Genomic DNA, 125,932 nt, shown 5'->3' with positions numbered 1-125,932 from the left:
GAACGAAACCCGACACCCGGCGGTCTGTAATTAGACATCGATGTCGCCGATTGACACCGAAGATTAAAGAGGACGTTACCACTGTCATGTTGCTATACATTGCCCTTTATGAAGCTCAATTAGCAACTTGAATGCTAATATAATTTTAAGACGTATGTTGTGTTTGCAAACATGCTAGCTAGATTCATTCACAATAGGTTTTTCACCACACCAGCTAGGAAAGGCTAACCTTGCACTTCAAAAACTGATAGCAAAGTTGCATTTTATTCACATGTGAGGCAATGTAATCAAATGCAAATTTTGAATTGTTTTCTTATGTTTGCTGGTAGAATTGACTTTTAAATTATGATTTTGAATGATAAATATCTAATAATATTCATTTGGATTGGTTTTGGTTTGATTTTGTTTGATATTTTACATTTAATATTTGCTTCGGGTTGGTGTGGTGAAAAATTTTGTTTCACTCGGGGGCAAATTTTGTTTAACTCTCGTGCTTTGAAACCCTCGCAACGCTCAAGATTCCATTTTTCGAACCACTCGCTACGCTTGTGGTTCAATTTTGGAACCTTACGCTAGCTTGGGTATCAATATTAGCACGAGCGGTTAAACAACAACTTTGCCCCCTTGTAAAACAAATAACTATTTTATGGCGCTGTACTTACTTAGATATTTCAGTTCGTTATCAGAATTGGAAGTAATAACTGGAAATGAAATGGTACTATTTTGTCGACGGTTATAGTTTTTTTATTTGCACGCAGTTTTTATGTTTAAATAGGTACTTTCTTGAATCACCTGAAATTAATTTAACAATTAGATATTGTACGTAATTACGCGCAGTTAAGAAGCTGTGATTAGTCTCAACTTAATTGATTCATTTGTGTTACGAAAAATAACTATGTACGTAAATTGTATTTATTGTACTTAATTCGTACACATATAACTACTATCTAAAGCATACGCTAACACACTTTATGCATCTAACTTAAATAGAAATGACTTAGGTAACTGTGGTAACACAATAGAATCAATTAACTTTAGACTAATGGTAACATTCCATTTCTAACCGCAGCTGCACTACCGGTACTGAACGCGTCGCTGTCATTGTCAATTTCCATAGTAAAATTGACAGTATTGCAGCTGTCGTTGGAAATGGAATGTTACCCTAATTATAAGTGCTTAACTATGTACAAACCATACGTCTTAAAAAGCTGGCAGAGACACATCAGGCAGAGAGGCTAGATATTACCATAGCATTTCTATTTCCTTTAACTTACGTGCTAACTAAACATAACTCTTGTTACAACTAGCTAATTTAATCCCTAATTCTTATCTCTCAACGCACGGGCCAAAAATCTACCTCAAAACCTTATCTGTCGATGACTGTGGTCGTGTGAAACGCAAAGTCTGTGGCGAACCGTTGCATTCGCACCCTTTTGTTCGCTCGATAGGCCGGTTCGCCTCATTTGAGTTCCAAGTAGTCCCGATAAGGTTGTGTGAAGGCCTGGGCAGGTTCGGAGGTTCCCACTGTTTTATCTACCTATATGAGATAAGAGGTTACAAAAGAAATTGTGTCTATGGACCGTGCAATCGTGCATGTTGGTTATTAGTTATGCCAAGTCAAATTAAAAGTAGCAAAGTAGTAGTAGTAAAACACTTTATTGTACAAAAATAAAAACAAAACAACAAAAATAACATTCGTCATTAGTACAAAGGCGAACTTATCCCTTTAAGGGATCTCTTCCAGTTAACCTTTTAAAGCGAGGAGTATGTTCACCTAAACTTATAGGTTGCTTCATTTTCGTGCTACGTTTTATTAATTTTTCAGCCGAAATACTTTGCACGAAGGTTTTCGAGTCTAGGAATGGAAAAATATTAGAGTTTACAAAAATATTTAAGTTTACTATTTTTTGTTTTCACCCGACTACCAAAGAAAGGTGGAAACCTAGGTATTATTTTTATAGCAACAAAGGAAAACTCAAAATATCAAAACGTACAACAAACAAAAGGTTTAACAGACCTAAGAAACCTTTCCTACTCATAATTAGGCTACAAAAATAAATTACAGTACAAAGGTGAACTTATCCCTATAAGGGATCTCTTCTAGCAAACCTAATTAGACAGAAAAGTTTGATCATTTCCTGTTCCTAATCTGTTGCCTTTTAAATAAGGGTATTCAGATTACAAATATGTACTCCCGATATAGGTATCAATAAATGGAGTGCGCCTGAAACGTGTTTAAATAATTAGGTACCTACGAGTATATATGCATTGGTATAGTATTTTTTAATATCTGAATAATATTACGACATACCTCAGTGCCTCAAGACGAAAGTCTTTAATCAATGTGTGTTACCAGTGATGACTTACGGCTCCGAAACGTGGTCTTTCACTATCGGCCTCATCTCAAAACTCAAAGTCAGTAGTGTGTTTGTACCGGTTTTGGACCAGAACTTTTCCGCCAGAGGGCGACAGTATGTATGCGTAAGGTAGTGACAATTTAGTTCACCCTACTCCCCGCTAGATGGCGCCACTGTCTATGCGCAACGTTAGTTCCAAAGGTCGCCGCTAGATGGCGCCACTGGTTAGTTCACCCTACTCCCCGCTAGAGGCGCCACTGTCTATGCGCAACGTTAGTTCCGAAAATATCCGCCAGCCCCGCCGGAGGGCGACAGTATGTATGCGCCGCTGGTTAGTTCACTCTACTCCCCGCTAGAGGCGCCACTGTGTATGCGTAACGTTAGTTCCAAAAATCCCCACCAGCCCTGCCTGGGGGCGACAGTATGTATGCGCAAGGTTAGTTCTAAAAATCCCCACCAGCCCTGCCTGGGGGCGACAGTATGTATGCGCAACGTTAGTTCCAAAAATCCCCGCCAGCCCTGCCTGGGGGCGACAGTATGTATGCGCAACGTTAGTTCTAAAAATCCCCACCAGCCCTGCGTGGGGGCGACAGTATGTATGCGCAACGTTAGTTCCAAAAATATCCGCCAGCCCTGCCTGGGGGCGACAGTATGTATGCGCAACGTTAGTTCTAAAAATCCCCACCAGCCCTGCCTGGGGGCGACAGTATGTATGCGCAACGTTAGTTCCAAAAATCCCCACCAGCCCTGCCTGGGGGCGACAGTATGTATACGCAACGTTAGTTCCAAAAATCCCCACCAGCCCTGCCTGGGGGCGACAGTATGTATGCATAGCGTTAGTTCCTAAAATTTCCGCCAGCCCCGCTGGAGGGCGACAGTATGTATGCGCAAGGTTAGTTCTAAAATTCCCCACCAGCCCTGCCTGGGGGCGACAGTATGTATGCGCAAGGTTAGTTCTAAAAATCCCCACCAGCCCTGCCTGGGGGCGACAGTATGTATGCGCAACGTTAGTTCTAAAATTCTCCTGCCAGAGGGCGACAGTATGTATGCGCAACGTTAGTTTCAAAACCATCCGCTATGAAATGAATAGATGTCTCCACTTTGTATGTGAGTTGTTGAATCGCTTAAATGAATAGATATCCCTAGTGGCGCCTTCGTCGGTGGACACCGCTAGTTAGTTCCAAAAATCCCCGCCAGGCCCGCCAGAGGGCGACAGTATGTATGCGCAACGTTAGTTCCAAAAATCCCCACCAGCCCTGCCTGAGGGCGACAGTATGTATGCGCAACGTTAGTTCTAAAATTCTCCTGCCAGAGGGCGACATTATGTATGCGCAACGTTAGTTTCAAAACCATCCGCTATGAAATGAATAGATGTCTCCACTTTGTATGTGAGTTGTTGAATCGCTTAAATGAATAGATATCCCTAGTGGCGCCTTCGTCGGTGGACACCGCTAGTTAATTCCAAAAATCCCCGCCAGGCCCGCCAGAGGGCGACAGTATGTATGCGCAACGTTAGTTCCAAAAATCCCCGCTAGCCCCGCCTGAGGGCGACAGTATGTATGCGCAACGTTAGTTCTAAACTTTCCCCGCCAGAGGGCGACTGTATGTATGCGCAACGTTAGTTCTAAAACCATCCGCTATGATATGTATAGATGAGCAGCCGTCTGAGTATTTCTAAAAAAGTCCGCAGAGTCAGAGGGGGTTCATGGTAAGTTAATTAATCTTGGTCAAGCAAATCTAGTCAGTAGAAAAAGGCGGCAAATTTGAAAAATCGTGGGCTACCAACACTACGTTTGAATAGTTCGAAAATCGTGTGTCATTTATATCTTATCTGTGGAACTGTTTTGTTTACATTTCATCGCTGTTCGATGTACATTCCTGCCTTTTGTTCGTTTCCTAGGGTTACCATACTTTAGTTTGCTTTACATTGCTTCTGACATATCCGGCTTGACAGACTATCGATTCGCTTAACAATATAGATGTCGCTAGTGGCGCCTCGTCAGTGGACACCGCTAGTTAGTTCCAAAAACATCCGCTATGAAATTGCAAAAAGGCCCATCATGTTTGTTTTAAAATATGAGACATATATCGGCGTTTTTTTGTTAATACCACGTCAGTGGCAAACAAGCAGACGACCCCGCCTGGCAGTAAGCAGTCACCGTAGCCTATGAACGCCTGCGAATTCTATAGTTTACACGGATGCACTTTTATTTGCGGTTGGTTTTGTCGCTTGTGCTTATCAAATGTATGGAGTTTGTAGTTTACCAACCGTAAAGGGGTTTTTCTTTTATTATAGCACATTGGTGGCAAATAAGCATACAGTCCGTCTGATGGTAAGTTGTTACCGTAGCCTTTGGACGCCTGCAACTCCAGGGTGGATACAAGCGCGCTGCCGACTGCCCAAAGATTCAATAACTTTGTTTTAAAATATGAGGCTTATATCGGCGTTTTTTTTAATACCACGTCAGTGGCAAACAAGCAGACGACCCCGCCTGGCAGTAAGCAGTCACCGTAGCCCATGGACGCCTGCGAATTCAATAGTTTACACGGATGCACTTTTATTTGCGGTTGGTTTTGTCGCTTGTGCTTATCAAATGTATGGAGTTTGTAGTTTACCAACCGTAAAGGGGTTTTTCTTTTATTATACCACATTGGTGGCAAATAAGCATACAGTCCGTCTGATGGTAAGTTGTTACCGTAGCCTTTGGACGCCTGCAACTCCAGGGTGGATACAAGCGCGCTGCCGACTGCCCAAAGATTCAATAACTTTGTTTTAAAATATGAGGCTTATATCGGCGTTTTTTTTAATACCACGTCAGTGGCAAACAAGCAGACGACCTCGCCTGACAGTAAGCAGTCACCGTAGCCCATGGACGCCTGCGAATTCTATTGTTACCACGGATGCATTTTTATTTGCGGTTGGTTTTGTCGCTTGTGCTTATCAAATGTATGGAGTTTGTAGTTTACCGACCGCAAAAAGATCCAGATTTTTTTTTTTATATACTACGTCGGTGGCAAACAAGCATCCGGCTCACCTGATGGTAAGCAGCCACCGTAGCCTTTGGACGCTTGCAAGTTCAGACTTTTGAAACCTATACATCATCATCATCATCATCATCATTATTATCATTAGACCCTCAGGAAAACCTCGACAGGGGACACCTCCGGCCCCCCTGCTCATGTAGTATTTAGGGTTTCTAGCACACTTATTTACGGTTGATTTTGTCTCTTTTGGTTATCAAATGTAGTTTGTAGTTTGCAGACTGCAAAAAGGCCCAGACTTTTTTTTTTTAATAATACGTCGGTGGCAAACAAGCATCCGGCTCACATGATGGTAAGCAGTCAACGTAGCCTATGGATGCCTGCAACTTTAGAGTTGTTACATGCGCGTTGCCGACTGCAAAAAGGTTCAATAAGTTTTTTTCTTTTTTTATATACCACGTCGGTGGCAAACAAGCACACGGCCCGTCTGGTAGTGAGCAGTCACCGTAGCCTATGGACGCCTGCAATTTCGAGATGTTACATGCGCGTTGCCGATCGTTGAGATGTAGACCGTGACGTTCGAAAACAAAAAGTCGTATGTGACTGTAAACTTCCATTCACCGTAGAATTTGACAGATAGAGAGAGTTTGAATTAAGTATTGTAACCTTAGTCAGATAATGAAGCTTATTTGAAAGATTATTAACTCTAAGTACTAGAAATAAAGTAGATTTTACTAATGCTGTAATTCTGTAATGCGACATGGTCATGAAACTCATGCGATGTTGGGGGTATACTCTTCAATCTTTTCAATCGGAATGGTCAGAGGTCAGAGTTCAGAGGTCAGAAAGTCCGTGAGGGACAGAACATACGCAAAGTGAAGAAATTGAAAACACGTTTTAATATACCTGACAACATATCAAGCATAACCTACGTAACTTGGTCGGGTTATTTGTTACCTAACATAAACCATACTAAATTCACTGTGGGGAATTAAAAAAAAAATGTGAGTGTGTGACAAGGACAAACAATAATAACGCTTTCTCTGCTACTCCTACTGAAAGATTACATAAGACTATCTCGTTTGGTCATTTCCCCCTCCCAGTCCCTCCCCCCACCAGTTCCAATTATAATATCATAAATGAGATCACAATACCTGCAACCTGTAACTGACGCATACGCTTTCTAAAATTAATTAAAAAATCAGAAAATAACAATGGAGTACGTCATTGAACTCGTTGCGAGGCTGTGGTTTAGTAACAAGGGGTTAGGGTACAATTATAAATGTGGAGATAGCGACGAAACAAATATTGCATTCATCTCATCAATCGAGGCGCTGGCACCTGACGTGGACATTTACAAGTGGGAGGCGGCCCGGATCGATCTCAAGAAGCTGATCAAAGAACTTCTGGAGGAGAGGAGCATCCTTCAGTTACACTCGGGATACCATGCGGAGGGGCTTTTGCTGGAGGTGCTAAGAAAACACAACATTAGATCATTCCTCTCCGTGCCTCTTAAACAGAAAACTTTAATCTGGAAAGACGCGGGGGTGTGGTTCGTAGAGGTGACCAACCCGAAAATCATCAAGAGAACTTATGTGTTTTTTGACTTCGAATAAGTGTACGTCTGTGTATGTCTGAAATAAAAAAATGTTTAAAAGTGAATGACTATTTATTTATTTACCAATCATTTAGGTATTTTATAATGTTCCCAATGCGAGTACAAAAAAAATGCAAAAGCTGGTTTTTCAAAATTCGTTGTTAAGGGGCTCCTTGGCGCTAATGACATTCGATCTGAATCCTTTAGTTTTCTAATGTTTTTTAAAGTGAGAACTTCTTTAGCGGCGTTGGGCACTTTCTGAGACAGCGATCACGTGATCGTAACGTTTAGATGGCCACTCAAATAGATGGCAATTAAATCAATAAAGAAAAACTCAATGACATTACATGAAAAAGGTTCTAATCTTGTACGGGTTGAAATACGAGGATCTCACAGTTACATTCAAACTTTATATCACTCAAATATAATTCAATAAAGCTACATCTTGATGAAATCGCTAATAAAAGTGAACTCTAGTAATGGTGAATAAAACTCAAAATATCATGATCAAATATATTTAGATGCGAGATCTGCAAGGTAACTTTACAATTTCTATTCGAATTTTAAAGAATTAACTGTACAAATTTGAATTTTAAACAAGCTCACTGACCAGCAATTTCGGACTAAAGTTTTTCAATAGAAAGGAGGATACATAGTGCTGCCGACATTTTGGCCTAGTCATTGAGTTTTCACTTCTGTCGGCACTCCCGGAGTGCAATCCGTTGTTTTTTTGTAGCTATAATAGCAACGACTTTTAGCAATATAGTATGCCATATTTACTTCAAAGTTCATTGTCTTCGAGATATTCGACATCAAGTTGAACAATTTTAGGCCAATAACCTGGTTTTCTGGCCATAGCTTTTGTGTTAATTATTTTAAAATTGACATTTCTGACCAGTTTTTAGAGACGTCAAAGACAAACCCAAATATGCAGATTTCGTACATGTAAGATCCTTCACAGCAATCCAGCTACGAAAAAAGTGTTATTTTTAGACAATGTTTAAAAAAATCATAAAAAAATTAGTATTCATTAGTTTCAAAATCCGGTAGACAAGAATGGAGATTAAAGATTGAAGAATCGGTAGCCATTTGTCTTATAATTCTATCTGAAGTGTAAATGTAGAAGTAACGGCTCAAACCTTGTCAAATATCGATGAAAACCGCGGGGAGCCCCTTAAGGTGAGGTTGTGTAGAGCAATGTTTCAGAGTTACTAAGCGTGTGTCATCATCGTCGTTAAAAATATATCAAGTTCGATTTCAAACAAAAACAAGACCTAACCTAATCAAAGCAAGTGCTATACCATCTACATATTATGCATAGTAGGTTCTGCCATCTTGTGGGTCCCATTGGAAGTATAAACGTCACATTTACGTCTCGCGCCAAAAATCAGATGGCTCCTATGCTGTATAGTTCATGCATGCTCCCTATTGTCAGTTCAGTACGGTGGCGCTTAAGCAATGTCAATGTGAAAACAAATCCGTTTAAAATTACAAGGAGGGATTTCATATAATCGCTAAGTAGGCGAAAGTGTGTCTGTCTGTCTGTTTGTCTGTTACCTCTTCACGCTTAAGCCGCTGAACCGATTTAGTTGAAATTTGGTATAGAGATAGTTCGAGTCCTGGGGAAAATCAGGGATATCATTCCTGAAGAGAGTGCAAAGGCGGGTGGAATTGAAAGGTTTAATGGCATTGCCTAATAATTGAAGTAAGCAATGAGCATATTGAATGATTGCTATTAGCATTATCCAGGCGCTATACCTACTTTAGCTGCTGTCACTAATTCCACGCAGACGAAGTCGCGGGCAAAAGCTAGTATTTCAATATTTTCGCTAGGATTTTTTGATTGTTTAGTACAAAAATCAACTTTACTTAAATGTAATAAGGTTGACATCTGTTGCGGGGTAGCAGAACTTCTGTGATTGTAGCTCAACTATGCGACGCTACATTGGGCTACTCGTATCTTCAAAAATAAAAATCGTAGATGCAATTTCGACATAATTTCCTTTACTGTAAAGTTCAAATTATTGTAATGGGCTAAGGCTCATAGGATAATCTCTTTCGAAATAAGAAAATATGGTCAATCATCCTTTAGATAGCGTTGCGTTTGTAGTAGTGTGCATGTTGACGACATAGGTTTCCAGACCGCAGGGAAGCATCATATATTTGTTAATGCCTGGAAGATTGAGGCCTGTCTGCCCATGCTGATGCTAGCTCTGAGCTTATTGAATTGCCTTTCTTGGAACTCTTCAACATACTTTCGGTCATTGGTTCATTTGTCTTAGAGTTTGGTAAAATGACATTCGGTGTATATGTTCAGTGGGCATGCTAAGGGTTATATTTGCAAAAACCCAGGTGTTGAGTTTGGTTAATGCTTGAGAGCTCCATGTGCATTTGGCCTGTTTAGTGTCCATATTATGCAGACGCACTGCTTGCCACCATTTGAATATTGTCTTTAGAGCTCTTTGCATTAGGTTGGATATCGTGTGGAAGAAGAAGTTTTGGGTAGAAACGATGTTAGACTAATAATGGACTGACGGATATAGGCTGTCAGTAGTCCTTTTTCCCTGCTTTTGCTATGAAGTTTACCTTGACCCGAGTCCAATTATCTGGTACGATTCACCACGCGAAACTTGCTCTGAATATTATGGTCAGATGCAGATTGCTGTAAAAGCGCCGCTGATTTAAATCAAAAAGTTTGGTCTAAAGATGTTTCTTGCTATATTCCAGTCGATATTGCGTGCCACTGTGGATTCGAGGATTCCTATGGGCGCAAAGCTGTGTTTATTACTGGTTGAGTATGAACCGGGGAAGTGGGTGTCTCTGAGCAAGTTCCTCTTCCGTGTTCATAAATGTGCCATCTAGTGTTTAAGGAGACCGAGATAGTTGGTTGGTGTCTTGGAGAGTATTATGTAAGTTCATGCTCCTTTATGAGTTTGGGCAATATCAGGAGGCACCCCGTACGATTGCCCTGTCTAGACGGAACCACAGTATAAAAAGTAACAGTGAACCGACGCCTTTGATATATGCGTTAATGCAGACACCGCATAAGAACACAGTAGGGTTGTGACAGACTTTAACACAACTGCCCATAAGACAAAGAACATTTCAAATAAGACCCGCTAGCCCTGTAAGTGGTACCGAGCTACTAACAATGGCAATGTATGCAACTCGGGTGCGCGCGGCAACAGAACAAGTCACAACAGAACAGGTCACAACAGAACAGATCATAACAGATCAGGTTAGAACAGAACAGATCACAACAGAACAGCTCTCAACAGAACAGGTTAGAACAGAAAAAGATAGAACAGAACAGAACAAGATAGAACAGAACAGAACAAGATAGAACAGAACAGATCACAACAGAACAGGTTTTGGAATTGATCTGTTTTAATTGTTAACAGAATGGGTATGGTACTACGCGTATCATAGAGCATTGACTGAATATAATAAACAAATATGGGAGGCAAAAATAAGATAATGGAGAAGGTTCCGTCTAGACAGGGCAATCGTACGGGGTGCCTCCTGATATTGCCCAAACTCATAAAGGAGCATGAACTTACATAATACTCTCCAAGACACCAACCAACTATCTCGGTCTCCTTAAACACTAGATGGCACATTTATGAACACGGAAGAGGAACTTGCTCAGAGACACCCACTTCCCCGGTTCATACTCAACCAGTAATAAACACAGCTTTGCGCCCATAGGAATCCTCGAATCCACAGTGGCACGCAATATCGACTGGAATATAGCAAGAAACATCTTTAGACCAAACTTTTTGATTTAAATCAGCGGCGCTTTTACAGCAATCTGCATCTGACCATAATATTCAGAGCAAGTTTCGCGTGGTGAATCGTACCAGATAATTGGACTCGGGTCAAGGTAAACTTCATAGCAAAAGCAGGGAAAAAGGACTACTGACAGCCTATATCCGTCAGTCCATTATTAGTCTAACATCGTTTCTACCCAAAACTTCTTCTTCCACACGATATCCAACCTAATGCAAAGAGCTCTAAAGACAATATTCAAATGGTGGCAAGCAGTGCGTCTGCATAATATGGACACTAAACAGGCCAAATGCACATGGAGCTCTCAAGCATTAACCAAACTCAACACCTGGGTTTTTGCAAATATAACCCTTAGCATGCCCACTGAACATATACACCGAATGTCATTTTACCAAACTCTAAGACAAATGAACCAATGACCGAAAGTATGTTGAAGAGTTCCAAGAAAGGCAATTCAATAAGCTCAGAGCTAGCATCAGCATGGGCAGACAGGCCTCAATCTTCCAGGCATTAACAAATATATGATGCTTCCCTGCGGTCTGGAAACCTATGTCGTCAACATGCACACTACTACAAACGCAACGCTATCTAAAGGATGATTGACCATATTTTCTTATTTCGAAAGAGATTATCCTATGAGCCTTAGCCCATTACAATAATTTGAACTTTACAGTAAAGGAAATTATGTCGAAATTGCATCTACGATTTTTATTTTTGAAGATACGAGTAGCCCAATGTAGCGTCGCATAGTTGAGCTACAATCACAGAAGTTCTGCTACCCCGCAACAGATGTCAACCTTATTACATTTAAGTAAAGTTGATTTTTGTACTAAACAATCAAAAAATCCTAGCGAAAATATTGAAATACTAGCTTTTGCCCGCGACTTCGTCTGCGTGGAATTAGTGACAGCAGCTAAAGTAGGTATAGCGCCTGGATAATGCTAATAGCAATCATTCAATATGCTCATTGCTTACTTCAATTATTAGGCAATGCCATTAAACCTTTCAATTCCACCCGCCTTTGCACTCTCTTCAGGAATGATATCCCTGATTTTCCCCAGGACTCGAACTATCTCTATACCAAATTTCAACTAAATCGGTTCAGCGGCTTAAGCGTGAAGAGGTAACAGACAAAGAGACAGACAGACACACTTTCGCCTACTTAGCGATGATATGAAATCCCTCCTTGTAATTTTAAACGGATTTGTTTTCACATTGACATTGCTTAAGCGCCACCGTACTGAACTGACAATAGGGAGCATGCATGAACTATACAGCATAGGAGCCATCTGATTTTTGGCGCGAGACGTAAATGTGACGTTTATACTTCCAATGGGACCCACAAGATGGCAGAACCTACTATGCATAATATGTAGATGGTATAGCACTTGCTTTGATTAGGTTAGGTCTTGTTTTTGTTTGAAATCGAACTTGATATATTTTTAACGACGATGATGACACACGCTTAGTAACTCTGAAACATTGCTCTACACAACCTCACCTTAAGGGGCTCCCCGCGGTTTTCATCGATATTTGACAAGGTTTGAGCCGTTACTTCTACATTTACACTTCAGATAGAATTATAAGACAAATGGCTACCGATTCTTCAATCTTTAATCTCCATTCTTGTCTACCGGATTTTGAAACTAATGAATACTTATTTTTTTATGATTTTTTTAAACATTGTCTAAAAATAACACTTTTTTCGTAGCTGGATTGCTGTGAAGGATCTTACATGTACGAAATCTGCATATTTGGGTTTGTCTTTGACGTCTCTAAAAACTGGTCAGAGATGTAAATTTTAAAATAATTAACACAAAAGCTATGGCCTGAAAACCAGGTTGTTGACCTAAAATTGTTCAACTTGATGTCGAATATCTCGAAGACAATGAACTTTGAAGTAAATATGGCATACTATATTGCTAAAAGTCGTTGCTATTATAGCTACAAAAAAACAACGGATTGCACTCCGGGAGTGCCGACAGAAGTGAAAACTCAATGACTAGGCCAAAATGTCTGCAGCACTATGTATCCTCCTTTCTATTGAAAAACTTTAGTCCGAAATTGCTGGTCAGTGAGCTTGTTTAAAATTCAAATTTGTACAGTTAATTCTTTAAAATTCGAATAGAAATTGTAAAGTTACCTTGCAGATCTCGCATCTAAATATATTTGATCATGATATTTTGAGTTTTATTCACCATTACTAGAGTTCACTTTTATTAGCGATTTCATCAAGATGTAGCTTTATTGAATTATATTTGAGTGATATAAAGTTTGAATGTAACTGTGAGATCCTCGTATTTCAACCCGTACAAGATTAGAACCTTTTTCATGTAATGTCATTGAGTTTTTCTTTATTGATTTAATTGCCATCTATTTGAGTGGCCATCTAAACGTTACGATCACGTGATCGCTGTCTCAGAAAGTGCCCAACGCCGCTAAAGAAGTTCTCACTTTAAAAACATTAGAAAACTAAAGGATTCAGATCGAATGTCATTAGCGCCAAGGAGCCCCTTAACAACGAATTTTGAAAAACCAGCTTTTGCATTTTTTTTGTACTCGCATTGGGAACATTATAAAATACCTAAATGATTGGTAAATAAATAAATAGTCATTCACTTTTAAACATTTTTTTATTTCAGACATACACAGACGTACACTTATTCGAAGTCAAAAAACACATAAGTTCTCTTGATGATTTTCGGGTTGGTCACCTCTACGAACCACACACCCGCGTCTTTCCAGATTAAAGTTTTCTGTTTAAGAGGCACGGAGAGGAATGATCTAATGTTGTGTTTTCTTAGCACCTCCAGCAAAAGCCCCTCCGCATGGTATCCCGAGCGTAACTGAAGGATGCTCCTCTCCTCCAGAAGTTCTTTGATCAGCTTCTTGAGATTGATCCGGGCCGCCTCCCACTTGTAAATGTCCACGTCAGGTGCCAGCGCCTCGATTGATGAGATGAATGCAATATTTGTTTCGTCGCTATCTCCACATTTATAATTGTACCCTAACCCCTTGTTACTAAACCACAGCCTCGCAACGAGTTCAATGACGTACTCCATTGTTATTTTCTGATTTTTTAATTAATTTTAGAAAGCGTATGCGTCAGTTACAGGTTGCAGGTATTGTGATCTCATTTATGATATTATAATTGGAACTGGTGGGGGGAGGGACTGGGAGGGGGAAATGACCAAACGAGATAGTCTTATGTAATCTTTCAGTAGGAGTAGCAGAGAAAGCGTTATTATTGTTTGTCCTTGTCACACACTCACATTTTTTTTTAATTCCCCACAGTGAATTTAGTATGGTTTATGTTAGGTAACAAATAACCCGACCAAGTTACGTAGGTTATGCTTGATATGTTGTCAGGTATATTAAAACGTGTTTTCAATTTCTTCACTTTGCGTATGTTCTGTCCCTCACGGACTTTCTGACCTCTGAACTCTGACCTCTGACCATTCCGATTGAAAAGATTGAAGAGTATACCCCCAACATCGCATGAGTTTCATGACCATGTCGCATTACAGAATTACAGCATTAGTAAAATCTACTTTATTTCTAGTACTTAGAGTTAATAATCTTTCAAATAAGCTTCATTATCTGACTAAGGTTACAATACTTAATTCAAACTCTCTCTATCTGTCAAATTCTACGGTGAATGGAAGTTAACAGTCACATACGACTTTTTGTTTTCGAACGTCACGGTCTACATCTCAACGATCGGCAACGCGCATGTAACATCTCGAAATTGCAGGCGTCCATAGGCTACGGTGACTGCTCACTACCAGACGGGCCGTGTGCTTGTTTGCCACCGACGTGGTATATAAAAAAAGAAAAAAACTTATTGAACCTTTTTGCAGTCGGCAACGCGCATGTAACAACTCTAAAGTTGCAGGCATCCATAGGCTACGTTGACTGCTTACCATCATGTGAGCCGGATGCTTGTTTGCCACCGACGTATTATTAAAAAAAAAAAATCTGGGCCTTTTTGCAGTCTGCAAACTACAAACTACATTTGATAACCAAAAGAGACAAAATCAACCGTAAATAAGTGTGCTAGAAACCCTAAATACTACATGAGCAGGGGGGCCGGAGGTGTCCCCTGTCGAGGTTTTCCTGAGGGTCTAATGATAATAATGATGATGATGATGATGATGATGTATAGGTTTCAAAAGTCTGAACTTGCAAGCGTCCAAAGGCTACGGTGGCTGCTTACCATCAGGTGAGCCGGATGCTTGTTTGCCACCGACGTAGTATAAAAAAAAAAAAATCTGGATCTTTTTGCGGTCGGTAAACTACAAACTCCATACATTTGATAAGCACAAGCGACAAAACCAACCGCAAATAAAAATGCATCCGTGGTAACAATAGAATTCGCAGGCGTCCATGGGCTACGGTGACTGCTTACTGTCAGGCGAGGTCGTCTGCTTATTTGCCACCGACGTGGTATTAAAAAAAACGCCGATATAAGCCTCATATTTTAAAACAAAGTTATTGAATCTTTGGGCAGTCGGCAGCGCGCTTGTATCCACCCTGGAGTTGCAGGCGTCCAAAGGCTACGGTAACAACTTACCATCAGACGGACTGTATGCTTATTTGCCACCAATGTGGTATAATAAAAGAAAAACCCCTTTACAGTTGGTAAACTACAAACTCCATACATTTGATAAGCACAAGCGACAAAACTAACCGCAAATAAAAGTGCTTCCGTGTAAACTATTGAATTCGCAGGCGTCCATGGGCTACGGTGACTGCTTACTGTCAGGCGAGGTCGTCTGCTTGTTTGCCACTGACGTGGTATTAAAAAAAACGCCGATATAAGCCTCATATTTTAAAACAAAGTTATTGAATCTTTGGGCAGTCGGCAGCGCGCTTGTATCCACCCTGGAGTTGCAGGCGTCCAAAGGCTACGGTAACAACTTACCATCAGACGGACTGTATGCTTATTTGCCACCAATGTGCTATAATAAAAGAAAAACCCCTTTACGGTTGGTAAACTACAAACTCCATACATTTGATAAGCACAAGCGACAAAACCAACCGCAAATAAAAGTGCATCCGTGTAAACTATAGAATTCGCAGGCGTTCATAGGCTACGGTGACTGCTTACTGCCAGGCGGGGTCGTCTGCTTGTTTGCCACTGACGTGGTATTAACAAAAAAACGCCGATATATGTCTCATATTTTAAAACAAACATGATGGGCCTTTTTGCAATTTCATAGCGGATGTTTTTGGAACTAACTAGCGGTGTCCACTGACGAGGCGCCACTAGCGACATCTATATTGTTAAGCGAATCGATAGTCTGTCAAGCCGGATATGTCAGAAGCAATGTAAAGCAAACTAAAGTATGGTAACCCTAGGAAACGAACAAAAGGCAGGAATGTACATCGAACAGCGATGAAATGTAAACAAAACAGTTCCACAGATAAGATATAAATGACACACGATTTTCGAACTATTCAAACGTAGTGTTGGTAGCCCACGATTTTTCAAATTTGCCGCCTTTTTCTACTGACTAGATTTGCTTGACCAAGATTAATTAACTTACCATGAACCCCCTCTGACTCTGCGGACTTTTTTAGAAATACTCAGACGGCTGCTCATCTATACATATCATAGCGGATGGTTTTAGAACTAACGTTGCGCATACATACAGTCGCCCTCTGGCGGGGAAAGTTTAGAACTAACGTTGCGCATACATACTGTCGCCCTCAGGCGGGGCTAGCGGGGATTTTTGGAACTAACGTTGCGCATACATACTGTCGCCCTCTGGCGGGCCTGGCGGGGATTTTTGGAATTAACTAGCGGTGTCCACCGACGAAGGCGCCACTAGGGATATCTATTCATTTAAGCGATTCAACAACTCACATACAAAGTGGAGACATCTATTCATTTCATAGCGGATGGTTTTGAAACTAACGTTGCGCATACATAATGTCGCCCTCTGGCAGGAGAATTTTAGAACTAACGTTGCGCATACATACTGTCGCCCTCAGGCAGGGCTGGTGGGGATTTTTGGAACTAACGTTGCGCATACATACTGTCGCCCTCTGGCGGGCCTGGCGGGGATTTTTGGAACTAACTAGCGGTGTCCACCGACGAAGGCGCCACTAGGGATATCTATTCATTTAAGCGATTCAACAACTCACATACAAAGTGGAGACATCTATTCATTTCATAGCGGATGGTTTTGAAACTAACGTTGCGCATACATACTGTCGCCCTCTGGCAGGAGAATTTTAGAACTAACGTTGCGCATACATACTGTCGCCCCCAGGCAGGGCTGGTGGGGATTTTTGGAACTAACGTTGCGCATACATACTGTCGCCCTCTAGCGGGGGGAATTTTAGAACTAACCTTGCGCATACATACTGTCGCCCTCCAGCGGGGCTGGCGGAAATTTTAGGAACTAACGCTATGCATACATACTGTCGCCCCCGGGCAGGGCTGGTGGGGATTTTTGGAACTAACGTTGCGTATACATACTGTCGCCCCCAGGCAGGGCTGGTGGGGATTTTTGGAACTAACGTTGCGCATACATACTGTCGCCCCCAGGCAGGGCTGGCGGGGATTTTTGGAACTAACGTTGCGCATACATACTGTCGCCCCCAGGCAGGGCTGGCGGGGATTTTTGGAACTAACGTTGCGCATACATACTGTCGCCCCCAGGCAGGGCTGGTGGGGATTTTTAGAACTAACGTTGCGCATACATACTGTCGCCCCCAGGCAGGGCTGGCGGGGATTTTTGGAACTAACGTTGCGCATACATACTGTCGCCCCCAGGCAGGGCTGGTGGGGATTTTTAGAACTAACCTTGCGCATACATACTGTCGCCCCCAGGCAGGGCTGGTGGGGATTTTTGGAACTAACGTTGCGCATACACAGTGGCGCCTCTAGCGGGGAGTAGAGTGAACTAACCAGCGGCGCATACATACTGTCGCCCTCCGGCGGGGCTGGCGGATATTTTCGGAACTAACGTTGCGCATAGACAGTGGCGCCTCTAGCGGGGAGTAGGGTGAACTAACCAGTGGCGCCATCTAGCGGCGACCTTTGGAACTAACGTTGCGCATAGACAGTGGCGCCATCTAGCGGGGAGTAGGGTGAACTAAATTGTCACTACCTTACGCATACATACTGTCGCCCTCTGGCGGAAAAGTTCTGGTCCAAAACCGGTACAAACACACTACTAAAGTCGCTCAACGAGCTATGGAGAGGGCTATGCTCGGAGTTTCTCTACGTGATCGAATCAGAAATGAGGAGATCCGTAGACGAACTAAAGTCACCGACATAGCCCACCGGATTAGCAAGCTGAAGTGGCAATGGGCAGGCCACATTGCACGCAGAGAAGATGGCCGATGGGGTCGAAAAGTGCTCGAGTGGAGACCACGGACTAGCAAGCGCAGCGTAGGACGTCCACCCACAAGATGGACAGACGATCTTGTTAAGGTCGCCGGAAGACGCTGGATGCGGGTCGCTTCCAACCGGCACGTATGGAGGTCCAAGGGGGAGGCCTATGTTCAGCAGTGGACGTCTTATGGCTGAGATGATGATGATGATGATGAATAATATTCATATTAGACATAATAGTAATAGTACATTATGCCTCCAGATATTCATGTTTCGTGCCAAAGTCACTCTATAAATTGATCAAAGTGTCGCGTTGTCATTAGATATTGCATCACGTTTCATTCATCACATCTCAAGTGTGATGTGATGTTATGTTAATAGCCTCCGTGGTCCCGTTGTACCCAACCCCCACCAGGAACGCCGGAAGAAAACAAACAATAATTTCACACTATGACTTACGAGCTGATTATGCGTTCCCGCATTTATTGTACGGGATGTTAGTCTTCGCAATGCGTACAAATTATCCTCAAGAAGCACTTCTGTTATGTAAATGACTCATAAATCGTCTAAAACAATCCCTTTCTAGGTCAAAATTGAAAGAACCTGCGCGTTGTTTTGTCCGAGAGAGTAAATTAATGAAATGGGTATCTTGACCCCTTCGGTGAGTCCGTGACTAGATGCGCTCGCCTTGCCTCGGTATTGAACTTCGAGACCACGTGTTATGACTGGTATTCACTTTTGAAGTGCGCAGTGTTTTAGCATATTGAATGCTGGATTCGGACACAAAGGGACATTATTGATTTTCATTGAAACATTTCTGTTTGTAAGCTGAATTAAAGTAGACAAAAGTGTTCCTTTGTTGGAAATAGCATTGTTTGAGTTTGGTGTGCTTTAGATTCTTCTAAAGTTTAGAATATATGATGTATCTTAGTGTTGAAGTTAGATTTTTTACTTGCATTTGCTCAACCGTTCAGTATTGCCAAAAAATCGTTCATAAATCTCTTTCTTTAAAACCTGTCAAGGCAATTTTAAGCAATCAGACATACTTACCTATCGTCAAAAAATATATTAGACTAGTGTCTGCCCGCAACTTCGTCTGCGTGGTATGATGATGATTGATAAAAATCCCCGGGCCTCAAACTTTTTTTATGTCAAATTTTATCTAAATCGGTTCAGCGGCTGAAGCGTGAAAAGCTGAAAAGAAAAAAAGAGTTAATATATAATTGTATTAATAAAAATAATTAATGCTTGGTAGGGCTTAATTAATAAGTACAAATTAATAGGTTGTCTATTGTTTGACCGAAAATTATATAAAATAATACTCATATGACCGAATTTTATTTGCCCGAATTTCATTTGCCCGAATTGTTTGTTTACCATAAAAATCATGTGACATACTCTTTGTTTACCCGATTATAAGATTCCAGAACGTACGAGTGCCATACGTGTTGTTGTCCATATTATTAATTGTAATAATACTATTTAATAGAATATTTAACCTCACCTAACCCACTTTTCCAGTAGTATTTCTTTTCTGTAAGGGTCGCAATTCAAACCTAACCTAACCCACTTTTCTGATAGCATTTCTTTTCTGTAAGGGTCGCAGTTCAAACCTAACCTAACCTACTTTTCTAGTAGCTTTTATTTTCTGTATGGGTCGCAGTTCAAACCTAACCTAACCCACTTTTCCAGTAGCATTTCTTTTCTGTAAGGGTCGCAGTTCAAACCTAACCTAACCCATTTTTCTAGTAGCATTTGGTTTCTGTAAGGGTCGCAATTCAAACCTAACCTAACCCACTTTTCTGATAGCATTTCTTTTCTGTAAGGGTCGCAGTTCAAACCTAACCTAACCTACTTTTCTAGTAGCTTTTATTTTCTGTATGGGTCGCAGTTCAAACCTAACCTAACCCACTTTTCCAGTAGCATTTCTTTTCTGTAAGGGTCGCAGTTCAAACCCAACCTAACCCACTTTTCCAGTAGCATTACTTTTCTGTAAGGGTCGCAGTTCAAACCTAACCTAACCCATTTTTCTAGTAGCATTTGGTTTCTGTAAAAAAAATATGTTATGGCTAGTGATAATTATGGCATACAATGATGATGACAAATGATATTATTGAAATTGATTTTATGGGAAACAAAGTTTCTGGCACGTGACTAATATAGTAAACAATAAGTATTGCATATGTAATTATGGGAAACAATATAATGGCTGTTGAATATTATGGCAAATGAAATTATGGCAAATGAAATTCTGGCAAGTGGGTGTATACCAAATTAATACATTTACGAGCCCATTTGACGGTAAAATATAATAATTTAATAAAAGCAAGCCTCAAAAAGGTAATTACGGGAAAAAAAGAAAGTCACCTTATCTTTCCTTCAAAGGAAATCCTAGTCCAACTGCCCATTCACAACACAAATCTATTTTTATTGCCTTTTTGTTAGGCAAAGTACAGAGTTGAGGAGGAAGTGCTTACGCAACTTTTATTGCAGAGGATGGCGCCTGTGGAAACAATTCAAAAACTTACTAGTTCCCACAGGCTAACCCAATAATTATTACCCTAACTACATGTTCATTCATAACTTTACTGGCGTCAAGGAAAGGGAACTTTACAGTGCCATAATCATTGACTGACTTAAAAATGACGCAGAGCCTCGACATTTGAATATTTTTGTTGATTTTGTGACTAATCTGAAACGCAGGTAAAGATCGTATCTCTCTAGCCTGAAAAATAATAATATGAATGGTTAAAGGAGAACAGTTATGTATGGGATATGTAGTGGACAGTTAGGTACTTATTTTGTAGCAGATTCAGCAGTTTATCGTTTTTTTTTTCAACTAACCCATCCTAAAGGCCGATTCTGATTGTAATTTCTTGTTTTTACTTAAACGGTTATCGTATATATAACCGTTTTATGACAATAAATACAAATCTGAATCACGCTCCTAGTTGTCTCACGAGCCGTGCTGTGGCAAATTAAGATGTCTATGACTTTTATGAGTAGTTGGCATTGTTCATTATTAATCTTATGGCAATTATTAATTTTGACAACAAATCTTATAGGCATTTCAAATTATTTATTTTACCTATGCATAAGAGAACTCATTTAACTCATTTAAGTCCTGTCTTTTTTTGTATTATGTACTTTTTTTTAGTAGTGCACAATAAAGAATTTTATTATTATTATTAGAACACGCTATTGTCGCTACATATTACGCATTGTCGCGATTAATAAGAATTTTATAAAATCCTATTACAATGTACATATTAAGTACGAGTACCTATACCAGAGTTATATTTTAATTATTGGAGTACCTACTATTACCTACAGTTAGCAGCTATTAGTGTCACATACCTAGGTTTTTGTTCGTCTTTTTTTTCAAAATATCTTTCAATATTATTGTCATTCCCGCAAAAACTTACTGCACCTAAAACATATTAAATTTCCAATCCGATTTGGGTAGCCAAAGTAAACTTCCACCTGGGCGAGTGTCACGGCACCACCGAGCAAACATCGTTGGAAGCCCGAGGTGTCGGCCGCGGCCTAATGGACAGAGTGCTGGGCCAACATCGGCTCTGTAGTGTTTTAAACTGTTTACCCTTCCATAAAGCGAGACCGGACACGCCATCACGGTCCCGAATAACTCAACTAAGTTGGTTTTAGGGTCCCTGGGGTAGCGGGAGCGACAGATTTTGTAGCTGTGGCGCGAAATGGGTTAAGGTCACGTGGCCTAGTTGTATAATAGATTTGTATCGAAACTTTTTTAGTTTAAGTACCTACTAAGTTTTTTTTTTCTAATTTGGGAGAAATTTTTAATTTCCAAACTTAGTAAGTATTCCGCTTTCAATATTACCCCAATACATACATACACCTCACTTTAGCAGGACAATTGTATTTATGACATTATATGTTTTAAATACAAATAGCATGAGGAAAATCCATATGCCAGTGACACCTAGTACCAGGTATCTAGGAATTTGTTTAAGAATGACGCGCGTCAAAATCTATGAGTTTTATGTACAGTCAGCAGCAGAAGTTGCTAAGCGGGCGAGGTGTTCAAAATTACCTTGACACGCTCTTATTCTCTTAACAATAAAGTCGCGTCAAGATCATTTTGAACACCTGGCCCGCTTAGCAACTTCTGCTGCTGACTGTACGTACCGTCTCTGCTGACTTATTTATTTAGGTATATGGGTATATACTAATAATATACCTAAGAACGGTGAGTGATGTTTTGGAGACCTAACCAAGACGACAATCCTACATAGACAAAATATCGAGACGACAGATGTCACGGAAATTCATGTGACTACACATGTCCATACCGTTCTTTAAGTTTAGATTCGCGTTTATTAGCAACGACTGCTATCTTCGCTAAACTCCCTAATATGCCGATCTGCATTAAGTACCTAGGCAGTCCTACACCAAAGGCGCTAAAGGGGCCCATATAGATTATCAGTTCGCCGGACGATATCAGCCTGTCAGTTGTTCGGAGCTGTCAAGTTTTGCATTTAACTAACTGGCTGATATCGTCCGGCGAACTCATAATCAGTGGGCCCCTTAAATAGGTAGTAAACTGTAAAAATCTTCCATATCACTCTACAAACCATGTGCTAATTGCACTTCTACCGCGAACTATTAACGTTTTATTCCTTTATGGCCCTTTCTTTGTATCCTTTGTACTCTAAGTGTCGAATGGCCGATCTTTTGTTTCGTGACAATGCGATTACAAAAACTCTCATAATACCTCATTGTAAATAGAAATTAAAGTTATTTTTATCTGCTTAACAACTTTCCGCTTTTTTCTAATAAATAGTAACAGCAATGAGTCAGGTTGCGAGTTGCGGTCAGGTGTAGTGTGTACGCAACTATTTAAAACAATGTGTTAACAATATCCTATGCTACGTGACGCATCTCCGATAACATGGATTTGCCCGGCGATGCCATCATCTTTCAGAAAACAGAGCGAAACCCTTCCACCGTCTGGTTACGAAAGGTCTTATATTCGTTGGATATTGTTTCGCACGAAAGCCTGTTTGATTTTGGATCGGATTGAGCGAGCAGCTAACAATAGGTAGGTAAAAGTATTTTGCTTTACTTTTAACATTTTGATGTTAACTTTTCATTGTTAATATTGTTAATTATAATTATTTAATTATAGCGCTATTAACTGCAAAGTTCGACGCACGGTCTTAATAGGCAGGTATAGTAGAGGTACAGTCAGCGTCATATAGTAGGTAGGTAGTTCGGTACGCCTTCATACAAATAATATGGTGTACCGAACTATTTGAACACTTTGGATGCTACCTATATAGGTACCTACTATACATCGCTGACTGTACATAATAGTTTGGTATCAGGTGAACTTTTCGACTTCAGGGCCGATTCGGATTCTACAATCCGTTATGGTTCTGATACTGCCTTAATTGCTATGCACCTCATGCACGAGTTACACAGCATTAATACGCATGCACCAATCAGAATCAGAGTCGGCAATCTTCTCATTGTATCAAAACCGAAACAGATTGTTAAATTAGAATTGGATTGATAAAATATTGTAAATAAAATAATTAAATAAATAACTTTTCTTTGATAAGTAACTATGCACAGTCAGCGTCGTATAGTGTAGTAGCATCCAAAGTATTCAAATAGTTCGGTACGCCATACAAATGATGTAGTGTACCGAACTATTTGAATAGGTACTTTGGAAACTACCTACTATATGACGCTGACTGTACGTACCTACTTATTTAGATAGATTAGAGTAAATACGCGTGTCTTGTTTTGAATGGTATTCGAATAGGAACACAACTTTACTTAATCCAACTGTAATTTCAAATAAGGTGCGAATCCTACTCAGATTTGTTTCAAATGGGTTTCAGTATTTAGTTTCAAAAAGCTGCATAAAGTAGTCAAACCAGTTCTCATGCGTTGCACCCTAATTGATAAATTGGAATCTTATTAAAGTCCGTCTGAACACCCTGGGTTATTCCAATAGCCAAAGAGCACAAGGTTCAAGTGAACCAGTAACCACGAACTTCGTACCCATAATAGTTGATTAAATAGGATCTTTAGTTTAACAGAGAATCAGACTCGCCTGTGCTCGTGCCAATTGGAATACCTACATACCCTGATTCGTACTTTCGGAGCTCGATGTTCACAAAATACGTTCGCGCTGCCTCTTTCGATTCTTATACAATGGATGGCTAACAGGAAGGAGACGGAAAATTCGAGAACTCGGCAGGTAGTCCAAGTGAGTATCGTTTAGTAGTCCCCTGATTTAATGGGATTATTCCCAGTGGAGGCTATTATTGATACCGCGTAGTATTTCTAGGTATTTAGAGAGCAATTCAACTTAGTAATTACATTATTTAAATACCTGCACTAATTTTTATTGAATAACATTTAGGCTCAGTATCATAAAAGGCATAAAAGCCTTTATAGCAATAAGTATCTAAAATGACGAAGTAAAGTTTTTTAGGGTTCCGTACCCAAAGGGTAAAACGGGACCCTATTACTAAGACTTCGCTGTCCGTCCGTCCGTCCGTCCGTCCGTCCGTCCGTCCGTCCGTCCGTCCGTCTGTCACCAGGCTGTATCTCACGAACCGTGATAGCTAGACAGTTGAAATTTTCACAGATGATGTATTTCTGTTGCCGCTATAACAACAAATACTAAAAACAGAATAAAATAAAGATTTAAATGGGGCTCCCATACAACAAATGTGATTTTTGACCAAAGTTAAGCAACGTCGGGAGTGGTCAGTACTTGGATGGGTGACCGTTTTTTTTTTTGCTTTTTTTTGTTTTTTTTTTTTTACATTATGGTACGGAACCCTTCGTGCGCGAGTCCGACTCGCACTTGCCCGGTTTTTTAATTTTAAATACTCAACAGAGTCTACAAGCAGATATCGGAAGACATGAATTATTGTCTAATTCAAATCTAATTTCAAAGATATCTAGTAACACATGACATCAAGAAACCAAATCAATTAAAAAAGTAAAATTAACAAAGTTACTGAATGAAACTACTGTCAAAGCACTGTGAATAACCCTCCAAACACGGTCGCAGGCGCATCAGACGCGCTCATGACGTCACCGCCGGAGCCTCCAATCAGCGGGCGGAAAGCGCCGAGCGAACACGAGCGGGCCGGCGCGGTGCAATAAAAAGCTCGGGGGCATTCGGAGCGCGTGCCTCGACGTGTGTGGTCCTCTGCGGCGGTCCTCCTCGCTTTCTGATTTATTGAGTCAGAGTTTCTCACTCTTTATCGGCTAATTTGTATGGTGAAAATGTTTGGAATTAATTAATGAGTTTTAAGGTACTATAAGTAGTTTGGATTATGGTAAATTTAGAGTTAAATATGTAGAAGTTTGTGCGTACAATGTGATGTTTCTAAAGTTAACTTTTTTGTCTTGTATTGTATTAGATCTCGATTTCATAGCTCTTTTTATTCTTTCGCTTATATTGCCTTCCTAGGAACAAGGATTTTAACAACATAATATTGCACTCCACCAAGTAGGTAGGTAAGTAAGTACCTGGGAACCTATCTTCTACCTACAGAGCAGTCGACGTGTGGGTAAGAGACAGTAGACAAGAGTTAGAATACTTGCTCCGCAAATTTTATTTATCAGGTAAAATAATTACATATTAACAGCGGGATATTTGTTAGGGAAGCAGAGGGCCTACCGTCATCATCGAAAAATCGTTAGGCACCTGCTTCTTAGAGAGGCTATTTTCGATTATTCGAATTCGATGTTAGTGGTCGGCCCTCTGTCAGGTATCTAACAAACGCAAGAAAAAAAGTTTTTGCTCCATAAACAGTAATATTAAAATAATTATTTGAAATCAGAAACTAACAACTCGAATCTAAACGGTACTCGGATTTATCAAAAACATTTTCGTTATCCCCTTTCATGGAACCTACGTCACTTCCTGATGTTGCTTTCAACTCGGGATATCTCGGCATCAATACAAAGTTATTAGCATCATAAGTATTGTCCTCCACTGTATTCTTCCACTGGTCGACAATCATCTTCAGCGGCTCCAAGCACTGCAGGCTTTGCTTTACTCTCAACAATTCAATGTTGCACTGATTCTCTACCTCGAGAAGTTTCAACTTGAAAGCCTTAGCTAACATCTGCTTTCTAATGGCATTTTTCTTTTCCATTTGCGCCATGTTAAGAGTAGTCTGATACTTCTGTAACTGTTTTTCGTACTCAATGAGATTCTCATCATAGTTTAATTTAGCGTCAACACACGTCACATATGGATTGGAACTGTCTATGAAACTTTCCTGCAGATTTTGGGAAGTGGAGACGCCCTCATGTGTGTATGAATATGCAGGTTTGGTATCTTCAACTACTGGACTATGGGTAAGTTTACTCTCCATTTCTAATTTTGACTTCTCTTCGCTGAGCTCAAATTTCAGTGACTCTATTATGCTTCGGCATTGGGCAATACGTTCTTTAATTTTTGTCTCGTCATCAACTTGAGATGGTGACCCTTGGTCAGCTTTACTTACCTGAGCTTCGACTTCGGCATCTTGCTTATTGGCTTCGTTTATTTTTGAGGGAATATGTTGAGATATATTGTTGTCCCCAGAAGCTAAATTAGACGAGTCCATATTTAAATAAACAAATTCAAGTAAAATTTTTCACAAAATGACAATTAGATGTCAACAGTGCCGGTGCCAAGGACTTTGTAGTGTTATAACCTCGTTAAAACTTAACGACAATCAACGGCCAGTATAAAGTTCTCCGTAATCTAAAACGTAGTGATGAAATACATGTCGTAAGAATCCGCCGTTTACAAACGGCGCTATCAATTTACAAACGGTTTCACATTTGTAAAATGATGACGCCGTTTGTAAATACAATGCCGAAGGTAAATTATAACCGGTCCTCGTTATGTAATACCTTATAACATACGTTCTTTACAGTCATCGCAGTCGATGTAGGCTGTAGACTACCTCCTCAAAATACCTTCTTTAGTCGCTGCAACTATCATCTGCAAAGGTGCTGTGGCCAATGATGATGGCATTAATAGCGCCATTTATAATTTGCCGTGGCATTTTAGTCGAATTAGTTCTTTAATTAAAACCGCGCATGAGGATGGTGGTGTGGTATAAAAAAATAGTATGATTTTATAAAACAGCAAACCATGGTCATCTTCAGACTACCATCACGTTTACGTTGACACTATTGAGCGCACTAACAATTTGCCTTCCAGTAATTTACAAACGTGAAGCCGTTTGTAAAATGATGACGCCAATTGTAAACGGCGGATTCTTACAATTTGCCTGCGACATCCGCGGAAATACCTGAGTCGTAGTGCAGTTTTGGTAGGTATATAAATGTGTTAATCCAGCCAAGTGTCACGCCAGCGAACCTAAGATAAAGAAACAGTATTTTTTACGATGTATAAAAAACAGTTTTTAATTAAGTACACGGTAAGCGCCTATCGAATTTGTAATAGCAATTTAGTTCCGAAGTCAACTAGAATTTTTCTTATCAACCATGATTATAAAGTTGGTCATGCAGATCTTGTCAGTAGAAAAAGGCGGCAAATTTGAAAAATGTAGTCGCGAAGGGATATCTTCACAGAAAATTAGAATTTCGCGCCTTATTCTATTGACTAGATTTGCTTATATGCTTGCTTTGCTTATACATATGACTATATACGTCGTAGTTCGCCGGCAAAAGAAAAATTATATTTTTGACGGGATATAATCACGGAAGAACAAAAAGACGTATTTTTAATTTTAATTATTGTAGTTAGTTTTAGTTTTATATTCCTGTTTATGTCTTTTAGTAATTTATATTAATAAATACTCGTAGAATATCTAATACTTAAAAAAAGACGTAACATAAAATTCAAAAGTTCTAAGTTAATATCATATTATCCAACATTACAACCAAGGCCCCTACCTTTTCTGTTCTCTTTGACGGCGCAGCAACTAGTATCATTTCTCTCTCCTCGCTCTTTTAAAATGCCATTTGTCAAAAAAGGACAACCATACTGTTGACAAGGTGAACTTCAAATCAAGTGTTGCCTTTTTTGATGCATCCAGGCTGTGTATGTGTGCGTAAAAACGTGTATGTGTGCTCTTTTAGGGATGTGAAAAGTCGATTTTAATCATGTTATATATCGATAAATGCTACACAGTGGAACGAAATAGCAATTAATTGAAGCTTCAATATCTTTGTTAAACATATACATAATTGAAATGCTAATGAATAAAATAAATATATTAGAATATAATAAAATATTTCAATTATTGCGGAACACATATCTTAGTAGGTGTTTATGTATTTTAGTTAAATATCTGAACTTTCCATTGGTTCCCTGCTGGGGCGTGACGATAAAATTGTGATCTGATAACCACAATAAAGAATAAAAGCGTTTTTGTTCATTTTAGATATCGTCAAACCTTTGAAGTAAAATTAAAATTGTAAGAAATGTCGATAGTTTATCGATATGACTTTATCGACATGGCTACAGCAAGGTGGTGTTAAATTGTTAATCGTACACTAAAGTCACTAAACAAAAGTGGCAACAGTGACAGCTCGCTGAGACCCCGTCTCTATATATTGTAAGTCTATGATTACAACACAAGATCAGGCTGACCAACGTACAGATAAATAATTATCATCAACCATAGACAAAAGCTATTTGAGACAATATCTAAACCGTTGAAAGTACGCGTATTCGTACGTCAATTTTAAAAAGAAAACTGACATTTTGATGTCAATGTCAAAGTCACAATCGAATCGATAGTTTCTCGTTCTGTTGGCGCGTAAATTTCTTTGTTATTTGATAGCCCTAGTCTGCATTTGATTTATTTAATATAACACACACAAAATGGGTCTTTTGGAGTTGTGTGAAAAATATTTCCAAACCAAGAATCTATACGAAGTTCTTGAAATCACCGAAAAAGCTACGGATAAAGAAGGTAAGTCGATGGTGTACAAAATAACCCTAATCATAATACCGGAATATTGTTTTACTGAACCTGTTGTTTGTTTGCAGTTAAAAAAGCGTATCACAAGTTATCTCTCAAAGTGCACCCAGATCGTGTTGGTGAAAATGACAAGTTAGAAGCCACTGAGAAATTCAAGGTACTTGGAGGCGTTCATGCAATCCTCAGCGACTCGAACAAGAGAGCCACCTACGACGAGACGAAATGCGTTGACGACGATGATGATGTTGTAGTTGACCGCGACTGGACAGTATATTGGAGACTGTTGTTCAAAAAGATAACAGAGGATGACATTATTGCCTATGAAAAGGAATACATTGGTGAGTTTTTACTGCTGAATCCTTACTCTAATTTAACTAACAACTTTCGTAGTATGACCATTGACACAATATATCTAAGGATGGGCCTTATGGGCACTAAGAATGACGCTAGTAGTATGACTCACAAATTCAAGCCATGTGTGCAGTCTAATGCAACTAGTTGTGACCAATCACATTCATGATGCGAACTCATCAACCAATCGTGTTGTGGTGTAAGACTGCACGATCGGTTCGAACGTGTGTGTGTGTGAGACACCGCTGTACTGGCCCCAGGCTTATTGCCCTTAAGGGCCCCCCCACATCTGGCATCTTTCGAGCGTCGGCGTCTACAATTCTATGGCTGCTGCTCGACGCAACTGCGCAGCGACGTCATTTTCATCATCAAAACGACGTTGCTGCGCAATCATAGCGCTGACCAGACGCCGACGCTCGAAAGACGCTAGATGTGGGGGGGCCCTAAGGCCTGTCCTCAGATATAAATGTCAATGAGTATAACCAAGGACCCCACAATATATTGATAAGGCACCATGATAATGACAATTAATTCTTAGCTTGTTTTACTTATTTTGTTTACTTTTTCATTACTTGCTGTGTCAGCTGATAGTAACCTGGCTTCTCAGCTGAGATGTTATGTGCTTCATGTACCTTTCTCCAATACCATCTTTACCATAAGGGCACAAGGGGCCCATGCCCAGGGCCCCCAACCTCAGGGGGCCCCGAAGGACAGACAGTAACAGTGTATTTGATTACTCATAGTAAATGGAAGATTCTAGTAGAAAAATGTTACTTTAATTTCTTTACTTTCCAAAAGGGCCTCAAATTCTTATGTGTCCAAAGGCCCCAGCATAGTTTAAGACAGCCCTGCCTTCCTCTAAATCAGGAGACCATTGCAAGATAATTTACAACTCAAAATATGAGAAGAAAACTTTAATAATTTAATTTGAAACACAATATAAGAAATTGTGAATTCTTATGCAACAGGCACAAGGATGGTGTAATAATTAACACATTCAGTGCCGAAAACCCGACTATCGGGTATTTTATGATTTCGTTCCCAGGCTGGACAACCCGATAGTCGGGATTGTGGTACTACTGGTTTATGCAACGAAATTGTTGTGGCCTGGCGCGGACGTCTTGTTTGGCTGGGTGGCAATGAATGTGAAAAAAAATTATAGACTGCTAAGTTCCAGAAATAGGATCCTTAACACATTCAACACCAAGAACCCGACTGTCGGGTACACTGTTCGTAGCGACTACGCGCTACATACGACGAAACCGTGGCTACGCGCTACGAGCGTAACCCGTAGCACTTAGTGGTATTGAATGTGTTAAATCATCATACATTAGGACAGTGGTCTCAAAACTTTTGGACCCAGGATTTTGGCTTTTTTGGTCCTTGTCAGGGGCCGTACCATCGCACACACTTAACTGTCCTTATCCCTTTTGTAACAAGGTCCACCAATGGACAGTTAAGAGTGTTGCTGTTTGTACGGCCTTAGCTTATGTTAAGTTAACTAAGACTTTGCTGTCCATCGGTCTGTCACCAGGCTGTAACTCATGAACCGTAATGGACTAGACAGTTGAAATTTTTACATATGATTTATTTCTGTTGCCGCTAAGTATAACATCAAATACTAAAAACAAAATAAAATAAATATTTAAGTTGGCCTCCCATACAACAAACATGAGTTTTTGCCGTTTACGGAACCCTTAGTGAGCGAGTCTGACTCGCACTTGGCATGTTTTTATATTATAGACTCCAGACTTAGATGTTTCCAGAATTCTTTTAGGTTAGCTATTACTCAATACTACCTTCAACCTGTTTTCAGGATCTGAAGAGGAACGCAATGATCTCAAAGTAGCTTATTTAGCGGGTAAAGGTGACATGGACTACATTGTTGACCAAGTGCAGTTTGCCAGGAGTGAACATGAAGACAGACTTAAGGGCATCTTGAGAGTGAGTAAAAATCCTTAGCGACTGCAGCGACTGACCTAACCTTTCAACCTGGAGGGAAAAATTATGCCTCAATATACTGGTCAGGTTTCATCAGGTTTTCCTGCACTAGAGAGCAAGAACAGAACCAATGTAATTGAACTGTTTTCTCGGAAAATAACTTTTAGATTACATCACTTTCCTAAATGGGGCCCACTGATTAACAGTCGCCGGACTTGCGCCAACGTTGCGTTGAGCAGCAGGCATAAATAGAGTTGACTAGACGCCGACACTCGGGAAACGCTAGTGTGGGGTGGCCCTAACTGTCCTCAGTTACGAGGCTCAGTAGGTATGTTCAATTTCTTGTTATTGAACACTATTTTTGTTCCAGGATTTGATTGACAAAGGAGAAATTCCGGCATATAAAAAATTCACTCATGAGCCAGAGAAAAAACGCCAAAGGAGGATTGCGAAAGAAAACCGAGAAGCAGTGGAGGCTGAGGAATTGAAGAAAGAATTGGGAGTTGGTTCAGGTGAGACTTCATATTCGGGCTGGCCCGAGGAGGACGCTCCAAGTGGGCTTGTTAAGCCCGCTTGTGACGCGTTGGAGGTGGACCGTCGAGGAAGAGGAGTGTCGGTATTGCGGTGAGCCGTTCTCCCTATCCTCGGCGGCCGAGGTGGGATCGCAGGGGAAGAGGCGTGATGGTATTACGATCGCCACTCGCCCTATCCCCTGCGAACTTGGCGGTGCCGTTCCGCTATAGCGGCGTTGGTGGGGCTGCAGAGGAAGAGGAGTGTCGGTGTTACGATGTGCCGTTCTCCCTGTCCTCTGCAGCCGAATTGTGGTTTTGCGACAGAACCATAGACCTGATCTGTCGCCGGGCGCCGGAGAACTTTCTGGCGCCCGTAGCTTCCTTGTGGCGGGCTCGGGGGGGTCCGCTACAGTGCAGAACGGAGGCGGAGGAGGAAGGCGCGTCGAACCATCTGGCGCGCCTAGCGTGAAGAGCCTTCGGGCATTTGCGAAGGAGCCACTCGTGGGCGGCTGCCGCCGGTGGGGTCGCGGATGAGTACGCAAGCGTCCCCGTAACCCCACCAATAGGGCGGCGAGGCGGTATATGGGGGGTTTTTAGTGGGTATACCGTGGGCCTCATTAGCCTAGACGGGAGTCCCACATAACCACTCGGGTCACCCCCCGCACCCGGGTGGTATGCGGAATGCATTTTCCCCACTAGACTTCATATACAGAAAATATTTCACTCCACATGTATTATTGTATAAGATAGCATGGGAGATAACTTAGTGGGCATGACTAGGCAGTCACAGAACAGGCCACATTTCACAAGGTAATGAGGTCGGCAACTGTCAGGTCTAGGTATAGCTTTTAATTACTCCTTTATTAAGTATCTATAAGTTAACTGGAAGATCTGATTTACCTTTATTCCTGTTTTGTACAACATATTGTATTGTGGCTGCCCGTACATTTCTTTTGTTGTTCACTTGTGCATCAGGGCTTCCCTCAAGTCCTCACAGCACATACATCCAGAGTAATAATTAATAACATTTCTTTTAGGTCCCAATAGTCTGGAACTCATGATAAAACAAAAGCAGCAGGCACGGGCGCAACAGATGGACTCGTTAATTGACAGTTTGGCAGCTAAATATGGTGGCGGGAATAAGCCAAAGGCTACGAAGAGGAAGGCCGCCACTAAAACTGAAACTGCTTCGATGAATAAGAAAAGAAAGTGAGATGTAAGGAGTAAGGCTGTTTTTACACACGCGGAGCGTTACGTTGGTTTTAGGCAGCGCAGGGCGCACTAAAGGGTGGCATATGCCGATGTAGGAGCGTTCTTGTCCTACCTACTGCATCTAAGAATCGTGCAAAACACATAGCCCGTGCTGGAATTTGAAATATGACCTTGGATAGCCGGGTCGACACAAAACGAGGCATTGCGGCCGAGGCATGCCGAATCTACACAGACCAAGCTGCTTCGCGCGGCAATTTGGCGGAGGCGGCTCGTTCTGTGTGGATTTACTATATTCACCATTTGCAGTCTCCAGCGGTATTACCTTGAACTGAAATTAGTATGTAATTTAATTAAGCTATATTCCGTTGAGAGAAGAATTGAATCTCACTCTTCAAGGTGATTCACGAGACGCGTAACAGTGAGTCTTTAGTAATTCAAGATCATATTTCCTTGCCTCAGCTTGCAAACTCCAGTGTTTTATCTTCTACGCATCGCGAGTCGCCACACAAGTCGAAATCGCAACGCGCCGCGTATGCAAAAACTAGACCTAAATTTGTATTGTGATGATGTGTCAGTTCAATTTTATTATTGATTAGGACTAAGTAAATTATTGTAAAAAATACTGCCTAATTTTATGATGTGTTTAATGAAGAATAAAACATTTTTCTTTACAAAAACATATGTTATTAAATCCTCCAAATTTAATCTCCTTCCTCAGTAGCGACTTGCATTTCGCTTTCGGGATAAAATGGACCTTGTTGCACATAAACCTGCAGTCTTAAAATAATACTATCATCAAATGCAACTGAATTAGAAAGTCTTTTAATGATGTCATATTTTACTTCCTTCAACTCCTTTGGGTAGGACACTGAACGGTCGAGTAGAAATTCAATAAAACCTGTAAAAAAATTAAAAGTTACAGAAATATCGGCTCGATTTATTAGATCTCTACTAGACCTCAACAAGTTACGATATGGATAATTTAAAAATATTTGTAAGATAGAATGTCAAATTTGACGTTTCCGCGATTCTGGAGGCCCTCTTGAACGATTTCGACAAGTTATGACAGATATCCAAGTCACATCTAGTCGATATCTAATGTAAATCTAGTTGATCTCTATATCGTTTCTAGATCTTGTGATTATCTCGTTTCCCGAATACGCGTGTATATCTTAGATCTCATCTATTATTAGGATATGTCCACACAGAGCGAGCAGCTTTGCGAGGAAATTGCCGCGCGAAGCTGCTCGGTCGGTAGAGACTTGCCTCGTTCGTGGCGGCAGTTTCCTCGCGAGACGGCTCGTATGGATCCGCCTAATGAATCACGCACAAAGCGCAACAGATTCGATGAAAAGTTTATATCAAGTTTGATCCACTCTGTGTATCTGTTTTATTTTTTACAAGGCTGAGTTATTGACCTGAACCATCAATTAAAGTGGTGAATCTGGAATTTTCTACTCATGAGAGTGACTAATGGTCAATGAAATGGGGGTAATGGTGAACCGAAGTCAACGCCGATTAGGCTCGCGTATTTCGCGAAGTCGTGGACAGATACGGTTTAGGTTTAGATATATGTAAAGTTATAACCGATAAAATACCTGCAGTCCTTGCTACCAGTTCTTCACCCCACTGATGTTGACACACCGCATCCAACAGTGCGAAGGCAGCCGACCTTATATCCGGGAACGGATTTTTACACAACTCTAACAATGTAACCATAGGTGATTGGCTTAATGTTCTGAACCATTCTCTAGTCATGAGAGTGACTCTATGGTCGATGGGACGGGGTAACGGTGAACCGAAGTCGACTCCGATGAGGCTGGCGAAGCAATGTAGGGCGCGGACTTTGATCTCTGTTGTGCCGTTTCGGATTAGCTGCGCGACGGCGTTTACGCCTTGGGTGTACTGGCTACCTGCATTGGAATAAAAATATTAATGGGTCTTTAAATCAACTAGAGAAAATAGTAGTACGATACAAGTATAGGAAATTCACAAATATATTCACAAAATAGGAATTACCTATTCGCACATGTATCATGGGCATCATGGCCCTTTAACTTTTCGACATAGTCACGTAATGTGTGTATCGCACTAGTGCGGTAATGTAGCACCATATACAGTGAAACCTGGTTAAGTGGGACCTGGATAAGTGAGAAACCTCTATAGCTGGGACTCATGGCGCGGTCCCGACGCTTTAGCACTGAATTACCTCTGTTAGTGAGATAAAACGAACCTCTATAACTGGGATTAGTTGTTGTGATTTTGTAGTCACATTTACCTCTATAATTGAGACAGAGAGTGTATTTTACCTCTTTTACTGAGACTATATTTATAAGATTACATTTACCTAATTGTTTTTTTTAGAATTTTATACGAATTAACCTCTGTATCTGAGATAACGTCAATCTATGACCTCTCTAACTTGGACTTTATTGATCTATTTCCGTATTCTTAGTAACTCTTAGTCTATCCACAAATTACGCATTTGCTTATTTGTGTCTAAACGACTTCAAGTTTCGTTTAAATAGTTACTAATATATAGTTAAAACTATCGAAACGAAAGCTGAAATCTTGATAAGTAACAAGAATAAACAAATTTTCATGTATTAAATTTCTAAGACGCAATGAAGTCCGTATCAAATTTAATTGAAAAAATTTATCCTTTGGAAAATCATTCGAAATATATTCAAAGAAATGTTTAAACAGACTTAAAAAATATTTAGGGACAAGAATATATAGAATAGAAACATATTTATTGTATATCTTTTTGTTACAAATTATGTCCGCTTAGCGGGTGTGGGTAAAATTACATATGTCTTAAAGATCTAGTAATTTAATATATGTGTATATTTTACATATTAGGTTATGGAGGAATTCAGAATTCCTTCATAACAAAGGAGCCCTAGGAGGAAAATTACGCTTGCTAATCCTTTAGGGACAAGGATTATTTTACCTAAACATTTAAAGATAATTACAAAATACCTTATTAACCACCTCTATAACTGAGATATATCATCTATTTTCACCTCTATTAATGGGACCCTCTGTAAATGAGACAGAAATTTATTTGTACCTGGCTAACTGAGAGCCTGGGTAAGTGGGATACCTCTTTAAGTGAGACAAATCTGCTCGTCCCTTGAAGTTTCACTTATCCAGGTTTCACTGTATATATATATATATTTTTTTTATTATGAATGGGCTTACTCATGGCCACAGACTAGCCGAGGCGTAGACGTGGCCTACGATGGAGCGAGCTCGCCCAGAAGGTGCCTGTTCACTCTTGATTTGAAGGTTGCCGGGTTATAAGAACACGGAAATATAGACGCCGGCAAGGAATTCCATTCCTTGGCAGTGCGCATAAGGAAAGTAGAAGCAAAGCGCTTCGTGCGAATTGGTGGAATATCTACCAAGTAAGGATGGAAATATGTACTTTAAAGAATAGTGCGTAAATATACAACACTGCGTCGTATAGGTTTTTTTTGGTTCCATTCCGTGACTATTAACCCTTCGTACTTAACGTAACCTATTGTATTAAACAAAGGATTTTAATTCGTGCGCACTGATCAGTGCTTAGACAGATGAAAGGTTAACAGTCAACTCTGTGTTACTATTACTACGTACCCAAAGCAGCCAAACTCAGCTTCCCTTCAATAGTAGATCCAATGAAGCCCAAAGTATCCAACGCTATTGGCAGGGTGGCTTGGTCCTGGCTTGCGAATGTGTCAAACATCAGATTCATCAGGACAGGGTATTTCGTGAATATTTCCTGCGGGTATTTATGGGCGATAGTGCCGAAGAATTTCATGTAGCCTGAAAAAGAAGACATAAAATCATAATTTAGGAGAAAACTGTTTGTATTTTTGTTAGTCTTTTTTTGCTCAATCCTCAGACACCAAAACCTTAATAAACGATATTTCCCGATAACTTGGGGTGTCTGGCGACCTACGAGCAGGGTCATATTTTGCCCAAAGGCTCAGCTTAACCATGCAGCGGGGAAATGCGGCCAGTGCCCTGGGGATTATGCCCCAGGTGACAGGGTTCGTTGAAAATTGATTAAGTACCTATGTAAATATTGTATTTAACTCTAAATTAATAAATAATCCTAAGTTGCAAAAGGTATGAGTCACTCTGTATTTTAGGCTGTGCCGCTAGACATAAATACCTACCTACGTTTTTGAGGTCAAATTTTTCAGGGTACGCATTTCATTAAGGGGTGGCACCAACCTGAACCAAACCTCCAGTCCAAGATCAGGATCTTGGTCTCTGCATGGTCGGAAACCAGTCAGTTCACCTTGGCAAGAAGCTATACGGCTCGGCCACGACATCGAGCGACTTGCGACGGCGGGAGCGATAACCATAGATTGGAGCGATGGTCGCTCGATGTCATGGCCGAGCCGATAAGCGTCAACCAGTCAGCTGCAGAAAAAAGGAGTAACTTTTACCTGGTGTAAGTAACGCGCTCAGAGGATTATTAGGAAGTGCAGCCACTAACTCGCTGACTCTCTTCAACACCCCCGTTTTCACGAAATGGTTGATACCATGCGGAGCGACCGCGAGACGGGACATCAGCTCTAATATATTCAACTGGTATAGCACATCGTTTGTGTTTAACTCGGATACCATTGCGTCGAAGTATTGGTGGTCGGCGCAGAGTTTGAGCAACTCTGGTGACTTTGAAGCAACGTTGACTATCACCTGAAATTATTAAACTCTTTAAGGCTCCATGATTTCAGTCCGCAGCTTTAAGGACAGCCGTGCGTACCCGGGATCGAAGATCTCATATTTTTAGACTTTATGCAAAAAAAAAAATATGGTGCCTTTTTAGATATAGTTCGTGTTTTTTAGCATTAGAAATAAGGTTAACAATCTTGATGTGTCTTTTAATGGAAAAACACATTTTAAAAATAAATTATGGCAAATATGTAACAATCATGAATCTAATACGATCATTTATATTCTTCTGCTTTCATAAGTAATAGTTACTGATTTTTAAAAAGCGTTTTTCAATTAAATGTCTTGTCAAGATCGCTTACCTTCTTTCAAGTTCTTTCTAATGCTAAAAAAAAACGAACTATAGGTCTTTGGGTGTTCGTGTTTTTTTTCTATCGTGCGAAAGTTGTTAATCACAATTTCGATTAAATGAAGTTACTCAGGATATTTTTATAAATGGAAGAAAAAACTACCTATTAGCATTGAAGTTCCGGACATAGTTGTGTGGTAGTACTGGACTATAGTCGAGTGATATTACTATACGTAAAGACCAGCTTAAAATTAGTCCTTTTATTTACCAGAATCCATATTCTACCTGTGTATTACCTCAAAAGCATTACATTTACTGCTGCTATCATATTCAAGTGCGATTTTCATTTCTTCCAAAACTTTCGGGTAAGCTTCGTAGGGCAGGTTAGACGTAACAAGAATAGCTTTGTTGCTAATGGACACATCTTTGTCTAGAACCTGCTGTGCTACTGCCACAAACACGTCTATGTACTGTGGCACTGGCAGTAGTGAGGGATCAGATGTTACTACTTTTGTCACCTGGAAAATACAAGTTATTCATTAATTTCTTGGGGAGAAAATGTATCATATTTATAGCAGGGAAAGGTAAAATGTAACTTCAACATCAGAGGAGTTGCAAGATTGTTGCCAGCCTTTAAGATGGGAATACACTCTTTTCTTGAAGGTGTGAAGGTCAATATGGTCCAGAAATTCTGTTATGTTGGCAACAGTTCATTCCACAGTTTAACTGTATGAGACAGGAAGATAAGAACTAATAAACCAGTAGGGTGAAACTGAACCTTTTGGGCAATCTGAGCTCCGTTTTAGAGTTTGCAAAACTTGAGATTCCCTTGTGTGCACGACCAAGGATAAGATAATGACTAATAACTAATGAGACTACCCTAAATAGCCGAAAGGAATAGTGCCATACATTAGAAAGCTGGACAACATTATTTGTCCCTGAATCGCTGTCAAAGATCAGTTTCATTTCTGTATCTATTTATTCTGGTACTAAACAGTAAACTGTAACTTTAAGGCCTATTTTCCGGGCAGGGCATGACCGGGGCGCGCCACTTTTACAGATAAAATGCACACGCCCCGCCCGGAAAACGCGCCTGTGTGACGGAACCTTTACCTCATCAACTGCAATCTGACGCACACAAGCCTTCTCATGTCTCAACATGAACATAAAATGGCCTGTGTAATTTCTGATGATGCCGCCAAGCTCAAACTTATCACAGCACAGCTTTAGCGCTTCACATGTTAAGTTGAATTGGGTCCTGAAAATATTAATTTTGATGAATTAAATCCCAGCAAGCTAGAAATCATTTTGATACCTTCATTAGGTCCTAAATTCGTATAATTGCTCCTTCCTAGGTGTAGATTAATTTTGGGAGCCTTGGAAGATACATTTTACCTTGGATAGACAAAACCAGTTGATGTAGAAGTCGAAGTAAGGAAGGACAATCAATGTTAGGACTAGCAAGGTAGTTGGGATCAGCGACTGGTAAAAAAAAAATCGGATTTGACAAAAAAAAAATGTGGCAGCCATTTTTACAATATTTGTTTACGAACTCATATTAAGGTATCTTTCGGATCCTCAGACTATGTCAATTTTTATCATGATTAGAGCAAATCGGATCCGTCGGACGTACCGTGTTTGAACTACAAGCAAAAAACTGAATAAGTGCAATTTTTATTCCACAACTCCTGGAATGGAGCAAACTCGGATTACGCTAATTCAGAACCAAATGAAGGTATTAAGACGATTTCCAGCTTGCTGGGAATTAATTCCTGGAAAAAATCTAATTTCGTTGGCCTAGTACTATTACTACAAAATATAAGAATGCTACATGTATAGGGTGAATCAGTACAACAAAGATTTAACATAACCTAACAAAAAATAATATTGTAAAGCCTAACAAGTTCCTTTTTAGCCCTCGCCACGTTGCGGATTTTCGATGGAACTAATTTATTTTAATGGCAATTATTTTGTTTGACATCCGACATTGAAAGTCATTGAATGTCACCGATGTAAACAAATCGAAAATGATTGTAAATATTTCAGGATAATAACAGATTTTGCAATCAAAATGCCCAAAAAAATTCACACCGATGCTAAACAAATAATTTTAAATACATTAAAATACTTGCGACAGAAAAAGGATACGGGATTCAGTAGCATTCCATTAAACAATGTTGTGAAATTATTTGTTGACATGACGGGTACTGATTTTCATAGTGAGTTTGTAATAAACTGGTTAGTTTTGTACTAAATATGAATATTAATTATTAAATTATTATTTTTCTCATTTAAGGCGTCTTTAGTGCTATAATCAAAAATATTTATTATAAGAATGAGCCATTACCACCACGAGTGACTGAATCTGGTAAATATATATACGGAGGTCGAATATTTAGAATCAAATTATGGCGGATAGGTAAATTATTCATACTTAATTATCAACTAAACATGCTCTTTCGATTGGGTTTCGATTGGGAAACATACTTCTACAACTCACATGTACATAATTGTATACCTCACTCGCTCTTGCACGATGCCAATACACACTGTCCCGACTATTCATGACGTACACGTATTGTTGCTATATGTAAGCTGTTTGTAGCGACATTATATCAGGGCTAAAAAAGAACTTGTCAGGCTAAATAGTAATTTACTTGTCTTGGACATTAAGACACTGAACAATCTCTTTGATTCCAACATCTCTGATCACGGCTGAAATTTCGTTTGCAGGCTTCAACGAAAATAAGTTTATGATGTCATTTAGTGCAGCCGGTCTAGATTCATCACGGTGGAGACTATTTAGAAACTGACGGTATTGATCTGCATCTGATATAACCATTTTGGTTGGTAGCTTTTAAGTAATACAATTAATAAAAATTTTAAACACTGAAAGAAATAAACAAAATTGTCAAAACACTTCAATTCATCGCGGCCTAGTGATGTACTTACGAATATAAAATAAAATCGATGTTTAAAATGTCATATAATTTTTACATGCCGTTAATCAGGTAACTGGGAATAAAACGGTACTAAAATAGTATTATCATTATTAAACGCCTTTTGTTATGTCGAGTAAAGTAATCAAAAGGGTAAAAATCAATAAATTGCAGATTGATGTTCCATAAAATCATTCGATATAAATCGTGTTTGCATTTGCATTACAAGTTACAACACTAGCCGGTACAAATATGTCAAGTCATTAATTACATTAAAGCTATATCTACATAGGTATAAATAAAAGTCCAGTTTTAAACGTCCAAATTTAATATAAATTTGACGTTTAAAATAAAAATAACACAGAGTTATCAAAATCGTTGCCAACTTAGCTTGGTCTGTTAATTCTTCAAGCGCTTATTAGATGACTACACGGTCGCCGGGCACTTTGGAGGCCGACCGCCTTTCCCGGATGTAATATAAAGCGCTTCAGATCTTTTGACTAGTGTTGTCGGTTTAAACTAGTAAATAGGTTTTATAGGTTACCAAATCGCAAATTAAAATCCAAAAATTAGAATTAAACATATGGTGGATTTCATAATATAAATTTATTATCATTATTAACTGTATGCTTTCTTAGCTCGCCAATCCAAAAATTCGTCAATATCACCTTCATCATTTGAATCTTCTTCATTTTCACTTTGTTGTTCTGTATCTAATTTGTTTTTCTTTGTTTCTTCTTTTTTCAATTCTAGTTCTAAGACCCTGCAAAAAATAGGAAATATGAATAATTAAACGCTTTAGGAATAATTAGAATTCACTCTAAATTTATATTGCTAGCATATGACCAATAACATGGCAAAAACACCCTGTAAATGTTTGTTATAATTCTTTTAACCCTTTGACCGCCGTTGTCCGGTATAGAAGACAACGATAGACCGATACGCTGGCGCCGTCGTCTTGTATACAAGACAGATATTCAACCACTGAGTTAATGTGAAAATAATAACAATTGCAATTTCATTTACACTCGTGTTCATATTTAAGGTCTTTGTTTTTTCATTTATTTGCTTTTTAAGCCGCTATATAAATACCTTCTTTTATAATAAGGCATTTAAAAAAATTGCTCCAATTTTCAAAATGTTTATGTTTCTCGTCGCCGTTGTCTTGTATAAAAGACAGCTAGGGATGGGAATGTTAACTCGATATGGGAATTTTTAAAGTAAATATAAAGTCAGAAATATGTTTTTATCTAAGTATTTGAACACTTGTTAATCGCCAATTTTTTTCAACGAACAGTAGGTAACTACTTACTAGAATACGTAGAACGAGAGTCAGATAGGCATAACTATATTTAAAGTTCAGGCAGCTTCTTTAGCTCTATAAAGTAGAGTCAGACAAGTAAATTTGCCCTTGTAGATTGTGGACTATTTAATTGCAGAAGAGATAAATAAAAATAATAATTGATGTTATTTTATAGCTTAGTGGGAAGGGATACACCGCAGCGACCGCTTCGCACAAGAGTGGTACAGGGACATACCTGTTTATCAGACTTTAGTTTTTTGTTATAACATTGAAGTTAATGTGTAATTTTTTAATAACAAGTCGTTGAACGTTTTTTTGATAAGAGTTTACCTATAGATTAATGTAAACCAAACTGAAATTATAATGATAGATTCTAATTCCGGAATAATATCTTCACTTATTAAAAATTCAACCCACGTGTAATTTTCACTAAAACAGTTCCGGTATATTGACTTTATCGACACATGATGCGCAGCTTTAACGTTACGCCAATAAAGTTTACGTACCAACAAGCGCTTACGCCGTTGACCTAGAGACTATTATTACTTGATCCGCGCGGAAACAGTCCTTGTCAGTCTGCACTGCGGGCAGTCCATGCGCGCTGTTGTCTTGTATAAAAGACTTCTCGTACAGCCTAGTGCGGCGATATCACGTCTTGAATCGACATTGTTTAGTGGTTGTTTTTTATGTTAAATCCCTATATTTTAAACATTTTCGGGTGCAAAATATATGTTTAATTTTGGCAATTTGGAATGAAATTAAAACAGGATAAGAACAAAGCTAAATTAAAAAGATTTTTACCATAAATTGTAAATATCGATATCACTATTTGCAATCCCTAAACTTTTTATTAGTTGTTTACTTAAAATTTGCTCTGGCGTGTGAGTGAGCGTCTTTGCGGACTAGGTCCGGCGGCCAAAAGGTTAAGGAACCAAAAGTGTTTGGCAAAAATTTCATTCTTGGTACAGTCATCAGCAATAGTATCTTACACAACTAGGGCCGCAAAAATATATGACGCGCTCTTATTGCGCTCCAAATAAGAACATGTCACATATTTTTGCGGCCCTAGTTGTGTAAGATACTATTGCTGATGACTGTACAAGCTTTTATCGCTGAGCTGACTGTATTTTTCTTACGACAAACTAATATAGTTGGTCAAGCAAATCTTGTCAGTAAAAAAAGGCGCGAAATTCAAATTTTCTATGAAAAGATATCCCTTCGCGCTTACATTTTTCAAATTTGCCGCCTTTTTCTACTGACAAGATCTGTTTGACCAAGTTACTCATCGAGACAATTCTAAAAACCCCTAACACAATTAAATTGCGTTGTTTCATCACAGAGTTCCTATGGCCATCTCCTGTCTCCATCATCAGATCAGCTTGATGGTACCATACCATAATATTGCATTGCATCCGATTTATACATGCATGTGAGCATGCATGCAAAATTTCAGCTCAATCGGAAACCAGCAAGTGGATCAATTTTAATTTGCAAGATTTGATTACAGACCGACAATGGGACAGGTGAAACTAAATAAAAACTTGTAATGATTACAGACAGACAACGGTTAGGTGAAACTAAATAAAAGCTTGTAAAAAGAAATTACGGCTTGTTGGAATTGCTTACGCTAAATAACTAATAATAGACAGACGTATAAAACACAACGATAAACAACTACCGGAATTACGGCTCGCATCCAATCACGTCATTCATCCCAGGTGAAGCCGCTAAATGTGCACGCATGCAAGTTCAAGTATCATTTGCAAGGAAAAGTATAAGAGTGTTGTAAGTACAACACAAGTGCGTACCTGTTCCAATTTCTCATTTGCTCTTCTATTTCATCAATCTGTCTTTCCGCCGTGGCTTCCTCTTGTTCCCCAGCTATTATTTCAGCTGAGGCAGTAGCTTGTTCCTTTATTTCTTTTTGAAACTTTTCCCATTCCTCTTCTACCGGGTCCTTGTACTCTATATTTCGCACCTTGAAATATGAAAAGCGATTTATTACGTTAGTGTGCCTACAGCATTACCTTGCTAAACATAACGTTCTGATATTCAATCTAGTTAATCAATTTACGATCTTTTTATTTATTTTTAGTCTAATTTATTTTTATAATACTCTATTTTTAAATAATGTAATATTGTATAACAAGATATGTTTACTTTCCATACAATAGAATAACGGATTATATGAAGAAATGTGTAATAAATTAGAAGTAAATTCTGGTGACTCTGAAAGTATCCGAACGATCCCTACTAGTGTCACTTAGTGAAAATATCAAATCTTATCAAAAACTTATCGTCATTTTATTATTAATTATTATAAACATCGTTTTGGTATGTTGATATCGAGTAATATTTTATCAACAAAGTTATACAATTGGTGTTTAAGAATTAATACTTGTCGGTACAAAGGCACAATGAACTATACACTGTTGAAATCGGTAAAGGCTTGCATACCGAAGTTAGATGGAGGTAAACACAAGGGGCAAGCCGGTAGGATAGGAATAGTTGGAGGATCCTTAGAATACACGGGAGCGCCTTATTTTGCTGGGATAAGTGCTTTGAAAGTGAGTTTGATCTATCAATATTAAAAAAAAATTTGAATTCCCACTTAGTCCATATTTTAACACACCATAATTATTCTTACAGTATTTTATGGAACTTATGGCAAGTAGCCATAAGTACTCTGGACTTTGGCCTAATTTTTAGCCACTCCAGACAATTCTGAAGACGTAATATAATGTCCTTAGATTTAATTATTAGTTTGTTCTGTCGATATAGCTTTATGACTTATAAGGTAGAAGTACTAGTGCTCAACGCTTCACTAGTATTCGACATGGGCACTTTATGTCAAAGTGACAAGGAATAGATTTGAATACAGAAAAATCATTGCCATTCAAATTTAACCTATATTACTTTGACATAAAGTGCCCATGTCGAATACTAGTGTAGCGTCGAGCACTAGTACTTCTACCTTATAAGGGGCTGTCCATAAATTACGTCATCGATTTTTGACGATTTTCGACCCCCCCCTATAATCATCCAAAAATCATGGTTCAAATGACCCCATTTCCTCCTTCTTCATGCTACCGTCATCCGATGTCCAGACCCCCCCTCCCCTAATTTGAAATGACGTAATTTATGAATAGCCCCTAAGTCATAAAGCACTTATAATAATTTGAGAATACACGCACAGCAAAATATATTCAGATTGCAACAGTATTTTAAAATTACATTAAAGTATTTTAAAAAAGAAGGAAATAAAAGAATAAAGAATAAATATTTGAAATTTTTAAGTGACCCAATAATATCTTGATAAGCCCTGTGGCCTAGATCATACGACAATTCATAACTACAAATTTACAGGTGGGAGCTGATTTGGTGCACATATTTTGTGCATCTTCAGCAGCAAGCGTCATTAAATCGTACAGTCCAGAACTGATAGTACATCCATTACTGGACCACCCTAATGCTACCGCACAAATTTCTCCATGGCTGGAAAGACTTCATGCCTTAGTCATCGGTCCAGGACTGGGGCGAGAGACGGAAACCTTCAATGTTGTGACAGATTTGATAAATGTTATAAAAGAGAAGAAGATACCATTAGTTATTGATGCAGATGGACTGTTTCTTGTAACTAGCAAACCGGAAGTTATTAAAGATTTCTCTTCACCTGTTATATTGACTCCTAATAAAATAGAATTTGAAAGACTATGTAGCAGCCTTGGTGGGGCTTCAGAGTTAAAAACTCTTGGGGAAAACGTAACAGTTTTGAAGAAAGGGGAAGAGGATCAAGTATATTCTTCGCTTCTGGAAGCAGAGTGGAAGTCTAATGTTTACGGATCTAACCGAAGATGTGGTGGACAAGGGGATCTTTTATCAGGATCAATTGCTACATTTTTAAACTGGACTTTGAGTAATAAGGATAAGATTGAGATTGGTTTGGCTGCTGATCCTCGGACAGCTGCATCCTTGGCCTGCTATTCAGCATCAATTCTTGTAAGGTTATGTAATAGGAAGGCTTTTAAAGTCAAAGGCAGAAGTATGCTGGCTGGTGATATGATTGAATACATCCATGAATCTTTTGAAGAGTTATATGGACAATAATATTATAGGAATGCAAGTACATACCATCATAATACTGACATCAAAGCAAGGTCAGCATTCAGTTTAGAGTGTAGTTTTTTATTACATTTAATATGGGTGTAAAATATATTGGCCTGGGTTGTATCTTTTAGTTTTAAGAATACAAGAAAAATATTTTTGCTATGTTAGTTTTTGAAAGCATTTATAAACCAAAAAGTTTATGAATTTAGTAATTTTATAACTGAATTATTATAAAATAGTTATAAATAACATGATTAATGCATTGTGTAATTTTTTTGTTTCATTGGATATGCCAATCTCTCATTGTTAGTAAGTTTATGGATTAAATTAAAATTACCTTGGCATCCAAGATAGGGTCATCAAAAAATCCTTCTGGTATAGGTGCCTCTGGTACAGGTGGAGTTTTATCTTTGCCACTGGAATCCTTGACTTTCATACTGGATCCAGGCTTCTCATCACCTTTAATACATAAAATATCACAATAATACATTGCACTGATGAGCTAGAACTTTGCTGGTAGGGCTGAACCCTTGGAGCCTGGCTCCGGCGGGCTGGACAGTGGACTTCGTTCGGATTGGAACACGGGCCGGGGGTTTGGAGACCCCTGGATTAGGGTATAACAACTAGGTTTTAACCAACTTAAAAACAAAGACTGAAAAAATTTGTTTGCTATACAAATAATATACTACTTTCATGTGACTTATATATGTATTAGAATATTTCATTCATATTACCTCCATTTAGTGTTGACTGCACTAAATCCAAATTCAAAGGAGCCCTTTTTATCTCCTCGTCGTGATAAGTAATTATGTTAGGCACATTACTCTTCGGTAACTGTACAGGTTTAACATCACCAGCATTCCTCAGGATGCTCTTTAATTTTTTCTCTGGCGGAGCATCTGATGGTGGAACACCTAACCTTTTAACTTTCTTAGCATCTGTGAAATCGTTGGTGATTTTCTTCAACTCTTTAGCTTTCTCGACGTTATCTCTGTGTTGTTTGCTATTAAGATGCACTGGCCATACTGCTTCTGAACGGACCACAGAAGAGCACAGTAAGCACATGAGCTGGCCCAAGTTGTTATATTTGGCCAGCGGATTATCTATCTTCGTAGCCTTGACGTCTTTTTTCTTGCGTTCTGCCATAAGGCGCCGCATTTCTTCTTGGGCTTTCTTCTTCTCCATTTGCGCGCGGAGCGACATGGTGAACACAAGTGCTACAATTGGTGATGCTGGAACTGCTAACGCGCTCTATAGATAACAAAGAGACGTGCGTGCTCTTTGTTATTGTTATCTGGAATACTCTGAATAACTGCTAAAACTAAAACTATGCAGAGCAGGAATACGAAATCCAAATAAATACATTTGACAAAAGTAGTAAAGTATGTCAATGTCATTATCAAATTGACAGTCCAGTCTAGTCATAGACATCTGGTAGATAGAACATAATAGGCGATATTATCAGCGTCTTAATGTGTATCTCAAATAGTACCCCAAACAAATAGAAAATATATAAAATATACACTTTAAAAACCAATTTTAAAGTGTGTGCCATGATAAATGGCATGGCAAAATAAAAGCCATGATAAATGGCATGGCAAAATAAAAGCCATGCACGGACATGCAAGAGGCTGAAATGCAATAGAAAATTGTAAAATATAGTTGGTCAAACCAATTTGTCAGTCAGTAAGAACCAGAAAAACTCTACTCATCCTTTTCTTTTGGTTGCTAGTATTAGTGTAAGACAAAGATAGAATGATTCTCTCTGTCTGATTGGAATGAGAGAGTCTTTTGACAAACTGTATACTGCTTAAAAATGATCTTCTAGCTATAAGTGGCTACCGGTTAAAATAATTATATTGAAATAAAACTAAACATAAGCTTGCCAAATGCTCTAGCATTATAGGTAAATCTTCGATTTTCGTCATAATATCAAAAACTCAGAATTATTTTAAACCATTTTAAGCACTTTGGTTTTTAACGGACATATTTTTTATGAAATTTGAACGCTACCATAGACATCAAAATTCTATGCGATTTTGGCAATTTAGTGCTTCTTCAGTTGGTAGCAGTCACCAAGATTTTTCTGATTTTGAAAGCTAAAATTTAGTAATTGTAGTTAATTTCGCCGCAAAATATATTTTAATATTAATTTTAAGTGTACATACTTCACGAGTGCGGTATTGTAAATATCAATCGTACGCTTCAAGCCGTAAAATTCGGTGTTCCGATATCACGTATTTGTCGCGAAGTGTGGTGTGTTTATTCCCGATGCTGTGATACTTCAGCTGTATTTTGGCTCTAAAATGGACATCGACGTTAGCAAGGAGAACATCCAGCCGTTGAGAGGCGGCAGAAACTTGGCTCAGCTGGGTACGGCGTTGCAGGCTCAATCAGATGTTGATGCCCAGAGGCAGTTGCAGTTACAAAAAGAGTAAGCTTTTAACATGCTTTTCAAACATATGAGCTGTTCGTTTGGTAGTTTAAATGAGTATATAAGGCATTACGCTGTTGTACAGGTCTGAGGAACTGTACTGCTTTTATTTTAGACTAGAGACAACACATAGATTGATTCAGGAATATTTCTTCAGATCGAATGTTTAACAAACAGTTGTTTTGTATCTAGGGAGCATGAGGCTGCTATCAATAACTATCAGGGGCCTGACCCTTTGGATCCATGGTTCAATTACATACAATGGGTAGAACAGTGCTACCCAAAACATGGTCATGAGGGCCATATTGACAAGTTGATCAAAGACTGCTTGTTATTGTTTGAGAAAGATGAAAGGTATTATCAAGACAGGAGGCTTGTTAAGCTGTGGATCAAATATGTAAGTACCTTTATATCAATACCATTACTTCAGGACCTTTCTAATGTAGTTCCCTAGACTGTATTAATGTTAATCCTTCTTTTGGTAATGATCATTAAACCTCATTTTAAGGTCATGAAATCAAATAATGGCTAATTCAGTGGATATTCTTAATTAATGTTAATTTTTGATATTATTGCTCTATCATTCTATTTCGTACTTTAACCATTTTTTTAACACTAATGAACAACTGTGTGGCCTGAAAATCTAAAATTGTTAACAGAAGTTTCTCAGTATATCCTATGTTTTTTTTTTTCAAATGCTGTTTGATGTTGCTAGCTTGTGAACATGTATGACTAGATAGCAAGATCATTCCATTGGTTTATTTTGTTAAATTACCTGATGACAGATAAACTCAAACATAAATCGGTCCCACTTTAAAAACCAATTTACCTTTTAGGTTGACTGTCTCTCCAACCCCTTGGAGATATACCAAAGGCTCTACAACACAGGCATAGGAGTAGAATGCTCAGAATTCTACCGAGCCTGGGCCTGCTACTGCGAGGAGTCTGGAGACTTCAAGAAAGCCAACCAGGTGTACATGTTAGGGCTCCAGGCTAAAGCGCAGCCCCTGGATGAGCTTGAACAGGCCCATATGTCAGTAGATTTTTATATTCTTTACATACATAACATACACAACAAATCTTAGCTCATCCTATGCCTTTACAAAACAATTTAAATTACAAACTGAAATTTATAATGAAATATTTTGATTTGTCTTTATACAGACTCGAGCCTATATAAATTACAAATCAAAATAGATGCTCATAGCACTGGGCTTGAGGCCTTGGTCATAGACATGTACATAGACTTTTTCTTTTGTATATGGAATCTTTTTAGCTTACCATTGTAATTCTTGATAGTCCAGTCCAATTTCAACCATAATTAGGTATAACAATAAACTGTAATTCGCGAAGTTACAGGAATTTCATGACATTGCATCATTTATGAGTTTATTGACTTGATATTACATGAACAGTAGTTTTTATTGCTGTCTAAGCAACAGTCAATTTGGCAAGTTAGTAATGAGTATTGACCTACATTTTTTGGTAAATAATTCATGTAATGTGATGAGTTCATATCCATTACATGCATTTAAATAAGATGGACTTACTTAGTTCATTTGTAAAGGGGTTTTTCGATATTTTTCACAAACCTAACTTATTTACTATTGAATATTGTTTCCTGATTTATGCTTATGCTTATATGTTAATATTCCACAAAAAGAGCCGTCTCGTAAGTAAATTGTCGCGCAAATCAGCTGATTTGGTATAGATGTGCCTTACCTAAAGTATTGTGGTAGCACATATTACGTTAGCCGCAGCATGTCTACACATACCTAGTAACAATTCCCTCGTGAGTTTACTTATTCTGTATGGCATACTAGTTGTACTTGCTCATTAGGTTGATTTTTAAAGAGCAAGGTCTTTTGAACTGAGAGAACACTTAGAAACAATTCTTATATATAAAATTTCATTTTAGGAACTTCCAACTAGTCTTCGCACAAAGAATGCTCCATGACGATTCACCAACAAAAAGGAAGGCAGCATCAGCCCTAGCCGAGACCAGAATGGCGCTCACGTCCCTAAAATCGTTCAAGCGACGGAATATAGCCAATGTGCCCATTCAGCGAGTGGGGGATAGCATAAGGAGTGTAGTTCCTGGAGTTGTGCGGCAACAGCACGGATTTGACTCTAGGACGCCTAATTCTAATGTTATGATCAGCGTTTATGAGGTTAGTGCTTATTTTATTTCTTTATCTCTTAATTGTTATGTACCTCAGACATCAGAAATATTAGGGAACAACCAGAGAGTCACCTTAAATCTGCCCTTTAAGTGAGGGTCAGAGAGGGGATAACATAATGGCATTTCTGATGTTATGCTAGCTGCTATACTTGCTGCTAAACTAACTGGTGACTGAGATCATAATGACTCCTTTACCCTTTTTAAGACCAACCAGATGGCATTATGACCTGACTCGCAATTTAGTTTTGCGGCAAGTATAGCATGTATGAGAAAAGTTAAATGAAATTTTCTGTAGACATTCATGTGACATCCAGGTAATTCAGGAAGTATTAGTTATTACATAAGGCATCTCTTAAACTATTGGCGATGACGATGACTGAGATATTAGTGGCTTAGTTTTTATCTTCACAGGATAGTGTTCTTAGAAGAATTTCTTGCTAGTGTTGCCCCCAGTCAAAAAACTGCCTAAGAAGTGTCTGGTGCTGCTACTTCAGTTTTTAGACTGCCTAGATAATAATCAAAATAATGTCGTGGTCACCATTTATGAATGTTGTATATATCCAATGACCTTTATTTGACCTTAAAGCTCATAGCAGACTTTCGTTATTCGTATTGAAACTTATATCAATTATCAGTTGCTGAAAATCATCCCATATTAGATAACGAGTTCGTATCAAAAATTCATGTAATGTTACAACGATAATTCGTATGTTTTTGGACTGAAAACGGACCAATATGGCGGTTTCACTGTTTAATTTAGGGTCGTTATTTTGGGGGAGGGCCTATGCCGGGAGGCAAGTCGACCGATGTCAACTCTAACAAAAATGACAACCAACCTTATTCTAAATATTTAAAAATTATAATAATTAGTAATAATAAATGTAGATACAAATAATAATAATAATAGTGTAATATGTTTGACTAATATGAATAATTTGACAAATATCCAATAACATGACAAAATGTACCATTTAAAAAAAAATTAAGGTAGGAATAAAAGGCTATTTTATTTTATTTTATTTTAATTTTATTTTATTTAGGGGGAGAAATGTGCTAAGGCCCTACCGCGAACCACTTTGTTCGTAATTGTTCGCAATAAAGATTTCCGATGTTCATGTTGGGGTAGGACATCTGGCATATCAAAGGAAAAGTGTGTATTAAAGTACTTAGGTATTTTAGTCACTGACACTACGGGCGTGGACATCTGGCCAGATTAAGCCTGAGCCCTGAAGTATACTAAACTTTATCTTATTTTTATCCTTTTATTTTCACTAAGGATGCCCCATCAACCTCACATTCCGCCGTCCCAATGGCTGACAATCCAGGCCCAGCCTCCATAGTACAATCGTGCGGCAACATAGAGAACGAAAAAGAAGTTGGGATTTGGACCAATGCCAAAACCAAAATGGTACACACGAATGTTGTACCACATCAGCCTTTGCCTTTTACTCGTAAGTACATACTACATGTTAATTTGGTTATTATTTACAGCTACATATGTATATATTTACTTACCTTGACGATTACAACTTATATGATATAGGATACTTTATAATTAAGGTGTCACTGCAAGGATATTATTACGCCGTAGAATTGAAAAGTACATGTAGTAAGGAATTAGTAAGGCTATCGTGCATCGGTCCACCAACGAAGCGGCAGCTGACTAATGAGGCTCTATAATACGTAACTCCTTAACTAAATATTGACTGGTTAGGCAATGAAATGAGTAACCTCGAGTAAATCTAAATTGTGTTCACAAAATAGAGATATCATCATCATCTTCCTCGCGTTGTCTCGGATTTTTGCCACGCCTCATGGGAGCCTGGGGTCCGCTTGGCAACTAATCGGAATTGCCGTAGACACTAGTGTTTACGACAGCGACTGCCATCTGACCTTCAAACTTAGAGAGAAACATAGACCTTATTGGGATTACTCCGGATTCCCCACAATGTAAAAAAAGATATGTCTACAACTCTACAAAGAAAACACAAATACTTTAAATTCGGATTTCGTCTTATTGTGTTACTTAACCTTTTCGCCACCACGTCAATTAAGTAATAAAGTGTCATCAACGCCATATCAAAAATTGCATGTAAACAAACCTGACCAAAACCACGACTTGATATGGAGTACGAAATGTACTGACTTTATATCAAGTCAATGGCGGCGAAAAGGTAAAAAAAAAAAGGTTGATAAAATACTAGAGTAATCATGAAATTTCATCATTTTCCAACAGCCTATGTAGATGAAGAAGATGTCCTAAAACTTCCAGCCAACCATATGCCTTATTGTGTAGACGACCTGACGTTTACCGTACCTTTGAATGTACCTGACCCCGTCGACCCCACAAAAATTCCGTGTTATAATAAGTCTCAGGTATGTTTTATTTTCTTTAGTAGACATTTGAATTATTTGTGCCTTAGACACTACTTTATTTAAAATCCTAATTTATAAATCACTCCAAAAGCTTGTTTACTTACTATTATTTTTTGTATAATTCCGATTGTCTGGTAATTCTGAAAATGGACTCTATGGACTCTATCTTGGAATTTACGGTAGAATTAACCATATTACGTAATTTCTAAACTTTAATTTTGATTCATATTATGTTATTACAGTGTTTTTTAATCTGTGGGGGTCGCGAAGCCTCTGCCAGCCATAAAGCAATACATAAACAAAACATTTTGTTTATACTGAGGGGGTCGCGTCAGGATTAAGTTTAAAAAACACTGTGTTATACCGTCTTTTTACAACAAATGCGCATTATGCTTTTGTTGCTCAACGAAGAATTACTTAAATAAATTAGTTAAAGCAGTATTTTTTGCAATCCTATTTAATATATCTTCCATTTAGGTATACGTAGATAACACTGAATACAGTTTAGAAGAAATTAGATCAAGAAAATACAACTTAGAAAGGACATCCAAAGCCGTCTACAACGAAACCGTGGTAGAGGAGCAACGAAACGCTAGCAAAATAAATGAAACTTTGGCTCAGTGCAGTGCGCTTGAGACCTTAGCCAACTGCGCTTTAGACGCCGAGCAGGACCATTTAGGTCAGCTGATGCCTCTAACCATGCCTACCATACAAAATGTTACCAGAGTAACGAACATGCACTCACCCGGAGAACCTAAAGTCTTGGTAAATCTAGATTCTAAAGAATTAAGCCAACTGTCTCACAAGAATGACGAAAACCAGAGACAAGAGAAACAAGACAAGCCTACAGCTTCTAATAATAACTATGGGAATGAGAATGCTTGTGGGAATTATGGGAAGAATAATTTGATGGAGGAGTTTAATAGGAGTTTGATGGGGAATTTGCTTGGTGACTCGATCACTAACGTCACCATGAATACGAAGGAGGCGCGGTGGGAGCTACGGAACATTTTCAATGACAATGGTAAGAAATTCCAAATATTTTTTAAGTGGAAAAATTACTGCTTTAGGTTGAGACTTGAACTCACGGCCTCTGGATAATTTTTCCACTTTTAAATTTATTCTAATATTAATAGCATCGTTCGCAGACGTTTCTGCTTGTTGAATGAAAATATCTAATAAATTTCCTTTATGTTAAATATATTGAAAACGGGTCACTCACGTATTTTAAGTCGAAAAACGCTCGACATGTTTCACTCCGTACCGAGGAGTGTCATCGGGAGCACAACACATGAGGCGGAAACATGTCGAGCGTTTTTCGACTTAAAATACGTGAGTGACCCGTTCTCGATATATTTAATATGTCTGTGTCTTACGGAAGTTTTTTTATTTAATTTTCCTTTTGTTTGAAAATACATTTATGAGCCGTAATTAACGGATGCCCCTGTAATTTGTGAAGAAAGGGGACGAGATAAAGTATCGGGAATAAAAAAAATTAACAGATATTTTTATAATTATTTAATTTGCACTCATTTTTAGAACCAACCATGGTGCAACCAGTGGTGCAACAATTCGACGTGTCCAACATGAAGTTCGACATCCACGAAGACAGGTCTATGACGATGGCCCTCGCTAAGAAGAAGCAAGACACCGGAGCTCACACCGTACCTCAGGACAAGGAGAACGCGAACAAGTTTAACAGCCCCGATGCACGGAGTGTAAGTTATATGATATGTTTTAGTTCTTTGCTGGTTGACGCCATATTCTATTTTTGTGGATATTTTTATTAAGTACACTGAGATAAAAGTATAACAAAAACACACTTAGAATTACAAAAATAAACTTAATCCGGGGACAAGGAGAGTTTACTAATAGGAACAAATAGACTTTTGCAATTTCTATTAGTTCTTGCAATTTCTATTATCTGTTTGTTGAAATTATATTTGGGATTACTGAGCTGTTTGTAGAAATAAATAAACTTTACAGAAATAGTGAAACGTCCATAATTATTACTAAAACTTCATTTTTCCCCCCAGTACAGAACTGTTTTTTAATTCCTGGTGATGATTTTTCTCTCAGTGTAGGTTTCAAGTTGTGAAGGGGTCAAAAGTAGCTCGAAATGGTTCGTGTAATATTACACAAGTTTGCTGCGTCGCCAGTTCCTTTTTCTTTGAACTTAGCTGGACACGCTACCGCGTCCATCGTAAGACGTAAACTGATATTAACGGTAGCGCTCTCATCCTGAATTAGTACCATCGCCCACACTGTTAACTGTGCATCGGTGGACATTATGCCTTTTGTAATAAGGTCCACTGATGTACAGTTAGGAGTGTTGCTGGTTGTACCTACGGTGTATGGTGACCATGAGTTGACTTATATGCTACACCCTGAAATTATTCGGTTTTTTCCCTTAAATCTGACCATGTACCGCATGTACGCAGCGCAAGGGATACAGGTTTCAAAAAAAAAAAAAAAAGATAAAAAAAATAGTTTATTCAAGTAGGCATATTACAATGCGCTTATGAACGTCAAATAAACCTTTACCGGCTCCAACCGTACACCTCTGCCCCGAGAAGATTTAAATCCCCCCTCAATTGGAGGTGGGTATCCCAATATGGGACCGGCAACAAACTCGGCGGGACACATCTTTTCAAAACATTATTACATCTTATAATTAACATGCATCACGAGTAATTAAGAAAAATACAATTTAAATTACTATAGAATTCATGCAATTATACTCAGTGAGTACATAACTTTATAGAATTTGATATAAAAAATAAACATATATGTACATGAAATCACAAATACGTAGCTCTTTCAGAAAACATATCAAATCTTACAAAAGGAAAAGAAATTAAAATCAATAAAAGAAATGAGAATACATATTATATGAATCTGACTGATTGTTATGAGATGCTTTCATACAATTTGATGTGCTTTCTTACCTGAGCTGAGTCACCTTTAGCTCTACACATAATACAATATTTTTAATTGCTACTTGTCGTTATTACAGTTTCTGGTTTGGACCATGCATGTTTGTCTGTCAAGTAGTCCTCGACTCTGTAATAAGCCTTCAACATCAATGACTTTTTAAAGTAATTCTTAAGAGCTGGAAAGGGTAATCTTAAAGCATCCTCAGGTAACTTGTAACTTGTTCAGCGTTTTTAACCCTATATAAGACCGAAGGACGGGTCACTCACGTCTAATAAAATGTTAACCATTGCGTACCAAACTGTCAGTGCCTGTCAATATGGTTAACATACTAAAATTTGTAAAAGAAAGATAAAAACCTTTTTACGTTTTTTCAGACGGGAAAAAACATGTATTTCGAAGAAACCCAATTCACGCAAGCATTCAATTTTGACGTAAAAGACGCTAGTACGCCAAACATGTCCCAGTTCAAAAAACCGAACAACATAGACCATACCAACAAATTATCTAATGTTCCCAAGTTCCATATGGATGAGAGTACTATAGAGTTACAGAGTGGTATTGGCAAAAGGGATGATTCGCGGCAAATGGCGGAGCATGCGACTGTGGATACGCAGGGCGCTCTTTCAGTTATTATGGAAGCTACGAGGGAATCTAACAGGTAAATTTTAACCATATATGTTCTATTGTTTAAAGCAGGCGACCGTGAAGTTGATGAGATGGACAAGTTTTTATCTTGGGCGAGTGTTTCTCGCTGTTAATGTTATAAGTTTTTTTTTATTTACACGGAAACGAAATCTTAAGACTTGAGATTTTTGACGGGTAGTACAAGAGCTACTAGAACAAAAATATTTAAGAATTTCAAAATGTCGACTTTTTATTTTTGATTGGATAATTATTTAAAGAAAAAAGACTGAATTAGATACTTATTTGTTACATTATTTTCATCGACATTATGCACCTGTATATATATATTTTTATATATCCCTAAATCTCCATAGTTCTTTTTTGTGCATTTTTACAAGACGTGATCAATAACTACATAAGAATTATACGAGATTAAATCCAATTAGTAGGTATGTCAATCAAAGTGAATAGCCTTCACTGGTCTTCTATTTCTAGAAATTGAGTTCACGACACTTTGGGCCACTTGCCAATTTATTTTATTTGCCAATAAAAATGTGTCATATGTGATAGAATTTCAAAGAAATTTATGAGACGAGATGAATGTATAATGTTTAAGTATACCCATCGAATGGATCTTTTGAACTTTATGAAATCTACACACAGTCACAGAATAAATAATAGTACTAGGTACAGAAGACTCACTCTCTAACAAAACGCGTCTGTCACGATTAGCACAGATATGGCCGCTAGGTGGCGACAGCGCCATGCGCGGCTTATGGCAAACCCCAAAATTGGGGTCGAACGGTTGTACTTTTAGCTGCCTGTAGCAAAGCGACGAAATCCCGGAGTGAGCCACGCCTGACACAGTATAAAATATGCAATTGCCTATGTATAATCTATTGTTGATACCAATAACAGATACAAAAATGTGTTGTTAGATCAAGGTCGTATATCACTTTGATAAGAAATAATAATCATTTATTTTTGATCTCTTTCAAATACATGTAAAATATAGGACTGTTTGTTTAAAAAAAAAACTTGCATGTACGAGATTGCTTGCTAAGTGTTGTTTGTTTATAATCATTTTAGATTGTATTTATTTTATAACTATTCTTGATTGTTGAATACTTACTACTAATATGCAATATAAATTTCACACTTTTAGTAAATCAGGCTCCAGTACGTCCAGTCAATCTACAAGGAATAACTACACCAATTACACCACTACGCCATTCGATTCTATGTACCATAACGACCAAGGCCCACCAACGGCTTCCAAAAGGAATTCTATATCCACGCAACCACGATTAGCCAACGGCCATTTTGCAAGTAGAGCTTACCCGCAGAAGCGAGAGGAGGCAAAACCTCAGCCCTCACCAGCGACACCGTATTTGTCCCACGACCACCAATACCAGAAGCCAGCACCACAAAACTTCAACGGCTACACTCCGCAAAGACCAGCCGCCCCACAGGTCAACCCATATCAACAATACGGCTACCAACAAGGATACCCAAACAACCAGATCCAACCTCAACAGGGCTACGCAAGCCCTAACCCGAACGTTTACAACAGTCCTCAACACGCGGGCATTCAGAGCCCTCATCAGATGAGCCCTTCCGTCCCTCCCGGCTTCCAAAGCCCGACTTATCAATACCAAAACCCGACACAACCTATGATGAGCCCTCAACAAGTGTACGCCGGCCGACAGGACTATTACGGTCAGGAGAGACACGTCTACGCCAATCAACAGCAACCACCTCCCTTCCAAAGTCCACCCCATCAAGCCCAGTACCAAAACAACCCCTATTACCAGAGAACTAGTCAAGTGAGTCAAGTCCCTCCTTCGCCCAATCAAAGCTATAACCAACAAAATTATCACGGAATGCACAACCAATACGGCAACGCTAACATGTATCAACAGAATCAAAACTATCAGATGCAGAATTCGTACCGGCAATCGCCGAAACCAATGGAAAATGGACAAGCTGCCTATGGAGCGCCGAATCAGCCATTCCAAATTTATCAAAGCCCTCAACCTCAACGTGCTGCTCATAACAGCAATAATATGAGTCATGAGAGTATTCCGGAGACGCAAGTGAAACAAAGCCCCCACGAACAAAATGCTATGAATAAAGTCAGTCCTCCCAAACCCCCAGTGCCCCATAAGAGTCCTACATCAGCTTTAAGAAACGTCCGACACGACCAACCAAATGTGAAACTCGGCCAGAACTCCCCCGACATTGGATTCTCAAACCAGTTCCTCAATTTCATATCCAATAGGAATGAACCGAAAGATAATGCCAACACGCCTAAATTCACAAACAGCCCAAGCATATCTCAGAAAATGCATAAAAACCTTTACGTTTCGAGTCCTGAGCAGGCTCAGATACCTCCTTCCTCTGGGCTTTCGGACTCTGACAGCAAAGATGGTTTAACTGCGCAGACGGGTACACCAATTCAATCGGCGAAGGTTTCGCACGCTATTGAGAAACAGAAGGATATATCAAAACGGCAGCTTGACTTCGAGCACAGAGTCGAATTCCAATCTGAAGATAGTAGAGACTCTTTAAGCAAGGAAAGCAGAATCTCCTCAGTTTACTCCAGACAGTCAGACTTCCAATCAGATGGATACGGAATGGATGTGGACAGTGAAAACTCCATGGAGTGTGCGGCGTATAAATCTACGCATTCGATCTCATTAATAGAAACCACTGACATACCCAGACCGGCAGACATTGAGTTCCCAGACGTAATAGACCCATTTAACAAAAAAATGCTGACTTCATTGTTAGACTATGTAAAATTCCCTAATAAAACACATGCTGAAGGATACAATGAGGTACGATCAGTACCCAAGTTGCAAGTAGCGACGACGATAGGAGTTGGAAACAATAAATTCGCCGTCGAAAAGCAGCTAGGCAAAGGGAATTATGGCGCCGTGTTTTTGTGCTTAGACGTACATAGCAACCGGTCTGTGGCCGTGAAATATCAGAAACCTGCCAGGCCTTGGGAGTTTTATATCTGCCAGGAAATCAAAGCGAGGATAAAGGATCCCTTCATGGTAAGATATTTAATTTGTTAATTTAAAACAACACACTTGGTGCTATTCGCCTCAATTCGCCTAATGGATTAACCATATTGCACCAGTTTTCAAAAGTAAATATGCAGTTGTATTTTGTGCTAATGAAGAGGTCACCCATCCGGTGTTTAGCTAGAGAAACTTGACCCGACTTTGATTTTGCTTACTTAGAGATCAATGGGCTCCTTATCGAGGAAGTAATCACGAAAGCGCCAAGATAAAAAATTTTTCCGCAATTACGGCCAAGTGTACTGACTAAAAATTCAAGTATTTATTGCATCTTGGTTGCTAATTTCCTGTTACATTTCAGCTACCAGGCTACATGGACATCACAACAGCTTTCATCGGAGACAACGCTAGTTTATTTGTGTCCGAATACTCAAAATACGGGTCCCTATTGGACGTCGCCAACAAAATCCGAATGGCTACCTCAAAGTGTATTAACGAATTCATAGTCTTCCTGCTGACTGCTGAAATGTTGTCGATAGTTCATTATTTGCATAAAGCTCAAATTATCCATGCTGATATAAAACCTGATAATTTCTTGTTGATGAAAATGTAAGTACCTAAAACTTAACACTTTGACTACCGAGAACCCGCCTGGTAGGCACTCGTAATGTTTGCTCAGATGCCGGACAACCCGCCCAGCGGGTTGTTTTGTACACAGATATAGACGACCGGTTTCTGGGGTAGTGCGCCGTTTTTTGCCCGGTTGCGAAAGTGTTAATAATACTAAATTATAGTGTCTGATTAGTTTAGCCAGTAGGCTGGCATAAAGACGCAAAATACGTACTATAATGTGATTAGAGGTACAGGCAAATCAAAGGTGATGTCTTTGACATGACTTTAGACATGTGCCGTTCACGATAATTTTCTCCGTTTACTAAGTATATTTAAGAAATATTCTCGAACGAGAACGTTTCACACAACAGATTTTTGATTAATTTACTTTACTTTTAATACCTTTTGATATGTGGGTTGGTCAAAAATTGTGGGTTCAACCTTCGGTTGTGCTGAATAGAGCAGAAAAATATCGGTCTCGGGGAAAAATTATAAAATTTTAATATAAATACATCGCAATATGTTTTTGTAATAATATACAAGAAGGATTAATTAAAGTAACTCTTTCAGACCTTCGCAAGAATGGAGGACCCCGTCTCTGCAGCTGATTGACCTGGGATGCTCCATCGACATGTCCTTGTTCCCTGAAGGAACAACGTTTAGAGAGGTAAGTTTCATCTATTAGAAATATCACAATAAATAGAAAAATCACGGACGCGATATTTGGTTAGCAATGACAATCAAAATTTAAAAGAGATCCCAGACGTGAGTCTCCCGAGCGTACGTGTCTATATGCGTCAACGTTGGCGCAACTACGCAACGACACCATTTTCCGTAGCGCTAACTAGACGCCGGCACTCAAAAGACGCTAGTGTGGGATTTCTCTGACCTCTCTGTATTTAAACTTTCAAGGTCATTTTTTGGCATTCAAATCTATAGAAATTTTATGCTGTCAGGCGTGGCTCACTCCGCGATTTCGTCGCGTCGCTACATGTACATGCGGCCACACCAGTTTTGGTGTCTAGCAGTAGTAGTTGCCTCGCACCGCTATGGAACGGGCGCCTGCTCGCGCTTGTATTTCTCTTAATAGACTCGTTTTGTTAGAGAGTGAACCTTACTAGTTTATTCTGTGGCTACCTATGTGCCCAAGTTAGAAAACTGTATATTTTGTAACATAATGCTCATACATAGTACCCTTTTACAGCTCATAGCAACAGAAGGCTTCACATGCACCGAGATGAGAGAAGGGAAACCTTGGACTTACCAGACAGACCTATACTGCCTCGCCGGGACTATACATGTTATTCTGATGGGCAGTTATATGAAGGTAGCTAATCGCCTAGGCCAGTGGAATATAGAGAAGAAATTGCCTCGGTAAGTATTGATGTGTTTACCCTCTATTCTACCTGGTGAGTGAGGGAGACAGTGCTATTCACATATGTAGCAACGTCCGTCTCGCACACGGGTGCGGTTAGCAGATTCGCATCCAATATGAACTGTGATTACTGTGATGTCACCTTACTTAGTAGATTTACCTCAGAGATAAAGATAGTTTATATTTGAAGTAGGCATATTACAATGAGCTTGTGAACGTCAACTAAAGCTACACTGGCTCTGCCCGAGAATATTTAAATATCTCTTAAATTGGAGGAGGATAACCCAATATGGGACCGGCAAGAAACTCGGCGGGACTATTTTTTTCAAAATATTTAAAAGTAGAATTTACGTAATTTATCTGAAATGTGACACGTACCTACTATTAGACACGATACGATGATTTAATTGCTACTCGATTTTTTCAGAGAGTAAAAGTGCAGTCATATTATTATGTAGCTACATGTACTCCGCGATTTCGTCGCGTCGCTACATGTTAGAAATTCATCTTAGAAAAGGAAATTTTAAAAAAATACGATAAAAACACTTAAAGATGACATTAGGCTACATGCGTGAAAAATACAATATTGTTCATGGGGCGCGCTTTTTTTGTAGGGCGTTTTTACCATCGGATAGCAGATTTATTAGAAGAAACATTCATCGAATCGACTGACACCTTCCAAAAGAAATCGATTCACGAATGTAATTGTGATTTATCCATACTTATTTGGCTTGGATTTATATAAATTTTTTTTTTCAGATATATGAAGAATTTATGGGACAAAATATTCACGACACTGCTTAATGTACCAGACTGTAACAATTTGCCCGACCTCATGGCGCTGAAGGAAGACATAGACAAACTATTAAGTTCAAGTGGTTCAACTGATGTTTTAAGCTCCCAGCTCCGTACCTTTGCTAACGTGCTTAAATCTAGGTAAATGCAAATGGTTTAGATTGTATTTATTGCATTTAGATATTATGGCAATTGTAAAAAATGATATAATTAATTAAATATACAAACTATTTTTAAGTTTTAAATTTTCATGAACTGTCATCCCTATAGAATAGAGTGCAAGATACAAAGCCACGCTTAGCATAGCAAGACCTTGTTTTGGGATGATAAAATGACATTGGAATCTGTACTGAATTACACATACAGCATTGAGTTAAGCGTGGAATAATAAGTAATTTTTTCAATATTTATTGGCCAGAGAAATAACGAGTTTGTTCATAAACTTAGGAGTTGTCAGCAAGATGTATTGATGTTCATTATCAGAGAATGTTACTAAGATCATTCCAATTATACTCACTCAGCATTATAATAAGGGACATTGGTATAGTGGTTGTTACCACAATTTGACAGCAGAAATAGATGGCACTGTATGATCCACTGCATTATGCAGTAACAATCTGGTTACCACAAAATATGTAAATTTGAGGCTACAATAATTTGCATCACTACACATTTTTGTATTCCTTGGTTTATGGTGCTTGAAGTAAATATGGTCTTGCTGCCAACTCTTAATTCACATTAGGCAGTTACATTTGCTAATGGAATATATCACTCCTCTATTAAGAAAGCAATAAGTATTATATCAGACCTAATTACTTATGTCCTTGTTGTGTTTAGTTAAATTGTGATATTGTCATTTGTTTTCCTAGTATAAAAAATAAAATGAAACTGCTTAGATATTAACTTGTTAGCTTTATTAATGACTGTTCCAACATTACTTATGTTTCAATTATTTTTGTATAAAATGTGCACTTCACATTTCTGTTTGACTGTACCTACTGAAAATAATAAACTTATCTGGTTGAACTGATAATTGACCGTTTTTTACTTATTCATGAGATGGATTTTTCCAATCTTTGTTTTTTCCTTTCTTGGTATTCTTGAACATTGTCAAATTTCCTTTTATACAATAACTTGATGGATTCATTGTTATCTCTGATATCAATACTTGTATCATCTTTTTCAAACATCTTGATTATTTTATCCGATTGAATATTTATCTTATTGTCCTTATATTCTATTTTTAAAACTTGAACTGTGCATTCAACATCATCGTAGACATACAATGTTGAGTTGTATAATTTGATAGCAGCTGGGAACCTGTCTACTGTAATTCTTTCTATAAGTTTATGACTTAATTGTTTATTATTTGATTCTAACCTGTATACAAGTAAAGTATTACAGGTATGTACAGCCACTATTAATAAACTGGAGTTCTCATCCAAGCGAGAGATAGTGTAGTGAACTATAGGCAATTTATCCACTTCAATTTCATCATCATTCATGACTTTGACAAAATTCTCCAGCAGCTGAGCATCCTTTATGTCATCATTGGTGTCTATGGTGTGGGCCAGCTTTCCATTTAAATAGTCCCAACATTTTATAGTTCCATCGCCTGAAGTGCTTGTCAAGTAATTTTGATCATGAGGTAGAATTTCAATTTGCTTCACAAATTCCTTGTGGCCCAAACAGTATGTTTGAATGTTATATGTATTAGGGTAACATGAAACCTTGATTTTCTCATCTCGGTCAGAGGTTATGATATATTTTCCATCATTTGTCTGTAAAACATCCAGCAGTAAGCTTAAGTGTCCCAATAGTTTTGTGCCGCTATCGTTAGGGTTATTGATATCGTATATGAGTACATCCCCCGTTTTATCAGCAACTAATAAATGTTCATTGTTTGACGTGAATCTTATTTTGCTAGCACTTCTTGGTAGTGTAAAACTTTTGTAGTTGTTCCATTGTGGCAATTCAAACACTGTTAACTGTTTTGTAACTGTAGATACTACTGCCAAGTACTTACAGTCAGAGGAAATAACAATATCAGAAATGTAATCGTTTTCCAGCCGTTTACTTATTGGAATACTGATGCAGTCGTGCTTCGCAAAGTCGTATCGGTCAATGCGCAATCCTTTGGTGACAGCAACGTATTTATCACTGACTTCTATACTACTCATCTTTTATTATTTGCCGTTAATTTTATAAAATTAACAAATCTTTTAAAAATAAATTGTTAAGGATGCCGTTCACATTCACACGTGTGGCATAACATAATGTCAAATATTTGACAGTGACAGAATAGAGGCGGTACACATCTAACACAATTTATAAAATGTTGGACGGTTTCCACAAGGTCTTGAACGAACTCATATCTGTACTATTTCTACAGGTTATCTTTTTGACGTTGACAAGTGATTTTATTGAGAAATAACACCAGTCTACTGAGCATACGTGTATGTTTATTATTTCTTGTGCTTTGTCTATAATCTAATATAATTATTAATCAAAGCTACCATGGCTGCAATGATAACTTCATGGAACCCAGAAAAAAAACACAGTGAAGTCGAAAGGTAAGGGTGTTGAAGTTATTACATGTTTAGACCAAATGACGATTTTTTGGGTGTACTTGACCAAAAGGTGGTATTTTACAGATGGATTTGTATTTACCCTGCATATCTGAACAGTAAGAAGACTTTGGCGCAAGGTCGCAGGCTACCGAAGTCCTCTTGTGTCGAGAATCCTACTCACCAGGAGATTAGGGATGTACTCGTAGCGACGGGATTGCCTGTGGGTGTGGAAAACAAGTTATACCCACGGGAGCAAAGCAAGGTTAGTGACAATTGGTATCTAAATATCAAGTAAAGTTTTACTGTAAAAGGAAAGCCATACAAAAGATGAGAGATTGTGTGTTTTACCTTTTATATCTATATACAATTCTCTCTAATGTCTGGCTCATGACTGAACAAATTGGGTTTGAAATAAAAGCTACCTATTATTAAATTTGACCAATATTATAAAATACACCTTTATTGTATTTCTTTATAGAGGTGTGGAAAGAGAGTCATAGAATGTAAGAGATCCCGCACTTTCTACAACTTCTCATTCCACACAGACTCTAGTTTATACAATTTTTGAAACCAAAATGCACATAAGTAAGTAATGTTTAAGAGTTTTCACATTTTGCTGTAGTTTCATTATAAACTTATTAATGTATTACTGATACAATGATGACAAATGAAATGAAATGAAAATCTTTATAAATCTTTAAAATCTTTAAAACAAAGACAGCATACAAATTATTTCCATCCGGGGTGTATTTGTTCTCTTCCATTTTAACTTGAGTAATCCGACAGTAACAATACAATTTGACAAGTATGAGTCATATCTGACAGTAACACTAACAACACAGTTTGACAAGTATGAGTCATACTGATGTGCCGTCGTAAAGTTTTCAAAATTGCGAAACTTCCATGTGTAAAAAATTCTGAAACTTCTCATACTTTTGTATAGGATTCAAAGCTTTCCATTTCCAAAATGAATGTTTCCTATGAAATTTTCCTGAAATTTCCGAGAACTTTCCCAACTTTTTGGAAACCTTCCAAAACTCAATTGAGTTCATTGAAAAGTGAGAATATAACATAACAAAAATATTTTTTTATAACATAATATCTGCAATTTTCAGGAAATGCTGTTCAGAGGCAGAATAAGGGTTCAGATAAAGAATGATGATGGAACCCCACTCAAAACCGAGTTCAAGACCAGGGAATCTGTCATGAAGTATATTGGTGAATCAATACCTAAACTGAAGACCCGCCAAAACAGGTATGGTATTTTAAATGTCTGGTGAACTCAAAATATAAAATAGGATAAGAAGTATTTATTTCGAAATTAGATAACGTCATGGTATTGATGGTATGGCCTTGTCTCATTGTACTGCTGGCGATTTCCACCACTGGTCTTCTACAGCTAAAATCAAAGATGTGATCAGAAAGTCTCTTTTACTCCAATAAAGGCGTAATTAGAGTGACAGAGAAAGATGATCGCTATTTGCGAACTTCGATTTTCGCGGTTACGGATTACGGAAGCCCTGTTATTGATATAATGATAGCACTTTGAAAAAAGTTAAGTGGTTGTTACTGTGGTGTAACTGCTAACAAGGTACCTTAACACCACTTAACTATAGACTAAAAACTCCCAACCATGGTCCAAAATACCATTTTTTTATTATTACATGGACCAGATAAGATGGGACTAATTGAATATTTTGGTGGTTTTACAAAGTGGTGTGTGGAAAATAATCTACCAATAGAGACACTTGCAACAGTGGTAATGCATTGCTCCACTTAAGTGGAATTATGGGTTGAATTGAATTATACTTAAGCATCATTCTATGGAACTAGCTAACTATGTAAACAAACTGCCATATTGAAATTGTCTCTGACTGATGAATTTACTAGTGACTTTTGTTTACATAGTTAGCAAGTTCTATAGAATGACACTTTACTCATCTCTAGGATGGTCTGGTGGTCATCCTTAAGGCCCCCCCCCCACATCTGGCGTCTATCGAGCGTCGGCATCTGTCGGCGTCGGTCCAGCGCTATGGAAAATGACGTCGCTGCGCAGTTGCGTCGACGCTGCGTCGACGTTGCGTCGACGTCGGCCATAGAATTGTAGACGCCGACGCTCGAAAGACGCCAGATGTGGGGGGGGGGGGGGGGCCCTAAATCGTTTTACTGTATTAGTCTAGTGTGTATTAGTCTAATGTTAGTTTTGTTTGTGATTGCAGGCCTGCCGACCAGCAGCCGCAGGCCCAGCAAGTCACCAGCAAGAGCAAGGGGAAGAAGGGCCGCCGATAATAACATAGACGTACATTATATATTATTCATATTATTATTTCTTATTATATAAAACAAAACTAAAAATGTCTTTACATTTTACTGTACAATCTTTAGAAAATATTAGTTGCAATCGCCACATTAAGTAAGGTAAACATTCTAGTGCTCGACATGCTAATGCTTAATATTAGGGACCCTGTTGTCATCTCTATTTCTAATGACGTTAGTTTAAAAAGGTCATGGGACTTCGCCCCATCAAATATTCGTGTTGCAAATCTCTCTTTTAGCATGGAAAAACAAAAGAGAGGCGAAAACACAGCGAAGTGGATTGCGTCACAATCTTTAACTATGAAGTTGAAGATGGCATCACAGACCCCTGGGTAGATGCCTAGTGTACCTACTATTCTATTATTTGTAGCTAATATTACAGACATTTTGCTATTAACCTAGAAGATATTAAAAATCAACAATCACGAAGAGTAACTACTAATTAGGACTAATTCGGATAGATTTCTCGGTAAGTTTATTCCTACCATTAATATCACGTGCCACGCTATATCCATCGAAAATAGCCACAACATGATTGTCTTGAGTACGCTGTTTCAGGAAATTAGGGTCAAGGATATCGTTTATCGGTATCAATCCTTGAATGACTTGACGAAGTCTTTGATCTTCTGCGGGAGCTGTGCCATTCCCGTAAGACCCTCGTTCAGTACTGGCGTGATCGTGTGCGTCATCGACGAAGCTTTCTTCACCAGATTTTTGGGCCGGTACGGGTTCTGCGTCAACAATAAAGACTTTATCGGGTAGTCTTGGTAATCTTCGTACGTCTCTTGGTATTTGTAGCGTTTCCCCTCTAATTTGGAGCGTAGCTTTTGCGTCAGTGTCATTTCTTCGGACGAAGCTGTGGGTTGAGGTTTCTGTTTCCTCTTCTGTTTTGTTGTCGTTTCGATATCGGGTAATAGTTCTGGTTCCGTATCCATCGCGGCATTTATCGATTCGTGAAGGGCTACAGGAATCTTCCTCATTAGATGGTGAATAGGTTTGGTCTCGTCCGCTGGAATTATATTCATCACTTCCATTATACCTGGCGATATGTCTCTCAGTGTCTCCGTGAAATGGGGTGCTGCTTCTCTCACTGACTCCATTATCGTCTCTCCGATCGCTGCTGGTATTTCTTGTAGATGGTAATGGTAGGTCCGTATCTGGTCGGAGAGTGTAGACGTCACTAAAGGGAGTAGTATAGGTTGTGGCGTCGGGAGTCTCAGTCGTGGGATCCTCGGTGTCAGGGGTCTCCGAGGGGACAGTAGTGGGAGCAACAACTGTCTTTTTCTGCGGCTTAGATTCTGAGGATGCAAGGTCGGGGTCTTTTCCTGATAGCTTTTGATTGCGTCTGGGTTTTCTACGTCGGACGGGCTCGAGAGACTCGCTAGAGTCAGGGGAAAGAATACCATCCACAAGTAAACCAATCCGCTTAATGAGCGGTATGTACCTGTGATTGAATATAGCATTTTCATCAGCTTCCCGCTTCGTTGATTGGTTTCTACGCTTGTGACGGGGCGTGAAGGAGTATTTAACCTTTTTTGGTTTCAGAGGAGACCTTATTTCGAACCTCTTTCTGAATTTCAGAGGTGATATAGTCCTGGCCAGTGAGAATATATTTTCTGTAAAGAGAAACTTTTGTTAATATCGTGAAAGAGCAGTGAAGTGTTTAGCCCCGCGAATCGCGCACGAGTGATGAGTTTTGATTGGAAATAAATTGGCCACTCCAGCGCGATAGCTGATGGCATCTGGGGGTTTAACGATGATAACAATCGTTCGCTGACAAACGGAACGCTATCTGTCCCTATCGCACTAATACATATATGGAGGAGTTGTAGATATAGTTATAGCGTTTCATTTCGCTTTCTGAAAACAATTGTCATCTTAGCTAAGCCCACTAGGCGATCAACGAAATGGAGAAGTGCACAGTAGATGGCCTTATTAGTATTTTCTCCCTGTAGTTAGGTTTACGAGCAGTCACCTGGTAACTGAGTGGATAGACATCTTTTAGGTAAGCATATTCCATCCTAGACTGCAACGGTACTTACCATCAGGTGAGATTGTGGTCAAATTTCTTAAAAAAAAAAAACTGCAGCTACTATATAGCTACTACGAACATTGAAATTCGAGGATCGTCTATTCTGCGTCTCCACCGTTCGGATAATGAAAGAGAGACGGAGATAATTATTGTATTTCGTCGACAGTACTTGCCTGCTGACTCGAAGGGTTTATGAGATAAGGTTGGTAGAAATTTGCTACGATGCAACCGAAGCCCCCCGCCTGAAAGAAAATAAGTACATATAAGGTGTGTTACTTACTTAATAGGTAGGTAGGTACCTATAAGGTTTCATTAGAACTGTCTCAGTTATACTAGTGTGACAGGGTCTAGGTATGTTTTACTTTACCTAATATTGCAGTTTTTAAGTGTTTGGATCTCGTTAGATCAAGATAAGTCTGCAACGATTTTGATAGCACACGCAGTGCAAGTGTTATTTTAAACGTCATAATTTCATAGAGGTTTGACGTTTAAAATAACACTATTCTAATTGTATTCAAACTCACCCGGTGTCTTCGATAAAAGGCTTTCTATCCTGTGCTTGGCTGATGATTTTTCTGTAGCGAATAAATCTTTTAAGGAGAATATTTTCTTTCGCGGTTTTTTAGCTGAAATTAAAAAAAAAACAGTTACCTATCTCATCTTCTACTAGTTCGTCGAAAAACGTACCTCTAGGTTAAATAAGACACAATTTATTATTTGGATCGCCGCGACGCTAACCTAACTTCAGGAGCCCATTAATATTACGAGTAGTACATAGAAATTCAGCTCCTAATTTCAGAAGTTGCAAGTCCCTGTAGGTTTTTACTTAATTAGTAGGTAACTAAACATGCTTCCTTTTGTAAGGACACCCACGCTAAAGCGCTTACCGCCAGATTAAAAATGAATATCAGCAGCAGGCGTTCCGGCATTTAGGGGCTATCCATAAATTACGTCATCGATTTTTGAGGATTTTTGACCCCCCCCCCCTATAATCATCCAAAAATCATGCTTCAAATGACCCCATTTCCTCCTACTTCATGCTACCGTCATCCGATGTCCAGACCCCCCCCCAAATTTAAAATGACGTAATTTATGAATTATTAAATTAGGCACAAGTTAAATTCTGAAAGAAACTGACGTATTGAAATGAAATTGGTGTCACTACCTAATGCTAAATCAATGGTGTGAGCGAAGACCTCAGGGGCTACCGCGAAAAACGAAATTCGCAAATTGCGGGGATCTTTCTCTTTTACTCCAATGAAGGCGTAATTAGAGTGACAGAGAAAAATGCCTGCAATTTGCGAACTTCGATTTTCGCGGTTATAGCCCTGCTAATATGATCGCAATTGAATTAGATAGGGATTGAATTGGTTGTTTCTGAATGTAGATTTAGGTTTGATGTCCTTAATAAAACATCTGATAATTTATTGGAAATTCGCGAAGTATTTTACTTAAACTTGTAACTAAAGACATTATGAATGTTCAGGGGTTCAGCATGTTTGTCCAAAATTGAATCATTATATTTCAAAATTCGATTGAAATAAGTGCTAATTAAGCAGTGCTACAGTCATACAATATCCTTGACTATCATCATTAGCGCAAATTTAACATCGAAAAATGAGTCAATAAGTAGGTATTCAATGCTCCCGGACTCCCCTTATATATAATAGGTACCTAAAACAATGAAGCGGAAATATTACGTGTAATCATTTTACTAAACCTCTGCAATCCATATTTTAGCACGGTAAGCGGTAAAATAAATAGGTACCGGTACCTACAACGTTGCTAAACAACAGCAACGGCGGAAGAGAAATTAATTTATGCACAATATTAATTTGGTTCTCAGTTTGGTGTCTGCGCCAAGCACTGGGCCTCTGAACGGTTAACGGTCTGTTTATTTACAGAATGTTGCTGGCGTTGCTGTCCGATAACTTGGGCATATTGCTTTCAATAATTCGAGTTTCGAATCGAGGAGGTATCTACTTTTTGTGATTGGGTTGTTTAAAATTAGGTACCATTTGTTCTGCAATCATTAGGATATTATATAGCACTGGCGTAGCGGGAACTAATCTTGCCGTGGACGAAGTCGCATATGCGAGGCCTTTTTCTTTCAACGTGCCCGACGGCCGACTTTGCCCACGCTTTGCTACGCCACTGTTATATTAGTCATTAGTCATAAATTCAGTAGGTACAGGTAAATAAAAAAGTCTTAAGTTTACATTAAGTTATTTAAGAGTTTATTAGGTAAATCCATAGTATATTCTGTAGGTACAATCGCCTGTGTTCGCGGTGTTGCATCCTTAGGGCGATTCTCGTTTGAACGTCTTGCAGGTGCAAGGCAAATTTTTCTTAACTGTAACACCGCGAGTGCAGGCGATTGTACTTACCTACATCTGTCTTGTCGCCGGACGTTTTCCGCTGAGAGGGACCGAGAACGGTCCACCATACTTAAGATGTGTTTCTTCCATGTCGCTTCTTAGTAACAAGATAGCAAAAAAGTACCTACACGGCGACTGAATAGATCTTATAAGACTTTAAATAACTTAATGTAAACCTTAGAAATATATTTTATTTCTAGAAATATTTTCTTGAAGTTCGAAATACATACAACAAAAGCATCCTTTGTACTTACCAAATATTTTAGGCAAACGTGTTTTTTCCAAATTTTGTCGTGTTTCTGATGCCGAACTTTCTTTTGTGGAAAAGGGCTTTGTCGAGAGCGCTACACCTAATGAATAAATAAATCAAATTAATGAATACATATTATATTATAACATAACTTTATATATATACCTATATGTAGTAGAAAGGTAAAATTTAAGTAGGTAGGTACCTAATAAAAGTACGCTAATAATTTTTAAGAAAAAAAAACCGACTTCTATGGGGCCCGGTGAAAGATTATGGTAGACGGTGCACTATGTAGAAAAAGAGGTAAAACAGTACTTTCTAGTAGCATTTCGTGTCCGTAAGGGTCGTAGTTCTAGCCTAACCTAACCCACTTCTCTGATAGCAGTTCGGTTCTGTGAGGATCGCAGTTCGAGCCTAATCAAACCCATTTTTCTAGTAGCATTTCGTTTCTGTAAGGCTCGCAGTTCTAATCAAACCTAACCCACTTTTGTTCGGTTCTGTGAGGATCGCAGTTCAAACCTAACCTAACCCACTTAACGGCGCATGCGGTGCGGTGTACGGGGGTTTGAGCGGGAGGGGTTTGGCATCATCATACTTTATACCTACATTTTATGGTAGGTAATCATAGCGGTTTATTTAGTTTAGGTATCATAGGGGTTTTCCGGGTCAAGGTCCGGGTCTCTGAGTCAGAGTCCGGGTCCGAGTCCCGGTCCAAGTCCGAGTCCGAGTCCGGGTCCGAGTCCGGGTCCGAACCGGATCCGGGTATGAGTCCGGGTCCCAGTCCAAGTCAAAATCGAAATTCGAAATCACCAAACATGTACTATGCGTCGTTCAAGAGTTCTGTTCTGATCATCATCAGCAGTTCCACTTCATCAAATGCGACAGTTTTTAATGTAAATGCTTGATTTTATGATGAAAATACAAAAAAATCTATACGTATGCCTTTAAGATTTGAGGAGTTCCCTCGATTCCTTATGGATCCCATCATCAGAACTCGAGCTTGACAGAAATGTGGCTTAAAAACTAAACTTGCTTAACAAACATAACGAAGAGGACAAATCGCCAAACGTGAACTATGCGTCGTTGAAGAGTTCCGTTCTGATCATCATCAGCAGTTCCACTTCATCAAATGCGACAGTTTTTAATTAAAATACTTGATTTTCTGATGAAAATACAAAAATCTCTAAGTATACGCATGCCTTTAAAATTTGAGGAGTTCCCTCGATTTCTCATGGATCCCATCATCAGAACTCAAGCTTGATAAAATTGTGGCTTAAAAACTTAACTTGCTTAACAAACATAACGAAGAGGACAAATCGCCAAAGGTGAACTATGCGTCGTTGAAGAGTTCCGTTCTGATCATCATCAGCAGTTCCACTTCATCAAATGTCACGTTTTTGAATGTATATGCTTGATTTGTTGATAAAAACACAAAAATCACCATATGTATGCCTTTAAGATTTGAGGAGTTCCGTCGATTCCTCATGGATCCCATCATCAGAACTGGATTTTGACAAAAACGGGACCAATCTGTATGCATATACATACAATCAATTTTATGTTGTACTATCTTGTGAGCGTTTTGGGGCCACCTGTAAGCCCGCAAGAGTTGAACACCAATAAAATAAAATAAAATAAATCAAAAAAATAATTTTCAAAATCGGTCCAGTAATGACGGAGATATGGAGTAACAAACATAAAAAAAAAAATAAAAAAAATAAAAAAAAAAACATACAACCGAATTGATAACCTCCTCCTTTGGGATTTGGAAGTCGGTTAAAAACATATTTCTTCAATTATTTTTTAAATAATGTCAAAGCATTCCGAAAAGGGACTCTTAGTATAATGGAATTTTGGGAATTTTCATCAAATTTTCGGAATTATCCGACAAACGAAAGTACCCGAACACTTGCCTACGCCCTATTTTTTGCGATGCGACATGCGTAGTGCTAGCCTACGTGCTACTACTAGGTCCTTAACATTTTCAGGTTCCAGCTTTCTTTTAAATAAGAACGTTAGATTCCAGGCTATAAGAACCAATACAATGACCACATATATATACTAGTACAACACCATACCGATCTACTTTAATGTTGACAGTAGGTAATGAGCATCGTCCCAAAGAAGAGGTTATCAATTCGGTTGTATGTTTTTTTTTTTTTTTTTTTTTAATGTTTGTTACTCCATATCTCCGTCATTACTGGACAGATTTTGAAAATTCTTTTTTTGATTGAATGTATATGCATACAGATTGGTCCCGTTTCTGTCAAAACCCAGTTCTGATGATGGGATCCATGAGGAATCGAGGGAACTCCTCAAATCTTAAAGGCATACATATAGTGATTTTTGGGTTTTTATCATCAAATCAAGCATATACATCCAAAAAAAATGACATTTGATGAAGTGGAACTGCTGATGATGATCAGAACGGAACTCCTCAACGACGCATAGTTCACGGTTGGCGATTTATCCCCTTCGTTATGTTTGTTAAGCAAGTTCAGTTTTTAAGCTACATTTTTGTCAAGCTCGAGTTCTGATGATGGGATCCATGAGGAATCGAGAGAACTCCTCAAATCTTAGAGGCATGCGTACAGAGATTTTTGTAATTACATCAAAAAATCAAGCATTTTCATTAAAAATTGTCGCATTTGATGAAGTGGAACTGCTGATGATGATCAGAACAGAACTCTTCAACGACGCATAGTTCAGGTTTCGCGATTTTTCCTCTTCGTTATGTTTGTTAAGCAAGTTAAGTTTTTAATGCACATTTTTGTCAAGCTCGAGTTCTGATGATGGGATCTATAAGGAATCGAGGGAACTCCTCAAATATTAAAGGCATGCGTATAGAGATTTTTGTATTTACATCAGAAAATTAAGCTTTTTCATTAAAAACTGTCGCATTTGATGAAGTGGAACTGCTGATGATGATCAAAACAGAACTCTTCAACGACGCATAGTTCACGTTTGGCGATTTTTCCTCTTCGTTATGTTTGTTAAGCAAGTTAAGTTTTTAAGCCACATTTTTGTCAAGCTCGAGTTCTGATGATGGGATCCATAAGGAATCGAGGGAACTCCTCAAATATTAAAGGCATACGCATAGATTTTTTTGTATTTGCATTATAAAATCAAGCATTTACATTAAAAACTGTCGCATTTGATGAAATGGAACTGCTGATGATGACCAGAATAGAACTCTTCAACAACGCATAGACATTTGGTGATTACGAATTTCGATTTTGACTTGGACTGGGACCCGGACTCGGACCCAGAACCGGACTCATACCCGGATCCGGTTCGGACCCGGACCCGGACCTGGACTCGGACCCGGGCTCGGACCCGGACTCGGACCCGGGCTCGGACCCGGACTCGGACCCGGACTCAGACCCGGACTCGGACCCGGACCTTGACCCGGAAAACCACTATGATACCTTAACTAAATAAACCACTATGATTACCTACCATAAAATGTGTAAGTATATAAGTATGATGATGCCAATCTTACTAGCCCCTCCCGCTTAAACCCCCGTACACCGCACCGCATGCGCCGTTAAGTGGGTTAGGTTAGGTTTGAACTGCGGTCCTCACAGAACCGAACTGCTATCAGAGAAGTGGGTTAGGTTAGGCTAGAACTACGACCCGTACAGAAGCGATATGCTAGTAGAAAAGTGGGTGGTTTTACCTCCTTTTCTACATAGTATACCATCTACAATAATCTTTCACCGGCCCCCATAGAAGTCGGTTTTTTTTTCTTAAAAATTATATTCTACCTACTGCTACATAACATTGTGAGGCGTGGCTCACTCCGCGATTTCGTCGCTTTGCTACAGGTAGCTAAAAGTCCATCCGTTCGACCCCGTTTTGTTAGAGAGTGAGTCTTCTGTACCTAGTACTATTATTTATTCTGTGCTATTGTATCTGAATATTAAGCGGAATTTAACGACAGTCGTGCAACGGCACTGTTACAGGCCCCCAGGGAGTTGCTGCTGTGGGTAAAACTCGTAAAATAGGAGTATTTGTGCAATTTCTAAAAGCGCTGCTATGAACTGCAGTATCACTTAGAAGTTGGACTTATTTTAATAACAGAGTAAAGTGAGTCATGAATTTGATTCATACTCAAAGAAGAAAAGAAACAATTAATAGGATCCTTATACGAGTACACAAGGAATAGAATAGAATAGAATAGAATGGACACCACTCAGCATATGCTGAGCATATGCTGAGTGGTGTCCATTTGTAGCCTCTATAGCAGCATCAAGACTACGACTAACTATTATTGCACGTTAGTTAAGCTACTAATAGTTTTAACTGTTTAGTGTATAAGATCCTCTTTTTTTTAAATTTATATGTGTGGTGCTGTATGTAGATGGTTTTTGCAATAAACGTTTTTCTATTCTATTCAGTACACAAGGCGACTATATACGCGATGATCGCAAGTTCGCGCGAATTTTACTCGCGCGAATGTCAATTAGGACACCTATTCGAGTTCAATATGTTTGATCGCGTATTCGCACGAGTAAAATTCGCGCGAACATGCGATAATCGCGTAGTCACGTTGTTTAAGGACGACCCTATGAAAAAAATGTGATGTTATGTAGCAGTAGGTAGAATAAAACGACGATGCTCATTACTCATTCCTTTTTTGGGGTGATAGTGGGGCGAAAAAGACATTATGATTCTCTCTGCCTATGCTACAGTGAAAACTTGACAAAAGACTTGCTAAAACCAATTGAGATTTAATTTAATTCAAACAGGGGCCTTATTCGACATGCCACTTTTGACGTCGCATGTTGAACTTCCGTTGAATCTAATCATTACTTGTCAAAATTGGACATTAGCAATCCACAGTTAGGTGACAACCAAACCAAACCATTATAAACCTTAAAGTACGAGTAATAATAAAACAAAGTTGTTTTTTGTTAAATTATTGGTTGTACCAAATGAACTATCCGCACTTGATGAACTTCAACTGTTGAATTGAAGTTGACGCGAAATTCGACAGTTGTAGGTACATGTCGAATAAGGCCCCTGGGGTCCAGTAAATGCGAGCAATTTCGAGTATCCGTGTAAACAATAATGTTTTGATTGTTATACAATATTACCTGATTTAGTATTCTGAGACTTCTTTTCCTGTTGTTTGCTTTCTGCAGCAATGAGTTCATTCAGTGACACGGTCTTTGTGCGCTTGGTTGCTGAAAAAATAATAGGTATATTCTAAGACAGGTATTTGGAGATTCATAATTACTTATTTGAGTAAAATTTATTTGAATTTTGTAGAGTCGAGCCACGCTAAGTTTTCATCCAAGTGCAACCTACGTCAAGTCGGTATTTGTACTTGCTGGGATATGTATGCGTTCTTTCTTACTGTCAAGTTTGTGCAAAGTGGTCTACCCATATTTTTTGTTTTATTGATTACTTGGAGTGTGGGCACAAATACGAGTACGAACAGGTAAGTATACATATATAATATAATAAATAATTAACGGTTTCGAGTATCCGGTAGAATGCAGTAATGTTTGTTATACTTTACATGTGTTAATTTTGGACGGATTTTCCTGTTGTTGTTGTTTACTTTCTGCAGCAATAAGTTCATTGAGTGACACGGTCTTTACACGCTTGGTTGCTGCAATAATAAAAAACAATAAAATTCGTTATTTTTATAATGGCCTCTACAAAAGTCACCGATAATCACATACGTATTTGCAATGCATTGCGGCATTAGATCAAGCGTTTAAATTTTGTAATTAATTAAATTTTATGATATTTATGCCATTTATTGCAACGTCTATAAATGCCTTAAAACCTAGGGCGGTATTAAATACCGGGTGTGGCCTGTAATATGAGCAAAAAATTTTACTGTAGGCTGTACTCCTCATACCGATCAACATTTGTTCAGCGACTTTTAAAAATAACTTGTGGTTTGATTTTTAATACACTTTAAAGGTTATTCAAAGACGCAATGTATTGCGAATTTTGTTATATTTAAGGCTTGGCAAGCAACGTCAATCACAATGATATGGCGTGGCGATGGCGTCCATTGAAGATAATATTTATTTTGTATGAAAAATATAGTCTAAATACTTCATAATTTTTAATTAAAAGTTGTTGAACAAAAGTGTCACCGTTTGAGGAGTACAATCTATGTTTTAATTATTTGCTCGTGTTACAGACCACACCCGGTATAGGTGCATATATAGGTACAATATGTTGGACTTACCTGAGTTACCTGTGGGTTTAGTATGTTGCTCCTGCTTTTGTTTGCTCTCAGCGGCGATAAGCTCATTCAGCGAGACGGGCTTAGCTACTAAGTCTGCGGACAAAAAGTTAACTCTATATAAAAGGTTTAGGAGATCATGTTGAGCTAGATCGAAATTGCGGATCACAGGGCCTATACATGGTGTGTCTGACCATGTGGCTTTAAATCCAGGGCTTGATTTTACTCGCTAAACTGAGCTACTTTTACTATGGGACCAACCCTCAAATCGGGGAAAAATTTTTGGCTTTTCCATAGAAAACGTCGACATCTGATATCTGATCAGCCAAAATGTATGAAAAACTAAAAATTTTTTTTGGGATTTCGGGGTTGGTGCCATAGTAAAAGTAGCTCAGTTTAGCGAGTAGAATCGAGCCCTGGATTTAAAGCCCCATGGTCAGACACACACTGTATTTTGTTATTTTCTTCTGCACTTCACAAGGGAGAGTTATATGATTGAGTATGATTTTGTAGGTTAAAAGGTAGAGTTAGAGTAAGATAAGACTGCAACCATTTTGATATCAGTGCAAGTGTTATTTATACGTCATAATTATATAGAAGTTTAACGTTTTAAATACCTAGCACTTGCACTATCAAAATCGTTGCAGACTTCTCTTGTTCTAACTCTATGGATGGGTACTTGCTGACCTAGAGACCCAGCTTGTGAAGCCGATGGTTCTGGGATCGAATCCCTGTAATGGCATTTATTTGTGTAATGAACACAAATATTTGTTCCAGAATCATGAGTGTTCGTATATATATAAGTACTATGTATTTATCTATGTCGGCGGCCGATCGCAAGATCAGGCATATCGTGAAACGTGAAAATCTTCAACTCGTTCCCTGAGTCGACGGAGCCCCGCTGGGCGGGGCTCCTATTTCTGGGCAGTTTGCCCTTCGGGCATCTGAAGCAACCTAACGAACCTATCCTACCTATTTATTGGTTTAATGTAAATATGGTCAAAACATTACATAGGAACATTACGATCGGCCGCCGACATCTATATGAGTACCTATCTATATCGTCGCCTAGCATCCATATAGTATGTATAAGCTTTGCTTAGTTCGGGGTGACATGTTGTTTTTAAACGATTGCAGCGCCATCTGCGTCAGGCTCTGTTCGTTTATCCTCATTGGCCAATTTTCGGTTCTATAACTTTTCACTTCCCATGCTCGTAAACTTCGTCTTTATGGTAAGTTGTGTCGATGAATGGGGGGGCGTTCACTTTGTGTCAATTAATGGAGGGGCGTTGTTTTTTTGTCGACTAGTGGAGGGGCTTTCATTTATGTAGAAAAAGTATTGTGTAAAATATCGGCATTGCTTATTAAATTTCTAACAGTCAGCATCAAAACGATGTGACGATCAAAGTGTATAGTGTACGTGCATTGGCATATCGTAATTAATATATCTTTTGTTACGACAGAAGTAGATGTGTTCCGATATATTTGGCCATTTTTGACGTCTCCATTTATATATGTTTGTTACTAACTGTAGGTACATATTCCATTGCAAGCTCTATAAATTATGAATATTATGATACGTTTGTTTAATTTATGCTAAATAGCATTATAGTAGTATACCCTATACTGGACGTGGAACCAGTAATGGGACAAAAAAACATAATTCCGCTAAAATAAGTATCTAAAAGTAGTTTATAAACACTGGCTGTATTTTATCATAAATAAGAGTTCTAGAGCTGTTTCAGTTTGAAGTTTCATTAAATTTGGTTGCTTTTTAATAAATTGGCGTCAATCCAAAAGTTGTCGTGTCACTGAAAAAAAATACCACTACGAATTCTTAACAACTTCGCTAAGAAAGGTGAGTTAATTTATTAAATTTTAATTAATTAATACTTGATGAAAACTAGAATATGTTTTGTTAATTGCATTTACCATGAGATAAGGTATACAACACATCTATGTTGTGACTCCACAGATGTAAAAAAATAGTGGTATTTGGCCCAATCCCATTATAGGAGCTGTAAAACTGCGTACCTCCTATGATGGGACAATTGACAGAATGATGCTTGCCATGCCATAATTTCATGTTTAAACAATACAGAAGTAAAATGTAGTTACAAAATATGTCAATCTGAAGGTATTCACGGACTTCGGATAAATGAATATCGTTTTTCCAAACTTTTATTTAACTTGCCCTGTTAGTTAGTGTGGGTCCAATCTTGGTAGCTGAATTTGAGCCACTTTTCGATTTCCGATTCAGTTGAAATTTTGTGTAAGTACGTAATTAAGTATGCAAATCGGATGATAATGTAATATTATGATAACGTGGACCTAATCTGCTGATGGAGACAGGAGGTGGCCTTGGGAACTTTATCGCGATAAACCCTAACTAATTGTGTTTGGGTATATTAGAATTGTCTCGATGGATCTACAATAATACAATAATAATTGGCTGTGGAAAGAAAAATACATTCAGCGATAAAAGCTTATACCAAAAATTGTTTTTTTTTGTCGTAACTTATTCCCCATTTCAATATTTTATACTGATAGAGCAATGTCCATTATAGGGGGCCCGTTACTGGATCCACGTCCATTACCGGGGGCCCATTACTGGAGCTTTGGTGTCCATAACTGGAGAAAAAACGCATAGTTTTAATTTGTTAAATATGTGGAAACTAATTGCAGTATCTTTGATACAACACGCCTAAAACATGAAAGACGGATAGGACTTTCATCTTTTAACACGCTAAGCGGTAGACAATTTACATGTATAAGGGAAATATCATAAATACTCCAAATTTCCTCTTAAATGTCCCATGACTGGTGCTGTTACTATATTAGTATTTTAAACGTAAATACGTTGCCTATCAGATGCCTCAAGCAAATAAATCTACGTCTGTTACCTTTTAATTTATTTACACTACTGGAGATATACGCGACATCTGAGTACTATGTAGGTACATATGTATGTAAAAAATTTGACTTTGATAGCATCGTATTATTACTCTTGTGGCTAACATTTTATATCTAATACACGTACAATATGGAAATGGAATCGTGATAGCATGTTGGTTACACGCTAGACACTAGCCAATAGATATGGCTAAAAATACGATAGTATTATCTCTTGGGAACAGGGATCTTGCATAGAAAATATGTTATATCACTTTATTAGTAAAATAATATGAGATATACAATTTAGGCAAGACCTACATTACAAAATACATTGGTCTTTCTCGTGAAAAGTAGGATAGATTGACATTATTAAATAAACGCAAGGAGCCCATTTAATGGCAGCATTAGTCTACCCTTAACCTTCGGATTCCGGTACCCTTAGTTTAAATTTCATTCGATAGCGTGCGCGTTTGTATTAAGTCTCATTTTGTATGGAATTTTGAGTCCAAAACGTCACGCTTGGCGCGTTGTTCAAAATCCCTAACGTCCATCACGCTATCAAATGAAATTTACAGGTTTCAGAAAATAAAGTAATAAAAGTAAGACCCAGATACTAATTCTATATTCATCTCATTGCTAGGAGCCATTGGGAATGCCAGAGTGGGGTTTGTGGATGCTATTCACGTATTAAGAATTCGGCCCGATATTACTTACAAAATATGATTAGACATTTCTTTTGCATTTACGTATTGCTTTTACTTAATTAATGCCACTTATAGAACCCAGGCACTAGGGTTCTTCAATAAAGAGTAGGCATATACGTTTTAAACACGCTCGCACCAAACAAACTGAACGTTTACAAATGTTAAAGGGCGCATACGAGTACCGGATGCGTGTGCGTAAACGTGCGCGTTGTAATATACAGATCCTTATAAGATACGACACACTGCTTGCCTGACGTGTACGTGCACGGCTCGAACATTTTAGCGCACGTGCACGTCTAGCGCGCAGCCGGTGTGCTCTGGCCTTTTTAATTGGCGATTTCATATACTAATGCCCGAGTAGGTAATGTCTAAAAACCAGTAGTTACGTACCTTGCACCTAGGAAGGTGTCTGCTAGTTGCAAAAAATGTAACTAGAGTAAGAACTGGAATACCCACAACAGAAACATAAGCGTACAAAAGACTAACTTACCCCTTTGCGGGATATTTACCGTTTCAAAGTTTCCGGACTTCGTATTTATGTTAAGGCGAAATAGGTTCAAACTACTTCAAAGGAGTCCTGCAGAAGGTAAAATGGAACTAGGAAATTTTTACTTCCTTTTACGAAAACTGCAGAGATGAGATTGTTTTTTCGTTTTCGTGTCAATTCCGCGTAGGTACTATACGACAGCATCCTGTAGGTACCATGGTTATGTCACAACAAACACACTAGAGTTCGTCGAAGTTCTACAGATATATTGAAGTGATAAAATGTGAAAATGCCACGTTATATTTCACTGCAAACTCTGGATCAAACCGTTTATGTGTGTAGGTCAAAAATCGTAAGCTCGAGCCTCGGTTGTGCTATATAACTAAATCAGAAACATCGTTCTCGAAAAAATCCATAAAATTGACTAAAAATTGGGCCAGTTGTTTTATCACACACAGACAAGTGGGTAGTGGCTGTACTCACGCGTTACGATGACACAATTAATAACCACGTAGAGTTGCCATCTCCGGATTTCCATTTTCAAACATTTTTGCACCGATCACTCCATGAGCCCACTGGTAACGTCGCAACCCGTCTCTCTTCTGACGTTTCGTTTAATTGTCGACAAAAGTTACAAATCAGCAATTTAATCATTACGTGTTCTCTGTCGGCGGTTGACGGTATTACCATATGCACGAGTCAGAGTTTTCGGCATAACCAGTCATATGCGACATGTGACCCAAGATCCGTAGATAATACATCAATTCAGTGCTTACGAAGCTATAGCACAAATGAAACTGTAATGCATGTGTATATTTCTCGTTCCAAGTGTAATCTTTCTCGTCCCTATTGCTCACTGGACGTAAAGTCCAATGTTGTTTCGAGTATCTGTAGATCGCATACTACATACTTAGTTCGAATCAGTCTCTAATTCGCTCGTTCTCGCTAATGCTATTGGAATACTACCCGTTTTAGCATTCGCCTAACTTTGTAAGTAGAAATTGTCACGTAGTTATGCATTGTTTGTTTTGCCGTAATTTACATTTCCGTCTGAATCATGTAGGTCAGGGTGAAGTTTAATAAATTTGCTTACTGAGACATATGTGTTTGTTTTCTTGATGTACTTACTGTATTTATAGGTAGGTATTTCTACTTATGTTACTTTTATGATAACTACTCATGTGTCGTTGGTTATTGTTATCGGGGGCCCTTGCGGATACACTTCGGCCCATAGGGATCTTTGATTGATGTCTCGCTGGTTAGATTCTATAACTACGACTTTAAAACAGAGCAAAATTCCGAAAGCTTAAATTTTTGTATAAGTACCTAGAGATTGAAACCGTCCATTTACAAAATAGCACTTTCGTTAACAAAATCAAGTAAGTTCTGAAAAGATTGGAAGTAACATTTAATATGTAAATTGTATTTTTTTATTTATAAACGGGGTGTTTAAACCGGCTTTAAAACTTCTGTTAAGTGTAATGTAATTAAGTTCTGTTATACATGTTTTAGTAAGAGAAGTTTACTTTTATGATAACTATTGTGTCGCTTGTTAGATTCCATAACTACGAAATTAAAACAAAGAAAAATTTAGGAAACATACATTTTTGTATAGAGATTGAAACCGTCTATTTCCAAAATAGCACTTTCGTTAAAAATAATCGAGAAAGTTCTGAAAACATATTTATAAACGGGGCGGGTGTTTAAACCGGCTTTAAAAGTTCTGTTAAGTGCAATTAAGTTCTGTTATATGTACATGTTTTAGTGAGAGTTGTTAAGGAAATAAGTGAATGTCCTTAATGTCTCTCTGTAAACTTATCTCCTAGGTACTCACTTATTACTGTTTGCTTTCCAAATAAATAAAATATAATACCTAAAAAATAGTCATACTTACCGAGTTTTGCTTTTAGCAAAATTAGCTTACCCGATTCACGAAGGATGTCAAATGATTACGTATTTCGAACTATTGTTAGACAATTTTTTAAATTATATTCGTTTACCAAGCAAAGCTTAGCGTCTGAAGTAGCTATTTTTCTTTATATTCCTGTAATATTTTAAGAATCAGATCGCTGGAACATTACAGACGATTGTTTCCAGCTTGTGCACAATTTTTATCCTAGCGAGGCACGTACGGGCCGATGCTTGCATGCGGAAAATTCACACAAGATTTTTTTTCATTTCGTTAAAACAAAAATGCTCGTATCGAGGGGCTCATAAATGTTTTATGACTTTCATACATTTTATACCACGAGCACGCGCGTCATTTAAGCTAATAATATTTCAACTTCTTAAACTGCGTAACATTGTCGGTAATTTAACGCTGGCAATAAATTATCACATAAAATAGTAGGTAATGGCACTTTTATATCAAATGTTTCGATAAATAATAAAATAAGGGCAGTAAAACAAAGGAGTCGCCGGGGTCGGGCTATCGTTAAAATATTACGATCGCCCGATATCAGGGGATGAAATCTTTAATCGCACGTCAGAGTTTTACGCAGAAGTTCGGGGGGGTCTGTGGCGACTCGGCGAATAGATAAGCCGGCCTTATTCCCTAACTAACCATTACAACTATTCCCTGCGATTCGTAAAAAGTATGCGTTATCAGGGGTCTATTTGCTACTGGTTAGACCCAGGTGAACGTTCGGTCGTGAGTGGAGGTAGTAACGTGAACCTCGAACGACTTTCGGACAGCTAAATCATATGCCGTAAAACCAATCGAGCAGACCGTATGCTGGCTCGCTGCTCAATTACCTATCTACTTTAAACTGGAATCCTAAGATATTTTTCATTAACTTTGAGCTAGCTCGGCTTCTCAGGAATAAAATTCTTGGGAAATGCCAAGTACCATGGAGCGCTTGGTTTTTCAATGCCGGATTCTTTAATTACTTATTACCACTTAGGTACCTAAGTAAGTAGGTAGTAGGTAGGTACATATCCCGATTCTATTTGTCTGTCTGTTACCACTTCACGCTTAAACCGCTGATCTGATTTAGGTAGATAAAATTTGGTAAGTAGAAAGTTTTAACATGCCTATATTTTATGGTGCCCAGGAAAGACGGATAACCTTAATTTATACTAAAAAAGTTTTTGACACTATTATAATTCCGTGCTTACAACCATTTAGTTTTGTGTTAGCGAACGCGGATGCACACGAACTAGTAATACCGTTCATATGAATCATATGCAATAGCAACCAATACGACAAAACGTTTTCGAGAATTTACCAATTTTCAATATCGCGCAACGATGTCATCGACAAGCGAGTCAATATACGCAACGGTATAGAAGGAAATGAATCCCATAAGTCGTGGCAACATAGTGACCAGTTCGTTATAGTCAGCTATATGCCAGACCCAACCATCTCGTCCCGCGTTACGATCGTCCGATTTGCGTACAGACAAAATTGCTACCGACGTACATGGAAAACTAGATCCGACAGACCTAAGATTGCCATACGTCAGGATTTCAGGACATTTCAGGATTTTTAGTCCTTTGTCAGGATTGCGGGAGGACTTGGCGTGTGTCAGGGTTTTTTAGAAAGCTAACCTAACCACTAGAAGCTAGCTAAAAGTTTGGAGTTGGGTTGGAAAAGGGAAGGGGTTTTGGGGTATAAGGTATTTAATGATGAGTGCTTTTATACTTTATCGTGGTAGTCGTAATTGTAAATTGTGGACGATAGTATAAAAGTAACTGCATACAATCTCATACATTTATATTCCCTGCTTTATCGCGATGAGAAATCGTGTCGTTGCCGTGTATGACCACCATAAAGAAGGATTTTGAGAAATGGCCGTCCAGGAAATGTCAGGGTATTCAGCGTGAATTCCAGACTTTTTTCAGGATATTCCAATTTTTCATATGGCAACTCTACAGGCGGAGCGAAGTGGATATAAAAAGTGGACTCGCCAGAAGCCATCTCCTGCGGAAATTTGTGTTCCCCGCGGTTACTCGTATCATCTATCGTATACACTACCTCTAAATATGTGTGTAAATAGACTGAATAGTCGTAAATAGTGCCTTTGATAGCTGGCGGACTCGGGCTTAGCAACATAACCAATTAACCGTACGTAAAGCCTAATTTAGAACAGGACGTAATTTCGAACTATTAGGATTAAACACGAGCCGTAATGATTTGCTTTCAACATTATAAACCTTACCTTACTGCAGCTGATAATTAATTATTAATATCGTATAAATTACGCAATTATAGTTTAACTCATGCTTTGCATAGTGCATATGAACTACTGTAGGCACTAAATAGTAAGGTAGATTCGGTTTTTCTATCGTTCACATACAGACGTGATCGCATATTATTTTATCAATCCACCAAGAACAATGTATCTTTCAACATAAATCGGTTCTAATATCCGGAAAGACCCGTATGAAATAATAACATGTCACAAAGAACATGTCCATAACATAAAATCGAATGACACGTCAAAAATAAATCTGAACGGTAAACAATTCAAACACAAATCACACACAAAGCGAAGCTACGGACAATATTGCCAGCCAATTGCGATTATATCTATTCGGCATCCATAGCTACTCGTACTTTTAGCCGGTAGCGATCTGAGCGGCCGCGGCAGGAGGTTTTATAAGGCATAAACCCTGAGATAGCGGCAGTAAAACTTGGAACTGAGGCAATATGCCAGCTCCCTATTGCGGGTCCTGCTTTGTTTTAAAACGACTAGGCGGCTACATTGTCGATACAGTACTCGCACCCCATCCGCGAATACAATCATCGTAAACAGGAACCCCCACACTGTTACTGAGTTTTGTCGCCACATGTGAACAGCCCACGCCAAGCAAAAGTACTCCGTACATAAAGCCATTGCTAGCTGAGTAGGTAATTAACCTCCCACACAAACTAAATGGAGATATAAATGGATGGATAAAGACATATAGGTACGTATCTATCGAAAATAGAGCTACTTAGAGACAGTATTTTGTTCGTAATATTTTGATGCCACAAATATGATATCATAACTTTTTATAGCAAAGCCAAATAGTGTCATCAGTTTCCCGAATGGTCCCAAAGAAGTATCACTCTATTACGGCGGAATAATACCGTCTCGCCCAAATCCGTTTATCGCTACAGTGGTAAGACCCTCCAGAGGCGGTTCAGCCTGTTTAGATACATTGCACTCGATATACTTTACTCAACCGGGGAGTTTCGGCTCCCTTTGCACAATTTTGTACGGCCGTTTCGACAACATAAAAACAAATAAATTTTGTACAACAAATTCAAGGGAACTTTGTTGCGGGAATAATGAGATATTTTCGCTATTCCAAAACACGCTGTTTGTAAGTATAGAATAAGTACGAGATGTGGCAAAGTTTGTTCATATTTTAGAGACACAGATAACTCTTTGGACCGCCCTCCTGAAGGTTAATGTAAAAGCCATGTATTTCCATTCAGCGGCTAAGCGTTATTCCACATAATTTTTTTGACGGGTTGGGACATCGCAAAATTTTTGCATTGTCGACTGGATTACTATAAAAGTAGATTGATTGATTATTGCGATTAAGATGGTATCTCGATTTAATTTTCACTTTAGTTATCTATTACTAATACATTTGTACCTAATAGTAATATAGGTATATGTGTGACAGTTTATATTTATCACAACCGTTTTTACTAAAATAGTTATACGGTTAATGTCACGGGCTGTTATTAAAACAGGGCGAATATTTTCCAATTGTATACCAAGTCACGGTCAAAAGACCAATAAAAACAAAATATATCAAGTCACCTAACATACTTCAAAGTACAAAAAAGGATAGAATAAACTATCGCGAAATCTAGATTCGCTGCCGAGTATCGGTGGAAGTATAAATCGACGTTATACGAAGCGTGACGACAGCGATACTAACTCCCGACTATGGACGGTCGTAAATTCAGGAAGTAACCGACCACCGGCCCACGCCGGGCCTTTGGATTTGCGTACAAATAAAATGGGCACTTTAACAACCGGAAAATAAAATGCTGACCCGTTCAGAGCGCAGCGATACTGCCAAAATGGATGATATTTTACGCTGATTAAAAATGCTAGAGTCAGTTTAATTAACTCTATTTTTTGCAGTTTCGTACTGAAATATGAAAGCGTATATTGTAAGTTTCAATTTAGTACCAAGTTCGGAAAGTATGGAATTAGCACTTGCATTAACATAACATAAATAAGCGTTCTCGTCAAGGATATTAAGGAAATAAACTTCGTTTAAAACATAAATAAAATTAAGAAAACATAAATAAAAGATTTACTACATGTACCTACATAGTAGGTTTCCTACGGTGGTGCTACTGTCAGTCCCGCAAAACATAGAGGCTACTATATATATATATATATATACTGTACCAGATACTTGTAATAGCCACTCTTACAGGAATAAACCCTTTGAAGTTAACTAATTTTCGTAGCTAAAAGATATTCATCCAAGTTTTGTAAATTACCTATTTTGGCAGCGCGTTTTCGAGTATAGGGTACTTATATATAACAATTTAAATAAATTACACGCACAAATAATGACAGTATATTATTACGTCAATAATTGATAAAGCTTAGCGATATATAGTTAGGATAATGTCATTGCCAACGTGTAACAAGTACCTACATATTTATCGATTTCTAGCAAAAATTCTACACTTTGCCGGGATCGGTCGCATACCTAATACCTACGCAGCTTCGTTAAAAATAAATTATCTATTTTAAGCGACCGAAGCTATAAATAATACCTTTATTAAAAGCGCCATTTTAATCACGTAGTATTAGCGGATATATTGGTATGTATAAGTACTTATATTAAATTAATATCTGTCTTCGTGTAAAGGCACTTATGTACATAATACCTACTCAGATGACAGGGATCGGAATACCTGTACCCCACTAGGCCACTCTTGTACTAGCAAACAAAGATGGGGCCCACAATAGAACGTTCTTTCATTGTCTCTGTTCTCATTTTGATTTACCATGCCTTTGTAGCGTTAACCAACCTGAAATTGTGTATTAAGAAAGCCGCTATCTAACGTAATAAATTCACACGTATATTTTAATGCGGGTAAATTGCATTTTTAGATACAAATCACGCTTTTCATGCCAGAATACTTTAAATGTTGTTAAATTTACGAGATAACTAGAGCGGGTTATATGTATAAGATTAGTATTAAACCACAAGTAGGTGTTATGTAAGATTGTGTGAGTAGCGCCATCCGTGCAGGGCCTTATCTTTCGGTTTATGGGTCTTAACATCGGTTCACGAGGCATGAATCGACCATTACAATCTTCTTAAGGCAGCACTCACCTGTTTTTATTTAAATAAACGTCACCTTAACTTGAGATAACGAGTTCGATGGGTTCTTTCTCACATCGCTTTTAAAAATTGGATGGAATATCAGAATATCACTATGTGCGGCTAATAAGATTGTAGAATGCCTGATAATTTTGTGGGTAAAAAAAAGTAAAGTACGATTTTATATATGTATAGCTTTAATAATATTGCCATGAATTCGGTTGAAAAACGCTTCCTGGAGCAAAGTCCCATCTCCTCAGCGGTCTATTGTGCGTATTGTCGAGGGGTGTAAGTAATAGTAAGTATCAAGAACCTTTCTACCCCAACGCCTGGGAACTATGAAGAATGAGCCTTTTTGAGCTATGTCGACCATCATTGTTCACCTGCGCATCTGCTCAGTAATTTATTTATTTAATCTTTATTGCACAAAAGGAAATACACTGTACAAAAGGCGAACTTAATGCCATAAGGCATTTGTAATTTCATCACTTAAGGAAACATCTAGAATTGCTCGCTTATTGCTCCTGCGGGTTCTTCTTGGGGTAGTTTTGATTCTTCTTATGAGGCTCGACCGCTCCGTTGATAATGTTGAGATACAGTGCGTGCTGGGAATATTCGGATATGCAATCCGGGATGCTTAATTTCGTGTTCCCATTGGAGTTTATAATTTATTTATGTACTCATACTTATCAGATCATTGTTGTACTGGTGGGTTTTTAACTAGTCCAATCATGTCGAACCCTCTCATTTATTTGGCACGCACGTTTCAATAGGTCGTCGTAGGCATGTGCGCTTCCAGCGTATTACTTGAACTTTTCTAGCGGTGGCGAGTTCATAGCTCAACTAGACCAGTTTAAGACATTCCGAGATCAATATTTTTCCTCATCCGCTTAACCTGATGAAAAAAAGGAACTCAAATTAGCTCGGCTATTTTAAAGTTGAATATAGGTTTGAGCACGAGCTCGAGATATTTTCGAGCAGAGGAAGAAAGAGGATGATGAGGAACTGAGTGTGCATCGCACCGCGCTGGCATATGGGGGACAAGTAGGGTTTCATTAAATATTCTTGAAATTCGTGTGCAGATGAAGCTTGAGTCTCACCACGTTCACCAAAGAAGAATTTTGGCCGAGAGCTGTCAAGTTCTGGTATTTTGTCAACCAGCTCCTTGGTAGACGGACAGCAAGATTGCGTTCCGTCCGACACCACTCTGCTACTACTATTTAAATTGTGATTTATACAAACTCGCGCAATCCGAACGCTAACGCGCTGGGCAAACGAAGTCCCGACATTTGATACTCTTTCTTGCTAAACATGACTAAGACAGAGCCAGCGACTAATAAAGCAGAGTACAAATGTAATAGTAGTAGTAATCACTTTATAGCACACAACACAGGTTTACATAATATTAACAGAAATAAAGGTACAAAGGCGAACTTATCCCTATAAGGGATCTCTTCCAGCTAACCTTCACATCACTCATCATCATTTAACTGTACATCACTAAGACAAATTACCTTCCCACTTTGCTCGAACGCTCGACTCCCTGAGCACTTTGAACAACGCCCCAGCGCGTACAGCCGCTTAATATTTCACGTGCGACCGGGGCCGGAATGCGAACGGAACAATTTGCCAATAATCCTATCCCAGAGCAATAACTGAGGTGGCGGCCACCAGAAATGGGTGTTATAGCCCATGAATGATTTCTGCTCAACTCATAAGACGTTGCCGGATTCCCTTTGTGTCTGCTGGTAATCGGTGCTTATGTGTTGTTGCTGGTCTAACACGTTCGCCTATGAATTCAAGCCTTTACATTCTCGTATCCCGTACAATATTGGAAACTATTTAGTACATACATAGATATGTACTAACGGTTTCGCTTGCAATGTTACATGAGCGAACATTTTATTTGATTGAGTCAGTCAATGCTATTGTAGTCAGAAACTTACACCCTTTTCTATAACTTCTTTTTCCGGGGTCCGCTTGGCAACTAATCCCATGATTTGACGTAGGCATTAGTTTTTACGAAAGCGACTGCCATCTGACCTTCCAACCCAGAGAGGAAACTAGGCCTTAATGGGATTAGTCCAGTTTCCTCACGATGTTTTCCTTCACCGAAAAACAACTGGTAAATATCTAATGATATTTCGTACATAAGTTCCGAAAAACTCATGGTACGAGCCAATGTTTCAAATCGCGACCTCCGGATTGAAAGTCGCACGCTCTTACCGCTAGGCCAACAGCGCTTTTTTATTTATTATTTAAGCACACTTAGGCCCACTTGCACCATTCCACTAACCCGGGCTTAATCGGTTAAACTGTTAACACAGTGTCAAATTGTACTGGTAACCATTGTAACTCCATGGTTTAACCGGTTAACCCCGGGTTAGTGAATGGTGCAAGTGGCTCTTAACTCACCTTTATTATTTCGTGTTGGTCTCGTAACAATAGTTGTTTGACGTGGGAGGGCTGTTAAACCGCCTCACAACCCCCAGAATGCCGGAGGACCACACCCTTCGTTGGTCAGCGAGTCTACTAGACTTAGCCGGATAGTATAGCTAGGCTGTACTACCGACCATTCCCCCATCCACCACCCGGGGGACGCTCCTCTACGCCGTGAAGGGCCAGCGCGAGGCCCAACGCAGAGACCCGATGGCAGTTGGAGAATCCGAAAGAACGCCGAAGTTGAAGAACTAGCTGCTGGACCAAACATCATGGGTATGACAAAGGCGCAAAGGCTTCGGTGGCTCGGCCATCTCAGCGAATGGGAGGTGATCGGGCGGTGAAAAGAGCGTTTGAGGGAAAACCGATAGGACGCCGCCCGGTCGGTCACCTAGGTATCGATGGGCGGATGTGGTGGACCTGGACGCTGATCTGCGTGAGCTCCGGGTTGAGAACTGGCGAGAAACGGTACAGGACCGGGATCAGTGGCGAGCAGTCGTGTTGGAGGCCAAGACACACTTTGGGTCGCTACGCCAGAGGAGTAAGTAAGTAAGTAAGTCACCTTTAAGTGCCGATTTCGAGTAGTTGAACCTTGAGCTCCGTTTCCACAGACGATTCGCTTTGCCTCAGACTGACTGGGCCGGATGCGACTGAAAATTTAATGCTGCCCCGACGGATGGAGACAGAAATAGAATATTTAACTAATCGGTGTTCGCGGTGAATCAAACGGCGCCGCATAGGTGGATACTTCGCGCATCGATTGAACAATTTTAATAAACAAACACCAATTTTGTAGGCAACATTATACAAATACCTACTGCTCATTTTGTTCAATAGGTAATTAATTAATAGTCAAGGTACTGGTTAGAAAATTTTCAACACACCAGCTCGGAAAGGCTTACTTTGCACTTCAAAAACTGATAGCAAAGTTGCATTTTATTCACATGTGAGGCAGAGTAATCAAATGCAAATTTTGAGTTGTTTTCTTATGTTTGCTAATAGAATTGACTTTTAAATGATAATTTTGGATGATAAATATTTAATAACATTCATTTGGTTTGATTTTGTTTGTTATTTTACATTTAATATTTGCTTCGGGTCTTCGGGTTGGTGTGGTAAAAAAATTTGTGTTTCACTCGGGGGCAAATTTTGTTTAACCCTCGTGCTTTGAAGCCCTCGCAACGCTCAAGATTCCATTTTTCGAACCACTCGCTACCCTCGTCGTTCAATTTTAGAATGTTTCGCTTGCTCGGGTATCAATATTAGCAAGAGCGGTTAAACAAAAACTTTGCCCCCCTTGTAGAACAAATAATTAACTATATTAACGTATTATTTATGTAATAAGGTCTCAGTATCTACGGACTGTCCAATTATTACATTGCTAATTAAATACGTTGCTAATTGGATGGGAAATGAATTGGTTCATTGATTCACACACGCTAACGCGTAACCAAATGTGCAACAGGGCAGCGCTATAATCAGATTGATTGAACACACATACAAACAAAACAGATACAAACTGTCTTATTGTTAGTTGTCGCTGATTGTCGATTATCGATAACACTTTGGCATTGTCCTAACTCTACGAAATATAGTAACTGGTATAATGCTAGAAGAAATCACTTTTTACCTCTTTTATAAGAAAAAAAGGAGTTTTCCTATTTTACAAGATAATATAAACATTATGAAATAAGCGCCTGCACGCCTCGAGTATCTAGTGGGTGACACCTCTATCTAATATGTAAGAAACTGAGCAGTAGAGGCCGAAGGTTGACGAGTAAGTAGGCATTATCATATGCTACTCCCGTAAGCAAACACGTGCCGAAAAAGCATTCGTAATCCCCGAATCTTACTGACTGTCCTATTTTGAGAGAGTTGAATCACTTATTTTTAGATCTCCAAAGAAAATCCATCCAAAAATCCCCGGATTACCCAGACCATCCTCGGTCTGCCTTTAAACGTGACTACATCGAAAAATACAAGGCCCCGTTTTGCTCGTAAGTTTCACTATGCGCGTAAACTAAAATCGGATCTTACATAGCTCTTCGCATAAATCCGGATCCGAATCCGAATCTTCGGATGTTCTTTTCGGATAAATCTGTTAAAAAAAGGCATGTGTAGCATCGCGCATGAATATTTAAGTAGTTAAATTGACTTGTGACACTTTCGTTCGCCTTGATACGTGAACCTATTCCTTTCCGAAAGTTCCCGCTGAAGTATACAAAAGCAGGATCAAGTAACAAATTTGCGAGCTGTTTACCAAATTGTTCAAAAGCACAAGATTCCCTTTTGAATGTGGAATACTGAAATTATTGGCATGATGTGGGGTTTGGTGGTAAACATACTTCGGCGCGTGTTCAGCTTCTCGATGAGTCGGCCAAGTTGCTGGGCCGAGAATTCCTTTTGCCTACAGAACTCAGGTGTCTTCAATGTCCAAAAACCAGTCTAATCTGTGGTCTCGAGACCCTTTTAATCTACTAGTAATATTACAGCGCGATTATACTAGTTCTCTTAGTCGTCTGGCTCTCCTCAAATCTTCAAGCAATTTTATTAATACTCGTGCATGGTAGGAACAAGTCAAGTTAAGCCGCAAGTCTTGCAGGAGACGACGTCATGGAGTTTAATACGCGAAACGTGCTAAATTAGTGTTTGAACTTCATTAGCGGTTTTAAATTGTACCTAGGTTGCGGACGGATAATGGGTATGAGTTAATTTTGATAAGGACTTAGCATATAACGAGATCGTGAATTAGTAGAATTAACTACAAGTTTCTGATATTAATAAGGTATTTTACAAGTAGAAAGCCTCTTATGGATGAGGCACGACCGGTCGTATCATTACCAATATCACCACCATCGTATCACCCGACATACGCTGCTCGATCTGTTCTAAAGATCCTTGTGAGAGCACTATACAAGACAAGTATACAAGTATTAAGTACAACAGCATAATTCATATAATGTCGGGAGATGCGGTGGTAATTAAAAAAAATAGAAAAAAAAATTGAAAATAAACAGTATTGCCAAGAAAAAAAACGAAGGGATATTACGTTAACTATAATGATTATAAATTAAATAGAAAGTATGAACATTTTATCCACAATAGGTACGCATTTTTCAGAACGTAAAAACGGGGACGTCCTACGTTTATTTGGAATACAAAATTAACTGCCCTTGAAATATTAAACTTTTGTAACGATTTTATATTATAAAATTGTATACCTGTATTATACCCTCTACTAGTTAGTGTACATATATAACTATACATAAAAAAATTATGCATTAAAACACTCGTGTGATCCTTAGTTCGTTTGTTTCATACAAAAACACACTCGTATTTATTTTTATGCCTTTCATTATGTAGCAGTCACATAAACTACTAAATTAGACGACGCAATTCACACTAAATGGTACCCGTGCCAAGGTACAAACTTGTCACCGCCGTTCTAGGCAACCTACATCTGCAAACAAATTACTAATCAAGTTAGTTCGTAGTTCGTACCGTTCGCGAATTCGGCTGTACTCTGGGGTAACGTGAGATTACAAGGTGGCACTTTGGGGCTTTAATTAATATTCTATGTAGCTATTATCTGGGACAATAGAATAGCGACTGGTTAGAATCTGATTATGTAATTATGGTAAATACGTGAATATTTGCATACAAGGAATTCCTGGAATTCGAATTTGTATTAACAATGTCGGCAGTTCTTATGTAACATGTACCTGACACTAGTTATCTTGATATGTTGTATTCTGTTTACTATAGTTTGATATTTAGCAGTTAACATATTGTGTTTATAAGAATTTATGTACTTTCGAGTTCACATTTGTCTTTACAAACCCACGTTCTAAAAATATTTATAGTAAGCCTCTAAGATACCTACTGAGAATACGGTCATGTAAATATATTCTTGAAACGTTGACTTGTAAAGATGTTTGTAAACTCGACCATATGTACAGTTGTATTAATTAATAATTATAAAGAAAATACACAATCCGTACTGTCATAGAAATTTGAAAAATCATGACAGTTGTAGGTATTATTACTTTATAAAAATACTTATTAAATTACCATTTGCCTTCAACGTAAGGTTCCTGAAACAAAGATATAATGAACACACACTTTAAATTGCAGGCAATTACTTACAAGAATTAATCCTATGAAAACAATGTGAAGTAGGTACGTAGTGTACCTACGTACCTACGGTCCGTTGTGCGGCGCGGCGCGGCGGTGGCGTCGTTACCCGAAAGTGAAAATTTATCCGGCGATATCAAAAGGCGCTTTTATCACGCGAGATGACGTAACATTATCGCAATATCCGTGCGTCGTCGACTGTCCCGTGCCCTGAGAATCAAGAAGATATATTTTCACGGAACAATGCCTCCCCGGTATCTCAATTTTCATTTCCCCTCGGCGGGACATCCGGTGTGATTTGTAGCGCGAGATAATATACAAAACGGAGGCTTCGCGGCCCGCCTGAACGGAGTCAGCGGAAAATCTAGCCCTCTATCTTTATCTCGGATACTTTAACCGGTTATATTTTCTTTATCGAATATTGCGGTGATCCGCGCCAGCTTTTGTATAAGTGGCCATAGTTATGGCGGTATTGTTTAGGCTATTTGCGCCAAAACATCAAGCCCCTGAGTTTATTCGTTTATATCGTGCCTCGGGCCACAGGCAGTGAATAAACAGCAACTACTTGAAATTGTATGGAAATAAGCGTATTAGGTTTCATGTTGTTTTGTGTACGAATTCGCCTTTGTTTAGCGATGCAACGATATTGAGTATTTTGCTTTAAATCCTGCCACTAACAAGAGCAGGCAAGCTAATTGCTGTAAACAGTTAGTAGCTAAAGCAATTTGAAATAGAGTCTCGTGTCAGAACTTACACATATTAAGTCAAAGCGAGTGGAAAATCTAGTATGTACTTTGTTTATTATCAAAGACCCTGAATTGCAATGGTGCTGATATTGAATGTGCATATTACAATAATTATACACATATAAATGTCAAAACGAACACAGGTTCCAACCTACAGTCCTGAGAAGGTACCGGCGGCGACGCAAAAAACTCGGAAATTTACAAGAGAAGAAAAAAATAATTTTAATTTCCAATACCAATGGGTATACTCACTATGCCAATCCAGTTCTGCAGATATCGCGTAGCATTGAAAAGATTTAAAACCACGCATGGTTTAAAGCTTTGCCATTTTGTATCATAATCCAACTTGTTGAATTTCAGCATCTTTCATCTTACTCCAGAAAAGTTGTTTTAAAATTCATATTTACTTGTATGTTATACGGGAGCCAACTGAAACGAGTCGTAAAACGTGTACAAAGGTAGTTCTAGCCCATAAACACAGCAATAAAGTTTAGTAGCCACTTATGGGTGCGCTCCAACCCTCATACTCTGTCGACTTTCCCCTATTGTCTTTTTCTTCTCTAATTTATCGGTAGTTCATCCGACAAAATAACGCAATAAAAACTACAACGCAGTTAGGGCGACACAAATTAAAAAGGGTGAGCCGATTGAATATACTAAGCCTGCTTTAAAACCTGTCAAACGACGAAATTGTTTTCTTTCATAGCAATTTAATTACTGGAACAATGAAATTTCAATGAAAAAAAAAATACTCCACTTTTTCCAGAATAATAAAAACAATTTACTTTTCCCTGAACAACATTTCTGTTGTAGTGACGGGTGAAATGACTTTGTAATTAAGTACGAAACGCTATCCTCGCTTTCTTAGTTTATTTTCTCAGAAGTTGTATCAATTTTGTCGGAAAAAGTTAGGTCAAGCGGTATATTGGAATTAGGCAAGTCAGTAAAAGTGTAGCAGACAGAGCTTGCGTGATTCATTCGACTCTGCGTAAGTATGTAGGTGACTAACGAAATAAACAAGAATAGGACAGGATAAGCCGGTCAATTTCCTTACTCAATCTCCTACCAAGCAATAAAAGTATTGGTTAATGGGTCAGCCGTCTATATTGGATTGATAGTAGGTACCACAAATTCAATCACATTACTTCCAGTCCATGTTAAAATTCAGAAGCCTAGTTACTTTATTGAAGTCATTTTGCCGATTAAATATTTTCTGCAATTGAAGCCTGTCGAGCTTTGATCAATCTTTGATCTAAAAATAGGTTCGAAAATATACTCAATTAATATTGCCTTGTGGAAAATGAAGATAAAATCAGTATTACATTGAAAGCGTATTGGTTTGTTTATATTTTGATATCGATTTCTCGTATCAACAAATAAAATCAGATTATATTTCAATTAGACAAAATGAATGCAGGCTGAAGTAAGTTGCAAAGAGCATCCTAAATATAAATACTTTTAGGTATTTGCAAGTATTTAATTGGCACACAAACTAGACAAAGTGAAACTAGTTAAGTGAGACATAGTGTATATTCCCCTTACTTGGCGAGTTGAACGCTCCAGGATACAAGCACGTGAGGCCGTGTAATTGAAGCATGGTAGATCTTTGAAAGTTTTACTTAATAAATATTAGGCTCCCGAGTTTACCGGAAAAACAATAATGCTAAACTGTAAATGTGCGTCCGGTTCTAGCGAATAGGTACGAGTACGTCACTGTGCGCACTGCGCACGCATTTTGCTTTGGATTGTAAACGCGTGCAAGGCTTGCTTATTTAAAGGTCGAACTCTACACCAAACATGCTGGCGTATTCGTTAGATCTGGACGCACCTTAAAATTAAAGGTAGGTACCGTGAAATAAGTGTAAGCCTAATGATATTTAATAATTACCTACTCACGAAATAATAAATTCAATTCGGTGCTCGTACGACTTGCTTGCGTTCGCTGAGCGATCTTAATACCACTTCTGACCCTTCGTCGCAGTGACAATTAACGTTTGGCATCTGTATTGCTCCGTCTATTTCCAACGAACTTAGAATTTCCGCGGACCTTTTAAACTCTGCCCTTGCACAACCTTAATAATGTTTCTGCCTTATAGTGGACTGTAATTTTATGGCCAGTCAAAATACCTAAGAAAGGTCAGGGCCCGTAGCCAAATTACATTCGCTCCGTATCGATTCGATCTCTACGTTCGCGAGCGACTGGTCGATAATGTTTATAATAACCTAGCCAAGAGGCAATCTTTTTAGTTATCGCATATTCGACGGGCCAAGTCGATAAAAATTAATTTTAGTCTGTGGTTCTCGTTCAAAACCGTCAAGAAACGTCATCTGTCAGCTGTCAAGAGTGTCAAGTGAACAGCGAATCTAATTTTGGAGAAAATAATTGTTTTATCGGTAAGCAAATGAAATATTTTGGCATTTGTTTAACTTAGTTAATTACAATTTCGTGATAAAATAACTCTATATAGTGTAATATTTGAAGAGTGCGTTGTTAATTGCATATAAATTTGACCTAAGTTTAACAATTTCAGACAGCCGTCGTCACCGCAGCCCCAATCAAGGCGGCGGCGCAGCCAGAGCGGGCAAGAGCGGGCTCCGCGGGCTCTTCTTCCACGCTGAGAAGTCCTCGCCAAGTTGGCACGAACAGTCAAAGCTGCCGCTGCAATGACGCCTTCATGACAGTTACCAGTGCTAAGGACGTGCACTGCTGGCTTACTTGACCAGAAGAGACAATGTAAACAAGTAATGATTCAAACCGTGAAGTGAAATTGTGAACAGGTTTGCCCGAATCAGTGTAACCTCAGTGAACTCATTTACTTCATAGACTTCAAACATTTTCGAAATTAACAAAAGTCAAGCGAACATTGAATACATAGATGTTATGCATTAGATAAGATAAAAGCTGCCTGTGAAACCAAAACTAATAAATCATATTATTACTTAATATTATTTTTTAATTACCTACCATCTTTGCTTTGAATGGAAATTTGGGAAGGGAATCTCACCCGCTAAGCTACTGGCTATTCATATTTAACCTTTTGTATGCTCCTGTCAACAATTTGTAATTTATATATCAATCATAATTAAATAAAATAAAATAAATAAATAAATATTGGGGACATCTTACACAGATCAACCTAGCCCCAAACTAAGCAAAGCTTGTACTATGGGTGCTAGGCAACGACACATACTTATATAGATAAATACATACTTATATACATAGAAAACACCCATGACTCAGGAACAAATATTAGTGTTCACCACACAAATAAATGCCCTTACTGGGATTCGAACCCAGGACCATCGGCTTAGCAAGCAGGGTCACTACCCACTAGGTCAGACCGGTCGTCAAAATTAATGCATTTTTTAAAGTTGAATATAGGTAAGTACATGGGAGCAGATCTGCTCCTAAGCATACCAAAGGTTAAGGTGGTAACCACCATAAATAAATGAAACAATGATTGGGTTAAAAAGTTAATTTATTTTATTGGAAATCTATTAATGAAAGATACAGCAGGTATTTTTTGCCGGCAGCATGAAATCAGTAGCCAAGCATTCTTTTCTTGTTTGTACATATATTATGTAGTGTTTTAAAATAGTAAAACAACACTCAATATATTTTTGTGGTTGTACATGTGTCATAGTTTCTTCCCTTGACCCTGGCTTTGGAGCACCATAAATATGTCAAGGCTGCAATGAATATCCAAGTCACCTGAAACAAAATGAATGCTTAGTTTTTCAAAAAACTCTGTAACATTTGGTTATAATATTTATCTATTCTCTACCAGTCATATGACAAAAAAAACTAAATGTTTTGTGTAAGTACATATATTTTTATATAGTGTGTAGGTACAGTCAGCTGCACAGAAAAGGTACCACCGCTACATAGAAGTTTGTATGCAGGAGTGGTACCATTTCTCTGCAGCTGACTGTACCTGCGCCTGCCAAAAGAAGTCATATACAATATGTTTCATAATATGAAAAAGTTTCATTAATATGGTTGATAATTTATATGCATAACAACAGCCGGTCTGGCCTAGTGGGTAGTGACTAGTGACCCTGCCGGTTAATCTGATATTAATCCTGAGTTTGAATCCCCGGTAAGGAAATTTGTTTGTGTAATGAGCACAGATATTTTGTACCTGAGTCATGGGTGTTGTCTATGTATTTAAGTATAGTTTGTCAAAGGACTGTCTCATTTCAAACAAAGACAGAGAGAATCATACTAGCTTTGTCTGTACTAGTACTAGCACCCAAAAGTATGAGTATAGTTTTCCTGGTTCTTACTGAGTGACAAATTGGTTTGACCATCTATATATAGTTATCTAAGTACCCTAAGTACCCACAACACAAGTCTTCTTGAGCTTACTGTACAGTTCGACAAGAAATTGTAGAAATCAAAAAGGAGCAACACTGTAGTCTCGTCTCTTTCAAATCAATTTAAGAAAATGGGATGACACTACAATATTGCTAGTCGTTAGTGACCTTGCCTATGAAGGTTATGGTTTTGTTTCCCGGGAAGGGCATTTATTTGTGTGAAGAACATTTGTTCCCGAGTCTTTATCTATAATTGTAAAGCCTTTACCTATATACCTTTGCCTTTACATATTCAATTCACTTTCCTATTGAGAAACAAGTGCTTGCCTGTGTGCATATGGGTACCAAATTTAATCTACACCGTTCATCGGTTTATATTTGAAGACGTAACAGGAACACATAAGAAGTTATTTTAGCATCAATTAAATATTTTATATACTTATTAGGTATGTGGGGATAAGTTATTGGCTCACTCTTACCTTTGTAGGGACGTTGTTTCGTGTTGCATTTGTGGGTGCATAATCCATTTTTCCATGACACTGTCAATATAGATAGGTAGATATTCAGCGCCTCGGTCACATTGGATCCTTTGGGTGAAATGCTGCGTACGGCCCACTATCCTTTGATCTGACCCCGTAGCATAAAGCCACCAGCCACCAGCTAAGGGCAGTCCTTTCCTAAGCAGTTTCAATAGGCGATTTTTCAGACGGCGCCTGCGTCTAAGCGAGACTTCCGCGTTGTTCGCCGCCCACAATAATGTTAAAGTATGCTTTTTACTACAAATTCTAATTTACAAACACTATTATACGGCATTTTCTTGTGCTTCGATAAGTTATCTGCAAGGGGATAGCTCTCGCTACTTATCGACACCTAGGAGGCGATAACGATTCGATTTCGCATGTCAAAAGTGTCACTCGGCTAGGCAATGTATGACAGATATCGAATTCCAGTAACGAAAGTTTTGCGTTTCGTTACAACATTGCAACTTGGCTAACATTTTTGTATTCGTTAATATTTTTCGACAAACTCATCTACGGTACCTGTCATTCCCATACATTTTTTATCGATTCGTTAGCGATATCTTTTTTCGAAATGCGTTTTGGCTAGGCCCCCAGGGCAAATAAAAATTATGCAGTCTTATGTCTTAATGAACCAAACGTCCATAATAACAGGGAATATTTTATTTATTTATAACTGTATTTTTTTGGTACAGACAGAAAGCGTTTAAGGTGAATATCACAGCTGTGAGAAAACATTTGTATGACGCATGTTCAAGAAAATTAAGAACACGTGGAACATTTACCTACTTCACAATCTGAGTACAATCTGAGTGAGTTGAATTGAGTCAATTAGTGTTTTCACGTCTCGGGGGAATTTTCATCTGGTTTTTAATTTGCTAAATTTATATTCCTTATTTCAAAAACCGGCCAAGTTCGAGTCAGAGTCGCGTTCCAAAGGTTCCGTCCGTACATTACACAATTTTTAACAATGTATTTTTTTATGTGAAACGTTTGTGAAATATCTTTAAAAAATCCGTAGGGGTCGGATCAAAAACTGGTTTTCCTGTCATCTATAGGTAAAGACCTATTTTATGTATTTTTTCAAAATTTTAGACTCAGTAGTTTCGGAGATTAAGGGGGGGGGGATGGTAAATTTTTGCCTATTTTTTGAATTATTTCTAAACTGTTTATTTTAAAATTATAACAAATATATATTTGAAATTCTCACAATGAGCTCTATCATTTGATATGTAACACGATATAGTTTGAAACACTTTATTTTTTAATTTTTTCATTTAACCCATTGGCCCCCATGTCCCAATTAATTAATCTACGTTACATGTCCGTTTTTGGGTCACAAACTTACATATTTGTACCAAATTTCAACTTAATTGGTCCAGTAGTTTCGGAGAAAATGGACAGACAGACAGACGCACGAGTGATCCTATGTATAATCCGTTGATCCTATGATCCGTTTTTTCCTTTTGAGGTACGGAACCCAAAAACCATCGAATTTTTAGAATTTTACATGACGTTTTTCTCTAAGTTCTAGGTGTTAAATGTGATAATACAGTTGCGTTTTCAAGACAAATGTCCCGGGATGCAGTAAGGTTAACAATTTAGTTACGAGTACCTATGATAATTATCATAAGGTTGTGGTTGTAATGCTCCTATATTTCTCGCAAACATTTTAATATGTTATGCGTTCTTAAACCTCCTTAAGAGGCTAAGTGGCTTTTAATTAGCAGTCATGTAGAAATTTCTCGGGAACGAAAATTAAATACGTACCTCATTTAAATGCGGTATTAGCTAATTAATGCTAAGAAAGAAAAAAAAAAGGTAGCAATTGAAAGGTTTGCAAAACAAACTTTGTTATTGTATTAACGTAGGTACTTAGGTAGACTAAGTAGTCTACCTAGATAATAATATCAACCTAGATACCTACCATAAGATTTAGGCATAATTCTATAAATACCGAATTGTTGAATTTAGCAAGATAATTTTTGTTTTTTTTTAGGTACTTTATATTTAATTTTACAAGAGCCTGGCTAGTGCCTAAATAATGCTTTAATTTAAAATCGCTTGTCAGTAGAGCAAAGAGAAAATATCTAGGTACCTACTGTCCTTTTCTTAACCTGGAATTGTAACACTAAAAAGACTGATTGTATTGTTTTTTATCCCATTGCTACTAACGAAATTGGTCTGCCAGCGTTGATGTTTATAAAATCACATTACTTCCAGTCCATGTTAAAATTCAGAAGCCTAGTTACTTTATTGAAGTCATTTTGCCGATTAAATATTTTCTGCAATTGAAGCCTGTCGAGCTTTGATCAATCTTTGATCTAAAAATAGGTTCGAAAATATACTCAATTAATATTGCCTTGTGGAAAATGAAGATAAAATCAGTATTACATTGAAAGCGTATTGGTTTGTTTATATTTTGATATCGATTTCTCGTATCAACAAATAAAATCAGATTATATTTCAATTAGACAAAATGAATGCAGGCTGAAGTAAGTTGCAAAGAGCATCCTAAATATAAATACTTTTAGGTATTTGCAAGTATTTAATTGGCACACAAACTAGACAAAGTGAAACTAGTTAAGTGAGACATAGTGTATATTCCCCTTACTTGGCGAGTTGAACGCTCCAGGATACAAGCACGTGAGGCCGTGTAATTGAAGCATGGTAGATCTTTGAAAGTTTTACTTAATAAATATTAGGCTCCCGAGTTTACCGGAAAAACAATAATGCTAAACTGTAAATGTGCGTCCGGTTCTAGCGAATAGGTACGAGTACGTCACTGTGCGCACTGCGCACGCATTTTGCTTTGGATTGTAAACGCGTGCAAGGCTTGCTTATTTAAAGGTCGAACTCTACACCAAACATGCTGGCGTATTCGTTAGATCTGGACGCACCTTAAAATTAAAGGTAGGTACCGTGAAATAAGTGTAAGCCTAATGATATTTAATAATTACCTACTCACGAAATAATAAATTCAATTCGGTGCTCGTACGACTTGCTTGCGTTCGCTGAGCGATCTTAATACCACTTCTGACCCTTCGTCGCAGTGACAATTAACGTTTGGCATCTGTATTGCTCCGTCTATTTCCAACGAACTTAGAATTTCCGCGGACCTTTTAAACTCTGCCCTTGCACAACCTTAATAATGTTTCTGCCTTATAGTGGACTGTAATTTTATGGCCAGTCAAAATACCTAAGAAAGGTCAGGGCAAATAAAAATTATGCAGTCTTATGTCTTAATGAACCAAACGTCCATAATAACAGGGAATATTTTATTTATTTATAACTGTATTTTTTTGGTACAGACAGAAAGCGTTTAAGGTGAATATCACAGCTGTGAGAAAACATTTGTATGACGCATGTTCAAGAAAATTAAGAACACGTGGAACATTTACCTACTTCACAATCTGAGTACAATCTGAGTGAGTTGAATTGAGTCAATTAGTGTTTTCACGTCTCGGGGGAATTTTCATCTGGTTTTTAATTTGCTAAATTTATATTCCTTATTTCAAAAACCGGCCAAGTTCGAGTCAGAGTCGCGTTCCAAAGGTTCCGTCCGTACATTACACAATTTTTAACAATGTATTTTTTTATGTGAAACGTTTGTGAAATATCTTTAAAAAATCCGTAGGGGTCGGATCAAAAACTGGTTTTCCTGTCATCTATAGGTAAAGACCTATTTTATGTATTTTTTCAAAATTTTAGACTCAGTAGTTTCGGAGATTAAGGGGGGGGGGGGGTGGTAAATTTTTGCCTATTTTTTGAATTATTTCTAAACTGTTTATTTTAAAATTATAACAAATATATATTTGAAATTCTCACAATGAGCTCTATCATTTGATATGTAACACGATATAGTTTGAAACACTTTATTTTTTAATTTTTTCATTTAACCCATTGGCCCCCATGTCCCAATTAATTAATCTACGTTACATGTCCGTTTTTGGGTCACAAACTTACATATTTGTACCAAATTTCAACTTAATTGGTCCAGTAGTTTCGGAGAAAATGGACAGACAGACAGACGCACGAGTGATCCTATGTATAATCCGTTGATCCTATGATCCGTTTTTTCCTTTTGAGGTACGGAACCCAAAAACCATCGAATTTTTAGAATTTTACATGACGTTTTTCTCTAAGTTCTAGGTGTTAAATGTGATAATACAGTTGCGTTTTCAAGACAAATGTCCCGGGATGCAGTAAGGTTAACAATTTAGTTACGAGTACCTATGATAATTATCATAAGGTTGTGGTTGTAATGCTCCTATATTTCTCGCAAACATTTTAATATGTTATGCGTTCTTAAACCTCCTTAAGAGGCTAAGTGGCTTTTAATTAGCAGTCATGTAGAAATTTCTCGGGAACGAAAATTAAATACGTACCTCATTTAAATGCGGTATTAGCTAATTAATGCTAAGAAAGAAAAAAAAAAGGTAGCAATTGAAAGGTTTGCAAAACAAACTTTGTTATTGTATTAACGTAGGTACTTAGGTAGACTAAGTAGTCTACCTAGATAATAATATCAACCTAGATACCTACCATAAGATTTAGGCATAATTCTATAAATACCGAATTGTTGAATTTAGCAAGATAATTTTTGTTTTTTTTTAGGTACTTTATATTTAATTTTACAAGAGCCTGGCTAGTGCCTAAATAATGCTTTAATTTAAAATCGCTTGTCAGTAGAGCAAAGAGAAAATATCTAGGTACCTACTGTCCTTTTCTTAACCTGGAATTGTAACACTAAAAAGACTGATTGTATTGTTTTTTATCCCATTGCTACTAACGAAATTGGTCTGCCAGCGTTGATGTTTATAAAATGGATTATGCATAAGCCAGGCCTTTTCTTTTTTGATTCGTTGCGAAGACCTATTTTAAATAGCTAGTAGGTAGATTTACTGCCTTCCGGCTCTACTAAAAACTAGTTCTTGCAGCAGAAATAAAAATGTCTTAAGGAAGCGAGATCGCGAGGACAGCACAATACACTCAGCTAAGAGGTGGCCTTTTTCCCTTGCGGTCAAGCACTAAATCAATTAGTATGGCACAAGCTCGCAGACGTCTGACGTGGCAAATTCAATTTATATTCAGATCTCTCTGAAATAGAATTGAAACTTGGATTGCGGCAGGTGGAGGTGGACAAATGCGGGCGGGATTACCCGTAATAGAAACCACACCGGCGTGTCTCGGGGGAATGCTGCACAATACCTGTGCCGCGTTATGTTTGAAACAAGGGAAAAGGAACATGCGTTGTTTTAATTAATGTTACTAAGATCTTGTTGCTGTTTACGTGATTGTAATTTTTGGAACAGGTATAATTAGAATTATAGTTTACGCCTTTATGAGTAGGATCTACAATATCAGCCCTCTTTATCGACGTTGTTTTTAAACATTTCTAGGTTATTTAGTTTATTACTTACTAAATAATTACTTGACCTACAGAGTGAGTTTGTATTGATTGTGTTTTGTTTATTTTATGTGTTTGTAACGGCGCCGTACGGATTCAGACTAATCCGAACGGTAAATTATCGGCTCGATTCGGGAAATGAATTAGAGACTCACTAGACATGAAATAGTAAAGATATGTGACGTTCCACTGCAAAGGGTACCTTATGGCGGCTGGCGTCGCGATTCGGGAAATGAATTAGAGATTAACTAGATAATGATATAGTAAAGATATGTGACGTTCTACGGAAAAAGGTACCTTATGGCGGCCGGCGTTTACGTCGCTACGTGGAGCTATGGCCCCACAATAATATTGGAACGGCGTTAATAATAGCGTAGGTATGCGCCAACCACCATAAGGTACATTTACCCTCGGGACGTCACATATCTTTACTATATCGTGTCTAGTTAATCTCTAACTCATTTTCCGAATCGCGTCGTATGTCTATTTTTTTGCTAGCGTCGTGCCCTAGCTGTTAGTCAAAACGGTCAGCTGAATTTTGACGTAGGTGCAAACAATTAACATAGGTATCCTGTTAGTTGTGAAAGTAATATAAGTAACACGCAATTTAAATAATATTCAATTTATTTGTAAATTCTACAAAATATAGACGGCTTTAGTAAAAGTTAAACACACCACCACTTGCGCATAATCAGTTTTGAAGTTCATACTTGAATTACGATACTACCTACTCAAGCGAGGCTGATAGCGCCCCGTCTCGTATCGAAGATAATTACTCAAATTGCATCAGACACTTGAGATGGGTGTTGCTAGAATAAAGGATGACTCACGTTAGACCGGGCCGTGTCCGGGCCGGAGCTTCCGTCGCATCGTTTTCTATGGAAAGCATCACGTGATCGCCTGTCATGTCATAGAAAACTAAGCTCCGGAAGCTCCGGCCCGGACACGGCCCGGTCTAACGTGAGTCAACCTTAAGGATTATCATTTCTTACTACTCATAACAAGTGCATAAATGATTATGATTATAACAACCAGTAAATATAATTAATACCATACTTTAATGAGGTAGATTGTGTAATATTAATAGGGAAGACCATCTGTCATTCATAAATTGAATAGTCCTTTCAAAATAATATGCACATTTTTGGTACATTTATTTTCAGATGAAGAGTTTTATTTTATAGAGTTTATTTATTTTAGTACCTATGAAGTTACCTGTCTAGCAACCAACTTAAGCGAATGACTCTACCATGGCTTCGTAACCAACTGTTCTGACATAAAGAAACGTACGGTACGTACGTACGTACGGAAGGGTATAACCCTTTCCTTTTCATTACCAGTCTACGTGGACGAGAATATCAGAGTAACAATGTGAATAAATTGAGATATAAGAAAACTAATCTCAAACGTATTACTAAAACTTAAATTCTACACTAAAACTTTGGGGACATTTTGGAAATATAGCCGTAATTTCGACTCGAGCGAAAAGAGTTCGTATCTGATCTGCTTTTTCTGTTAGGATATGTCTTTTTGTGTTCGGAACACAGAATTCCCACAGCTCTAGTTCTGTATTCCTTTTGCTTATAAAACGCAGGCGAGCGTTTGCCGCCGGCGTTCCATTTAAGGCGTGATGTGGAATCGTAGGTATGTTGAGATCACATTTATATTTACTTAATGGTTAAGCAAGACACAGATGTATTTCCTCTCTGTCGCACTTGTAAATTGGTACGTAAGTTTGACAGGGACGCAACACGTCGAACGTAGTTCATGATAGGAAGCCGGCTTCAAAGTAAGCGTTCACCTTCGCTCGGGAAGCGAATAGGAAAACAGAGGGCCTACCGCGAACCACGTTCGAAGTGTTGCCTCCCTGTCAACATTACGGACAAATTTACAAGTGCGATAGAGAGGCAACCCGTCGAACGTGGTTCGCGGTAGGCCCTCAGGCAGTCTCTGCGGTACCGACGACGTCCAACTTCAGGTACACGACACGACGGCCGTTACTCCCGCCGCAGCACTTCCTAACTTTTTGCAATTTCCTTAGAAAACCATTTGTGAGAATGGTAATATCTTAGCATGTATTAGGCTTTTATATTTTTTTTCCAGGTTACATTAGGTTTTCACATCAAATAATTAATTTAAAATACATCTCGATGTTTCCCATGATGTTTGAAGTAGTCTCTATTTGGCCACGTCGGGATAGGTATACATATCTTAAATTCATTAGGTACAGGCAGAGTACCTACAGGTCCGGGAAATTATATGTTTAAATTGTTTTATTTCAAAAGTTTCTTCTGTCATCATTTATCAGCCAATTGCTAAATTTATGTGAAAAATTGGAATACTTAATTATATTTAGATTAAACATTTTGGTGTAAATTTTATGATCTAGCGTGAGCCATATTTTAAGTTAGAAAAGGTCAAATAATATTTCGCAAATAAGTATCAAGAATACTTATGAATAACATTAGTGGCTACCAGTAAATAACCAGTTGATCCACTAGTTGGTAATACATCGCTATAATCCCGGCTACAAGCGGATTACCACGTCCTAAAAGATTACTCATGCCGCGATACGATAATGCCCATCTAATTAAATGGGTATTTAGATGCATATTACTACGCCCATTTTCGTCCCATTATTCTATAGTTACATTTTTATATGGTATTTAATTTTACTATTAACTTTAATAAAAATTTTAGTCTGAAAATGACAAGGTTAGGGTAGGCCAAGAAAATCGGATCACAGGGAGAATCGGATCAAACAATAAACAAACTGTTTATATTTAAAATTCATGGCTTGGAATGGTACATATAAGAGGAGAGCCGCATATACGAGTATCAATGCAATATTTCAAATATCAAGGCATTTTTCACCTTGATCTGATTCACTCTGTCTACTCTACTCTTTATACCTACCTTGAATGCATATGGTGGTGCCGTTGGATTGAAATTAAGTACGAGGATGAGGATACTAAGAGAGGAAGGGTTTGGGGCATTATGACTATTTAAGTATTTAGGCAGAGGCTAGTATATCTTTATATCGTTTATGCATTACAATCATTCAACAAAGGTGCATTTAGTAAAAGTATTAGCTTATCCTGCATACAAGCATGTATACGGGGCTACTAAGCTAATAGTTTGGCTGACTATACTTTTTGTTTGAAAACTATACAAATTGTGAAGGAAAGCACATTAGCGTTGCAATTAGGTGTAAAGTCTCTCTGTACGACGGGTCACAGATTAGGTAGGTGATCTTATAACAGATAAACCACAACAAGACAAGATGTTTCTAAATTAATAGGTAATATATATACAGTGTATCTTTAGGTGTTCAAATAAAAGTAAACAAAATCTACCCTCAAATGGCCCCTTAAGCCAGTTGAGGGTAGATGAAAACATTACAGGGTAAATAATGTAGGTTAAAGTCAGGTTAAGCAATAAATGTTGTAACTACCCAAAAATTTACAAATTATTTGTTTACTTTATATGTATTTAAATACCTAAAGATACAGAGTATGGGTAAGTACCTATTGCTTAGTGATATCTACCGTAAGAAATCTACTACACTTCGTTTTCGGGGGCCCTTGCTGATACACTTCGAGCCTTCGACCCATAGTGATCTATAACTACACTTACTTAACGAGTAACGACAGGCCTGTCAAATTATATTGAGATTCATCTATACCTTTTTTGGTTAGGTCGTACTTGTGCGATCGTATCATACTTATCAAAACTAGAACAGATTTAAATCCGAATACTGCTTCTGGTTTTGCAATAGTGTGTATCTGCTGTTCATGGGTTAATCTAATCTGCGATAATGGATGTTAGTGGAGATGAACGCTATGCGAGGTGGGAAGAGGTCCTCGCCTGAGAAGTTTTAGACTAGCGATACTATTCCAGTCGCTTGATAGACGTACGCTCAATCGAACCAGAAGCGCTATCATGGTCGCATTTATATCACCTGTCATACCATGCGTCACTTTCGCACATGCATATTTGTTAGAACGTGACAGGCATGATGATAAACAGCCGACCATATTAGCTCTCCTGGAGGCGTTAACCAAGATCACAATCGTACATTGACAAAAGCTAAATGAACAGTCAAAATATACACTCCACGGCCGATTCGGCCACGGCGACTGCTATCAACTCCGTTGCTGTCTCTGGTGTGCTCGCAAGTGGCTGACGTAGCCGATCTTGTTACTAAAAGTTCGCGAACATTGCGGGCATGTGAGCACACCATTTGAGTAATTATATTGTATTGCCGCAGGTGGTCTCAAAATATAAAAATATAAAAAATAGTCAAAATATATTTGGATGACAGATCCTTAGTAAAGTCACGTGCCTATTTCAATGCATTTTTAAAGTTTCGCCAATGCATTATTGCCATTTTTTATCAACGATTTTCATATTGACTAAGCTCCCAGTGGTGTCGTCACCCAACTGGCCGCGTGGTTCGACAGCCTCGTCCGATATGTCGGAGGACAAGACATTTTCATTCTCTGCCCGACTACTCGGACTATAAGGAATTTTCTATTCCACTTAGTTCGACCATTGAACTACGAGGCAATGTCAATTTCATCTATTTTGATTAACTAGTACATCTGTACGCCATATTTACGTCGAATAGACATAAGCGCCGTGAGCGCACATGCCTTGACCGACCTTAATTATAAAGGATTGGAACCAACAGATATTTTGATCTACTCAGTTTAACTCTTCATCACTCGGTAATGAGAATACGTTGCTGCTAGCTTACAGGAACTTCGTCAAGCTACAAGTTCATTCAATGTAATGTAGGTATCAACTGCAACTAGATAGCTGTTCTAATAGGTTAATGCAATGTTTCTGTTTAGAAGATATTTACTATAGTACTTAATGGAGAAAGTTCAGCTCCATAATGTGGGCGATTGCGATATCTCTGTATCAATAATCTGCTTAATGTCACTGTTGAAATCACTTTACCCCTTCGTATTGTAAGTAGTGTGTCCTCATCTTTGGCCACAGCAACATTGAAGATGATAGTTGCAGCGACTAAACATCGTGAGGAAACCGGACTAATCCCAATAAGGCCTAGGTTCCCCTCTGGGTTGGAAGGTCAGATGGCAGTCGCTTTCGTAAAAACTAGTGCCTACGTCAAATCATGGGATTAGTTGTCAAGCGGACCCCAGGCTCCCATGAGCCGTGGCAAAATGCCGGGATAACGCCAGGAAGAAGGAGTTGCAGCGACTAAAGAAGGCATTGTAACGGTTTGCTAAAAACCTCGTTTGCGCTAAGCGTTTTGTGCTGGCCGGTTGTAAAAAAAAAACATTTTAAAATAGTTTTCTGGAATCTGTGACTTAAAGAAAATTGATGAACATTTACGACAATTACTTGCAAATAAGATACTAAATATCTCTAAAATAATATAATTTACCTAATATAATTTACATACACACATAATATGTAAAATTGAATAAAATTAAATTTACAATTTACCTAACTTAATCTATCTAGATCGTGCCTTATTGGTATTATGCTGTGTACATTTCCCCGGATCGGGTAAGTGTTGTGAATATTTCATTTAAGTTACTACTAGGAATAATTTTACGTTGTATTCTTTTATACTGTTAACATGCTGTTAACTAATTTGTTATTTTCTGACTGCTTCATCCGTGAACACTAAAATAATGCTGAAAGGTTAACTTTCCTGATATTTCTTTCCTTGTGGGCCGGATGTAGCAGTCACTGTTGTGTGCATATTCTAATATGACCAATAATACTAGGGATCAAGTCTGGGGTTGATATTGCCTACACCCTGCCTGAAAACCCTCTATTCTGCACTACCCCGGGTTGCGCTATGCGCAAGCTCTGTATCCCGGAAGGTTTCCGTTCCGAGCTGAGGATCCTGAACCACAGCGGGAAGCCATCCTAGTCTACTCTGGACCAACTGGGACTCCTGCGCTGTACCGCGGAGCCATCTACAACGGCCTGCCTACGATGTAGAGCCTCAGGAAAGTGCCTCCTTTTAAGGACATGTTTCTATATTTCTTTCTGTGTCAGCTCAGTTTTACGGACTCACGACCCTAGCTATCTTCCTGTAATTATAAATAATATTAAATACATTTTCTAAATTAAACTTTCATTTCTAACCTATCTAACTCTATCTACATGTGACGCTAAACGTCACATTGGCGCCCAACGTGCAATAGTTTCAAGCTTATAATGATAAACCGGGTCTAAAAACGTCACAGCATTTTGAGGAGGTAAGTAGTCAACAGCCTACATCGACCTTAGGGTCGATTACTACTATCACAAAATATAATTGAACTATTAGTAGTTCAATTATATTTCGTAATAGGAACCCGTGCCTAAAAGGTACCCACGTACGATAACCTTTATAGGTACTGTTATCAGTATAATAGGTATTCAATCAAAGCCAAATAGAATATCACAGGGACAACGTAATTATGTTAATGGCATAACTATATATTCCTATATTAGTTTGCTGGTTAATTTTGCCTAATGGATAATAATTACTTTGTACCTGAACTTATTTACATCGCTATAACATATCATGGGTAATTACGTATACAGACTCAATCAAAATAGGCAGAATAGGGGTGGAGCATTGATACGTAAACATCCACAAATCCATTTGTATAGGTATGTGACACAGGTGTTCTAAATAATAAAAAAACATTTAAATATTTCTTTATTTATCAAGAAAAACTTTGTCAAAAGTTTTTAAACGATTTATAACTATAGTTTTTAGTTCCATCGTTTTAAAAACTATACTTGAATGTAAACATAATTTCGGTTAAGCAACACATACTTGTACACAAGCGCAGTGTTATGTCTTCCAAAATTTCCAAACACTCCTGGGATTAGTTGCTAAGCGGATCCCAAGCTCCCACGAACCGTGGCAAAAAGCCGGAACAATGCAAGTAAGATGATGAACACTGCTGATTTTCAAGTCTGTAGTATTTTATCCTTATTTGATTTCTGAAAATGAAAAAAAAAACACGTATTGAAGAATAAATGCAACATGCAATACACAATTTTTTTGATCCGGTTGTATTATTTTTCAATTGCAATATTTTTATTACTACCTACATATTAAAGTCCATTCAATCTATGTTTGTACGAACTATAATTTCAGCAAAGGATCTTGAAGAATATTTCATTTTGCATAAGTTTACTAGCCTTCATAGTTATGATAACTCTTTAAAGACTTAAATATTATTTAAATTGCCAATTTCATGAAAATTACCTGTATCACGCTCTGCTTGCAGCAATCCGGGCACAGCCAATCTCCAAGTGGCGGGATTGTGATACCCACACACGAGAAATGGTACCATTGTAACGCGCATTGCGGCCCGTCGCACCCAATCATAGGCGACGCGATATTCCTCCCACAGTAACAGAACTCTGTCTCGCGCTCTGAGTAATACTGTGAGTCTTCTGACGACACTGACTCATTATCATCATCATTATCAATAGGCAACACGTTGCAATGGTGATCCGCGTACACCCATCGCTTTAGGCCGCAGCTACACCAAACGCTCTCAGTACCATGCCGCCAATATAGGTGCTCCAAAAGTTGCTTGTAGCCTTGGTAACATACTTGGCATTTCACGCATGGGTATATGGATGACAATAAAGTGTTTGCGTTTGTACTCATAGCGGATAACGGGACGATACTGGGAAAACACTGAGTTTGTTTCAATGTTTATTATCTATTGGTATAATACTTTGCACCTGATCACTATTTTTCTTATTTTTGACACACTTATTAAGCCCACGCGATCGCGAGCGAGAAGTTCACGTATTGTTCATACAACGTAAAATTCACGTTGCGATCGTAGTATTTGGCTTTTACTTTCAAGGAAAACACTAAATTCGTCTTCAATATTTATTGGTAACTTAACTGGTACTTTCTGGATGCAACGGGCATTAGTAATGAACTTTAAAGGGCCGTCACAATAGATCAATGCTGGTCGATGCGACACTCAAAGGCCCACAACACCACAATAATAATAATAAACTTAACTGGTCACTCATTTGTTCATGTTCAATGGAATAATTATTTGAATTTGAGCTTACGGTGGGAAGTCATCGGTATTTATAAGATAATTTTGACAATAACAAACTCATTTAAGTGGGGATGCCCATTAAAAAATTTGTCTTTTAATCCCATTAGTTAATGCCTCGGGTTAGGGTACATATTTAACAATTTATGAGCGTTAATGAGCTTTTATTAAAATACTGACAGATGTAACATCATAATAAATATGAGTGTGTCCTGTGTGTTTGACACATTGTTTAAGGGGTCTTTAATTTAACCAACGGTTTTTGGTCCTTATATAACGACCGGATATTGAATTTAGAAAACGTAAAAAATTAAGAAGAAAATTTACTATCCGTGCTCAGTAAAGTAGTACGCGCTTTTGTAGGCTACTTATAGTTTCCTCACTGTAAGTCTACTTAACGTAAAAATGTAATTTAGTAGATTTCTTACAAGTACTGCTGGTCCTTTGGGACAGTTTTCTCATTAAGGATCGTTGTTATTGGTTTGATAATATTAGGTAAGTACTGTTCAAGGTTATTAGGTATATCCCGCGGGTATTACGTTCCAGCGCCATTAATAAATATAATTAAATTTAGATCCACATTACATCGAATTAAATTTAGTCAGAAATTATTTAACCATTCCGTCAAAATAGTGGTATTAGAGTATGTACTAAGTACTCTAAATATCATAATACATATTACTGAAAGTTTCAGGTCGGGAAGAATTTTTGTATAACACAACAGCTAAAATTCTCATAACATAATTCTGATTCACCCGAGTTGATATTCAATGCTTAGTATAGACTTATATAATGTATAAACGAGTGATGAATACCTAATATGTGAAAAAAATTTTTTTTTGAATTAATAGATAAAGATAAGATAAGATAAAAGATATTTTATTGAGTTAATAAAGGTGCTTAAACTACTTACATAACTTACATTGTATTATGGTACAAAACCAAAAGGCAAGTAAGTGTCATCTGACCCCCGTACTAGTGTGAACTGTATCACGGTGGGTCAGGATTCACCGTCCTTACATTTTATTTTTAACACTTAGGTACCAATCCATTTATTTTATGCTTAGCAATTATAATATTACATATTTGTATACAAGATAATAGAAACGTAATATTTAACATGACGTCAAGGTAAACAAAACATGAATAGCAAAACAATTTCATCTGGACTGCGGCCGTTGCCGGGCCGTATTAGAAGTAAACAAGTAGTATATGCAAAAACTTAAGATAAATTTTATTTTTTTAGAACTTTATATTTAGGTTACATTGATAATGTTTAAAGCACGCGTACCTATAATGTGAGTGTGTGTGTGTGTGTGTGTGTGTGTGTGTGTGTGTGTGTGTGTGTGTGCGTGTGGGTGTGTGTGTATGTGTGGGTGTGTGTTACACTAAGTTTTTTAGCAATTTTTCGGTATTATCGTAATTAAGATTTTGTAAATAGCCTTGTAATGACTTTTTGAATGTGTGTAAATTTAGTGTTCGCAGTTTGATAACTTTACTTATTTTATTGTATAAGGTGGGACCTACAATGTTAAAGAATTTTTTACAAAATTTAGTTTTGTGTGGTGGAATAGAGTAGACGAAGTCATCTCTCCTTCTAGAGGCAGAGAAGTCTGGAATATATTTATGCTGTTTTATCAATAGTTGTTTAATAAAGAGTTGTCTTACCGTTAGTACTAAGATGTCTTGGTACAAGGTGGTGGTTGGAAAACAAAATTTATTAAATGTTATAACCTTAAGCACTGCACGTTGAGCCCTTTCGAGTGTAAGTATGGAAGTTTTTGATGCTCCACCCCAAGCAGTAATGCAATAAGTTGTCACAGATTGACATAGAGCATAATAGATAGATATCGAATCGACAAATTATTAACCTTAAACACTGAAAAACACTGACTTTGGCAATTCATTACGTGAGTTGAGTTTGCTTGATTTGATTGCGTCACTTTCGTTATTAATTAAGAAAAACCGGTCAAGTGCGAGTTGGACTCGCGTTCCAAGGGTTCCGTACAATACTCAAATTTTAACAATGTATTTTTATATGTGAAACGTGAGTGAATTGCTTTTAAAAGAACCGTAGGGGTCGGATCCATAACTAAGTAATTAGTCCGACTCACGCTTGACTACATATATCTAATAGATTTTTCTGTCATCTATAGGTAAAGACCTATTTTATATATATTTTTCAAAATTTTAGACCCAGTAGTTGGGAGATAAGGCGGGATGGTAATTTTTTGTCTATTTTCTTGAATGATTTCTAAACTAATTACATATTTTAAAATTATAAAAAAATATATACTTTAGATTCTAACAATGAGCTCTTTCATTTGATATGTAACACGATATAGTTTGAAAAACTTTATTTTATAATTTTCTTATTTACCCCCCAAAAGTGGCCTCCATGTTTAAAATTCATTTGTCTACGTTACATGTCCGTCTTTGGGTCACAAACTTACATATATAACTGTAACTTAATTGGTCCACTAGTTTCGGAGAAAATAGGCTGTGACAGACGGACAGGCAGACGCACGAGTGATCCTATGAGGGTTCCGTTTTTTCCTTTTGAGGTACGGAACCCTAAAAATATGTAAGTAACACGAATGTGTGTATAAAGATACCGATATTAAACCACGAAGTGAATTGGCAACATAAAAAAAGGCATAAACAAAATATACATATCGTTCTTGGGGTTTAAGCAAACCCATTGCCGTTTGGCGCCGCGCTCAGCACAGAATATTGTTTAATTCTCCCAAAACCTGCAAAGTTAAAGCACCACTTAGTCTACTTTTTATCTCGCTCCGGAGGGAAAAGATAAAACCACGGGCTCGCGGCGGAAGTCGGAAAACGCTTACTTAATGAAACATATCCAGAGAGCTTCATATTTTGTTTGGTCTGTTTCTGTAGGTATAATATGCTGTAGTTTCCGAGTAAGGAGTATTTACAGAACCAACCAATGAATACGTCCAGATAATCCCTTTTGTCGCCATTGAAATCATTCAGAAGCGCCTTATCGCACATCAGAAAATATTACAAAAGCTTTGTGATAAACACACATAACGGGTTTCCTTATAAGTGTAGTTAGGTGCTATACTGAATAAATACTTTACAGGACACATACAATAACCAGAATTAATATTTTTTGGCCTCTTTCTGTAACGATAGAGTATTAACGAAAAAAGAGTAGGTATAAGTAGGTACCTACCTATAAGTAAGTAATAAGAAGGTAAGTTATTTAGAAAGATCAGAATTCCAGATATTAAAATATTTAAAACATGGATCGAAATATACATAGCACTAGACTTGAGACTAACTTTTTTTTAATTACTTTTAATTGAAAGCACATAAAACCAGGTAAACATAATTAATCAATAGCCAATTTGCTAACGAGGGCTTAATAGGCAAATGTCAATAAAATATCGCTTCGGGCAGTGTTGCTGAGGTAAATTCAGATTTATAAAAACCCTATGAATATCATAATTAGCGAATATTTGCTAAAGATTGTATACGTATTACTCTAATACTATGTTATTTAAAAGTAAGGACAAATCGCCTAGCGTGGTATGTGATGCAGAGGGATGAGGGGAAGTCATATGACGAGAAAGCTCGAAAGGTATTACGAAAAGTACGAGGAATGGAAAAGTGAGTAAAAAGTGAATGTACTGTGTGAAAGATGATATGAAACGAACGCAAGTGAATGATGAAATGATGGGCGACAGAGAGGTGTTGTGGAAGAGAAAGACAATGCTGCGCTGACCACAAGTGAATGGGACAAGGACAAGAGAATGAGGACTTTATTATTTTCTCTAATAATAATAATATTTTTCAAGCTAAGTATTTGTATGATAGCTATTTTGTGAAACTAGGTACCAACTCGTATGTCTTTGGGAAAAAGAACATTCCTAAGTGATTTATTTCATGCATAAATTAAATGCGAATTGAGTCTGTAAAATTACTATATATGCAATGATGTACATATTTATCGGCAGAAAATGAGTACTTGTATTTTTTTCGTGTTCATTAATTATAAGCAGGATGCACTGAGTTTAGTATTGATATCACATTTAAAAAATCTAAATGCGCCTGATTGTAACATAATCCCGCTTTTTCCGCGAACTTGATGGATAGTTAAGTTTCCTGTAAAATAATCCTTCACAATGCAAGCCTCAATATAATTTCATAGAACTTAATGATGTAATTTCCAGGCAAAATCCAATAAATCGGAAATATTGACTATATGAAGTATTCGCGTCGAATTGTCGTTTTGATGGAGTTTCCACGCTCCACTCAGTGCTTAGATCCTTAATAAGCCAATTCGAACGCGCATTGACATCAAACTGATATTAGAAATTGGAATCATGTCAGTTAGTTGAATCGGCCTGTAAGGTTAAAACTTCAGCTTAGCAACTAAGATAACTCAGTAACTTAGTAAATAAGCTAACTTAGTGAAATATTGTTACATTTATAATAGTAAATTAAAAATACATCTAAAACATTGGGCCCCTTTGGCATGGTGCCGAGGATGCGAGCAGCATTTCCCCATTATATTGGAAAACTAACGTCTCGCATGTACACAATTATTTATGATTCACAACAATTCAAATTCGATTATATAGGCCTAATAATTATACCAGTCTTTACAACTTGTATCTGTTGCCGTTAAGAATTGCCTGTCTTGAATGGAGGCACTCTACTTAAAAGAAGAAAAGATGCTTCACAAAGAACCAGTTACGCCCTTGCTAAGCTATATCTAGACTATTGTGGCGCTGAATACGTAAATTGATAGTCGTGTAGGAATAAAATCTTCTTTAGACTTGAACCTTTGTAAAGAATCAGGCATTGTAGTAGCAATGACGCTTTCACACATTCATACTTTGTTTTGTAAAACGGGAACTCCTGCTTCGTAGGCAGGGTCACTACCGACTAGGCTAGGGGGCTATCAAAATTAAATATTTTATGTAAAAAAAATTAGGTATTTCTCGATGAAGGAAAGGTAAACAAACCAAAGCGTTTGTAGCAAAACCAGGGTGTCCGCAACGTCGCGCGGCTGCACCGAGCGGTGGTCGCCTGAGTCAAATTGGGGACTTCAACCACCCTAGGTAAAGCCTAAGCCCTAATACTTTTTACAATGAGGGAACTCATGAGGAGTGCTCCAAACACGGAAATCAAAAACAGCAGTCGTGTTGGAGGCCAAGACGCACTTTGGGTCGCTTCGAGGAGAGGAGAGGAGTAAGTAGGTACCTAAGTATCTACAAACAGTCGAACAAGAAGGAACTCACTAAAACTAAATCGGCAAACCTAGGCTTGCACAGAAGTACCTGCTGAAGTTTATCTGCAACAGCTTATAATGTTATAATCCTGCCCAATGCTCGTCTTTGTGCAATGCATTTCCGTTGAATAATAATCTGGTAAGTAGTAGCTTTACTGTGATAAGATAAGTGATCTGTAAATGTGGCATCAAAGTAAGTGTGTTCTCTGTTGAACTATACGTTGCGTTGCTGAATGGATTTTAAAAATCGGATTAAATAATTGATTAAAATAATAAGAGTGATGATACTCTCCTTAGTTATATACCTGTGTATTTCCATTTCAAAAACATAAATGAACTGAAATGAAATGAAAAGGCATAAGCCGATAGCCTTTTTTGCTTTGCGAGCTGGTCTAGATTTCTGTTCAGTCTATGATATGATAGTAAATGCGTTGCGCTTTCATAATTTTGGCAGGTACGCTAAAGCCAGCAGACGATTCCAATGAATAACGTATTTTGAGCCGATTTCAATAGCGTACTCGTGTGACCTTATACAATAGGTATTAACGTCAGAAATAGGTACATTCGAACATACGCATATTGTATAATATAGTAGTTGGGGAGACGACGATGCTAAATGTGTACTTACTCGAGCGTCGTACATACCTATTGGAATCAAAATATTAGATAATAAGAAAAAAAAAGTTATATAAAGTTTTTTTTCAGAGAGCCGGAAACCGTCTACAATTTTTTTTAATTTCGGCAGGTTGGTGGGGGGTTAATAAATCGTTAAGCAGTTTGTGTGTTTGGTCGTTTTTGTCCACGTTAATGCTATATTTTTTCTATAACTTAATATGACACTTATTTGTAGGCATTACTTAATCTGACGAACACAAGATTGACGCCTAAAATTACATTGTAACCGTCAGATTAAGGAAAAGCGTGCAAATAATTATCAGATTTAGTAATAGCACAATTAATAGCATTAATTTGGACTAATATGACCAATGGACCCAGGTATGTCCTTAAACTACGTCCAAGACCACCGGTGGACGGGCAGCAGCGTCCCTCAAATTCGGTGTACTCGACTGCGATCGCCAACCCGCCTGCCAAGCGTGGCGATTATGGCATTCACCCCCCATAAGGGAGAGGCCTATGTTCAGCAGTGGACGTCTTATGGCTGAGATGATGATGATGAATATGACCAAATTCACAATCTGCTTAACAATTTGTTGTTATTGTTGTAAGGATCAAATAGAGCTTTGTTACTCTCTTGCCCGTAAACTATACGTATGCAAATATTCTTGACGGTCCAAAGAGCAGTTCTGCATGACGCATGACGCTGACAGGACAACAAACAAAGTCACTTTTGACCTGTTTCTATATTTTTTTAGGCTAACAAAGTTACCTAAAATGGATCAATTAACACAAACAACGCAGTTAAAACAACCTATAAGAGACAGAGGTACAATTATTTTCTTATTGCAAAAGTTAATGAAGGAAATTGGAGACTCTTTCTTTGCAATTTGTTCCTCCTGTTTCAATTACACGAAGCGAGAGAATTTAAGTGAAAAATTTGAGAAATATCCGAACTCGGATTATTATTGTTTTGGTTTCTTTTTCACTAATTTGACATAATTAAGTGCAAAAGTTAAGACGGATCCATTTTGCTAATTACGCTGTAATTTCCCTTTTAATGTGGAGGATTACTGGTATGGATTTAGCTAATGCAGGAGTCGCTTCGTCGTAACAACTAATTAAAAGAGGGAGGAGACGGTAAGATACAACTCAAAATACTAATCAGTCTATTAACTTTTGTTGTTTTCACACGAAACTTTTTCTTTTACAAACCACTTCTGTCCAGTACGCTCTTTATATCGAGACCGCGTAACTCAAGGCAGTGCCAAGAAATAAAGATTGGCAGCAAACGGCAGTTCACACACATCTCTGAAATATCTAATCTGCCATCTTTGCAGTGAAGGAAAGTTCTTTAAGCTGGGGTACTTTATTGTTGGCTTGGATTATGCGCTTCATAAGAAAGCAGTAAAAGGCAGCACATAAAACGTATTTATTTATTTTATTCGTGGAGTCACATTAGGGCGATGTTATGGCCGACAGATATTAGGTACGTCCACAAAAATAGGAATGAAAATTCGGTTGTGTTTAAGATTGCTTCTTTAATGATTAAATGCTTTGATTCGGTCGCGGATAGTTAAAGGTATGTGGCGTCACACCTCCTCACTAGCCCCTTAATTCTAATGTTAATGTTGGCTGCATTGAAATACTTACAAATGTAAATATTGGCTGCATTGACCCGACCTTCATTCGAAGACCGGATCACTGATTGGTGTAGCTAGTGCGAGTGAGATATCCCGTTCACTCCGATCGGGAGTGAACGATTGTCGTATATAAACTCCAACACCATTCGGTCTAGCTCTCTTTCTGCTCTGCTGAAACATAGAACATAGACGACGCTGTACCTGTACCTACGTAATTAAGCGAACATGTAAGATCACATCCACATCATGCAATATAAAGTGTTCTACAAGGCTCGTCTTATTCCAACCTACACCACCTGCTAGGATCCCCGCAACCAAAAGGTAGTTTTCGTCGGTTTCGTAATGAAGCTCCTCACAATGGAGCGAGTATTGACTTTAAATACCTGTTTTAATGTTTACCTATAATTTGTTTGTCCTTCACGGCAGTTTTGTGATATCTTGTTGCTTTATCTAGACAACCCAAGTCAATAAAAAAAAAACTTCTTTGAATCGCTCGACTATCCTGATTAATTTCGTTAAGGCCATTAAGCAACTTAATATTGCCCATACAATTATCTCCGTTTAATATGATTCCTTCTGACAAAACAAAACCATTATCTCGATTGTGATAATAAACCAACCGACAGCAAAATAAGAAAAATAATCTCGCCGTAATATCGCTTCGGTAACGATATCGATAGGGCTATGACACATTCTATGGGACTGTAAAAACTGCGCAAACGGCCCGACTGACACGCCTCGACATTTGCCTGCACGAACGCGAATATATATATGCGTCTGACCTCATTCAATATCCTTTTTCCGAGCGAACAGTTTTATCGTCTTTGTTATTTCCACCCAATGAGCACTAACCCCTTGAAAGGAATGATTGTGACGTGCTCACAAAAACTTTTTAACTTCTTAAGCTCGTAAATTCTTTAGAAAGTAACGTCCACATTAAATTTGCTTATAGGAAAATCACCACTCTTATTGGCAATTTCATTTCATTTCATTTATTTACTTCAGACATACGTATCCATAAAATTGTTAGTAATTACATATTTACAAGACTTATCAAAACTATGGTTAGTAACATAGTTCCCACCTGCGATAGAGTTTTTAAAAGTAAGTTCGGCTTTGCCAGCCATATCAGAGCTCACGCTCGTAATTAGCTAGGGTCTCCGTTGCCGATTACGGCATGGATAACTATATATATATGCAAGTAATTTAAAAATAAAATAAAATAAAATAAAATACAAAGTTAGTTATTATAATTATATATAAAGTTTAATTATATATAAGATGCTGTTTGTTTTAGTAAGCAATGACACAATAACTTTTTTATATTAGGATGTTGAGTTTTTCTGTGTACGCTTAAACCAAATTAGAATGTTAATGCTAACGGGAGACTTGTACTCAACTGTCGGAATTTTCATACATATTTTTTTAATTATTCTATGAGCGACGCATTAGGTACCTAAGTAGGTAGAATGTTACGCGGGAAGCTACATTGTCTATCTGATCTAGTAGAAAATCTCATGCCTCGCGAAAATATTAAATTAATAGAGGTTTTTCAAGCTGGTCGATTTCCATTTCCTTTCTTTTGGAGTTTAAGCTGTCACATTTAATATTGTCTTGGTTTAACAAACGAGAAGGTTATTGGAAAATGACGTAAAAAATATGTAAGGAACATTTACTGCTTCTCTTGTCTTACAACGAGGAATAAGCAGTGAACATTCACTGCTGTTGTGGTGTGGTATCTTAGAATAAGGCATAAGTCAAAACAACATTTGTTTTACTTAATTAAATAAGTTACTTATGTTTATAGATTGACCTACCTAATTCACACAATAAAAATCCGCAGAAGCATTAATCATCAAAAAATGGGATTCATTCACACGCATATTACGTGACATTGCAACGAAGACATAAATATTTTGTTCGGTATGCTACGTCTTGCTAGATCAGCAAACAAAGCACGTGCCAATAAATAACTGTAGTTCACCAACAATATTTTGGCAACTACATTCCAAAAATTTCAACTTTTTCTCCTTGGAAGTGCTTTAAACATGAAAATGGCATATTTAACGTTCAGCGGGATTTAATATGTCGTAAAATGTTATTTATACGACGTTTACCCTACGCGCTTCCGCGGCGGAGCGGCAGATTGCATTGGCATTCGATATTTTAAAACCGTTTGCTAACATTATTGACGCCATTAAATCTGAGGTTTCACAGACTGTCCAGCTGTACAGATTTAATCGCGGTGTAAGGAAATTATTGCGAACAAATGTATTTTGGAAGATACCGCTGGAAAAAAAAAAACTGCTAACGCTGTGATGAATATTTTTGCATAATTTGGTTACTTCGTCCCTCTTCTTGCTTAGTGAAATAACATCATTACTGTTTCTATGCTCCGATATCATTTCATTGGTATCCTCCTTTTAATTTGCGTTAAGCGATTAAGTGTTAAATACGGTAGTTATGTTTATTATAATCTAGGCTTTGTCGGCAAATAAGTCGATAAACTGCCCCTCTAACCCTTTGTCCTTATTACACTCGTACCAAATTTCAACCCATAATACACACCTTGGGGAATACATTCTAGTATAAAACCTGGTAGGTGTCCTATGTCTTATTTCAAGTCTGAAGTCAAATTTGTTCTATACCGTTTTTGCGGGATTGCGAAATAAACATCCAAACGAACAAACTTACACATTAGTATTCGTAGGAAAGATGTGGATAGGTACAATATTTCGATAGATAGGTAAGTAATATTTCAGATTTACCCAATATGGTATGTTATAGAAATAAACGTATATTAGAAGAAACATTCTGTAATACAAGTTTGTAATAATGTATCCTCTATTACGTCGC

General features: G+C 38.1%; 9 protein-coding genes across 9 annotated transcripts; 4 read left to right on the top strand and 5 right to left on the bottom strand.

Annotated features, from left to right (window-relative positions):
* Positions 1–25,717: 25,717 nt before the first annotated feature.
* LOC134664846 (uncharacterized) lies at positions 25,718–26,750 on the bottom strand. The gene has a single exon (XM_063521576.1). It carries the CDS (start codon positions 26,695–26,697, stop codon positions 25,927–25,929), a length of 771 nt encoding a protein of 256 aa, XP_063377646.1. The 5' UTR covers positions 26,698–26,750; the 3' UTR covers positions 25,718–25,926.
* A 2,093-nt stretch (positions 26,751–28,843) lies between these two features.
* On the top strand, positions 28,844–33,685 carry LOC134664611 (dnaJ homolog subfamily C member 9). The gene is made up of 5 exons (XM_063521341.1): positions 28,844–29,025; positions 29,103–29,372; positions 31,202–31,329; positions 31,697–31,838; positions 32,876–33,685. The coding sequence occupies exons 1-5, from the start codon at positions 28,935–28,937 to the stop codon at positions 33,049–33,051; spliced, it is 807 nt and encodes a 268-aa protein (XP_063377411.1). The 5' UTR covers positions 28,844–28,934; the 3' UTR covers positions 33,052–33,685.
* Positions 33,615–41,014, bottom strand: LOC134664610 (26S proteasome non-ATPase regulatory subunit 5). Its single transcript, XM_063521340.1, has 7 exons — positions 40,728–41,014; positions 39,184–39,328; positions 38,367–38,588; positions 37,493–37,745; positions 36,672–36,860; positions 34,649–34,963; positions 33,615–33,948 (listed from the first exon to the last, which is right to left on the bottom strand). The coding sequence occupies exons 1-7, from the start codon at positions 40,910–40,912 to the stop codon at positions 33,752–33,754; spliced, it is 1,506 nt and encodes a 501-aa protein (XP_063377410.1). The 5' UTR covers positions 40,913–41,014; the 3' UTR covers positions 33,615–33,751.
* Positions 41,015–41,596: 582 nt separating this feature from the next.
* Positions 41,597–47,793, bottom strand: LOC134664613 (zinc finger protein 830). Its single transcript, XM_063521343.1, has 4 exons — positions 47,154–47,793; positions 46,757–46,878; positions 44,121–44,290; positions 41,597–41,772 (listed from the first exon to the last, which is right to left on the bottom strand). Exons 1-4 carry the CDS (start codon positions 47,620–47,622, stop codon positions 41,628–41,630), a joined length of 906 nt encoding a protein of 301 aa, XP_063377413.1. The 5' UTR covers positions 47,623–47,793; the 3' UTR covers positions 41,597–41,627.
* On the top strand, positions 44,571–46,681 carry LOC134664612 (ATP-dependent (S)-NAD(P)H-hydrate dehydratase). Its single transcript, XM_063521342.1, has 2 exons — positions 44,571–44,879; positions 45,679–46,681. Exons 1-2 carry the CDS (start codon positions 44,649–44,651, stop codon positions 46,417–46,419), a joined length of 972 nt encoding a protein of 323 aa, XP_063377412.1. The 5' UTR covers positions 44,571–44,648; the 3' UTR covers positions 46,420–46,681.
* Positions 47,794–48,473: 680 nt separating the features above from the next.
* LOC134664608 (uncharacterized) lies at positions 48,474–63,816 on the top strand. Its single transcript, XM_063521338.1, has 14 exons — positions 48,474–48,853; positions 49,046–49,250; positions 49,690–49,886; positions 50,772–51,024; positions 52,312–52,486; positions 53,272–53,411; positions 53,889–54,435; positions 54,951–55,129; positions 56,723–57,006; positions 58,138–60,034; positions 60,363–60,610; positions 61,184–61,280; positions 61,818–61,987; positions 62,748–63,816. Exons 1-14 carry the CDS (start codon positions 48,726–48,728, stop codon positions 62,926–62,928), a joined length of 4,701 nt encoding a protein of 1,566 aa, XP_063377408.1. The 5' UTR covers positions 48,474–48,725; the 3' UTR covers positions 62,929–63,816.
* On the bottom strand, positions 63,676–65,050 carry LOC134664609 (tRNA (guanine-N(7)-)-methyltransferase non-catalytic subunit wuho). The gene has a single exon (XM_063521339.1). The coding sequence runs from the start codon at positions 64,961–64,963 to the stop codon at positions 63,836–63,838; it is 1,128 nt and encodes a 375-aa protein (XP_063377409.1). The 5' UTR covers positions 64,964–65,050; the 3' UTR covers positions 63,676–63,835.
* A 142-nt stretch (positions 65,051–65,192) lies between these two features.
* On the top strand, positions 65,193–67,708 carry LOC134664607 (signal recognition particle 19 kDa protein). The gene is made up of 4 exons (XM_063521337.1): positions 65,193–65,356; positions 65,438–65,615; positions 66,469–66,608; positions 67,573–67,708. Exons 1-4 carry the CDS (start codon positions 65,301–65,303, stop codon positions 67,640–67,642), a joined length of 444 nt encoding a protein of 147 aa, XP_063377407.1. The 5' UTR covers positions 65,193–65,300; the 3' UTR covers positions 67,643–67,708.
* A 367-nt stretch (positions 67,709–68,075) lies between these two features.
* Positions 68,076–83,256, bottom strand: LOC134664689 (uncharacterized). Its single transcript, XM_063521434.1, has 8 exons — positions 83,110–83,256; positions 78,544–78,636; positions 77,852–77,949; positions 77,429–77,540; positions 72,334–72,429; positions 70,226–70,327; positions 69,875–69,943; positions 68,076–69,285 (listed from the first exon to the last, which is right to left on the bottom strand). The coding sequence occupies exons 1-8, from the start codon at positions 83,162–83,164 to the stop codon at positions 68,108–68,110; spliced, it is 1,803 nt and encodes a 600-aa protein (XP_063377504.1). The 5' UTR covers positions 83,165–83,256; the 3' UTR covers positions 68,076–68,107.
* Positions 83,257–125,932: the final 42,676 nt, after the last annotated feature.

The sequence above is a fragment of the Cydia fagiglandana genome, chromosome 5, assembly GCF_963556715.1.
Source record: "Cydia fagiglandana chromosome 5, ilCydFagi1.1, whole genome shotgun sequence".
NCBI lineage: Eukaryota > Metazoa > Arthropoda > Insecta > Lepidoptera > Tortricidae > Cydia > Cydia fagiglandana.
Note: the sequence above shows the minus strand (reverse complement) of the source record. Positions and strands in the feature narration are given on the sequence as shown.

What these genes read in the sequence shown, in the direction of transcription:
- LOC134664611 (XM_063521341.1), top strand. Translation starts at nt 28,935, where the DNA reads ATGGGTCTTTTGGAGTTGTGTGAAAAATATTTCCAAACCAAGAATCTA. An exon ending in CTATGAAAAGGAATACATTG is followed by an intron (nt 29,373 to 31,201) that starts GTGAGTTTTTAC and finishes ACCTGTTTTCAG; the next exon opens with GATCTGAAGAGGAACGCAAT. An exon ending in GACTTAAGGGCATCTTGAGA is followed by an intron (nt 31,330 to 31,696) that starts GTGAGTAAAAAT and finishes TTTTTGTTCCAG; the next exon opens with GATTTGATTGACAAAGGAGA.
- LOC134664846 (XM_063521576.1), bottom strand. Translation starts at nt 26,697, where the DNA reads ATGGACTCGTCTAATTTAGCTTCTGGGGACAACAATATATCTCAACAT.
- LOC134664613 (XM_063521343.1), bottom strand. Translation starts at nt 47,622, where the DNA reads ATGTCGCTCCGCGCGCAAATGGAGAAGAAGAAAGCCCAAGAAGAAATG. An exon ending in GCAGTCAACACTAAATGGAG is followed by an intron (nt 46,879 to 47,153) that starts GTAATATGAATG and finishes TATGTATTAAAG; the next exon opens with GTGATGAGAAGCCTGGATCC. An exon ending in ACCCTATCTTGGATGCCAAG is followed by an intron (nt 44,291 to 46,756) that starts GTAATTTTAATT and finishes TCATATTTCAAG; the next exon opens with GTGCGAAATATAGAGTACAA.
- LOC134664689 (XM_063521434.1), bottom strand. Translation starts at nt 83,164, where the DNA reads ATGGAAATCCGGAGATGGCAACTCTACGTGGTTATTAATTGTGTCATC. An exon ending in TAAACCCACAGGTAACTCAG is followed by an intron (nt 77,950 to 78,543) that starts GTAAGTCCAACA and finishes TTATTATTGCAG; the next exon opens with CAACCAAGCGTGTAAAGACC. An exon ending in CCAAAATTAACACATGTAAA is followed by an intron (nt 77,541 to 77,851) that starts GTATAACAAACA and finishes TACCTGTCTTAG; the next exon opens with AATATACCTATTATTTTTTC.
- LOC134664610 (XM_063521340.1), bottom strand. Translation starts at nt 40,912, where the DNA reads ATGGTTATATCAGATGCAGATCAATACCGTCAGTTTCTAAATAGTCTC. An exon ending in TGTCTTAATGTCCAAGACAA is followed by an intron (nt 39,329 to 40,727) that starts GTAAATTACTAT and finishes TAATATTTTCAG; the next exon opens with GACCCAATTCAACTTAACAT. An exon ending in GTCAGATTGCAGTTGATGAG is followed by an intron (nt 38,589 to 39,183) that starts GTAAAGGTTCCG and finishes TGTATTTTCCAG; the next exon opens with GTGACAAAAGTAGTAACATC.
- LOC134664609 (XM_063521339.1), bottom strand. Translation starts at nt 64,963, where the DNA reads ATGAGTAGTATAGAAGTCAGTGATAAATACGTTGCTGTCACCAAAGGA.
- LOC134664612 (XM_063521342.1), top strand. Translation starts at nt 44,649, where the DNA reads ATGTTGATATCGAGTAATATTTTATCAACAAAGTTATACAATTGGTGT. An exon ending in CTGGGATAAGTGCTTTGAAA is followed by an intron (nt 44,880 to 45,678) that starts GTGAGTTTGATC and finishes ACAAATTTACAG; the next exon opens with GTGGGAGCTGATTTGGTGCA.
- LOC134664607 (XM_063521337.1), top strand. Translation starts at nt 65,301, where the DNA reads ATGGCTGCAATGATAACTTCATGGAACCCAGAAAAAAAACACAGTGAA. An exon ending in AAACACAGTGAAGTCGAAAG is followed by an intron (nt 65,357 to 65,437) that starts GTAAGGGTGTTG and finishes GGTATTTTACAG; the next exon opens with ATGGATTTGTATTTACCCTG. An exon ending in CTGAAGACCCGCCAAAACAG is followed by an intron (nt 66,609 to 67,572) that starts GTATGGTATTTT and finishes TTGTGATTGCAG; the next exon opens with GCCTGCCGACCAGCAGCCGC.
- LOC134664608 (XM_063521338.1), top strand. Translation starts at nt 48,726, where the DNA reads ATGGACATCGACGTTAGCAAGGAGAACATCCAGCCGTTGAGAGGCGGC. An exon ending in TCAGCCTTTGCCTTTTACTC is followed by an intron (nt 52,487 to 53,271) that starts GTAAGTACATAC and finishes ATTTTCCAACAG; the next exon opens with CCTATGTAGATGAAGAAGAT. An exon ending in ACAGCCCCGATGCACGGAGT is followed by an intron (nt 55,130 to 56,722) that starts GTAAGTTATATG and finishes ACGTTTTTTCAG; the next exon opens with ACGGGAAAAAACATGTATTT.